General features: G+C 38.3%; 3 long non-coding RNA genes across 7 annotated transcripts; 1 reads left to right on the plus strand and 2 right to left on the minus strand.

Moving 5' to 3' along the window:
• Positions 1 to 5,382: 5,382 nt before the first annotated feature.
• LOC109452869 (uncharacterized) lies at positions 5,383 to 119,644 on the plus strand. Of its 5 annotated transcripts, none has more exons than XR_012493903.1 (7): positions 5,388 to 5,974; positions 15,801 to 15,931; positions 21,664 to 21,735; positions 54,607 to 54,680; positions 56,817 to 56,907; positions 76,083 to 76,275; positions 86,099 to 86,295. It is a non-coding gene; the product is annotated as an uncharacterized LOC109452869 (long non-coding RNA). The 5 variants fall into 5 exon arrangements; XR_012493902.1 differs by lacking the exon at positions 86,099 to 86,295 and adding an exon at positions 83,618 to 83,705 and having other exon boundaries at positions 15,801 to 15,927; XR_012493901.1 differs by lacking the exon at positions 86,099 to 86,295 and adding an exon at positions 114,181 to 119,644 and having other exon boundaries at positions 5,521 to 5,974; positions 15,801 to 15,927.
• LOC141568525 (uncharacterized) lies at positions 45,129 to 50,495 on the minus strand. The gene is made up of 3 exons (XR_012491678.1): positions 50,244 to 50,495; positions 46,994 to 47,228; positions 45,129 to 45,345 (listed from the first exon to the last, which is right to left on the minus strand). It is a non-coding gene; the product is annotated as an uncharacterized LOC141568525 (long non-coding RNA).
• Positions 67,925 to 71,557, minus strand: LOC141570071 (uncharacterized). The gene is made up of 3 exons (XR_012493905.1): positions 71,456 to 71,557; positions 69,403 to 69,527; positions 67,925 to 68,306 (listed from the first exon to the last, which is right to left on the minus strand). It is a non-coding gene; the product is annotated as an uncharacterized LOC141570071 (long non-coding RNA).
• Positions 119,645 to 144,179: the final 24,535 nt, after the last annotated feature.

The raw sequence follows: 144,179 nt of genomic DNA on the forward strand, positions 1-144,179 counted from the left end.
ACTCCAACCAACTGAGCCATCCGGGAGCTCAGCGGCAGCTCAGCTCAAGGTGCCATGTTCAATTTTAGTTGCAGGGGGCGCTGCCCACCATCTCTTGCGGGAGTCGAGGAATCGAACTGGCAACCTTGTGGTTGAGAGCCCATGCTCCAACCAACAACTGAGCCATCCAGGAGGCAGCTCAACTCAAGGTGCCGTGTTCAATCTTAGTTGCGGGGAGCAGAGCCCACCATCCCTTGTGGGACTCAAGGAATTGAACTGACAACCTTGTGGTTGAGAGCCCTCTGGCCCATGTGGGAATAGAACCGGCAGCCTTCGGAATTAGGAGCATGGAGCTCTAACCGCCTGAGCCACCGGGCCGGCCCTGTATAGGTCTTATTTTTGGGGAAACACGGTATATCAGTTTGGTTGGAGGTTGTTGGACTCTGGTGGTGGGTGGCATGTGACAGGAGCTGTGCCCTAGTCATGTCCTGATCCTTTGGTACATATGAGGTCTGACAATTAAGTTCGCGAACCCATCATAGAAAAAGTGCTACATACCTCATTGCTGAATATCCCTATGGTCACCTTCGAAGTACTCCCCTTGGGAAGCTATGCACTGATGCCAGCACCTAGTCTACCCTTCAATGCAATTTTGGAACTCTTTTTCTGGAATGGTCATCAGAGCTGTCGATGTATTACCCTTGATGTCCTGAATGTCATCCATATGTCTTCCTTTCAATATTTTCTTTATCTTCCGGTAAAGAGAGAAGTCACTGGGGGCCAGATCAGTGAGTAGGGAGGATGTTTCAATACAGTTATTTGTTTACTGGCTAAAAACTCCCTCACAGACAGTGTCATGTGAGCTGGTACATTGTTGTGATGCAAGAGTCATGAATTGTTGGCGAAAAGTTCAGGTTGTTTTCGTCTAACTTTCACGCAGCCTTTTCAGCACTTCCAAATAGTCAACTTGGTTAACTGTTTGTTCAGTTGGTACAAATTCATAATGGATAATCCCTCTGATATCAAAAAAGGTTAGCAACATCATTGCAACAAGTTCGAGAACTTAATTGTCAGGCCTCGTGGACTAAGAAGCCCAGGTTTAAAGCGGCTATCTCCTTTCCTCATGTTCTAATCCCCATGGCTGAAGGCCATGTAACCTTTGAACTCTTCCCTGCTCGCTTTCAATTGTGCAGAGAGTCTTTCCTAATCTCTGCCCTTTGCACGGAATGGCCCACAACCCAAATACAAAATCCTTGAAATCTGCAAAGGACTCATTAACATGGAGAAGCAGGGCTTTCTTCTCCCAGTTGATCCACTAAAACTTCTTTCTACTGGCAGTGACAGAATGTTACATGTCTTCTCTAGCTCACTTATAGTTCAGGTTGTGTAAAAGCAACTTGAGCATGAATTAAAGCCGCTCACTCAATGTTATAGAAATACCAAATATATCTCTAGGTTGCATTTAAATCAGGAGGCCAGGCTGTTCATCTGCGGCCCAACAAGATGTGGCATAAGCCAGGTCCCGGAGCTGTGATAAGTTATTTTGTACCATCTGCTAAAATTTCACACTTGTAGAATGATTAAAATGGACATTTTTTTTCCCTCAAATAAATGAAAGGATTTATTTTTTTAATTTCCCAGTAGAACATCTGTTATGTGATACCTTGTGTGTGTTGGGCCCCAAACAGTAAGTTGATGCATCCAATAAATTCACCTTAAGGAGAAGGCTTGTACTGTGTGTGTGTGTGTGTGTGTGTGTATGTGTGTGTGCATGTGTGTGCTTGCCACGTGTGTTAGATCAATCAGTATCAAAGAATACTAGTAGTGCCAGATATTTGTTAAATCTAAATGCTGAACTGAAGGGCAGCTATAATATTGTTTTTGTTTTTTTTTTAATAAGGGAAATTTTCTTTTTTCTTCCTTTCCTTTCTTTCTTTCTTTCTTTCTTTCTTTCTTTCTTTCTTTCTTTCTTTCTTTCTTTCTTTCTTTCTCTCTCTCTCTCTCTCTCTCTCTCTCTCTCTCTCTCTCTGTCTCTGTCTCTGTCTCTCTGTCTCTCTCTGTGTCTTTGTCTCTGTCTCTCTGTCTCTCTCTGTCTCTCTGTCTCTCTGTCTCTGTCTCTCTCTCTCTGTCTCTCTCTCTCTCTCTGTGTGTCTCTTTCTTTCTTTCAAGAAGGGCGCAGCTCACATATCCCATGAGGGATCGAACTGGCAACCTTGGTGCTATTAGCACCACGCTCTAACCAACTGAGCTAACCAGCCACCCCATATAACACTCTTAAGACTCAAGTATTAAATAGAATCTGTTTCCAAGCTCTTAACACAATGGAGGATGAATAGTCCTTCCTGTTCGCATATCAAAATCTCGATTTTGAATAGAACCACTGTTTTCAATGTCCAAGATTATTTCCTTTCTTAGCCCATCTGCCACCACTGCTTCTGACTAGTTTATTTACTAATTCATTTAAGAAACATTCACTTAAGGTGATCTATTGTGTGTCATGTATCATGCTAGATCTATGCCCCTATCTTTATAGGGAGAACCCACAGTAAATCAACAATGATAGCAGATTATATATTATGATAAATGCTTTGATAGAAGCATGGATAGGATATATGAAGTATTTAAATGTCCCACAGAAGGTGGGACATTTAAATCAGAAGAAAGGAGAATTAGAAACAAACTTTCCAGTGTAGGTGAATTTAGATTGAAGTTGGAGGAATAAGAAATCTCAACATAAAGAATGTGTGCTTGTGTGTGCCCTGGTGCATGTGTATGTGTGATGTGTATGTGGCAATAGCCTCTGTAGAGGAGACAGTGTATCAGAAAGCATAGAAGCATGAATGTGTAGATAACACTGAAGCAATTGAATGTAAGAGATCCCACACCTTTCTAGATCCTAAGTGCAAACAGAAGACACTCTTTTATTAAGCGATCTATACCCAGAGCTTGGCACATAATAGGAGTGCAATAAATATTTGTGGAACAAATCAATGGCCTCATGTACTAAGTTAATAAGTTTGAACCTTTTCCTGAAAAATATAATGGCAAGATATTAGCAGTTGTACTTGGACTTTGTTACAATTTTATGAATTTTTGTGTGTGTGTGTCCCTAAAGGGAAAGACTGCCATATAACAGCTGTTCTCATTCATTTCCTGTCATTCCCATTTGAGTCACCTGTTCTACTTTGCCAGTAATTATTGATTGATTTGACAATGCTTGGTCCTGCTGGTGATATATAACATTTGTGTCAAACACAGGGCTTTCAAACTCTCATTACACTCTTTCAGATAATCCATTGTGACATACTCCTAATAAGTGGAGCGTACAGTGTTTTTTGAGGCTAAAGCTAACATTGGAATTTAAAGCAAATAACGTAAATCTCTTTTTGTGTCAAGGTTGTTTTTTTTAATTTTTATTTTAAATTTTATTGGGGAATATTGGGGAACAGTGTGTTTCTCCAGGGCCCATCAGCTCCAAGTCGTTGTCCTTCAATCTAGTTGTGGAGGGTGCAGCTCAGCTCCAAGTCTAGTCACCGTTTTCAATCTTTAGTTGCAGGGGTGCAGCCCACCATCCCATGTGGGAATCTAACCTGCAACCTTGTTGTTGAGGCCTCGTGCTCTAACCCACTGAGCCATCTGGCCACTCCTCTGAAAGCTCAGCGGCAGCTCGTTGTCTTCAACCTAGTTGTGGAGGGCGCAGCTCACTGGCCCAGTGGGAATTGAACTGGCAACCCTATTGTTCAGAGCTCACGTTCTAACCAACTGAGCCATCTGGCTGCCCCTGTATCAAGTCTTTTTTTTTTTTTTAACATTTACAAATATTAGAATTGATGCCTAACATCAAGTTAAACTGTTACATCATAATAGTATTAAAACTGGTTGAATGTTTATCCTGAGTTTTTTCCTTCCATAATTAAGCCACAAACTAGGAAATCTGGGTAAGTCCCATAAGCAGAACTTGAACATGTAAAAATATGATTTGCTAGAAACTGATAGTTAGCAGCTGACCAGAAATTAAAGACGCACTTGATTTTGACTTGAAAACAGCAAAACTATAGAAAATTACTTTTACAACTGAAGAAAATATGAGTTTCAAAGCAATCTAATAATTTAAAGATCTTCATTGGGTTAGAAGATAATACATTCAAAATGAAATTAATTTTAAAAGTATTATTTCTTTGAAAGTAAGGGCTACTTTTATTAGCTTGCTTTTGAACTCACTGTCGGGGCTTTACTTTTTATGTCTCTGTAGATATTTTTCTAGATTAACGCCTTTCTCATGGCAAACACAGCATCCTCTTTCTTTCCAAACTCGATTCAGCTCATGTCTTTTGGTGGGTTTTCTGGTTAACCTTACCCGATTCTGATTGCATGTTCACTCTGTGCTTCTCCCAACCCCCACCAATGTTGCTTTTAGATTGTTCTTTGGCATTTTCACATGGATTTGTACTAATCAAATTAATTTTTGATTAATTAATTTATTAGGCATTTCTTATGTTCAAGGCTTTTTGGTTGCAAGAGACAGAAAGCCATTCAGACTATTTCTAGTAAAAAGAGAGTGAATTGAAAGGATGCTAGAGCCCCTTAGAAATATTTGGAGGCAGGAAAAAGTACAACCAGGCCACGGGAGGCCCTGGGATTGCAAAATCAATACCTGACTCTATTATTTCCTCTCACGGAACTACTGGCCTCCTACTTCTACCTCTTCTGCCTGTCTGCTTAGTTCTATTTCCATATTTGCCAACTTCCTCATGGCTGCTTCACTCTCTTTTAACTTCTGCTTGGATATAACTTTTGCTTAAATGGATCCAGGCCTGACTCTGGTTCTATACCTGTTAGTGTGTCTCTCTACCCTCACCCCAACCAAATGCCATCTCACTACGTCAGTTGTTAAACCTAATGCTACATTCCCAGGTTCGAAAACCTGATTTGCTCATGAGAATCTTGGATGGTATCTCCTCAGGGCAGCTGTTTACAGATCAGGTAAGGGGGTGGGTGTCAGTTGGTACGAACAGGATAGATTCTCTGAAAATAGGTTGTGGGCAGCAGGCAGTGACTGGTATCTCAAGTCCAGCATTCTCTCAGAGAGTCCTGGTCAGTGTTCTCGATTGTTTCAAAAGGGCTACGTGACAGATTGTGACAAACATTAGTGCTCAGCACTTCTGGGCTTCAGTGGTCTTCACTGTTTTGTGCCTGTGCTTAACTATTCATGCTGTTTCTTTTTTTCAAAATGCCTTATTTTTTCAATCTGCTTTGATACTAGGGTGAGAACCAAGTGCTATGAACTGAATGATTGTTCCGCCCAAATTTATGTATTGAAGCCCTAAACTCTAAAGGGATGGTATTAGGATGGGGGGATGTCTTTGGAAAGAGGTTAGGTTTACATGAGATCATGAGGGTGGATTCCCTATGATAAGATCAGTGCCTTTAAGAAGGCACACCAGAGAGTTTGCTTCCTTTCTGTCTCTGTGCACGCGCGTGCACACACACACACACACACACACTCACACACACACACTCACACACAGGGAAATGCCACGTGAGCACTCGTAGCAGGAAGGTGACCATCTACAAGCCAGGAAGAGAGTCCTTATCAGGAAGCAGCCCTGCTGGCACCTTGATTTTAGATTTCCCAGCCCCCAGAACAGTGAGAAAATAAATGTGTGTTGCTTAGGCCATCCAGTTTGTGGTATTTTGTCATAGCACAGTCCACACTGACTAAGCCACCAAGCAATGATAGTTCACTTCCATTTTATAGATAAAGCCCTCAGTAGTTAAACAGACTCCTCAGGTCACTGAAGTGGAGCCAGGATTCAAAGCCCAGCCTCTCTGGCCACCAAACCATTGCACTTTCACCATAGTTCTCTGCTTTATGTTGTCTCACACTTAATGGAGAAGGAGGAGGAGGAGGAGGAGGAGGAGGAGGAGGAGGAGGAGGAGGAGGAAGAGGAAGAGGAAGAGGAAGAAGAAGAAAACCCAACTTCAAGTACTAAAAGTAAGTTTCAAGTATTTTCAACGTGTCAAATCATAGTATTTAATTCAGTTTAGAGACAACATTAGAAAACATATTTCAAGTTTATAAATAAGGGATCTTTTGTTTTCTTTCTGTTTTTTTCCTTTGGCAGAGCTTCTAATATATACAATTGTTATATCCTTTGATATTACTATTACTAAACTCAAAAATAAAGTTCATTTTAATTTTATTTGTCCTCAGAATGTACCTTGGATTTTTGCCATTGTCACAGGGAACATATATAAACAGCTTGAAAGTCTGTTTTCTTCCAAGTCTGGCCTATCTTTTTTAAAACTCTTGTGCCTCTTAGAATTTCCTCAATTAACACATAACTAGTTATGATAATCTGGAATTACTAACTTTAGAGATGCAACAGAGTAAAGGGCTCCTAAGTGGGAGTCTGAAGACCAAAATTTCATTTAGGGCTGTGCTTCTTAATAACTATGTGACTTTGAGGAAATCCTGTCTGCTCACCAAGCCTCGATTTCCTAACCCAGGAGAGGGAATAACCATGCCTCGATACCTCAGAAGAATGTTGTGAAGATAAAATGAAATAATGTATGGAGTGCTTTGTAAACTGAAAGGTAATATAGATCTGTAAGTGGATATTATTATTTATGTTATGAGCCAGTAGAAATCAAAGCCCTGGTTTCATAGCCAGGAGGATTTTCCTCACAGATCTAATTCTTAAAGCTTGGCTTTGCTGAGTTAATGAGTACTTTCCAAATAAAGATCCCTTTTACTGCTTTGATTTTTGTGAACTTCCCTTTACTCTGATTCAAAGTCACATGGGAAGGTGCTGTTGCAAAGCCATTGTTTAATTTAGACTTTTCATACTGTGTGTATGTCCGGCTATTCTCTGGTTTCAGTCTCCAAGGAGCCTTTGAGGGCAGACTGTGCTTCTTTTCCTTACATATAGTTTGGCAGCAAATGAGATGTTTTCAATAGGGATGAAAAAAACTTGCAATATGTAACCTGTCACCTCAAGGAAGAAGCACATCCTGTTCTAAAGGATTTGCCTCAGAGCCGGCCTGAGGACCTTACCTGGTGTTTTCACTTATGACTCAGGCAGTAAGAGGCCCAGGATGAGGTTGTATGGAGAGAGTTGTTACCTGCCAAACATTGTTGTAATAACAATGAGAGAAGCCCATTCAAAGGTCTTCATTTTAATAAATTAAACTTCTTGTCAGCACCCTCAATTCTGCTTAGTATGCCTAAAAGTTTTTATGCTAATATGCAGGAAAAGTGCAAAAATGATTTTAAAAAATTTATTGCATGTTAGCAGATATGCTTTTAATTTCAATCTTAACATGTAAAGGGATTAGGGCAATGGATAGTTGACTGGCTTTTCCTAATGTCACTTTGTGTGGCTTAGATGGAGACAATGTTCCCAGTTTTTCCTTTAAACTTCACCTGTTAATTATGCTCTAATACTGTTCTTTCTAAGCTTTTAGGATCCAGGCATTGGACCCAGGGAATAAAGCAAGATAGAACTTTAAAAAAATGAGGTGGCTTTTCTAACCATAATTCCATTGTCACTGACTGAAGCACTATAAAAGGCCTGAGAGCTGAAAACCATCTCCTGTCTCTTGCCCTTTGTGTTCTATATTTATCAAACTCTGGGATAATAGTTTTGATAGCTGAGGGTTGGTTTACCCCTGTCCAGGGATCCCAGCAGAGTCTGACAGCGCAGAGCTTCCAAAGTGCCGCATCTATTGTGATTTCCTCCCCTCCTCTCTGTCCTAGCCCATTGCCTGGGGTTGAATTTAGGGTTAGGCCATAGAATAGACAAATGGCCCACAGTGGTGACATGATCTGGTTGTCAGCCACTTCCTGAAACCCACATCTGGGTGGTAGTAAATGCAGGACTGAGGTTCTAATATAACTTGTGGTTCTATTTTCTGTCCCTCAAACAGTGACTTCCTTTGTGAGGTATAGATGAAAGTGAAAATTAACTGCAATTTAAAAAATATTAAATTTGGAAGCTCAAACCAAGAAATCTTAACATTCTAATATCAACAGAAGCAGGATTTTGTTTTTTTTTTTACTCTACGTCCCAGTTTTCATGAGCACCGCATTTCTTTATAATAAGAGGCCTGGCCAGTGGGAAATGTTCAATAATGTGCATGCTATTGCCCTCTAGCCTAACTTTGAATGGGGCCAGCTCTTTGCAAGATCTATTGCAAGGATCTCTGGGATTCTCCAGATGACCTTTCACGCGAGCGCATGAACAGGTACCATCAGCAGCCTTGTCTGTCGCTTGGAAATATTCAGAGACCAAATGACCTAATATATCAGGCCTCCTGTTTTCAATATCAGGTTGGCTAAGTTTTCTTGAAATTCTAAGACTGTAAGATTATTGGGAAAACTCAGGACATGTTGAGGAAGTAGCAAATCGGTTATTTTGGCCAGAGTAGAGGGTTCACAGCAGGTAGAAGTTGAGGGCAGAGCTGGGAAGATGGGTTGGTTTCTCTTAATGCTACATCACCCCTAAAGTGGGTACTATTCTAATCTCTTGATATACTGATGCTAATTGTTTGAAAAATGCATGAAAATTTAGGATGGCAGAGCAGTGAGGAAATTAACAGGCAGATTTATGGGTGAATCCTACATCTGCCGCCTGCTAGCGAGTGACTCTGGGTAAGCTAAATATTGTGAGGCTCGATTTGCTGATCCAGAAAGTGGCAATATCATATTTATGTCAGTTTGTAGGCGCTAGGTAATAGAACAGGTAAGTATTAAATATACAAAGCAGTTCTCACACAGCCTGGCCCATGATGAACCATAAACGTAACCATCATCATCTCTTGCTGAGATGGGTGAAATAGCCTCCTTCCTGGTCTCCTTGCTTTGGCTCCAGCTCTGCCTCACTCTGTTCTCAACACAGCAGCTAGAATGATCCTGTTGTGATGTAAATTGGATGGGGTCACATCTCTGCTCCAAACCCTTCAGTGGCTCATTTCACTCAGAGTAAAAGCCTCCTAAAGGTCCAGTCGGCATGTTTTCATTCTCACCTCCTTTTCTCCTTTTGACGCTGTTTGACACCGACCGACCTCCTCTTGCTGTGCCTTGAACATTCCAGAGAGTTCTCCCCACCCCCTGACACCCTTTATCTGCCTTCCCTGTTTCGTTCTTCACTAAATACTTATCACCAACTAACCCTTGATGTTTTTTACTTGCTTATAGCATTGATTGGTTGTCTCCCCCTGCTAGAAGGTGAGTTCCAATGGGGCAAGGATGTTGATTTTTTTTTCTTCTGGTCTGGTTTGTTCATAGCTGTATCCCTAGTGCCTAGAACAGGGCCTGGCACATAGAAATCATCAACAAATATTTATTCAGTGAGTTCTGAATAACTGAACAAATGGGAGCCATTATTAATGAAATAATGGGATCTGTTAGTATAAGTACATGTACATAATGATTCATCTACCCAACAAATATTGGTTAAGCACATTGTACTATCTAGCATTACACTAGTTGTTGGGGAGAGAGCCCTCTTGGAGCTTGTGGTCTTAGGGCTACAAGAATTGCACTGAGTAGATATTCCAAATTGTGAAAAGGTGAAAGAATATTCTTCCCTCATAATACTTAAATATGAACTTTATTTGAAGTTTTCAGAATCTCTAAACATTATATTCTAAAACTTTAAGAAACAATTTATTTATTGACCATTGTTATTTTCAAAAATTATTTAAGGTAGAATTAGAAAATTATATTCTGACTTTTTTTTTATACCTGTGAAAGAAAAGAGATATAAACATCTCCCTGGTGATAGGACTTCATACCTCAAACATTTTTCTTACCCTAATGATCAAATCAACATCACATTTAAAATCACATATAATAACTTTTAGCTGTATTACAATGCATAATGACTTAATCAAAATGTTACTCAAGCCTCTACCTAATTTTAATTTCATGATAATTAGATGAAGCTCTCTTCACAAAGCAACATTATCTTAGAGTTTGCAATTTTGTTAACCTTTTGTGATTGGAAAATATATTTTAAACTTCCCATTTCATAACTCTGAGCTTAGCTCAGATTTTAAAACTTATTACCAGATTTAATTTTAATAATTTTTATTATCTGATTATAAGAGAGTAAGCTGTTAAGATGCATTCAATCAGGTCTGTTGTTATCATGTAGGTTTTTCAATGATTCTTAGTTCATCTTTTGGTTTGAATTTGTTCAAAATAGTCTCTCAGTTTTTTTTAGCAGTTTTGATTTGAAAAACCACCATTCTTCCAGTCTACTGCAGAGTGTGATTTCAATGAGGCTCCTTCATGGCATTTTCTTCTGTGAAGACACTGCATCGACTCGCACTGATCACACTGAATTTCCATGTTTATTGCAAGTAAGACAAGCTTAACCACCCGAAAAAAACCATGACAGCTCAGGGTAATCAAGTGGGAGGTTTGAAATACTTCCTTTTCTCCTCATAAGGGGTTAACGAAATTGTAAACTCTAAAATAATGTTACTTTGTGAGAGAGCAGAGTCAAATGTTCATGGGTAATGCTCAACTGGAATTTAAATTAGGTAGAGGAAGTTATCAATACAATTGATGTGATCTGGCCAATCTCAAAGCTATCGTGATCAAATGTTTCACATTTCTAGGGTTAAATTTTGTCCCTGCCCGTATAATGGAAATGAAGGCCTACGTTTGAGAAACCTATAATAGCATCAACAGTATCTTCTGCCCATTTTCTTAACAAGTGGGAAGCCACATGCACTAAAGAGCAGTGAATGGGAAAAGAATGAAAGGTTTAATTTGTTAAAAACAAATAATGATGAAAATCGATAACACAATTTTGAGTGATTGAGTAAGAAATAAAATTTCCTATAAATAAGTTGGGAAGATAAAAGACTGAATCAGGAAAAAATTTATTTACTTCCAAGATCTACTCTGTGTTTAAATTTGATTTTATTCTATTCCTGTAGAAATATAAAACATAATTCTTTCTCAAGGGATATTATGGAATTGCCATTCCAAAATAGAACTGCCACAAAAAGCAATAACTTTTACTTAGAGGATTATTAGGTAGAAAATGAATTTGAAAAGCATAAGAAAAGGAAACTTTTTTCTCTGTGATATCTTCTGGAAAAGATTCCAGACAGCCTTAAAATAAGGTTTCTACACGGACTTTAGACATAATGAGGAGGAAGTCAGAAAACTCTTCACAACCTTTTAGTAACTTGTGCTTTAGTTTTCAGTAGCCCTCATCATAATTCCATCGCATTCAACAAACATTTGCTGACTGCTTTGTACGTGGTATGTGCTGCAAACACAAGGATGAGTTGCCCTGAGCTGAAATTCAAGTTCAGTGAGAGTATTAAGAATATACCATGAGGAAGCTAAAATTAATTGACCACCAAACCATCTGCTGCTAGACATCTCCTAGGGCATTTACATACTTTACTACTTTTAATCCTTATGGAAAAGTTACGAGGTAGATATTACATTGATTAGGCATTTTATCACTTAAGAACTTGAGGGTCAGCCAATGAGTAGGCGAGATGGAATTCAGTGCTAAGTCTATTTGCCTCCCAGGTTCTGATTCTTTCCATCCCAGGATGCTGAAAAGAGATGTATATATACACATACACAAATAAATAAATATGTATTTATATATGCATACATAAGTATGTATATATTTATATATGAGTACACACTCATATAAACACAAATATATGTACATTTTTGGGGCACCATATATATATAACTACAAAACTACAAAAGTTACAGCCACAGTGTGTAGATAGAAAAGGCATTAAATTTGTGGGTGAAAACATAAACAGAAAATGTGTTCCGATTGATGGCAACATATTGTGCTAGAAAGCATTGAGCCTGTACGAAGACTTCAGCAAGGGATCCCGTGAAACAAGTGACACCAAGCCATTGACTGCAAGTAAGGGATGATTACAATAAGATATTTTGAGAGAAAGAGAGAACATATTTGCATAACTTTTATTATACTATATTGTTATAATTGTTCTATCTTATTAGTTATTGTGATTAATCTCTTATTGTGCCTAATTTATAAATTAAACTTTATCATAGGGATGCATGAACTCAAGAAAACATAGTATCTATAGGGTTTCGTACTATTCTTGATTTCAGGCATGCACTGGCGGTCTGAAACGTATCCCCTGTGGATAATGAATGACTATTGTAAGTATTAAATACTCCACCAGTTCTATGCACAAAAGATTTAAGAATATAGAGAAATGATCAATTTTGCTTGGATGGGACATAGAAAATAATGTCAGGAGAGGGCTTGGAGGTGGGCTGATGTGCTTGGGAAACCAGATAAAAGTGACTTCACAGAGGGGTTGACATTTGAGTCAGCATGAAAGAGGAAGGAGTAATCTTTGAAGCAACTTGTGATTTCCCACCTAGCCCCAGAGATTACTCATGCTCCTCTGTCCTCTAATAGTCTAACTCCAATTTGCCTTTATTATTGTGCATCATGCTACTCAGTAATTATTACATATTTGCCTTAACCATGATCAGTCTTATTTATCTTTCTCCTATCCTAGAAGAATGCTTGGGACAATATAAAGCCCAATATATTTGTTAAATTACTTATTCAACATTTGTTGAGCACTTACTATATGCAAGGCATTATTCTTGGCATTGAGAAACAGCAGTGAATCAAATCAAAAAGTATCTTTTCTCAAGACACTTACATTTCATTGGATTTGTTTTCATAATAAGATGACTATAACATTAAAAATGTGTGAACTGTAACAAATCAGAATATAAACAAAATATTGGGTAATGGCAAGTATCATGCAGAAAAATTAGTCAGAATAACATGTTAGAAAGGGACTGGGAGTGCTATCTTGGATGGGTTGGTTGGGAAGGTCTCTCTGAGGAGGCAACATTTGAGAAGCGGTATAAATGAAGGGAAAGAATGAGTTATGAGTATGTGACTAGGGAAGAAAGTTCTACGCAAAGAACGTGGTAGATTCAAAGGTTATGAGTTAGGAGCATGCTTGATGAGCTGTAGAACAGAGAGGAAGAACAATGAGTTGGAGAGACAGCCAGGCACAGATCATGTAGAGCTTTGTAACTATGAATGAGTGAAAGAATCAATAAACGAATGATAGAAAATTCAGGTAGCACAAGCAAAGTCACGAAGGCAAGAAAGGTATGATGCTTTCTTGGCCTGGTATGACTATAGAAAAAGTGCATTTTCTTCATGACTCTCCTCAATTTCACCTTAACCAAGTGGGAGGAGATATTTTTAAAAACTGGGTTGAAGCGAAATTGGAGGCACCCATGAAACTTATGCTAAAAATTTAACTCTATTCTTTAGGAACTGGATAATGTTTGAAGATTTTTGAGCTGCATTATCAAATTTGTGTTTAAAATGGATATTATTAAGGGCTTTCATATATTTGGGGAGATTGTTATTATTCAGGGCATCTCATCCATTATTGGTAGAACTGTAAATTGGTACAATAACCATAGAGGGCACATTTTCAATAATCTATCAAAATTTAAAAGGCATATAAAGGCAATGAACTCACCTCTAGAAATTTACCTTTAAAAAAAGCCACACGCGCGCACACACGTACACACAGAGGGTGCCAAAAAAATGTATACATATTTTAAGAAAGGAAAAAACTGTATTAAAATTATGCTGATGGTAACCACTTTGAGCACCTCTTATAATTGCAGAAGTGTGACTTATATTCATCTTTTGTTATTGGTGTATATTGAGTATTACAATTTTAACACAGTTTTTCTTTTCTTAAAATGTGTATAATTTTTGGCACCCTCTGTGTGTGTGTGTGTGTGTGTGTGTGTGTGTAAAATATATGTATGTAAAAATACATTGACATTTGTACAGCATTTCCATTGCTTTATTTTTAATAGAGAAAATTGGAAATAAATTAAATGTCCATTAATAAGGGACTAGTTAAATAATCATGGCTCTTCAAACAATGGAATATTATGCAGCCATTAAAAGAAGTGAGCCAGCTCCAAGTCTATTGATGTGGAAAGATGACCAGGAAATATTAGTGAGAAAAATATAATTATAAAAGCATATACACAACATGACCCCATACATGTAAGAAAAAAGAATATACACATATGTGTTTGTATTTATATAGATAATACATCTAAGAATAGATAATAGCCTTGGTTACTTTTATTGAGTTGTGTTAAGGCTGCTATGGTTGGAGCCTGGAGTGAAGAATACATTTCACTTTATACTCTATACTTTTTGCCATATTTAAATTTTGTATAGTGAGCATTTATTCCTTTTTTAAAAAAAGTAATACATTCTTTTAAAAAAGAATTAAGAAAGATGTTTTTATTTAGAGGACTATTGGTAGCAGTCTATTTGAAATATTAAAGCTTTTTCTGAAAAAGTAACTTTATTAAAAGATAATAAATTAAAAACCAATTTATATAAGGCCATTTGAAATACTTATTTTCAGGGAATTTAGTCTATCTAATTATGTGTTCTTGGTTCTAAAACAATGAAAACATTGGTATAGTAATTTTTCTAAAACTTTACATAACGTGAAATATAATTAAACTAGTTTATTGAATATTACCATTCTCTGTGAACTTTAATACTAATAGCCTACATTATGTAATGGTCAGAATTAATGTGTTCTCTGTTGACTTGACATTGTTTTGTTATCTTAGAGCCATTTTGATGCAAAGGGTGGTAATCATAATAAAACATGCTTCTGATGGATTTCTTCTCAGCTAACCTAGAAAAGAAAGTGTTATAATATTATCAAATACATATCTTGGAGTTTGTTTTTGCATGACATTGTTCATGACATCATTTAAAAAACAGAATTTTAATAATTAAGGAACAATAAATTCACTCAGATAGTTACTGTCTTTGTCTATATTTTTGTCTAACATTCTGGTATCTACTATCTTGTTGGTCCCTGTTTATGTACCTAACTTTATTTCACCAATGAGATTTGAAGTGCTTGAAGATAAAGAGTGTTCAGTATTCTTTGTCACAGTTACTAGCAGGGGATATACCAGCAAGCAGATGTGGCTCTCACAGAGATTGAAATGGACCTCTCAGAAGTCCATTTGTGTAGTTCACCAGCATGTTAAAATTGTGATATATTTTAAAAGTTTAGTTCTCTCTGTGTTTCTGTGTCTCACAATAAACCTCATACAAATATTTGTTGAATGACCGAAAGCCAGTGCAATGTGCAGACTTTGAGATTTGCCTTATGTTGTGAAGGGAAGACTGATCGGCTTCATTTTTCCCATGTGACTGATGTTTTTGTGAGGCAGTCAACTTCTCCCTGCACCTGATATCCTCCACTCCTCTTCCCGTACTCTCCTCAACCCATGAGTCACTAAGTCCTGTCTTTTGTACTGCTTGAGCATCTCATGGGGTATGGCCCTTCTTACATGATTTCCGCCTTAATTCACTGTGAGGCCCATTGTGTAGGGTCCTGGACAAATTGTTCTCTCATTGCCTTGGAAAGATGGAGAGCACCCCTCTCTGCCCACCTCCATGATAGGTCCTCGCCCATTATAGGCATTTAATAAACACCTAAATAATGCTTATGCTTTTATGAAAAGTAAGATGGTGGTCTCAAACCCAATCCACAAATATTTATTGAACATCCACGCTGTGTAGAGCTCTGGACAAGATGCTGTGGAGAGTCTGAGGAAGCCTATGATGTTAGATTCTTAACATCTAAATGGTGAAGCAAGCAACAAAACAATAGTTACCTAATAACCAGGTATGCAAAAATTCAAGCAAATGCCACAAGCTGGTCTATTGCTAATTCCTAGGTTTGTTCTACAGGACATGAGTGCTAACAGTTCTGAGGAGAAATTGGCCATTGTGACCTTCGGCGATCTACACACAGGAAGAGGGGGTGAGCCTGGCCTCAGAGAGGAAGTCACCTTGGTGTGAGTGCAGATCATCTGAGGCAGGTGACAAGGAGCTGAGTGGGGAGAAGCGGTCCCATCTCCTAGAGCAGAATTTTCCTGCAGAGTAGTGTTCTTCACTTTTTAAAGGCTATGAGTTCTTTTAAGAATTTGATAAATACTTTGAATTCACCTCCAAAAAAAATGACCATATAAAAATAAATGCAAAATTTTATATACATTTTTAGGGGTTTATGTGCATGTAGCCTACCCAAGGGCACCAGAAGGGGTTCCAACAGGGTTCATCAATCCCTCCATTTGAGAACCACATTTCAAAAGACATTAATGGGAAGAGAGATGGGAAGTGTGCAGATTTTGAAAAGCTTTAAGACAACAGACCAAATGGAAGTAGGGGGAAAACTGGAAAGCTATTCCATTTTAATTCAGTAATTGCTTTTTCCCCTTTGACTTTTTTATCTATAGAATAAGGACACTGATCATGCTTTGTAGATTGTTGAGATGATTAGTGGTGATAATGATCTAGAAAGTACATTGTACAGCATACATACATTTATTCAATGGGAAAGAAAAAAGCCTGTACATTTTTGATTAATGGATAACATGTTTAAAATGGGATTTTAGAGAGAAACTTGTTGACAGTGTGCGAGATGAAATGAAAGGAAAAGAAACTGTAATTGTTCAGTGTGGAAGAGAGGGAAATACACAGAATAAATAACACTCTCTGTTCAAGTAAAGAGGAAGACTTTTTTTATAGGGAAGAAATGTCACACTAGGAAGAATTAGCATTTGGAAAATATTTCTTCCTTTAAGAGGTCACTTTTCCCAGGAACTTATTCCCACTTAGTAGTTTAGAAATGAGTGCTTGCAATCATCATAAATGTTCACTTAAAATATTCAAGAAATAATTGTGGCTGTAGTTGGTAGACTGAATGACAAATCTGTCAAGAAGATGGAAACCTCTTTTGTAGAGTTTCACACTAGATTATATAGAAGGGTGAGTTGGGAGATGTTCCCAAGAGACACCCTACATGCTTTATTCCTGTGTGGGGCAATTGGCTTCTTTCTGCTCCTTTCATTCTTAATCCCTCTCTATAGCTCCTCGGGGAGATTGGTCTCTATTGATCTACACATCCTAAACAACTGATGGGTCTATCTGTTGCCTGTTTCTACTACACTTAATTCAGACATTTTATCTTTCCTACTTGGATATTCCATCAAGCTTCTTAAAGGAACTTTCTGCCTTTAGGCCTGTCTCGATTTAATGTATTTTCTGTGGTACAGACAGAATGCTCTTTATAAAATACGAACACAATCATAACCTTTTCCTGCTTTAAAGTCTTCACTGATCCCTCAAGACCTGCAGGATCAAGTTCAGAGTCTTCTGCATGGCTTATAACCAGCCTCAACCTACTTTCCCAGACTCATCTGCAACCATTCCCATCCACACGCTCACCTCAACATACCTGGCTGTTCCAGAGGTCGCCATTGCTCTTTTTCTTTGCGTATAAGGTTTACACCCATTCTACTTCAGACTTAATTGTAATTTTTAATACATGGACATATATTAACCATGTAAACCATACTAGGAGTCTGTGCCTGCTTTGCCTCTCATGGCAAACTGTGACTGTTTCCAGGTTAACCAGATTCAAAAATTAGTATTTCTGGTGTTTCCTTTCCCTTCCCTTCCTTTCCCTTTTTCCCTCCTTCCCTTTCTTCCTCCCTTCCTTTTTTCTCCCCTCCCTCCCTTCATCCCTTCTTTCCTCCCTCCCTTTCTTCCTTCCCTCCTTTCTTATCTATTTATCTATCTAACATATTTTTTGTTTTACTTATTTAACTTAGCTATCCCTACCATTAGAATGTACACCCCACAAGGACAGGATTTTTAGTCTTTGTGTTCACTGCTCTATCCCAAAAACTCAGAAGAGTTCACAAATATAACAAAGACTTTTACTGATAAATTAAATAGTCAAGAAAATAGGGAGCATACAACTATTGAAAAATAATTGAAGAAAATTTCTTAGAACTTAAGAACTTCAAATAACAAATTGACACCTGGTACTTGTTGATAAATAAAATAAAACCAATACCAAGACACAACACTATGAAATATAAAATGTTAGGGGTTTATGAAAAGATACTGAAACTTCCTGTGAGAAAAATAACTGGTTGTATACAAAAAAACTGGAAATTAGGTTGGTGTTAAACTTCTCAGTAGTAAGGCAGTATGCTAGGAAACTAAAAGTGGGCTGCTTTTAAAATTCTGGTAAAATTTTATTTCCAATCAAAGATTCCATATTCAAATAAATTATTATTTAAATATGAAGGTTAAATATAGACCTTCTCAAAAATCTGTTTGAAAATAAATTAACTCTCCTGTGCCTTTCTCAGGAATCTGCTGGAGGATGTGCCTTACCAACATGAGGTTGTAAACCAGGAAAAAGGAAGACATTGGATCCAGGAAATAGAGGATATAAGAGGAAACACACAAAAAGAATTAAGAAAATAGTGTCAAACATCAGGTCCAAGGCACAACCTTGTGAAACGAAAGAACACAAGGCTGAGATAGGAATCTCAAAGGCAAAAAAAGAACTATTAGATTACCTTCCTAACACTTTTGATTGTATTAAAGGAAGTTTCATGCTTTGGGAAGATTTCTATATTAGCAAAGGAAATTAAGTGAACAACAACCACAAAATCCATGCAGTTTTAAACTCGAGGAAAATCAAACAGCTTTAGGGGAAAACAAGTAAAATCATGCTTGCTGGTTTTACTGGGATATGTAGCATTTATAGAATCATGATCCTTTAAATTCTAATTATTGAATTAAATAAAAATTCTGACACACAAACACACTAGGAAGGAAAGTGCTTTAGCCTTGAATACTCTAGGAAAATAGAGTCTAAGAAAAGGATTTTTTTTTTGCTTTCCTAAGGAAAGAAAGTAAGGCCAGGAAAGGACTTATGAGTGTGTGTGTGTGTGTGTGTGTGTGTGTGGTCACCTGAAAAGCCTTCACTGAGACAGTAAGACAAGTAAGAGGCTAGTCCAGGTAGATCTTTGGAGGAAAAGCCTCCCAGGTAGAAGAAACACCAGCTTCAGAGTATAGAGGCATTTAAGGAATAGTAAGGAAGCTAGGGTGACTATAGTGAAGGAAGCAAATGAGTGAGTGGGAGGGGATGAGATTAAACGTAATCCGGGCGTAAATTATGTCAAGGCCTTGTGGGTAGAAAGGGGGCCATTGGAGAGTGTTTAGAGAGGAGGAGTAACATGATCTCACGTATGTCTTTAATGGGAGCACTTTGGCTGGTGTGTTGAGATATTCTGAAGCTGGACAAAGGTAGAAGCAAGAGTTCCATTTAGGAGGCTTGCAACAAATCAGGAGAGGAGTAATGGTGGCTTGTACCGGAGTAACGGCAATGAGGGTTGTGAGATGTGTTTGAGTTCGTTATGTGTTTTGAAGGTAGAGCTGTCATGATTTGCTGACAGATGATGTCTGAGGTATAAGATAAAAGGGAAGGAAGGTGACTCAGAGTTTTGGCATGAGCCTAAAAAAAGAAGTTAAGAAGTTACCAGAAACTGAAAAGCGGAAAGGTACAGGAGGAGAAGGTTGTTTTTATCTCCCTTACTTTTTGGGGGAGGGAGGAAAGTATAAGCTAGAAGTTTAGAATTGGGCATTGGAAGTATATGAGAGGCCTGTTTTACCTCCACACTGAGATGTAAATTGTCAGTTTGACTTTTAGGTCTGCATGTTGAGGTTCGATATGTGGAATGCAAAGACAGATGTGGAAGCCATCAGCATGCAGGTGGTCTGGATGACCATGAGACTGGGCGAGATAGCCTAGGGGTGAGTGTGGATTATAAAGAGATCGATCTAAGGGCTGAGTCCAGAAGCACTGCTCACATTTAGAGATCAAGAAGATGAGTAAGAAACAGCAGAAGACACCGAAAGGAAGTGGCTAGAAAGGTAGGAGGAAAGGAGATGCATGTGGAGTTTCACAAGCCAAGCAAAGAACGTTATCCAGGGAGGGAATGATCTCCTGTTAGGTGCTGCTGACGAGCGAAGTGAGATGAGCACTCAGAAAATGATCTACTTTTGGTGGTTTTCATTAGAACAGTTTTAGGGGAGTAGAAGGAGTGCAAATCAGATTGGAGTGGGTTAAGAGGGAAGGGATGGAAGGAATTGAAAATAGTAGGTGTAGATGACTTTCTTAAAGAGCCTGGCTGAAAAAGGGAAGAAGAAAAATAAGATGATAGCTAGAGCTCTGTTCTGTATTTTGGGGACTCACATTATTCAGATGTTAAATATTCTGGATTGATTCTTCGATTTTCTCGCTTTTCTTTTTCTACTTCCTCATTTTGCTGGGAGAGTCTTTGATTTTTCTTAAAATCCTTCTGTTGATTTTTTTTCCCTGCAATCATTTTAATTTCAAGAGCTCTTTTTATTTTCTATTTGTTCATTTTTCATATAGATTGTGAGCACTGTTTGTCCTTGTTCTTCATCTATCGTAAGTTCTGTTGAAGTATATGAAAATTTATATATATATAAATATATATATATATATTATATATATATATATATAATATATATATACTATCAATAAAGCTTCTCAATTTTGGACTAGTTTTTCTCTCTCTTTTTCCAAAAATATTAAAGGATTAAATATTAAAATATTTAAGACATAAATATTATGTCTTAAAGGATATTTAAGACATATTAAATGGTATAAAGGATAATACAACAAAATACTTGTGCTTAAAATGTAACATTTTTTTCAGTTTCCCAGTTTTGTAAATATAGTCTAGACCCATCTTCCTAAAATTATTTATTAAAGTTTTTTTCCCCTAAAGTTTTCTCCTGCTCATTGCATTGAACTCTAAATCTTTTAAGGCTAGTCTATTCTGCTGCTTTTTTGTTTGCTTTAGTCTGTCTTTCATGTTAGAGGGCTTCCTCAAATATTTGGAAAACCTTGCCTGTCCATGCGTACTTAAGAATGGGGCTCTAGAAAGCTCATTAGAAGCTTTGTGTGCCTGGGTAGCCCTGGCTGGCTGCCAGCCTTCAATAAAGCTGGAACCCACCCCTTTCCTTGTAGGATTCCAAATGTCAATATCTTGAGGTCTCTCCCCTTGGACCATTCTGTTTTCCCAGAGAAGAATCTTTCAATTATCTGCCTAGATGGGATAACTCCAGACTTGGAAAGGGACTCAAGGAGCTTATTGTCCACTACATAGATTTTCACTTCACCTCCCATTTTTCCTTTATGGCACCTTGCCCCTAACCTTAGCTGTGCTTGGGCTTTGAGTCAAGAATCTCAGGTTCAGCTTTTTCTGGGAGGAAACCTCTTGTCTTCTGCCCAAAGTTGAGAAGAGATAGTTCCCTAGCTGTACAGACTGCTAGAAGGAATGGAAGTCACCTAAAAGCCCCGTATTGTTTCTAACCTGTCCTGTTCTTGGCTCCAGTCTGTATATTGGTTGGTAGAGGTGCCAGTGGTTCCTGTGTCAGCCTTTTGAGTGATGTATGGAGCAAAGCCACTGAACTCACACTGGTATGCTCCCACTGTAAGCAACAGATTTCAGCCTTCTTCCCTCTACTCAACCACTGCAGCTTCTTTCCTTCTCTCGCTTCCTCACCAGTTCTCTTTGTTCTGTTGGTTTTAAATTCGGAGGATATGTATTTACTTTATTTAGTTCTAAAGGGGCTACTCAGAGGTAAGTATGTACATTCAGTGTTCCATATTTACCTGTGGTGTCACTTACTAATCATTACATCCCTCGTCGTTCAGGTGTGATTCTCCCCGAGAAGACATCCTGAGACTGACAGCCCATCATTTCTTGGAACTCTGACACCACTCAGGGTAAGTCCCCTATGTTATCCATTACTTTTTCTTTTTATTGGACTATAAGCTCTAGGAGGGCCAGGACAACGACTTATTCATCCTTGAATCTCCAAAGCTCAACACAGTGTTCAATGAATGGTTATCTGCAGAATTTACCCAATTACTCTTCCTGCAAATAATCTGGTGTGAGTTATAAGGGCAACATGTACAAGGGTACAAGAGTGAGTAAGTAAAACTTTATCACAGAAAGATGGCTTTACTGTTTAATAGCTCTGTGAGGCTAAGCAAATTATTTACCCTCCTTGGGTCTCATTTCCTCAGAATCTTGATAGTAATAATGCCTACTACATAGGGTGTATGGGGGAGAATTGAGGCTTTAATTAATTAAGTGCTTTTAGTAAGCACATAGCAAAGTGGCTGGCTCCTTATAAGCTCTCAATTCACTATTATTACTTTAATTAACAAATAATTTGGGGGTACATTTTTAGAGAAACTACAGGTTTTTCTTGCTCCCCCCCCCCCCCATGGACTTGTTATAAACTATGATGCTTTTCATAAAATAGTAAGACTTAGCCCAGGGGAGGGACGCGCCTATGTATGAAGCCCTAGGAAGAAGAGTCTTGCTCAGGGATGGGTCCGGCCTCCAGGGTGAGCTGTTCTTGCTCCATTCTCCCCAGATTACAGAGATGAGTTCTCCTTTCTCTCTCTTCCCGTCAGAGGCTGGGAGGTTTCACTTTTCTTTCTCCTGGAGATCAGTCTTAAAAGGTCAGCTATTTCCTGGTTTGTTATTCAGCTCTGCTTATTTGAAAAAAAAAAAAAAAAAAGAAAAGTAAAACCAAAATAATAAATTTTTATAAAGACATTGAGTCAATTAAGGTGTGGAATAAAGAGCATTTCAAGCTAGGTGCATGGGATTCTTATTTTTATTTTTTTAACTCCTCACATCTGAGAGAGAAGGAGGGGGCGGAGCTTGTGGCACTGACTAATAAGAAATTATATGTAATTTCCAGATGTTGAAAACTTGTAGAATTTAAGCATGATATTTGCTTTGACACTTACAGTAAACTGTGGAACAGTATTGGTTGGGAAAAGAATGGAAACTAACTTATGTGTTGAAACTAGGTGATTTATTTTTTTCATTTAATTTTTTTGGTCGGGGATTAGAGGCTGGGAATATAGTGGTGAATAAAATACACATGGCTCCTGTCATCATTGAGCCTAGGGACTGATGGGGAACAGTTTTTAAGTAAAACTCTAAATATGCAAGTGTAAAGTATAGGGCATTTGAGAGATATTATCAGAAATTGGGAGAGAGTTGGTAATTTAGATTGAGATATGAGTAGACTTTTGTTATGAAACAATTTTTAAGCTGAGTTATATGGTTGAATAGAAGCCATCCATGTGAGCATTGAAGGGAAGAACGTTCCGAGCACTTTGGGCAGAAAATACTCGGTGAGTTGGGCAGCTTTAAAGTCCCGTTGGGGTGTGTGTTATTATCAGGAGAGAATGGTAGAGTAGGAGACTGTAGAAGCCAGTGAGGACCAGAAGCACAGCCTTGAAAAGCATATTAAGGGCATTCTGTGTTATTCCAAGTGCTATGAGAAGCCATTGGATGACCTTAGCTAAGCAATAATTTTATTTAGGTTTAATAAAAGATGATACTGGCTACTTTTAGGAGGAGTGTTTGGAGACAGGCCAGAATAACCTCTTGAGAACAGGTAGGGGGCTAATGAAGTGGGGTGACACTAGAGTGTTAGTGGTGTGATTGGAGAAAGTTGATTATGCTTGAGATTCATTTGTGAGGGAAAACAACTGGGCTTCTTGACCAATTAGATGTGGGAGGTGAGGGAGAGGGTGTGTGTCACAAATCACTTCTAGATTTCAAGGGGCAACTTAGAGGAAGAAGAGATTGGAGAAAAGTATCTAGAGTCAGGGAAGACACACAGCATAGTATAATTATTAAGAACAGTAAATAAATAATTACTTTTTCCTCTCTGTTAACCAGTCCTTCAAGTTCTAGATCACGTTTTGTCTTCACGAACACTTCTCTGACCACCTGAGGCAAAAATCAGTTGGCTCTGTCCTCTCATCTTCTGTAGAACTTGTTACTCATCAGAAGTTTGCACATGTTGTTCCTTCTGCTTATCTTGATATGTAGATTTTACATATAGATTTTAAACTCAGTGGCAGGGGCTCTTCCCTTATACTCCTTTGAATTCTTGGAATCATTTAATAGAGTTTATATATAATAAGTTCTCATTAAAAAATTTTGACTACGTAATAATTGGAAATATTATTTGGAAGAAAGTTTGAAAAGGACATGTTATTGTTAGTGATTTCTTCTTCCATATTGGAAAAAAAATTCATGGAGAAAAAATTCATGGAGAAAAAATCGATCATGTGTGTAATCTAATTTCCGAAATGTCTTCTTGAGGACAGCCTATAAAGAACTAGAAAATAACTTATCGTGGCTATAATATATTGTATACAGTGTATATAAGTTTCATAGAGATTAAGGGAATTCAATATTTGTTTTTAAGTCTCTGAATTCACTGTTTGTCTCATGAATTAGAGATGCTGGTTGCATTTAGAAGAACATGATGGGGGGATGGGAGGAGGGGGCTAAGAGAGGACTTACTAAAATACATACATAGTATGGTTCTGTATAATATATGAAAAGTGCTGCAACCTCAGAGGCCCAAAAAAACTCTCTAAAATGATGCCCATAGTGGTACAACCCCCACCCACTACTTTTCATGCCACATGGTTGATGGTGAAAGTAGGACAGGGCATGGTGACCCTATGGCTTTTTGGTGGGTTCTTCTGACTGTTTCTGTACCTTGTACTGTTCTGGAAGCAGCCTCTTACAGATTCCTTTGTACACAATGCTTTGGAGACATTTAAGTGAGGATAGAGACAGGAGATCATGGCCCCTTATCTGTCAGCTCCTGCTGCTATTATTCATCCTACTTAGCTCCTTGCTAATACGAACATTGGCATAGAAATAAAAGACATATTTACTGAACCCCTGATGTATGGCAGGATTGGGGCTACGCTACTTTGAAGACATAAATATGAAAACAAACAAACAAACAAAAATCTGTGATCTCAAGGAGCATGCAGTGGAAAAGTCAAGTGTGCACATAGACATACCACTTTTCACTATGAAAATAGAGATTTCTTTTCCTATGGGGTGTTAACTATTGATGTCTAAGTCTTTAGAATAAGGAAGACCTGAATTAACAGCTTGACTTCTCCATGTTGTAGCTATATGATCTTAGGCAACACTTAATTTCTTCAAGCCTTATTTACATCAGTCCTAAAATTAAGATAGTGATACCTTCATTCTAGGGTTGTTGTAAGAATTAAATGAGAATATATTCAAAGCTCCTAGCATATGTATTAGACATGGTGAGTGCTTACTAAATCATATATAATAATATAGTGATGTATATCTATATATGAAGATCCACCCCAAGTGTCTAACAAGTGCTGGCATATTCATTTGTGGCTCCAACGTTTCCTGGCTAAGACACAGTTGATGGTAATGATATATTTCCTGGGGATGAGTCAGACCAGTTGGCCCAAGGACTCACTGTTTCTTCATAGACCATGCAGCACCCTTCATGGTTTAGGTTCCTGCCCTCTCCACCCTTTCCTCTCCCTCCTAATTGTCTCCCACCCACCCTCACAGGACTTTCACTTTCTTCTACTCCAAATGATCATGCAAGGGTCAGGTTGCTCTTGAAAATATACACTTATAAGAGCAAACTGGAGAATAAATACTTGGTGATTTCAAAGCATGAACTGAGACAATTTGTTTCTCACTTCATCCATGAGTCAAGAAATTCATGGGCATAAGTTTCAATATCATATTCTTTACTGATTTGAAATAAATCTGATAAGTCATTCACTGTTTCTTGGCTTCAACTCTTTTGTTTGTAAAACAGAGGATTGTGAAATGAGAAGGTTGGGTTTCCTCTGATGACTCTTGCTGTGTTATGGTGAGTGGCCCTGAAAAGGAGTTTGGTGGAAAGATCATTGGCAGAGCAATCAAGAGATCTGGGCTCTCAACATCTCCCACACAGTGCTTTTAGGTTGGAGATCAGAGTGTGAGAAGAAGAAATAATTGATTTGTCCAAAATGTCCCGACCCCAATCCATCTTATCCTGCCCATGTTTCCTCTCTTCTCATTTGGCCTGAAGATGGGGAGGAATAAAAGAATGACCTGAGAAAGAGACAGGAAGAATGAATATCGGGATATCAATGTGTTCATGATGGGAATGGGGTGATCAGAGCAACCGTCAATTCTACCCAAGGACTTTTCTCATATGTACACGTAGGACATTGCCTTCCTGGTTTGTCTCCAAGAAAGACAATTTTCCAAAGTTAAGGGATCAATGTAGTGTTTAAATATCAGCACTATGTTTAATGATTCACTACCTTGTTCCCCCCAAAATAAGACCTAGCTGGACAATCAACTCTAATGCATCTTTTGGAGCAAAAATTAATATAAGACCTGGTATTATATTATATTATATTATATTATATTATATTATATTATATTATTATTTAGTAAAGTAAGACTGGGTCTTATATTAATTTTTGCTCCAAAAGACGCATTAGAGCTGATTGTCTGACTAGGTCTTATTTTCAGGGAAACACGGTAGCTCTATTGTGCAAGAGTTTATCTAACATCTTCTGGAATGGATTTATGTTTTCAGACAATATCATATTTTGGGGTGATGTTTTTCATAAAGTAGTAATTTTATAATTTTCTGTAAAGAATAGAGAAGAATTATAGTCTCTGAAATGAGGCTAAAATATCACTCCCAAGACTGTTCTTCTCAACCCATCTTTCCCACGTGGATTTAATGTAAATTATTCAATGTAAGTATCTAAGATTTGAAAATATATAATGAAGACTCTTCCTAGTCACTGTCTCCCTGAGATATTATTGCCTTTTTCAGAAGGCAAGAAAGCATATTACCATAATCATGGATTTCCTTAAGCTGGCCCCTTTTTCATAAACAACAAACCACAGCCCTGTAATGCCACTTACACTGTCATTCCACTCATTTAAAAATAAGTACTGACTTTTCATCACTATGACTCTGCCAGGTTTAACCTACTTTTACCCGTGGCAACTACAGAAAGGATTTCTGGCCATTAAAAAAATAAAGCTATCCATTCAAAGTTTAGCTTTTCTATAAACTGCTATTCATTAGGCAATCCTTAATTGCAGGGAGGAGAATGAAAGGGTGATATGATGGAGAGTGACCATTTGGAGAAGGGAGGCAAGAGAAACTCTATCTTCAATGTTCAGAGAGAGCCTGTCTGTGGTGGGGAAGTAATATTTGAGCTATGAATAGAAGAGTAACAATGACAACCCAAATAATAATGATCTATCATTGTTGAGCACTTAATAATATTCTAGTCATTTATACACACTAATTCACTGTGTTCTGGGAGTTATGTTCCCAACTCTCTGCTTTAAGCAGTCTCTGCTCTTGTGGTTAAGTCCTGTGAAGAATTGGGGAAAGCCATTTCAGAAAAAGGAATGGCAGGCAGAAAGTCTCTAAGCATGTACAAGGCCAGGCATGTTGAGAAACGGGAAGAAGTCCAGAGTGGCTTGTGTGGAATGAGCTAGGGAGAAAAGCTTACACACATGGGGAGGTGTGTTGGGCGCCACAGTAGAGTTTTGATTTTATTCTTTAGTCTCCGGACTTCTTATCTCAGTCACTATTATTATATATTCAATATTTAAAGGTAAACTTGCTTCTACTTTGTATGCAATGAACCTGAGCCTACCAGAAGAACAGATGCAGAGTAATTTTATCAAAAATATGCATAGTATATTACTCTCAATATCATGCAGATATTATTGTGTGTGACACAATTTAACTATCAAATATTTCTACTCTTGAAAATATCCAAGTCTACATAATTCACCAGATTGAAGAATATTGTTCACTGCAGTTTGAACCAGGCCTATTGACCACTCCTGCAGATTGTTTCTATTAGGCACATTTTCCTCTTAAGACTCCTGAGGAAGTATAAATATTTAACATCTTTGAGCAATTTGAGCAATCATCATTTGCTCTGATATTAAAAGAGTAATAGAAATGGGGAAAAAGTCAGATCCCGATCTAGAGAAATATAGCTTTCTTGTCTAAAACTGCTTTCTCAGGAAACCATGCCTATCTTCACCAGCATTGTTTCAGTTTAGGTTGTCTATTTAACACATTGAGTCATTGCTTGGTGATTAGAACTGTCTCCTCTAGCATTTCATCTCGCTGCGAAATTGGCTCCTGGGTTTGATCACACTTAACAAGTAATGTTTACCATGTAGGCAAGGGCAAATCTCTTTGTTGGTACTGAGGAAATTAAATTCTCAAGCACCACAGTGGGTAGAAACAGCAACGATTTTTCTATTCCTGTGTAGAATGAAAGAGCTGATTTCTCTAAGGATGATGGAGTGGATATTTTAGAAATCTCAAATCTTAAGAGAATGCTCTTTGACAGAAAAATAAAAAAGCAAAAATGAAAAATATGTGAGTAACTTAGTACTTCGGGTACTAAGAACACATGAAAAGAGATTGACCCATGAGGTTGGGGAGGATCGCTTTAGGTGAGTTACTAAGGAAAAGGATAGAAGTGTTTATTTATTTCAGTCCAGAAGTGGATGGGAGTGAGTAAAAGGGGATGTTCCCTTAGTAGGTTGATGTTTTTGGCAACAGTACAACCGATGTTGCAAGAAGGGAAACAGTCTCAAGATGAAAATCTCTTACAGGTTGGCATTTGCCCAAAACTGTAATGTTGACAGGGAAGTGTGGGTACACCCAAAAACATCCTGATTAAATTGCAGGTGTTGTGCAAAACCAAGTGGGAAGAGCAAATATTTTACAACTAGTAAGCAGTTCTGACAGTTGCCTTAAATATGATGTGTATAGTGTGTGATAATATGAAATCTTAGGACACATGGTAATTATTTTATATTTCTGTTGTAAAATAGAGTTTTGCTTAAAGAATCATACATTATTTGATTTGGAAAAGACTTTTCAGATCACCTCTTCTAGTGGATTTTTTTTTATTTTTTTTTTAGCAGAAATAACTCCTTTCAAATAAAACTTGAAATAGAACTCAACTGTATAAAAACAGATGATATTTTATTAGTAAAAGTAATTTTATAAGTTAAAACTGAATGTATCTACTCCTTATATAGTGAATAAATTAAACTAATGGAGTTGTTTGATTAGTATGAAAACTTGGAATCAGAGCTATTGTGTTACACTTGTGATCTCATGTAATCCTTAGCATCTCATTTGTTTTAGTATTTTTATGTGTTTGCACACTATCAAAAAATCCTCATTTACACAGAAAACTTGTTGCAAATGGGAGGTTCTTAGTAGATCACCTTGTAATTTCAGGATATGCTTGTAGGACAAGCCTTTATTCTGAGACCCGTTCAAAATGAGTCACACTGGAAACACAAGTTAATAATGCATTGGTGGTTTCCTATGTACTAACTCTGCCATACACATATAATGTGTTTTAAATTTTATGTTATTTCAAATGTTTCCAAAACCCTTAAAATGCAAACTGAGTCCAATATCTGTTTAACGTTTTCCACAAAAACCTAGGGCTCAAAAGAATACTACTAATTAGCGGTGGTGTAATAATTATATCAGGTCTCTCAATTCCCAAAGAGTGTGCAATTCAACAAAATAAACAAGCTCAACACTGTTAACTAAAATAATTTACATTCTGACTAGGAAATGTCACAAGCAGTTGTTCAGTAGAAATCATCATGTCAAAATGGGTAGCTATCATTGCTGAGTTTGTCATTAAATTGGGCTTTTAATTGGGGTGGTTGGTATTTTCTCCTTCTTTCACTTGAATGGTAGCATTCTAAAACTGAAATATTGTTAGGTCTAGTTTTATGTTGTTGGGAGATTAAAATTCCTTCTTCGGAAATATCCTGGCTTCGCTTAACAATGTTTCATGTCCTCCTCCAATGTGGGAGGGTTATTATCCATCCAAGTCTAGCTCTTTAACTTTCATAACAAGAGTTCAATCTTAGTTTTTTTCTAAACTGTTGGCTTGAACCATATAAAGTTGATGTTTTGTAGAATTAAAAAAAAAAGGAAAATTAGCAATTTCTTATTGTTCTGCCTAGTGTATGAATCCAATTCAGATCAACAAGTTGTTTGCTGTCCAACTCTCATCAAAAGCAGCCATAGGCACTAAGTAAATTAACGGCTGTGGCTGTGTTCCAATAAAACTTTACAAGGATAGGCAATAGGTTGAATTTGGCCTAGGGTCTGTAGTTTGCTCACTTATGCTTTAAAGGACAGAGAAATATATCCTTGGACCATGTTGCCTTGGTTCTGAATTGTTAATGAACTGCCTCTGCAGAATTACCTTGTGGTGTTTAGCTTTGGGCTTTCATGGTGGAAGAAGTCAAGCAATAACCTTATGAAATTCTTTATTATGTTCTGAGGATGCTGCACAGCAATGTTATTTGTATGATCAATCAGTATTTTACCTAAAGTATTTCTTCCAGAGCTAAAATCTTGGTAATGATTTGTTTCTTCTCCTGCCTAATTGATTTTTATCACAATAAAAACTATAACTGTCTCTCTCTCTCTCTCTTTTTTTTTTTTTTTGCTTTTGCTGCTAGAAATATCCACACCAAAGCTGAGCTTTAAAATATAGCAACTATATTTTCATTTATATTCTGTAGAGGTGAGATTCCCTTCTTTCTTGTTTTTGGCCTTGCTTTGACTATACATTCAAATTAAATCTTCCCTCGCTTTAAACATATTGAATTGTAATAAACTGCATAGAAGAAAACATAGGTACTAAACTTATGGACCTTGGGTTCAAAGAGCATTTTATGAATTTGACTCCAAAGGCAATGGAAGCAAAAGCTAAAATAAACGAATGGGACTATATGAAACTTAAAAGCTTCTGCACAGCAAAAGAAACCATTGACAAAATAAAGAGGCCACCAACTGAATGGGAGAAGATTTTTGCAAACAGTGCCTCCGATAAGGGCCTAATATCCAGAATATACAAGGAACTCATGCAACTCAACAACAAAAAAACAAACAACCCAATTGAAAAATGGGCAGAGGACTTGAAGAGACATTTCTCCAAAGAGGACATACAAATGGCAAATAGACATATGAAAAAATGCTCAACATCACTAATCATCAGAGAAATGCAAATCAAAACCACAATGAGATATCACTTCACCCCAGTCAGAATGGCTATCATCAACAAGACAAATAGTAACAAGTGTTGGAGAGGCTGTGGAGAAAAAGGAACCCTCATACACTGTTGGTGGGAATGCAGACTGGTGCAGCCGTTATGGAAGGCAGTGTGGAGGTTCCTCAAAAAATTACGAATAGAATGACCGTATGACCCAGCAATCCCTCTCCTGGGTATCTACCCCAAAAAATCTGAAAACATTTAGAGATAAAGACACGTGTGCTCCAATGTTCATTGCAGCTTTGTTTACGGTGGCCAAGACATGGAAACAACCAAAATGTCCTTCGATAGATGAATGGATAAAGAAGTTGTGGTATATATACACAATTGAATACTATTCGGCGATAAGAAAAGATGATATAGGAACATTTGTGACAATATGGATGGACCTTGAGAGTGTAATGCTGAGCGAAATGAGTCAGACAGAAAAAGCAGAGAACCATGTGATTTCACTGATATGTGGTATATAAACCAAAAACAACAAAAGAACAAGAGAAACAAATGAGAAACAGAAACTCATAGACACAGACAATAGTTTAGTGGTTACCAGAGGGTAAAGGGGGTGGGGGGTGGGGGGTGGGAGATGAAGGTAAGGGGGATCAAATATATGGTGATGGAAGGAGAACTGACTCTGGGTGATGAACACACAATGGGATTTATAGATGATGTAATACAGAATTGTACACCTGAAATCTATGTAATTTTACTAACAATTGTCACCCCAATAAACTTAATAAAAAAACAAAACAAAACAAAACAAAACAAAAACAATGTTGAATTGTAATTTACCATTCTCTATTGTGATTCTTTATTGTAAACTGACTCAAATTCTTGTGGATCATGTTTGAGAGTAAATATACAGAGTCTGTAGGTGACATATATTTTTATATCACGTTCAATATCTAAAATGCTTTAACCTCAGGCATTGTCTATTAAATGTTTTCAATTCAACAAATTATGAATATCTGTTCTCCTGCTCCCAAAGAGTTTATCTTCTGATGGGGGAGACAGACATGTAAACAAATAATGACAAAGCTACAAGGTAATTATCATAAAGGAGGTGCGTAGACCATGCCTGGAGCTTGAATTTTTAAGGAATGATGCTGTTTGCATCACCTTCCTCACTGGCATGGTGAGTACAACTATGCAGAAACAAATCTTTTGTGGATAGTCATTACTTTTTATGGAAAAGCTTGAAAACATGTAAGCAAGATGATAGTTATGTTTCCTTTATTTACAAACTCAAAAACTCTTACAATTTACATTTCAGAAAAACATGTTAGTTTTAACGAAGATTTATTGTGTAATTGTTAAGGCTATCAGTTTGAGCCTTATATCTCAGTTTGTCTTTGAGCTTTTCAAGGGTTTAGGTTTATATTACAGTGCACTAGCTTTTTTCATCAGGAAAGCCAAGATGTACTTTCATGTTATTTAATACATATGAACAAGATGAGCCTGGATGATTAAAAATTCATAAACATTATTTTAATGACATTAATGTAATTAATAATACAAGAAAAATGTTATAATTATTCTGCCTCAGTAAACTTATTCTTGTAATTGTAACTTTAATTCATATGCAAAAATTTTAACACTGCTAAAATCATAGTTTGTGCCTTTAGTGTTTAAGAAATTATAACACAAGACTTTTTAAATCGAGATATATACATTTTTATACTTATAATTTTAACATCTGAAATTTATTCATTGTGCAAATATTTATTGAGCACTTATTATGTGCCATGTTCTATCCATATACAGAAGATACTGTAGTGGACAAGATATATAAGGTCTTTGACCTCATGGAAGTTACAACCCTATTGGAGAAGACAGACGATAACATAGGGACAAATTCTTAAAAATATATATTTAAGTAATGATTAGAGTGATGATAAAAATAAAACATAAAAATGGGATAATGAGAAACTGTTGGAGGAGGGTGGTGGGTGGTAATCTCTAAAGGTCTTTCTAAAGAGTGTTGAAAAAGAGCCAGCCACGTGGAAACCTAGCAGGGAAGAGCAGTGAGTATTTAGAATTTATTTAAAATTCACTCATGTTTGGGGAATTAAGTTATTTCCCAAATTTTAATATCAACAACATTGCAAAAAAAATCCAATTAGATGCATTCCTCACCCTCTTTGTTCTTACCTATAATTGGAAAAATAACTTTTAATAAATCATTATGCCATGTAGAATGATTATATTAGCGAGGGATAAGTTTGATTTTCTTGTAATGCTTCACTCTGAAATCCTATGCCCATTTCTTTGGAGGACTACACAAGGTTCCATTTCTTTTCTCCCAAGGTGGAATTTGAGACAAAGGGGTTCATGGCCTTTACCTCCTGGAATGCCAACAGAATGGAATAGGGTCCGTGGGATGTATGTGGAGGGTTTGGAGGGTGGCTTAAAGATAAAATAAGAGAGAGGGAGGCAGATCATGGAAAATGAAGCCCCACTCACTCATTTTCAGTTGACTATTGACTGAAAGATGATACCATATTAAAAGCTGACATTAGAAGTTACCTTGTACTCTCACTGTAGGTGTGTTTATTATCAGCTAACAGAGTATGAGCTTTCTGGTGATGGACTATCCAGATACTGCCATGTGTAATAGAGTTTAAATATGTATATGGTTAAAAAACATTTTAAATGTCTTTAAATTTTCTTTCTTCGAATAAATTCTCAGAATTGAAATTTCTAAGTCAATGGCTACCACTATGCTTGTGGTGCATGCTAATCACCACATTGTTTCCAAATAGATTATCAGTACCAATTTAGTAAGCCCTCCATGATTATCCTCTTAGGCATATCTTGCCAGACTGTTTGATATTTAAAATACAATTGAAAATTTTCCCTACAAGCATTGACTGGGAGACTGATTACTTAACTGGCCATCTGCTAAGTCTGGATACAAGCGAAGACCCTAATGGCTGACCCAGTCTAAAACCTACAATAGAGCATGCGGCTTCCTTCCTGGGGGAGGCCCTCCCTTTTCAGCCAGCCTATGGGTCCTGTATCTACCGTATAGACAGATCCACAGCTTCTAGATATCACTGGCAGATAGTGTCATTCTGTAGATGGCTCCTTTCTACCATAACTCCCACTTATTAGCTGAGTCCTTGATTATTTCCGTGGTGACTGCAGAAGGAAATCTGGACTTAAAAAAGTATCAATTATCCATTGCTATGAAACATCCGAAAACACAGTGGCTTGAAAAAAATAACCATTCATTCAACACATGAGCTTGTGGGCCAGTGATTTAATATGAATGGTTACTCCGGTCTCTGTTAAACTTGTTTGCCTGTGGCAATTGGTTGGCTGTTAGCTGGGAGTGATTCGGCAACTGGGCCACTTTCATTCTCTAGCAGACTATTTTAGGTCTTTTTTCATTGTATGGAAAACATATAGGAAGTAAGTGGAACTTCACAAGAATTTTGGTGACTGAGACCATTGTAACCTGGCATTGAGGCTTTAGTGAGCTTGATAAACAATATCTATTTTTTAAGGGGATCCTTTAGTGTAGCCATTGAAAGCCAAGACCCCAGAGTCAGAGTCAAATCATAGCTCTCCCTAGTTACTCTCTGTGTGTCCTTGGTCAAGTTATTTCACCCCTCTGTCCTTTAGTTTTATCACCTGTAATGTGAGGATGACAATGGACTCTACCATATTGGGTCGTTATGAAGATTAATGCATATATGTATGTATTACATTCAGAACAGTGCTTGACACATAAAAAATATTATCTAGAAATTATTTTCCTTGCAAGTCACTCCTATTGGTTTCTTCAGAGATCTTACTGCAGGGAAAGTAAACTCCATTGTTGCTGATTTAGGCAAGGCCCTTCAACTCGCTGCTTTTCAGTTCTTCCCAGGGCCTCAGCTTCTTGCAGCCTCCCCTCATTCAGACACCCTTTTGTGTGGAGTCCATTTCAGGATGCTGATGGCCAGTCTCCCCTCATAGAGTTCACATTTGTGCCCTGCCACAGTACTCAGGGAAACTCATATTTTGGCTCTGTTGGCTTTCTCTTGTTTTTCTGTCACCAAATTGCCCATGCTAGCTCGCCTTTTTTTCTTTAATTTTTCCAGGAGAGGGTCCAAGCCACCTAAGAATGAGGACTTTTCTCTTTAATCTTTGTGCTAAGCCTGATCATAGAGCAGGTCAAAGATATCAGGTAAAGAACAGTGGAGGAGGGTGAGTAGGGGAGAGAGAAACACCTGACCAGGCTCTGGGTCTCCTCACCAGCTTCCACAGCCTAATGCAGGCCCAAGCGGGCAAGAGGAAACAAACGTTATTTGGATCACAGTTTGGATCTTTGATGTAACACTGGACTGGACTTTAAAAATCCATTTCAGTTTCTACAACAAACAGATTTCAAATATAAGAATATAATTATTTAAAATAATAAGCATCACTATCTAACAGGAAAAACACACACTTGCCAGGCTCAATGCCGTAGCATAAGAGCAACTTTATCTGCCACTCCTCCAAATTCTCTCTCTCTAATCTAATGTCCTCCACAGATTACTTAGTCACCTCTTACACAATAATGGTGGGGGAACTGTTTTGGGACCACAAGCTTTAGAAATCCTTTAGCATGTGCAGCTGTGGTGGTCACTGGAATTGTTCTGTCTGGATTATATAGTTGTACTGCTTAGTTAGTTAATACTAGAATACCATGAAAGGTTGCATTTTAAAATTCTCTTTCATATGTGTGCCGGTCTTTTATGTTGCAATGATTTGTATGTTGACTCTTCTGTCCGTGGTGCATCATTTTAACTGTTGCAACCCTATTCTTTCTAACATTTCTAACTGTTCTTTGCTTTCTTCCATGTGCACTTTAATGTATGTGTTTCACCCATTATCAACGTATTATATGCACATGTTAAAAACTTAGACACAACTTACATATAGAATTAAATAAACAATCATTTGATTATCTAAATCTTATGGCATCTTTTCTTCTGACTCCAAATGGCAGGTAGGAGAAAAGATGGCTATTAATTAAAATCAACAATCCCGTCACACACAGTCTCAATCCCAGATGGAATTATTGTGAACTCCTAAAATATTCTATTTATTGTTTTTTACGGGTTACCAGAATATCCGTGATTAAAATGGTAATGTGGTTAGCTTTTGGTTTACCAATTTTAGTCATTTATGCCCAACCTCCTATGACACTAAATCAATCTCTCACTTCCCTTTTCCCCATCCCAATATAGTTATATTATTATTTTTAATTCCACTATTTGTGACTTTTACAACTTCAAATAATGCATTTTGACAACTATACCTTATTCTATCAATTCCTGATTTTCAAATCTGAAAGGTAAAGATATTAGCATTTCTTCTCTTGCCCTCATTTCACTTCACCCTTCAAGGCCTAGCGTCAGGCATGGATAATTTTTATATTGTCAAGGTAACTGGCAATATTGTCAAGAACTACTGATAATATTTCTCTATTATTTTGTAACCATAATTGAGCTTTTAGTGCTCTGTATATAGGAGGTGTTGATACTTCAGAAGCCACCGAGAGCAGGCAGGCATGAATTAAAGAGACTGACATAGCCCTTTGGTAAACTGGGGAGTACATGCTGAGTATTGCCTACATAATGTGGACCTAGTCATGCAAATTATTCTATTGTTTTAAGAGAAGCCTGATAATCCATAATTTCATGTGTAATCTTTTGGTTTAAAAATGCTGGAAGCTCATTCATTAAAATACACACACACACACACACACACACACACACACAAAGCGGGTCAAATAAAACACTTCTGTTTAGTTGGATATAGCCCATTGGGCTACCACTTTGTGGCTTCCAGTGTATGGGCTGTATCTAAAGTTTGTAAATAAACAAATGCTATTTACATTTTTTTAGTTTAAAAACTGTTCATAGCATTTCAAATGGTATGCTAATTTCCCTTCTTAAATATATATACAGAGGGTGCCCCCCAAAAGTATACAAATGAACATTTTGGTTAATGTTGCTCAAGCAGTAGTTTGCCATAATCAACAGTGTCTGGACGCTGATGGTAACCACTTTGAGCACCTCTTGTAATTGCAGAAGTCAAATGTGACTTGTATTCATCTTTTGTTATCAGTATAGGAGGTTGGACAATCAAGTTTGAGAACTCATCCAAGAAAAAGTGCTACATGCCTCATTCCTGAATATCACTATGGTCACCTTTGAAGTACTCCTCTTGGGAAGCTGTGCACTGATGCCAGCGCCAAGTCCACCCTTCAAAGCAATTTTGGAACTCTTTTTCTGGAATGTCTATCAGAGCTGTTGTCGTATTACCCTTGATGTTCTGAATGTCATCAAAATGTCTTCCTTTCAATCTTTCCTTGATCTTCGGGTAAAGAAAGAAGTCACTGGAGGCCAGGTCAGGTGAGTAGGGAGGGTGTTCCAATACAGTTATTTGTTTACTGGCTAAAAACTCCCTCACAGACAGTGCCGTGTGAGCTGGTGCATTGTCGTGATGCAAGAGCCGTGAATTGTTGGTGAAAAGCTCAGATCTCCTACCTTTTTCACGCAGTCTTTTCAGCACTACCAAATAGTAAACCTGGTTAACTGTTTTTCCAGTTGGTACAAATTCATAGTGAATAATCCCTCTGATATCAAAAAAAGGTTAGCAACATCGTTGCAACAAGTTTGCGAATTTAGTTCTCCTACTTTGTATATTCAGTATTACAATTTTAATAGTTTTTTTCCTTTCTTAAAATATATACGTTTTTGTCACTGTCTGTATGTATGTATACATATACATATACATATACATATATACACATATATACATATTATATTTGCTTTTCTTAGTTTCTAATTTACATTGTCTCCATTTATTAAATTCTTGAGGTCTTTCAACTTACTAAGGACTATGCCAACTTTAAGAAGTACTTATTTTTTTGAGTGTCTTTGTTCCGTCTTTACAGATTGCTTTTTTGAACTTTTTGCAGTTTCCATCCAGGGACTGATGATATCTTTGCCGTGGGTCCCCATTTCTTAGCTTGACGTTCTCCTTTATTTCCTCCCTTGTTTTCCTTGAAAACATTAAGTAAGTTCCTAAAAGGGGATGTGTGGAAAGTAAGCATTCTGAGTTTTTGCATATCTGAAATGTTTTTATTATACATCATATTTGACTGGTAATTTGACTAGATATAGAACTATAAGTTTAAAATTATTCCTCCTAACATTAGAGTCATTTATTTTCATTGTGACTACTGTTTTTAAAGTGTCATATTAACGGTTGTTTTTAAAAACATATTTATGTGTATAACTTTGCAATGTTTCATTATTTAAAAAGAAAGATTAAAAATATCAACCTTATCAATGTTAGGAGAAAAATCAAAGCAAATCTAAGGAGAACAGAATGAAGAAAATAAAGTCAGGGTTGCTCATGTGGCATCAAATACCACTCTTAGTCTCATTGGTGTTTTTCTCTATCTAGAAACTTAGAATGTTTCTTTATCCTTTGTGTTCCAAAATTTTAAAATGATGTGTCTAAATTAGAGTGTTTTTCCTTCATTGAGGCAGTTAGTATAGAACCTTTGCATCAGAAAGGTTCTTTAGTCCTGGAAAATTCCTTTTGCAAGCCTTTTTTTTTTTTTTTCCTTAATCATTTTAATCTCTCTTCTGTTTTCATTTTATAGCATTAATGGAAGCTGCAATTTGAATCTCATCCTAAGTATTCAACTTTTATAAAATTGAATTTAAGAAAGTATTCAGATTTACTTTTTCATTCTGTTTTGCCTATTTTATAATTGTTTTCTTCCTTTGACTTTATTTTATTCATTTTGTAAAAGTTATACATGTAAATAGATTTAAAAGGAAACAGTGACTAAGACTTTTAAAACCAGCAGTTACCTCCCCAACTCCTCTCCATCCTCAATTTAAATTCTTCTGCTTGTTTCTTCTAGTATTTATTTCCACATTTCCAAATAACATGCCTACATGGATTTTTCCCCCCTCTGATTTAGGTAATATCTTCATTTCTTACTCTTAAGCCAAGGATTTAATTTTGTAATACATGCCTCTCCCTCCTCTTCACTGAAACACTTTTCCTTTCTCATTTTCCAGATATAATCTTATTGTTCTTTTTAATCAAATCAATATTCAGTGTTTATATTTTTATAACTATATGGACTTTATTCACAGATGAACTATGCAGTGTACTTTAATTTCACTTCATTTCCCATATACATTTTCTTTTTCCTGGAGTCATCATTGTCTAGTTTTTTTCTTTTGTTTAATTTTCTGAGTACCTATCATTTGATACAAGTTCAGCTCCAGAAAGTTCAATTGCAAACTTTTTGCCAGAATTATAAATCTTCTCTTGAAGAATTCAAACATATCAAAATAATATCTTAAATTCATTTAAATGCATTTGAGTTATCCCTCCCCGATGGGTAGATTTGATGCTCTCTAGTCCAGCTCTCTGTTGTTGGCTTGCAATTTCTGTTCATCCTCATCATGATCATGGAAATTCCCAACTCTCTCCAGTGTTGGACACTCTGTTTCCAGTTTTCCATTTCCTGGTTCCTCTTTCTTAATTTACTCTCTCCACTAGTTCCAGAGAAAAGGAACAGGAAGTACGTGTTATGAGACCTTTCATTTCTGAAATATTTTTAGCCTATTCCCACTCTTGATGGATAATCTGTCTGGGTATAAACTTCAATATTGGATGTCATTTTTCTCTTAAAATTTTCAAAGTATTACTTCACCACCAGGATTGCCATTTAGAGAATCTATTATGTTGTCATTTTGATTCTTGGCTTCTGATCTTCTTTGCTTTTGGATCTGGGGAGATCTAAAATCTTTACACTCTTGATATTTTGAAAGCTCATGATTTTACACCATGCTGTGGATTTGTATTTATTTGTTGACACTTTCAAGTTCAGTTCTTGGAAACTTTTCTTCGATTATTTCTTTGACAAACTCTTGACCTTTATTGTCTTTATTCTTTTTATGTGGAACTTCTGTTTGTCAAATGCTGGGCATTCTGGCCTATTTTTCTCATTTTCTAACTCTTTGTTGTTCTTTGTCTTCATTTTACTTTCCAAGCCTGCAATTGCATTTTAAATTTCTGATATTAGATTTTTAATTTCAAGAACTCTTTCTTGTATTCTTAGCATTCTGTTAAAAATAGCATCTTGCTTTTCATTCCATAGCTGTAATATCTTCTATTACGTCTCTGGGGATTTTAATTTATTTGGAGAAGTTTTTCTGTCTCTACCCTGTCTCATCCCTCCCTCTCAGTTTCTTTTACTGTTTACTTTGGTTGCTGTCCCTCATGTTGGAGGTTTCCCTCAAATGCTATGTGTCTTCTGGGTGGTCCACTGATACTTAAGTTTGATGCATTAGATGGCTATCTGGGAGCTCTGATGGGATGGTTTTATGCCAGTATGATTGGATTGGGATGTTTCACTAGGGGATACACAACCATTAGTATCTATAGATCTTTTCTCACAGGCTGGTAAGACTAAGATTTCCTTCTCAGGGGTCTAACCAGGCTGCTGGTGCATTCTGGGAGCTGAGTGAGAAGAGTGGGAGGGAGCTCACTATTAAATATGCCCATTGTCACTTAAATGCTTTATTTTCACTCTGACTTCTGACTTAAGTTGTTCACAGTATAAGATCCCTCTGCTTCAATCCCTCTAAAGAGTAGTTTTTTTCTGTTGGATGGGGAAGGGAAAGTTGTCTGGCTGAGTAGGTTGGGGAGGTGAATATGGAAAGGGAATGGGTCTAATTGATTGAGGCTTCTGATCTGGAAGTTGTTTTTATATATGTGTCTGTTTCAGCCACCTCTTCACCTCTCTTTTAGAGGTAAAAGATGTCTTTGATTTTGAAATGTTCTAGGGGTCTTCAATATAAATAAGCTTATTTATGATCTTACTATATTGTTGGTGTATGTTTAACTTTTCCTCTTTTTAATTTGTTAGTCATTCTCATTTTTTACTTCATCGATTCCAAAATTTTGATAGTGCCATTTCCTTCTGTGTCCTCATTTTCCTTGTAGATTTATGTCTTTTTTAAAAAAATTTATTTATCACCAGTGTCATTTTAGTGAAGCATGGGAAAGGAATGAAGATCAAAACATATGTTCAAATTATCATGTCTAAACAGAAGTCTCTGCTTTATTTTTAATTCAACTTTTATTTAATAGGATATTAAAATTTGGGAGAATTTTAAAACAATGCAATCCCACAAAATCCCATTATTTTAGTAAAACTATTTTGAAAATTATTATTCAAGTGTTCATGTATTTTGTCATAATTTTACTCACATTATACATACTTGCATTTCCTTTGTGATTTCATTTGATATCATCGTAAGTATTTTCTATTTTCTCTACAGACTAATAGAAATAAATAGAATATTTGTAGTTATGGCTTTAAAATGTTTCATTATGTTGATGTCACATTATTTAACAACCAGTCTTTACTATTGGATTCTATTTTTTTCCTATCATTCATAATATCAAAATGAGCATCTCTTTACTTTTTGTCCTTCTTGAATTTTACATACTCATTGTAGTGCAATGAAAAATATATTCTTTGTAGTGCAATGACTGAATCCAAGAGGCAGAACATCCTCATGGGTCCCATTACACATTTCCACACTGATTTTCCAAATATTTTACATCAAATTTTAATACCACATCAATGACTAAGGATATAATACTAATTTCACCAAAACTTTTAATTTATATCTTGCCCCTTCAGGGCTCTTTCCTAAAACATGGCTCTTGTCCAAGAAAAGTATTCTTTTACACCATCTTTGCTGCACACATGTTTCTGAAAATTTGATTAAGGCTATGGACCTTTCTCCCATTAAACTGAATTCTCAGCCACACGGAGTCACACACACACACACACACACACACACACACACACACACCTCTACACCTAATTTCAGGCACTTGATGAGCTATGAGCACCAAATTCCTTTGTTGTCAAGAAATTCAAATGGAGATAAAATGTAATAATTACTGAATCGCTGTTGACCCCAGAGTCAGGATTCATGTTGCTTTCCCCTGATCACCATGCCACTATGACTGTGGGGCTAATTCCAGGGTCCTGGGGAGTGATGAGGAGCTGATTCTTCTAATCTTTGCTCAAGTCCTGTCCCTTAACTTTGCTCTTTTGCCTTGAAATTTATTGTCTAGAAACACGATCACTATATAGATTGGGTATAGAAGCATAATCTGGTCAAAAATTGAGCAAAACAGGAAGCTCAAATAGGGAATGGGTGTGAGAAACTTGGAGAAAAATAATAGAAAGAGCACGTGGAAGTAAGAGTGGCCTGTTCTGAAGCAATGTGCAATCTTACAGGATAAAAATGCGTATTAAGGAACTGAAATTAGAACACTTGGTAACCATGGGAACAGCACTGTTATGGCTCAATTGTTAGAAAAACAGTCCTGGGATTTCTGTGAAATGGAAATGATTGTTTAGATAATGGTACATCTCTACTGTTGGGACTGATAATGAAGTTCCAGCATAATTGGAAGTAGGAGGCCAAAATGTGAGAAACTTCTCAAACCCAGCTTTCCAAAATATTTCTTCTGGAAATAAATATAATAAAGCTTTATAGAAAATTCCAGTATTTGGCATTTTGCAATGTGACTGAAATTTTATGGCCACAGTTTTCCTATATGTCCATAATTTTCCATATTCCTCCTTTTTGCATAATCTATATTTAGCACATTTTCAGTAGCTTGCTCCTGGAAAAATGTCATATGAGGTTTCTATTATTCTAGTCTCCAGATCCCAGAGTTAATTTTAGAAAGAGAATTTAGAAGTTAGATGCAGAGTATTCTTAAAAGAGGAAATTTATCTACATATAAGGAAATACTTAGGTCTTTGTTGTCTTTGCTATGGAAAACTTTATGATAATAAACATGTCTTCTCAAACATAACATGTTATACTGGGTTCTATGCTGCTTGCTTACAAATACAATGTCGCCAACTTCTTTTTAGATGTTTATACTTCTTTATAGATGTTTACAGAATGTTGAGTTGAGGCTCAGAAAGGTTAAGTCATTTCTGTAAGGTAATAAAATTGTAAGTGACTACATGGTGACTGGACATCACTCCTCAGTCCTCAGGTCTTCTCACATCCACACTTTGTGTTCTTTCCATTATTCTGTGTGGTCATTAAGGTCTGTATCTGCCACATTTTGCTAAGGATCAGGACATGTGTGTTGTTTCTGATTTACTGCAAAATTAAGAATTCACATTGATGTTACTGATGACTGGTAAACCCTTCCCCTCAATCATTACAGCCACCAGACCATTCATGGCTCAGTTCAAGTACCAAATTTTTACATTGAACTTTCCCTTGTCTACCCAGTTGAACCATCTTTCCTTCCTTGACATTTCCACAACATTTTATCTTACATTTCTTATGTGCCCATATAACCTTCCTCTTTTATTTTGTCCATGTTTGGTTTAGCTTCTAGAAGGTGTCTTATATACAGTAAATGGCCACATAGTGTTGCCTCATTCATGGTGGGTAGCTAGTTTTTGTCAAATGGCCTGATTGTGTTGTTCTCTGTGTGTCTTCAAGTGACTAAACAAAAGAGAAGATGCAAAGTTTCAGAAATACAGGTAATAATGAAAAAGTATAATGTTTTGGTCCTTCTGCTCCTTCTGAGGGATGTTTCTGTAAAATGAGTAGTTTCTGTAGAATGAATGGATAAAAGCTTGCCTAGAAGAAAGCATTGGGAAAAGTCTGAAGAAAATTCTTCTCAGTGCTCAAAAAAACATGAAACCTAGGTCTCCATGAAACTGCATTAAGCTGAATATTTTATAATTTAAAAAGGAGTGGGGTGGCTGGATGGCTCAGTTGGTTAGAACATGAGCTCTCAACAACAAGGTTGCTGGTTCAATTCCCACATGGGTTGGTTTGCTGTGCCCCCCATAACTAGATTGAAAACTGGCGACTTGACTTGGAGCTGAGCTGCGCCCTCCACAACTAGATTGAAGGACAACGAGTTGACTTGAAGCTGATGGGTCCTGGAAAAAACACACTGTTACTCAATGAAAAATAAAAAAAATGGAGCTTATTTTCAGTGGCTGTAAAACCTCAGGAAAGTGCAACTTTATCCATGTATATGATCTATGACATCAATGATGACCAAAACCATTGTAAACCCCAAACATTTTTCTCCAAAGGAATTTCTAGATATATTCATTACCGGATATGTTGTTTCCTTCTCTATATCTGGGACATTATTTTGTGGAAGTGGTCTAATGTATGGTAAACCTTATATTTAAAAACATGAGATAAGGCAGTCATATACAGCCTAGATGTATTTTTCTTTGAATCAAGAATTGATTATTAAAAATTTTTCCAAAAAATTCTAGTAAAAAGAGATGGCTGGAAAGAATAACAAGAATAGTTCTCAACTATAGCTTTAATTAAAACGATCTTCATCTGAAAACTGAAAAAAAAAGCCCCCAAAACAAAAACAAGCTTTCTAACAAAACAAAACTAACATGAAACTCCCAAGTGATATGTACCCATTAATGTTTATAATAGTGATATTGTTAGTTCATTTAGACTGCACACAATTTATAGCAAGTGTTATTCTTAACAATAAGTATTATTCTGGTGGGAGTCTCCTGCATGATTTATATGGTTGGTGCCATTCAGTAATTAATTAGCCTGCCTAATGTAATGATAGATTATACTGCTTTGTTAGGTTTTAATTGAATCAAACAAGGATTTCAGGGAGTTTTTAAAACTCTTTCACTGACGAGTCTTGTCTGTTGCTTACTGGTTACACAGGGTTTATACCTTTCTGTTTGGAATTCTACATGTAAAAGTGCTTTTGGTTAGGTGAATGTTTGCAAGAGCCCTTGACTTTTACTTTTTTTTTCAGTGAGGTTTGCTACCTTCAATAGACATAGTTTATGCAAATTTTTTGAAATTTTAATTCAAGTTTGAGAAATTTAGGGAATTAGCGACTCACATAGAATGTGTTGCATTTGGAAGGTTTATAAGTTATAATATGTGCAGAATAGAAATTATACTTAATATTGGGTATTATTATTATCAGGGCCCCAAATTTATTGATAGCACAAATTGAAATGGAATGTAGCTCCTTTATTTTCCATAGCTGTGGTAGATACAATACTGCACCCTTGCCCCAAAGGTAACCTATGCATATGTTACCTTACATGGTAGATGGGTCCAATTTAATCACATGAATCCTTGAAAGTGGAGAACTTTTCCAGGCTCGGTGAGAGAAAGAGATGTGATGATGGATATATGGTCAGAGAGATGCTATATTGCTGGCTTTGAATACAGAAGAAGGGAGCCAGGAGCTAAAGGATGCAAGCCATTTCTAGAGGTTGGAAAATAAAAGGAAAGGGATTCTCCTTTAGACCCTCCAGAAAGGAAATAGCCTTTAACACCTTGATTTTAGCTCAATGAGACCCATGTTGGATTTCTCACCCACAGAACTTTAAGATAAAAAAGTTGTACTGTTTTAAGCCACAATGTTTGTGGTAATATGTTATAGCAGCAATAGAAAACAAATACAATAGCTGAGCTATACTTTCTCATGAGCTCCCATCCTCTGTCTAGCAGGGAAAATAATGTAAACTTATCATATCAAGTAGAAGTATTTCAGCCCCTTCTGATTTTAAATAGTTGTGTGTTGAGGTCACTCAGTCCCTTTGGGTAAATGTTTGCTCCCCCCATATTTCTTCTCCCCTTTTCTATTCTTCCCAAAGTGGCTCACAGGCCAACGGGGTGGAGGAGTCCTCATTTATATTCTCAGGAATGAGGGGGATTGCTAATCTATGAGAAGCCTGGTTATGGATCTGTTTCCATTAATCTGTGGTTGTTGGCCTTTCCTAAATGTCCTGGTGTTGAAGCTGGTCCTCCCAACCTCTGGGCATGCCCTGTGAGAATGGTGCTTTGGGGAAAAGAAAAATAAGATGAAGAGAGTATCCATCCAGAGAGGAAAAAGAAGTAAAAATCTAGCCTTTTCCCTTGCCGCCTACCTTCGACCCTGCCATTGTCTCTGGTCATTGAGGTCCCATCCTTAACAAGCTCTGGACTCTTCCGACCAAGTGGTCTTCTTAGTACCTCTGTAACTTCTGGGAGGCCATGTGAGAATTTCTGTATCTACTGTATTGTATACTGTGCCTAAGCCATGGGAGGCTATAAACCTTATTTCAGGCTTCTTTAACCAATGTCGTGCTAGCTGTCTTGTGCCATTTTAGTCTAAATGGCTCAGGGTTTCTCCTACAGGCTCTGAGCCTTCCACTCTACTCAGGAAATTGGGTGGCCAGTTCTGAAGTTCTTAGGATTCTTGTGTCTATCTAGAAGTATCTAAAGCATTTCCTCCCATCTCTGTGCACAGTGTTTGGCTACGATTTGTAGAAGTTGGATGTCTGATATCCTCATATTGCCTCTCATTATTCTCCTTCCAAGCTCTACCAAGGATAAAAAAGATCTACATTTTTATTTCTTCTCCAACTCTGGAAGCGACTTTCCCTACATCCTACTTTCCTTTCCCCAGAGCACCAACCTCACTTTTTAATAATAATTAGAAAGTAATAATGAGGAAGGGTATCCCCTTCACACTATAGAACGAACTCTATGATCTGAATTGGCCATGTTTATCTCTTGATAGGGTAGCTGCAGGACAATGAGACATTAGAAATGATAGACTGAAAATACATTGGTTTAGTGCAGGGGGTGGCACCTTAGAGTCCACAAGCTGGCTGAGTGTTTTTGTACAGTAAGTTTTCTAGGAATACAGCCATGTGCATTCATTTACAGGTTGTCTCTGATTGCTTTTGGGCTACAAAGGGAGAACTGAGGAGTGCAATAGACACTGTATGGCTTGCAAATCCCCAAATACTTAATATCTGGCCCTTTAAGAAAGTTTGCTGGCCCCTGGTTTAATGTATTAGTCATTTATTGCTATGTAACAGCCCTAAAATCTGGTAGCTTAAAACAACAAGTGTTTATTATCTCACAGTTTCTGTGGGTCGGAGATCTGGGCTGCCTTAGCTGAGTGATTCTGGCTCAGGGTCTCTCATGAGGTCGCAGCCAAGCTGTTGGTCAGAACTGCAGTCATGTTGACCGGGGCTGGAGAATCCACTCCAAGCTTTCACAGGTGGTTGTTGGCAGACCTCAGTTCCTCCCTGACTGTTGGCTTGGAGGCAGTTCTTTGCCACATGGGCTGCTTCATGGGGCTGTTCCACATGACTGCTGGCTTCCCCCAGAACAGGTGGAGAGAGAGAGAGAGAGAGAGAGAGAGAGAGAGAGAGAGAGAGAGAGAGAGAGAGAATTAAAAGATGAAATCAGCAGTCTTTTGTAACCAAACCTTGGATGCACAGTATTCAATTTGCGGAAGTGAGCACTAAGTCCAACCTACCTTCAAGGCGATCGTATGACAGCGTGGATACTGGGACGCAGGGGTTATTGGGAGACATCTTGGAGGCTGGCTATCACATTTAGTAACTCCCTCCCCCCACATTTTCACTCTTTTGCTTTATTGTGTCATGATAGATTTCTACCAATATAGCAGTGGGATTTAGGACTGTGAGAATCGAGATGAGCCAGGTAGTTTAATTTTGAGATAGCCATAAAAGTTGCTAGCCTGGCTGCTGCTTGTGGGCGAATCCCAGCTAGACTCAAAAGGTTGGAAATACTTGGGAGCCTAAAAAGAAGCACATGGCAAGAATTCAGAGAGAATAGAAATTGATGGTTAAAGTAAGGTTGATTTGTGGCAAGGTAGGCAGTTGAGAGTACACTTCAGCAACAATGAGACCTCTTGATTTGTTAATTCATTCAATATTTAACAAATATTTACTGAACTCCTACTAAGCTTCAGGTGCTATTGATAGCATTGTGGCTATAACAGCAAACTTGGAAGAAAAGATGGCCTCAGGCAGGAAGCATCTTACAGCAGGTGCTTCCTTTGTGTGCTGACAAAGACAACAAGTGACTTCCCAGGATTTGACCTTTGCAGGATTTGTGGGAAGAAGATATTTATATCAAAAGATAATAGGTAGAATGGAGCTTGTATCCAGGGATGTAGAGGTAGGTCCCAGAAACTTTTTAATGAATTTATAGCCCTTCCTAGTTTAACTGAAAGCTTTAAAAATGCGTGTTGCCCTAAAGTTTGTGAGTCCAGCACAGGCATGAATGGCAGGGTCAATGAAAACTACAGATTGTTGAAAGTATCAACACACTGACTTTTTTTTTTTTAAACCTACATTATTTAGCCATTTTTAACAGTCATTTCCTCCAGTAGGCCCAAACTATACATACATACATATATATGTATATATATATATTGAGTATTGCAATTAATACAGTTTTTTCCTTTCTTAAAATGTGTATACTTTTTTTGGGCACATTTTAAGAAAGAAAAAAACTGTATTAATTGTAATACTTAATATATACTGATAACACAAGATGAATACAAGTCATGTGTGTACATTTTTTTGGCAGCCCGTATATATATGTATATTCTTTTTTTTTTTTCAACAATCAGATCTGGAATTGTGCTCTAGAAACCGCTACCAAAACTCAAACCATTTTTATTCCTATGAGATTGATGCAGAGAGGAGAGAGTGGGGGAGAAAAGAAAGTTTTCTTGGCTGATCCAAAGGAAGTCAAGTTGATTTGGAGGTAAATTGTAAAGGCCCCACTCTGTGCTAGCTGGGTGCAGGAAGTGACCATGGTGGCCCTGCCTCTAGGTCACTGTAAAAGTTTTTGACCTATAAATGAAGTTAATTTCCTCTATCTGTGATTGAAAGTCAATTTTAGGATCCCATTGGGCCCACGTAGTCCAATGCCTGGACTGGCGTGAATGGTTTATTGGTGTGGAATATTTTTATGGTTCTATGGAGAGACCGACACTAAGAACTCTGTGGGATGTTGATTTCAGTCATCCATATTTCAAAAGGGAGGAGCTTGGAGGAACTGACAGCCACAAACATTTATTGTTTGGAATCCGAATCTGTGAGAAAAGTAAAAATTGCAATGTTAAAATGAAATGATGACAAAACAAAAATTAAGGAGTACAGGTCCACAGCTGATCTCTTTGACTGTGAGTCCTTTTTCCTTGGAGATCATGCTACACAATGTTTTGCACTTACTCAGCAATTAAAGGTAAGAGGTTGTGAAACTCTAAATGAGCCATGAAAAAAAAAAAAAAAAAAAAAAAAAGAGGCAAAGGGCTGAGTTTGAGTGAGTAAAGGAAGATAAATCAGATGAGATTGCATGTTGATGACACTCACCAGGGTTGCTCAACAGCAATATGTGACAAACAGCAAGAGAAAAAGGAAACATTCTGGCAGAGTCAGCCACCCCCACCATCTCTCTTCAAAACCCTACTAAGAAATCCCCACTGCTGGATGAGTTATTTCCTCTTTCTGCAATATGAGTACAATGGGAAAAAAATAGACCCTAAGAGCTGAAATATTGAAGTTAGGAAACAGTTGCATGAGTAATAACACAATAATGAACTTGACCGAAAGGCCTAGAGGTATGGGTCTTCCATCTAGAGGGTCCCTTTTGGTACAGTGGATATTTGAACTGTCTTTTTAGGTTGCGTGTGTGGTATGGTCTCTTGTGTATGACTGTCCCCATTGCCCTTGGTTTTGTTCATTCATTCTTCCTTCCTGGATTCCAATGGAACTCATCTCTCACCACCACCTCTTTGGTCCTGTGGTATCTTATCTGCCTTGGAAACCGTTATACTTTCTTCAAAGCCCAACTTAAATCCATTTTTCCTCCAAGAAACAGCTCTCCCAGTCCAGAATTAACCTCTTTCTCTTCTCTCCTCTTAATATCTTTAGCCCTTTATTAAATTGGTCACAGTGTCCTTATACACAAGTTATTTATGCATTTTTCTATTGTCTCTATTCAGTTGAAGTCTCTGGAGGCAAGGGGTTTGTCATGAACATGCTTATGTTTCCTAACACATTGATTCAGTGATATAAGGGATATAAAAAGCCATTATAATAAGTCAATGTTTATAGGCAAAGTATAAACTAACTCTTTATCATTTTAACAGAGATTAACAGTATCCTAGGCAAAAGTCACTTAGTTTTCTTGCAGATAAAATTAATTAACCTCTATCTCGTTTTGCCTTGTTATGTAGAATTACGATTAAATAAATAAGGCTATTAATTTTTTTTTTTGAAAAATCCCAGGGAAGCTATTTTATTTTTATTTTAGAATTTTTTGATTAAAGAAATTGAGTCCACCTACCTTTGAGTTCCTTGGAGGCACACGGCCATTTGGTTCTCTTATTGGCTTCAGAATAGAGCTGTAGAAGGTTCTAGAACATATTAATTCTTTCCAGCTTTGTAGAGAAAGCTTTTAAACAGAACTCCATGTTGTAACAAAGAAACAGAGCTACTATCACTAGATCCTATGATTTTTTTTTTTCTCTTCTTGTCCCCCCCTGAACCGCTCAAAAGGTGTAGTTTATACCAGTAGGCTACACTTCCTGGATACTATGCTTTCCTTTCCCAACTCTTTATAATTAACTGACTTTGATCTTCATTACACTCCAGAAATAGTTCTCTGAAAGGTCAGTTGTGACTTCCTTTGTGTCAAAATCTCTCAGCAGCATTTGCTATTGATAACCTTGTGACTCCCTGCTGCTGCCTGGGCTCTGGCATTACTCTTCCCTAGCTTTTCTCCTAGGGAAAGGGGAAAACTAATTTGTTAAACATGTATGTTCCTGCTAGGAGCTTTCTGTGCATCATTGTATTTGAGCTTCATGACAACATTCTGAGCCAGGAGACGTTCATTCACACTATCCCTTGTGTATAGATGCTTTTGTTTGTCCCTTTGGCCAGTCATTTCATAGAGGGGGAGATCTTGTGTGCCTTAGCTGGTTGCAAGTTCTTTGGGGGTGAAATCCACACCCTTCACCCCTTCCCTGTTACTCACAGTGCCTGACACAGCAAATATTTTCAGGGCTTAATAAATATTTGTGGTCTGATTGTCGATGAAGGCACTTAGACCTTGAAGATGAAGACTAACATGAACACTGACCAGTTTTTTTCTGTGTGTGTGTTTTTTTTTTTTTTTTTTTTTTTAGTATTTGTTTTTCCAAGTGCTGGAAGAGACCTCCCTTCATGTATCATCTTGAAACAAAACAAAACAAAAAACCAAACCTCATTCATGAAAACATTATGTTTGACACTAAGGTTAGAAAACTATTAGCAACTGTCACATGTAGGCCAGCATGGATTTCCTTCCAATGATAGAAGCTCTCAGCTGAGAGTGAGTGAACCCTGAGGCCTCTGAATTAGATCAGAGTGATTAGGTTTATTATCTCCTCTGGGCAGCTTTGCCCAGTTTCTGAGTCAGATGCATTGAATTCGTACTTTCTGCCTGAAACACAAATATCTTATCGTCCATTTTCAAGTGAGATTAAGGCCAGCCCTGGGTGAAATGGGGGAGTGGGGTGATGCTGGGGAAGTTAGTCTGTGTCACCCTCTCCATTTCCTCTTATACTCCCTTTATCGTCTTTCAGTTCCTCCTTTCCCACAGGTGCCAGAGGGGTGATGCTTCCCCATAATCCTTCTTGTCTTGGGGGAAGTGCTGGGAACTAACATTAAAAAAGAAAATGTGAATGCTATGAAGCTTATACATCATTGGGCTTTCAGAGTCATTTTTTTCATTTGCAGTCTCTTGATAACTCCATGAGGTAGATTTTATTATTTCTGTATCACAGAGGTTGAAACGGAGGCTTTGAGAGGATAGGAAAGTTGTTCAAATCACACTGCTTATAAATAGAAAAGTGGGACTTGGAGGTCAGCCTGTCTGACTCCAAACTATCTGGGCTCCTTATTGTACCAGGTTACCTCCCCACAAGAAAAGGATGGTATAAAATTGTTTCCCACGGAGGGCTTTAGAGGTATGGTAGAGACAGAACGACTTTTCCAGTAGAGCCCCAGCAAATGTGCCATGGTCCGAGGGCCAGGGCATTTGGGGTGGAGAAAGCTATGCTTTATGATTTGGACAGCATCCTTTCATCACTACACGTGCCATGTAGCATTGTACCTGATGTTTCCAACTAAGCACTTTTAGCCACCTGAGGTTCTTAATCTAGAATTCAGCACTCATGGTTTTTTTTTTGTTTTGTTTTGTTTTTATGGATGTTCTTTCATTAGTCCTGGGAAAATGAATCTAGTGCGCTAGGTCCTTCCTTTTAATCAAAGTAAGTGCCCTGGGTTAAAATAAGGAGCACTAAGTCCTTCCATCAGCACTAAGTTAATCGAGGATGGGTATGTGTGTGCAGTATTTAGATGAATCCCTCTGCATTGGTTGATGTCATAATGCTCACCTGTGACTTGATGGGTGGCGCAGTCTGGCAGGATTTGTGAGGATTCTTTGAGGCAAGGACCATGGCTGGAACAATGAATGGGTCCTCATCCGAGGAAAATTCACAAGTACATATAGATTTAAAAGCTCCTTAAAATGAATCCATTTAAAATTTTTAAAAAATAATTGAAAGAACCATGGTTGGGTCTGTAGCTCCAAAGTGAAACAATATCTCTTGACAATAAGTTGCATATTCTTACATTTAAATACATTTAAGTTAAATTATAGTTAGCACTTTAAGAAAACAAAAAGGAAACAAATACTGATCATCCCTTTCATCCCTTTTTATATATATATATATATAAAAGTTATATATATATATATATATATATATATATATATATATATATATATATATAACTTTTATAATGTTATCATGATGAAAGTTATTTTTGCCTTAAGTGAGGGTTTTGTCAATTTTCCTAACGGACTCACTCTTTAATCCTTTTTATTCAGATAGTTTTTTTGTTTTGTTTTTTGCCATGCCTATCACATCAGTATCCTTGTTGATTTCCTATTCATTAATTTTTAATAGGCCCGTCTCTGCCAGTTCATTCTTTTGGCAGGGGGGAATCCAGAAAGTTTTCTGACATGACTTTTATCAGTCTTATGAAATCCTACAACTTTTGCAATGTTTGCCTTTTTGCTTGGCAATCTATTGCATTGCATCTACATTATTTGATTAAATGTCTATAACATCTGCACCGCAAGTCAGAGCTGGTATTGATGTGATGGGTGGAGGAGATACAAGCTAGTGTTTAAGTGGAGTGGGATAAGTGGTGAAGAGTATTACAAGAGATCAACCAGCTCCTTTGTGACTATTTTTGTGGTATGGTGACTTTTCGCTTCCCTAAGCAACCATGTAATTGTGAGATGGGGCATAATGCATGTTCAAATAATAAGGAATCCCTGGGCTCAAGTAATTGTTGAATGGAATGGAACTGACCTTGCCTGGATCTGCTCTCAATGATAAATGTAGCAGATGTTAGGAGCCTACAGGCTTGGGTTGCCCATAGATGAACTAAAATTGTCTTCCAACCATTTTGATGTGCATGAATAGAGCTGAAAGCATTCCAGAGCTAGTGGAATGTTAAATCTCAAATCCAGAGATCTGCTTAAAGGCCCATAATTACCTCTGTAGTGATGCCTTTCAACAGATCGAAGAAGTTGTATAGTTTTGATTCAAGGTGGGCTAAGGGGTTGGTAAAACTGAATAAGACTTAGGTTCCAGGCCTGTTCTGTTACTGCTATGTTATGCTTAGGGGGAGTGGGGGTGGGGGAGGGTCATTAGCATCAATAGAGTTCAATGCTATAACATTGTTTCTTTTAACCTTATTTATCATTATATTCTCCTGTGTGTATATAACTTAGTAAGTATCAGTTTTCATTCCTTTAAGTAATTTAGATATAATAGGTCAGTAGGAGAGGATGAACTTGTTTGCTAACCACCCTCTTCTAACTACATCTGTAGGACCACACATTTGAATAGAATTACCTGAAAAGTATAAAAGCATTTCGAAGTAATAATTTTTTTTCATAGGTAGAGAGAACGATGGTTTGCTTTTTCCTTTTTGCCTCTTTAACATGCATTTTATATGACATTTCTTCTTCTTCTTTTTCTGCTCCTGTTGTTTTTGGATGTGGGGGTTTTGGTTAATTCTGTATTTTTTCTTCCTGGTGGATTGCATACTCCTTGAGGGAAAAAATAACCCTTTGTCTTATTTTGTTTCATGTCCCCATGATCTGACATAGAACTTCATACATGTGTGCTATATTGTTCTTTAATTGAAGTAGAAATGAAGAGTCTAGCTTAGAAAGAAGGAAATGATAACTTATTAGGGTGGAAGTTAAGTGGGTTGTACTAACTTTGCAAGGACAGGAAATAAAGCAAGGTTAATCAGTGGAAAGTAGGACAGAGGGCAGGTTCTCTGTGGTGTATTATGAAAGGGGCAGAGGCCAAAGTACAATGACTATTCCATTGGAAAAACAAATAAACAAGCTGGAACATGCTTGCCTGAGCACATGTAAACATGGAGTCCGTGAGCAGTGCCCAGGTATGAAGCCACGTGTATAGTCTCTTAGGCCTTTTAATTTATGTTCTTTCAAAAGTGCTTCCCCATAGGAAATGACACTCTTTAATAAAGTGTCAATGAAGTTTAGCCACTGATTAATGCAAGGTGATAGAATCTCCTTAAAATGAAAATTTTTAATTTCCCCAAATCTCTGTTTTAAGGAGATTCCATCCCATCAGAAATTTCCAATGATCAACAGAAAAGGGGCAAGAAGATTTTCCAGAAGCCAATGTATGTAAGTACAAAGCTGAATGTATCCACAAACCTGTGAGGAGAGAAGAGCTTCATCAGATAGATGAGCGATTTCCTGAAAAGGCATATGCGGGCGTTGGATGACATCTCATTTCCTCTGCAAGAGGCATGAAAACCATGGTGGTGATTAGCAACTCACTGTTTTGGAGCTTAGCCATTCTCCAGTTTATTTTCACTTGGTGGGAGTGAAGGAAGGTGATGCTATTGCTTTTAAGTTGGGTTCTCTTAGTCACGCATGGTGGATTTCTTCTTTGCAGAATGTGTGTTAAATTGAAATCCAGATCATCTGAGTGTGGGGTTTTGCTTTGTGGTTTGCCCTGGGTTAAGCTGCAGTCACTTTAACCAGAAGAATGTTCTAAGCCATCGAGCCCCCACTCCCCCTCCCCGTCCCAACCCTGCTTTCAGTGGCTCAGGAACCAGAAATTAATTTTGATTTTAATCCAAACTTGATTAGGAAAGGAAATATAATGCTGCTATATGAAAGCATGAAGTTCATGCCAAACTCAGACCTGTAGTTTAAAAAATATTCTGATTCTTTCCCATTTGATTTATCTATGTCACCATGTCAACTCGATCTTTCCATTTCAGTGTGTATAAAGTTGGACAATTAAGTTTGTGAATTTTCCACCCTGTAAGTGCATGGTGGAAAGTTCATGAACTTAATTGTCCAATTCATGACTGAGAGTTTGCTATATGGGAAATTAATAAATGATTTCATCAATATTAAAAAGCTACCACTGACTTGGAAGATCAGAATGTTGAAGTCTTTCTCTGGATAGTATGGTCTTCAACCCTCTTTCCTCAGTGCTTCTGCTTCTTTGAAATAAGGAAGTTTGCAGATCTTAGTTTCCTTTTGCTCACTTGTCTTCCCCCCATCCCCCACCTCCACCCCCTTTTGGTGTTTTACAAAACTGAGACATTGAAACCTTTTCCATTTGTCCACTGTGCAGACATGGAGTAATTATCAAGAAAGAAACCTTTTTATTCTTTGTAGGCTGTTTGAAATCCTAGTTATTAAGCCTTATTACAGCTCATTGATTTGAGATATTTTGAATTTTTTAAAAGCAGTGGGCTAGTGATTGTGAATGACTATTCTTGCTAGAGTTGTTCTTTCAGTAGTCAAGTTTAGGGAACTATTGGACCAATTGAAGTTTGAAAAAGATAAGTTTCCTTGTCTTATGAAAAGAATACATTTTCACATAAATATATTTGTATAAAGAAGAATTGTAAACATGCTCTTTTCAAACCAGAAATTAATTAAGGATTTTAAAAAATAAAATGGTGGGAGTGAAACACTGATGAAGATGAGATTTTGATAGCGACTATGAGGCAAGGCAAGCTGGGAGACAGAAAATCAGCAAAGCCCCTGGGTTGGAAAACAGAGTCAGTCTGATCTGCAGCAGTTTTACTTTAGTTCAGAAAAGGACCTACATTAGTCAGGGTCCTCCAGAGAAACAGAACCAGTAGGAGATATATATATATCTTGGTCTGATGGACAGACCAAGTCTGACCATCAGATATGTTTTTTGTGCCTCTGCAGAATGTTTAAAATGTTTTTTATTTTTTTATTTATTTATTTTTTTATTTTTTTTAAATGTTTTTAAGTTTATCTTCAACAACAAAAGTAAATAAATAAAATTTATCTTTAGCACTCAAGCATAAATCTAAATTTCTGGCTTTTCTTGAAAAAATGAACAGATTTGGTATTGCTGGACCAGTAATCCTTGTGGGCCTGAGAGGCTGGAGCTGAGTATTGACCTTTCCACACAATTTCCAAGGCCACGAACTGCAGTGTTTGACATAGTTCTCACCACTCTGCAATTTCTCCTTGACATTGGGGGATGAGTTGCCACTTATTATCAAGGTTGGGCTGTTGGTTTTCTTATAGTTAAGTTAGGATAAAATAACAATATTTTAAAAACCTGTATCTTTTTCAAAAACAGGTAAGTGATAGATAGATTGAGAAGCGTATGTTTCAAGAAAAAGAGGAGTGAGCAATTATTTATAGATATAAAGACTATCCTTAAATGTTTGATTTAATTGAAATGTGTCTGGCTTACCTAATTAATGTTACCTATCTGGTCTACCTCGATTTAATGTACTTGCATGTCCCCTTTAGGAATTTGAGAATAATGTGAAGCAATACTTTTGCTAATGAAAAATGTCATTGCGAGGACCTGCTTTGTGGCATTCAATTTTATCACCAAGAGGTAACAATAATGTAGGAGGCACTAGGCTATGTCCTTTCTTTTCTCTTTCTCTGTATGGGGCTTCCTGACTCTTTGCATGCACATTTCCGTCTTCATCTGAATAATTCTCTACCCACTGACACAACAGACTGCTTCTGGGATCTAGGCTCCGATTTTCTAATTTTTGGTTGTGTGTGCATTTCTGTTTATGTGTATGTTGGGTGGTGGTGATGGTAGCTGTGGGAGTTGACCCATTCCTCAGTGAGATTCAAGTTCAGGCTGATCTGTCAATGACATGAATGAAAGGAACACTATGATTACTTTCTCAAATGCCATTGCTACTCTTCGCATTGAGAAGTCTGAATTATCAGTTTACTTCATATCCATGCTACTCTTAGGGAATGCTTTGTTCACTGAGGATTTATTAAGCAGTGAATAACTGTTTATTCATGTTTAAGATTTTTTTTCTTGATATGTGGATCAAATTCTAGATCTAGAGTCTTATTATTTTTCAATTAAATTAAAGCTGTGAAGTTGGGTCAAGGAGTCTCATAGAAATAGTCCAAGCTCTTCAGGACCAAAGTCTGAGATTTTTGAGAAAACTTAGTGAGTTCTTTCTCATTTCTTTGGAACAGTGATCATGAGGATACTGGTATACATCTCGCTATTATTTAGATGTTCACAATGTCCATGGATTGAGGATTCACCAGGTTAATTCCTTTGCCTGATTCTACGCACTGCGATAGAGCAGAGGACCCCACACCTGATTCTGGGCAGACTAAAAATATAGATGGGAAGGCAGGACATACAAACATAAAATGGTTTGCTAAAACAAACATTTGATCAAATGGTTTTGTCCACCTGAGGTGCAGTGGCAGGGAATGACAGATTCTCTTGCAACAATAGAGAAAACTGTTGAAGATAATTTCTCCCATATCATGTCAACTTAAATTAATTAACATCTTCCCTGGGAGAAACTTGAACCTGCATTTCAGCAAATTTAGCCATCATAGAAAGGATAAAAGGGCATGGATTGTATTCACTGTTCACGTAGGACCAAAGCAATCACTGAAAAAGGAGAAAAATAAACAATGTTTAATTTTTACACCATCCAAATAATTTCTTTCTAAGTTGTAGATTTTTTTTTAATGGAAATGTAAGTGACAGAGAGTAGAAAATTTCTCTGTCTGTCTCTCTCTATGTATATATACACACACATTCCTCTCTCTCTCTCTCTCTCTCTCTCTCTACACACACACACACACACACACACACACACACACACGGTGCCAAAAAAATATATACACATTTTAAGAAAGGAAAATTGTATTAAAATTGTAATACTCAATCTATACTGACAACAAAAGATGAATATAAGTCACGTTTGACTTCTGCAATTACAAGAGATGCTCAAAGTGGTTACCATCAACAGCATCCAGTCACTTCTGGTTATGGTGAACTACTGCTTGAGCAACATTAACCAAAGTGTCCACTTGTACACATTTTTTTGGCACCCCTGGCATATATATATATATATATATATATATATATATATATATATATATCTCCCAATCTCCAATGCTCATAATTGATCCTTACAATAAATTACTATTAATAGATTGGCTAATATCTTTCAAGCTTTCTTTCTAGACACATGGCAAAGTTATAAACACATATATAATTCTTTTTTTACACAAATTGGAATAAAATGTACATTGTTCTATAATTTACTTTCTATTCATATTTTATGGCATGTTTCCATGGCATCCAGATGTATCCATATTATTTTTAAAAATTCTCACATTATATTGTATTTCATATTATAGATTAATCACAATTTTAAAATTTTTTCCATACCTAAGAAAATGTAGAATGTTTCCAACTTTTCACTATTATAAAAAAATGCTAAATGAAAGTTATTTATAGTCTATATATTTGCATATGTATATCCATAGGATAAATTGTCAGAAATGGAATTGCTTGGCCGAAGAGTATATACATTTTAAATATTTATAGGCTTTGTCAACTTGCACTCCATAAATTTTACGTGAATTTACATTCCTAAATATGCCCTAAGAGAATTTACATTTTAAACACCCTTAGCGAAAATGGATATTATTCATCTGATCAGGATAAAAGTTGTCTTATTTAAATTATTAATTATTAGTGAGATTTAATATTTTCGACCATATATAGTTCTGCTTAGAATTACCTGTTTGAGTTTTTTGTCTCTTTTGTTTGCCTTTGGGTTGTTTCCGTTTTACTTTTTTCACTCTTTGTACTCATGTATTATGAATGTTAATATTTTCTACATTTGGTAAATATTTTTCCCAGTTTTTCATTGTATCACTTGTCAGTACACTTTATCATTTCCTAAATTTCTGCATTTTTTCTTTGATTATGTCAAGTTACACAGATGAACTTCTTTTCACTAACTTTTGTGTTAAATAAATAACAAAAACAATGAAAGTAGCACCAACTGAATCAGGTCAATTACCTTGACTTTTATATTGACTCCACTGATTTTAAGATTAATTCAATTCTTTCATACTGTTAAATAAGTAATACAAGGTTGGTATGTGATATTACAGCTTTTTTGTCTCTCTTTCTCCAGCCTTTCTTCTTTTTCTTTTTTCTTGTACATCCAGAGGATTCTGTAGGCATTTTTATTTCACTTCCAAGGTGACACTTAGTTGTAAAGAAGTCATTGTAGGCAGTTTAGTAAACAAAACAGAAGAAATCTGAACACACAGGTAATAGATCTGGTACTATAAATTCAGTTCCTCTACCCAAAAAGTGTAGATTATGATACTTCTTCCTTGACTTAGAGGGATCTCAAAAGAACAAATTATATCATGAATATGTAAATATCTTGACCTTTCTCAAGATGGCTGGTTGTTTGCTGGAGAAGAGGGAGCAGATGAGAGCAGCTAAGGTATATTAGGGTCTACTGTGGGTTAGTTACTATGTATGAACTGCTACATTTCAGCCTTCTAGTAACATACTGAGAGCTTGGTTAAAAAAAAAAATTCCTAATTTATTACAGGTGAAAAAATTGAGGCTTTTGGACCTTAAATAATTTATACAAAGTCATGCGATAGTAAAAATGAGATTTGAACAAAGGGCTAAATGAAATACCCCCCAAAAGTGAAAGATTAGCAAGGGCTGTTTTTTGTTTCTGTTTTTGTTTTTATTCTATTTGGTTTAATTTTGACATAGTGCCTGACCTAGTGTATCAATAGATATTTGTTGAATGAATATGAGTGGAGTTAATGTCCATGTTCTTTCCATTATATCATGTTGGATATGGAGAAAGGGGCTAAGTTATCCTTTAATGTTATAAAGATATGTTTTTTTCCCCTGGGATATATTAGAGAGGCAAGGTTGCAGTATTTGTTTTCATAATTTAAAATAACTGACTGGTTTGTTGAAGCTTATGCTGGCTAGAGTATTTTGGTTGCAAAGCTATGACATGACTAAATTGGAAATTTTATGTGCCTTTATTTAAAAACAATGAGTATACCATACCTTTCAAACTAAGCTTTCAAAATGGAGTAAATTGTGGGCCATAAAAAAGTTCCATTGATTTATTCAACAAACATTTGAATGTTTACTAAATACTTACCACTGTGCTACTTAGTACGATATTATATTGGATGAAATGTCTCATATAAATGTAAAACACGTTTCAATAGAAAGAGAACATTTTAATATATCGTGATGTAAAATTGAGTAAAACTTTCCTTGTCAGAAATGTTCGCTAGAAATCTCAGAGCACTTACTCATTTAGGAAAACTGCCCTGATCTGTCACTTCTGACAAAGAGTAAATGTGTTAACATACCTGAAGCAATTCTACTTCTCTAAATATGCTTCGTAAAAACATCAAGATGATGGCTAGATGAAGCAACTGTTCAGACTGAATTTATTTTATTCAATTTGGCTAAACAATTGGCTTTATTTTTCATCTGAATTACAACTGGTGAGCTGTTTTTACATCACATTTCACACAAGTTATTTTTTTTTTTCATATACTAAATTTAGTGCTCCCTGATAAGTCTTGTATTCACTTTGAAAAGGATGGAAAAAAAGCAAAATAAACAAAAATCCCCGGGAAAATGAATGCCTTTGAACAGTTTCTTTACTGTTTGTATAATTTTGCATTTTTGAATATGTTTCCATTTATATGTATCCTCTGCAGTTATGTACTTTAGAAGCATTTTTCATAATAGAGTAAAAACTAGAAAATGGATATATATTCATGGAATTTGAGAAATAAAAACAGTTTCATTTAAGTTTATATTGACCCAAACTAGCAGTTTAAAATGTCCTTTATAAAAATATTTTCTTGCACTTGCTCAAAAGATTTTCTTTTTGATTTATAATACAAAGACAATGAAAACAGGTAGGTTAGGAGAATAAAGCAAATGATTTAAGAGGATTAAAAGATTAACACCCGGCACAGGGAGGCTGTTCTGCACACCCTGGCTTATGCAGAGCAGGCCGCATTTCTCCAAAATAGAGACTCTTTCAGAAAATGTTCTTTATCAGTGAGATGGTAGCTTGCCCTTGATCATTTGGGGCACATGAGGTAAATAGTCTATGCACGCCTCTATTAGAAACATAATAGCATATTACATCTTTCTTACTCTGAAATGCTAGGGCTCTACTAGTTAGAAGAGAGAATCCTTGTTTTACCCTAAAGAGCAAAGTCTGTAATGCCACTCAGAAATAGAAACCAATTCAATCAGCTACTATCATGTGCTCTGTATTGATGGATCTTAAGTCCTCAGTGTCTGTACTAAACAGGTTTCTTTTTGTGGCAGAAAGAGTTCAAGTTTCATCTTTTATCTTTGTACAACTTCGCCATGATTAGCTTAAGGACTAGATATAGGCTGGGATTAAAGAAACATTTTTCATAATAACAAGCAGTATATGTAACAACAAAAATTCCGTCCTTTGCAGGCTGTTCCATTGACTGAGGAGAACTGAAGCACAGTTGATACGTAGTTTTAGAATCACAACAGTGAAATCATTCCAAATTGACTGGAAAATGGCCAGGCTCCTTGCTGCATATGAATATGGCATACAAAAATATCCAAGTTAACGAGATGTTGATTATTAAATTAAAAATAATGGAGGTCAGTAGACACAGAAAAAAAGGGTTGAACTTTATCAGCAATTAGAAAAATGAAAATTGATATGACAATGACACACTGACCAGATTGACTAAAATTAGGATGTAAAATCACATTGAAAGAAAGCTTGGTATTATTGAGGAAAGCTGAAGATATATATATATATATATATATATATATAATCATATGACCCAGCAATTCCAGGAATATACCCTAAAGAAATGCTTGCATATCAGCCACAGGATAATGGAAAAATAAATTGGATTACTAAACAGTAATGTAAATGAACATGGGACAGTTAAAGATAACACCATGGAAACTGTCACGATTTTAAGGTTAATAAAGGAATCATGGCATAAAAAAACAAAAAGAAAACGCCTATGTTATGATTTTGTACCTGTAAAATTAAAAAAAACAGACAAAACCAAACTCTGTTGTTTAAGAATGCATAATAAGAAGTAGCACTAAAAAGAAAAGCAAGAAAATGATTAACACAAGTAAAGATAGTGGTTATCTCTGGGGGACATATACAATAAAGGACTTCTGGGGTGCTGTTGATATTCTGTTTATTGACTTGGATTGGAGTATTTGTTTAAATAATTATCAATGAGTACATGTGTATTTTAAGTAATTTTCTGTATGCATGTTTTATGCTGCAAAGTAACACCTCTCTCTCTCTCTCTCTCTCTCTCTCTCTCTCTCTCTCTCTCCATGGCATGCAATTATATCATGCCTAATATGCTATCGTGGGTCTGGCACTGGACTCAACGGGCCACTCCTTAGCGTGACATCACTGATTGACTGTGTTTCAGGACTGAATTGCTATCACACAAAAACACATTTCAATAAAATCCTGTTTGATGCAACTAACTTCATTCATTCTCACAACTACTGAGTCTTACTGCAACTTGGTTTAGGGATAAAAACCGTTAGATGTTAATATAACTTCCACGAGAATTGGTTGGGAATCTCTGAAAATCAGTCCAGGCTCTTTTATTTTCATTCCAGCCCTGCTCTCTTTCTAAATGACCTGCAAATTCATTTTTTGTCAGCCTCCTTTTACCTCAAATGACACAGCCTGCGTTCCACAGATAGCAAAGGAGAAATACATTCAATGCTTTTTTCTTTATCATCTCCAAACACATGAGCAAAGGAATATCTGAAAGATGTTTTCATCTCACTAATTAGGTTAGAAATCTCAGGAGAACAGTCCTATTTTCTGTATTTTTGATGGAAATGTTTCTGTTTCTGGTTGAGAATCTTGCAAGAACAGATTTCTCCTTTGACACTTTCTGTTGGAACTTCAAGTAGGGAAAAAAAAGCAACCTTTTCTCTCATCAGTTGGATTGTAAGCAACTTATGTAGAAAGCCCATGACTGCTTCATTTTTAAGGTACATATTGTATAGCAGGGAGTTATGCAGAGTAATAGGAAATAAATGCTTATTGGTGATTGTTGGTATGTTAACCACTCCCCTCCCCCTCCCCCTCTCCCCCCCCCCCCCCGCACCTCCATCCCCACCGTCTAATTTTGCTATTTCAGTGCAGCATTCATAAGGCCATCAGTTTTTCAGTACAGGCAAGTCAGATGGTGGAACATAGAACACTTCTCTATTTGAAACATTTTCTCCTTTTATGGTTTATGAATGTGAATATGTGTGTTTGGAACTCTTTTTTGTGGAGTGGCCATCAGAGCTGTCGTCATATTACCCTCGATGTCCTGAATGTTATCAAAATGTCTTCCTTTCAATATTTCCTTTATTTCTGGGTAAAGAAAGAAGTCATTGGGGGCTAGATCAGGTGAGTAGGGAGGGTGTTCCAATGCAATTATTTGTTTACTGGCTACAAACTCCCTCACAGACAGTGCCATGTGAGCTGGTGCATTGTCATGATGCAAGAGCCATGAACTGTTGGCGAAAAGTTCCTGTCATTTTGGTCTTTTTCACTCAGCCTTTTCAGCACTTCCAAATAGTCAACTTGGTTAGCTGTTCATCCAGGTGGTACAAATACATAATGAATAATCCCTCTGATATAAAAAAAACTTAGCAACATCATTTCAACAAGTTCGCAAACTTAATTGTTTGAACTTCATATGTGATTAGAAGTGGAAAATAAAAAACAGAGAGAAGCCAAAGGCAATTAAAACATAAATTATTATGATTTCAGTCTACCGGGTTTTTTCTCCCATTGTCCAGTGTCATTAAAAGCCTCTGTAGGTTCTAGGCAAGAAATTAAAGAAATTAATGTAGTTGTGATAGTAAAGAAAAGGAATGGGCATGTCAGAGACTTTCTAAGATGCTAGTGTTTAGTTTTCAATGTTCAATTTTACTAAAATACTCTGATAGAATATAATGGGGACATATTATACAGAATATAGACCAGAGTTTCCTAACAGGGGTCTGTGGAAGGGATCCAAAGGTCCTTGACGTCGTATGTAAAGTTGAATCTGTGCATATGCACATTTTTCTAAGTGTTCTGGCCTTTCATCTGGGATGTCTGACCTCTTGCTCCCCGAGGTTAAGAATCATGGCTTAGGGGTAACTCTCTCCATGTATTCTATGTCCTAGAACCAGCCATGTGAACTTGACTGGACAAAGTAGATTTGAGAAAGATCCTCCCCACAAAGACTCAAATGGCGTTTTGCAAAGATGACAGTTCTCACCATGTTTCAATTTAGGAATGTTCAGGGGATCCCTTTCCAGAATTCAAGTATAGTGCTGAAAATACCCAAGGCTATTAATACTGCATACATATTTACTTTCATGACTTGGCAAGAGTGTGAGCTGTGACATGCAACCTTCCTGAAGCTGATACTGTGAAGGGTGGCTAGCAACCAGGCAGATGTCTGGGGGCTGGCAGTGATGTGCTCCTCCTCCGCCATCTTGGAGCCATAGTGTATTTGTATTTCCAGTCTCTGTAGCTCTAATCTCTTCTATTTTTTTTTAAAGAAATTGTTGTTGAGATATAATAGATATAGCTGTCGTGCGGGGGACCCTGCTTGCTGCGCCATTTGTCATGCGGGACGGCCTGCGGGGTCTCTGCCCCCGCTCCCCACACAAGAACGCAGGATATGGTGAGGCCAAAAAGGAACACCCACGGAACCATAGGTAGGGGAGTCATACCACTATGGTCTCACTGGCGGCTGGGTTCACCGGACGTGAGACCTGCTGTCCATTTTTCTGCCAACCGACCGACGACAACTCTCCTCCACTCTCCTCGGCTCTCCTCCGTAGCCGCAGCAGTTATATTAGTGGCCAATTGGCCAACTGGCCACATCCAACGGCCATTCAGCCACAGCTGACAGCCATCTACTACCCGAGCCAGAACCTTTCCACGTGAGGCCGAGAGCCTGTAAACTACTTTCTGGGGCTCTGTCCCCACATAGCATACCATAAAATTCACATTTTTAAAGTGTACAGTTTAGTGGTTTTTAGTACATCCCTGAGTTGTGCAACCATCACCACCATCTCATTTTAAAACCTTCTATCTTTAAGACCCTTTTCTAAGTGTTTTCTTCTAATAGCTCCAGAACAACACTATATCTCATTTATTTTTTAAAAAGACTTATTCTCTGAAATCATTCCTGTATATAATTGGTAGTCACATGTTTGAAGGAGGAGGGGCTTCAAAACATATACTTTCTTCATCCCTTCGAATGCCAGGATTAACTCTTTGTGATTCAGTGTTTACAAAGATAGTGCTAGTCAGTTTTTTAAATGTACATGATGTGTCCTAGATTAAAAAAGAAAAATTATGTTGGACCATTAGAATTTATAGGCCCAAAGCAGTGACTATAATTTCACAAGGTTCAACATAATAAAACTTGCGTGAAATTTCTACTCCTCTCCATTGGCTCTGCAAAAATTTGAAAGTGGATACTATATTTTAGGGTCATTAAAAGTAAAGTAACTTATTCCTGCTTGAAATACATGGCAAAAATATGTGTTTCTTTGGGACCACGTGTATATACAAAGAATTAAATAGTCTCAGTCTCAATTTTTATCCGTTCATTCAGTCTCAAATATTTTCTAAGTACCTACTATCTGCCAAGATAGATGGTGGGAAGAAAGATATAGTCTCAGCCTTAAGGGACGTATTTTTGCTGTGCCTTCCTGTGGAATGCTAATTTATTAATTTATTATTTTATAGCTTTGCAATGTGTTTGCATTTCCATCTTCAGCAAATTTATTAACTGATTAGCTCTTGGTCCCTGCTGCTTTGTAAGTAGGACAAGGCATCCCTTCCTCCATATGTACAAACTTCAGTTACACACATGACTTTTTTTCTCTATAGTCCCCAGTTCACAGAGTGCTCATAATCTCCTGTCAATGTTGCAATGTTTTCAGATTGTTAAGGGATGTAATTTTGTGCTTTTCCCAAGTATAATTACTACCTGCCTGAGTCTTGGCTGAATGCCAGTAAATCTCAACTCTTAAGTTTTGGAAGTAGATTAAAGCATTTAATACACTCTCTCTCTCTGTCTCTCTCTCTCTCTCTCACACACACACACACACACACACACACACACACAGTATCTTAAATTGTGAAAATCTTGTTCTTAACATTCAAGTTTCACATGTGATTAAAATCATTGATAATATAAAAGACACATACACTAATTTGTACATATTTCTAGTATATTGGTAAATTCCCAATACATTTTAAATGTTACATTGGTCTTTCAGATATTCAGTGGAATTTACTTCTTCTGAGTTAAGCTGGAGTATTGACTTGGGGTAGAGAATGACATGTGTCTTTTGGTAATTTTCCTCCAGTTACTGCTCCTAAATGGAGAAGTAGAATGTTGGGAAATTTGTATCATCAGGTTGATACCAGAACGGACATGATACTCAGGAAGCAATAGGAAGCTAATAAGGATAACAGCCCAGAACTGATAGAAAACAGAATCGTGAGTGATGGAGAACAACTTATCCCATTTCTTCAATTTACAAGTGAGGAAATGGAATCCCAGAAAAGTCAAGTGATGAGTTCAAAGTTACTTAATTATTAGTTAAGAATTCAAAATTCAAATCCAATGATTTAGATTCACTGCACAATGCTCTTTCTACTAATGCTTTTCCCATTGTTTATGGGAAAAGATTTACATTTATATTGTATTTCTAACATGCATTTCCTTTTAAATCAAAGACCTGTTTCTTTAATTGTCTTTTCTCTTCTTACCCTAACTACTTTTCTTAAACTCCATTTAACTTCATCCAGTGTCGAACAACTTTACCACTGCTCCTTAAACCTGAGCATGCATCAGAATTACCTGGGGAACTTTGGAAAAAAAAAATTTTTTTTTATTGGGTAACAGTGTGTTGTTTTTTTTCCAGGACCCATCAGCTCCAAGTCAAGTTGTTGTCCTTCAATCTAGTTGTGGAGGGCGCAGCTCAGCTCCAAGTCCAGTTGCTGTTTTCATTTTAGTTGCAGGGTGGGGGTGAGGTGCAGCCCACCATCCCATGCAGGAATCCAACCGGCAACATCGTTATTAAGAGCTCACACTCCAACCAACTGAGACATCCAGCTGCCCCACCTGGGGAAATTTGATAAAACAGATCCTGGAGTCCAGCCCTGAGTTTCTGATTCACTAGCTCTGGTGTTTGAGTATGTGTGTGAAAATTTGTATTTCTAAGAAGTTTCCAGGAGATGCTGATGGTCGGGGATCCACTTGTAAAACTGCACACTAGGTGAAGCAGGCTTAACAACTCCTCTATCAACAGTGTTGATGACTGTGGCTCCTGTTACTAATTGCTTTAGCCTCAAGAAGTAGAATACATTGTCAAATACCCATCCAAAGCTCAGTTGCACTCTAGTCTCCTGGCACTGGCTTCCACATTGAGACCAGTGTGAAAATGACTATGTGTCTTTGCAGATGGCTTGTGAGTCAGGATGGAATAGGAAGATAGCTGTTTAACACTTCTTATTAGCGCTCACACTTCCCAAGACCTAGCCACCTGACTGGTGCTTCTTTCTCTTTCCATTAACAAAATAATTAATGTTAAAAGTGCCAATTATAAGACAGTAACCATAAAAATATGTTTTATGAATGTCCTCATGTCTTCAGTCCTTAAAGAGTCAAAGAGTTAAATATCATTGTCGCAGTCAGGATTCTTAGTTGCAGAAATAGAATTGAGATTAGCCGGTGTAAACAGAAAGAGATTTAACGTAAGGTATCAGGTAGCTTACAGAATGTGAGAGGGCTTAGAAGAAACTGGGTCCAATGCAGATCCCTCTGTGGAATGGGAGTTTTAGCTTTCCAGCCTTTCTTCTACGAGAAGGCGTGCTAGAAGGAGATTGGAATGGTTGTTGAGTGAATCAGTCTGCAGTATCTAGCACAATTAACATGACCAAATTGTAGCTTATTCTGTATTCTCAAGCTAGATGCTGGTTAAATATTAGGTCTTGGTGTTACATATTCAGACATCATGTATGAATTGGCTTGGTGTTAAAGAAGAGATGTGGCAATAAACTGACCAGTAAAGTGAAAGGTTAATAACCTCTTGTCTTTGGATTCTTGAGATTTCAGGATTCACAGAGATCTTTTATTTTTAGAAACACTTTTCTAAAGACAATCTGGTGGCTGTTACAACCCAATACTGATTACTTTGTTACCGGTGGCTCTAGTGGTTATACTTCATACTATATTTATAGTTTGTACTATGATTCTGTAATGTAAGACTATTTATTGAAGGTAGAATTTAAAAAAGTATATTTGACTACAATATGCAAAGCCTATCTTACAGGATGTGTTGGATTAAAAGCATCATTGGTCTTAATCATCAGCATGTCTTCTTATGAACTATGAAACTTGAGATGTCTTCGTTTATAATTAAAACTATTTCTTTGTAAATAGGGCCTTAAAGTGTGGGCTAGGTCTCTACTGAATAGAATCCAAGGCGGAGGCTTACTGCTCAGATTCCTCAGTTTATCCCATGGCAGCATTTACTGATTGTTGTACCATCTAGGCTGTTAAGACAAATATACTCACAATGCAGTGAGAGTTTATTTTTCACTTATGTGCCTGCCTAGAAGCGGGCAACGCAGGGCTGGTATATCAATTCTGTTATATTTAACACACAGCTTCCATCTCTGTGCCCAACGCGGGCTGGCTACAGCATCTCTGCCCCAGACAGTGGGAAGGGGAAAAGAGGAAGTAGGGGGCACATCCCTCCTAGTTAAGGGTAAAACCTGGAAGTTATACACACCACTTTTGGCTCACATGTTATTAGTCAGAACTTAGTCACAGAGCCTCGTTGCAAGGGAGGCAAGGAATTGTCATGTATAGTTAGAGGGTTTTGAACCCAGTGAAAATCTGGGCGGGGGATTTTAATAGCAGGAAGAAGCAAATGGATATTGGTGGATGGCTAACAATGGCTTACCTGAAATTGTGGGTTTGTTTTCTCCACATCAGAGCTGCTTCATGGGTAGACTCTGCTGTGGCCATCGGTGCTGGAAGTGAAGCTTCTTGAAAGGGCCAGTAAGGGGAGTGTATTAAACTAATTTCCTGGTAAACAGATCAGGAAATAAAAGAATCTCAGCGATCTCAATTGTCATCTAGTCCAACCATTCACCTGAGAATCTCAACTGAAGCCCTTATCTTTTAGACTTCCCAATTTTAATTGTGAAAACTAAGGACTTACCCAAAGTCACAAAATTATTGGTGACACTCAGGACTAGAATCCAGAGAACCTGGTAAATTTCATTTTCTTTCTGCTGCTCCTGGATGAACCCTTCTGAGCTTGGTTTCTATGATGTTTGGTCAGAGAAGAGATATTTGTGTGTATTATAGGCTATAACAATCTATGTATTTTTAGCCTACTATTATATACTATAGAATAATTGAGCTAGTGTATTGAATTGTAAGGCTGCTTTCAGTTATTGAAACAGTGGAGTCTTGTTAGAACACAGTTCGTGATTATACATATTTGGATGACCGTGCAAGTTGGTAAAAAGGGTATTAAAGTGGAATTCAAATGACATAAAAGAGTCTTGGCTATCTACTCTCTATGTGACTGGGGAAATCATTTTGCATCTTTGAGATCTGACTTATTTTTAAAATAAGGAATTGGACTAGATGGTAAACTACTTCACCAATGGCATAGATAGCATAGATTCCAACCAATCAGAAGAGATGCTAGTTGTCAAAAACTGAATTGAAGGAACTGGTGCAGCCTGGAAAAATGTCACCCAGCTTTTAGCTCTATGAATTTTCTCTTGCAGCAGAATTGCACACAGTGAAAATTGGTCACATTAGCCTGAATCGTTAGTATTCATCCTCACTCTTGGTACTTGTTTGAGAAAGGAATAAATTGAAGCTTCCATCTGATGACTAGATGTTATTTTTAGACCTCAAGTTTCAAATATATTTTAGAAAAAGCAACAAATCTCTGAGAATCTGTTCTGGAATAATGAGAAAGTATTGTCTGTTTAGAAAACCCAGAGTTTCCCAGGTCCTTCTATAAGATAAATTATAAAACAATGTAGAGACTGGCTTCTAAAATGGCAAGCAATCCACTTGGCCATAAAAGAGACAATTTCTAGAGCCCAGTTCAAAAGGCTGTCACATTTCATTATGTTTCTAAAGACCTCAGCTCCAAAGAGAGGACAATTGTGGGCCTGTGGGTGAGTCTGAATGTAATCTTTACTAAGGTCTGGAGATAAAGGTTGCAGTGAGAACAGAATCCGTTTAGGATGAATTGGATAGAATAATTTTAAATTACGGCCTTGAAATTCCCATTTCACTTATAGGAATGAGATAAGGCAAAGCACTCCAGGTAATGGAACATGAGCTACTGATTTCCTGAAAAAGACAAAAGGAGGGGAGCATATTGCTCTTACATGAAATGAACAATTTTCTTCAGTCTCTATGCTGACAATGAGAGGCTGTGTCAAGGGAGAAAGTGATAGGAGAGGCAGCCTTAGATCAAAACAAAGAATAAAGGAAAGCTAAACAATGACTCTTATCAGTTCCAAAGGTGAATTCACCTTCCTGGTTTTCAGTTCTCTTGTTCATGGACATGGCTGCATGACCACAGAGCTGAGTGTGCTCTCTGCATCTCTGCATGTGTGTGTGTGCACGCATTTTAATCATTTATAAATTGTGTTTCCTCTATGGTAGTTTTTTTTCCTGGCTCCTGGAAAAACAGAGCCTCTGTTCTAAAGACATAAACATGGAATTATCATCACAATCTCTCCTTATTTACGTGAGGATGTGGAAAATGTACATGTGAAGAGCACTGGCTATACCGGAATTAAAAACAAGCCTTCTTCTTCTGTGATATCAAAGCATTAAAGGCCAGACGATCTGCAGAGCTGGGAAAGGCACTCAAATCCCAGAATCCCACTGCTAGGGTGGTGCTCCGGGGCCTTGGCACGCAGCTCGTCTTCCTGGCAATCTTGGCACTACCCATCCCCTCTTCTCAAGGCTCTTACCGGGACTGGACTTCTGAGGCCTGTGGAAGAGTGGAATCTGTTGTCCTGGACAAAGGAGAAGGAGGTGATATTCCACTATGACCTCTGGCAGCATTTGATTCTACATCTAGTAATTGGCTTCTCAATTCCTCCCGTAAAAGGCCTGATTTTCTGAGGCTTTGTCATTTTGGGCTGGCTAAGGAGTACAGGAGAAAGAAGGGGCTACGTGTTATCAGGGGTATCTGGCCTTGTTCACATCCTGGTTTCCTGAACCCATCATTTCCTCTCCCTGTTTCCTTTAGATGTACCATATAGATATGTGGGGTCTTGTGTTTCCCTTGCAATTCTTTTAGTTTAAAATGACTCCTCTTTCTAATTCTCTCTGCCCCTCCCACCCTTCCTACCGCTCTGTGCATTTTTTTCTCTCAGGTTTTCCTTTGTCTTTGTCTTGCACATGCAACCAGCACAAAGTCGTGATTGTCTTGTTGAATTCCTTCCACATTGCACAACAGTCTTGGGAAGGTGTATTTTTATGGGGCAACTCAGGAACTTAACCTGTCTGCAAGGCCCTCCCTCCTCCAGAAGGGACCTTAAATTTCATAATCAAAATGGCTTTGAGTCCTTTTCCCAGATCACTCTGAAATTGCATGGTTCCATACTAGATTCAGTCCATTTTGTTAGGAATAGACTAACATTATCAGCCTGACCTTAGGAGGTAGGATAATAATTCTGTAGGGTGATGAGAAATGGCTTCCAGAACACGCGTAATGTAGTAGAGGGGTAGAAAGAAATAGAGCTTTGGGATTATTCCACACCTGATATGTAGTATGCAGAACTGTTTATGTGTGTTGTGGGAGTGCATATGTGTGTTATTTGTGTATATTTTTGGTGTGGGTGTATTTGCACTTAGGGTATGTATTGCATTTGAGGTGGTGCATTTATGTGTTTAGTGAATTTATATGTAGTGTGTATGTAGTGTGTGGTGTGTAGCATGTGTTTGCAAATGTATATTCATGTGCACTGTGAGCACAGGTATGTGGAATATCATGTGTATGGTGTGTGTATAATATAATGTATATGGTGTGTGCATAATGTGTACGTGTATTCAATTGTAAATAGTATGTGTGTAGTATTTACACATAGCCTGTGTATGCTGGTGGTGTGTGTGTGAATGTATGTGGGTTATGTATACATGATATTTGTGATATGCATGTGGGGGGTGTTTGCATGTGGAATGTATATGTGTATGGTGTCTGTTGATGTGTGTGGTGGTATGTATGTGTGTGTGCTATGTTTGTATGTGTGCCTGGTATGTGTATGGTGTGTGTGTGTGTGTGTGTGTGTGTGTGTTTGTATGCATACATTTTAGCTGTGTGTATATATATATATATTGAAGGGGGCATGTGGTATAGCTACAGGTAACGATTTATCCCTTAGTAGTCCCAGATTTATTGAAGGGCTATTCAAAACCATTATTGCAATTAGTTCTGTCTTGTAATAAGCTAAATACAATAGTATCATTTTTCTAACTGCTCCTTTTTCTTAATTCTCCCAAAGTCATGATATATTGCAGACAACAATGCCTAACCAGTTGGTTCCAATAGACCTACCTCCTTGGCCTCTGGGGAGCTGGTTTTGTTGCAAGGAATTGGGGGATGGGAGAGCATTGTAGAAGTGTTAAAAAAAAACAGAGTGATTCATTGATTTGTATATGTGTTTCATTACAAGTCAGAGACATGATTAGATTTGCATTGGCAATAGCCCTTCTTCCAAGTGGACTAATACTTCAGGTTAATTTTGTTTGGCTCCAATTGGGTCTTCAAAATTGGATAGGATTTTATTTCCCAATTTGAAAATAATCTACCCATTCGTAAAAGGCATGGCAAAGAACAACCATAGCCTCCGAAAATAAAAAAACCTGTATCTTCTGGCAGTTACAAACTCCACTTCCAATTTTTTTAAATGTCAATTTTTGTTAGACTTCCGAAAAATAAATCTGTCATGGACCTGAGGCACAGAGACAGGATGGGAGGACGAACACCACTTGCTAAACATTCATGCCATTTGTCCCTACATGCACTCTGTTTAAAGAGTCGGCCTAAAATGCAATTTTGAAACAGAAACAACAAACCTTTTCTCAGAATCCTCTGGCAGAGAAGCTGAGGTAGCGCCAGTAAGAAGTGTGCCAAATCCTAATTACTCCTCCGGGAGCCAATCATCAGGTGAAAACCGCATAATGTTCTGTCTCCTGCACGATGCAGATGCTGACATATTTCTCATTTTGTTGTTTCCTGTCATTTGGAGCTGTTGCTATTTGTCACACACTAAACAGAGGAGGAGAGAACAGTAAAGTGCATTTCAGTACTTATGCAATTTTTGTAAATAATCAATAGACATGGTTGTTCTGAAAGGATGTCTTCTTCTGAGTTGGTGCATTGTGAAGCTGCCATTCTTGTTTTGGAGCCTCACTGGCAGTAGTTGCTCAAAGAGGCCTCCGGGGGCACACCAGGTATAAAGGAGCCGAGTGCTCAGGGACAGAGCGTGACCTCCTCAAAGCCCTAGTATCTTAAATAGAATAGCTTCACTTAAAAAAAAACAAACACATCGTTTATGCTGGAGTTTTCTTTCACATTTAATTCAAGATAAAAGGGGTAGTAAAGCAATTGCACTGTAATCTTAAAAGGAGTAGGCACTCTGCATGATGAATGATGACTGAGGGACCACATGATACAGAAGGATGGCAGGTGGCCAGCTCTCACAGTGACCAAGGAACCACAATCAGCATCAATGGCCATTGTCCAAAGGAGTCATCCCTGATTTGAAATCTCTTTATTGGCTCAGTTCTTCCCTAGCAGAAACATGATTCACTGACTATGAAGCTGGAAAGATACACAAGAGGCAGACAATGAAAGGTCTTATAAGTCAGGTTAAATGGACGGCCTTAATCTTCCAAGTCATGAAGTTCTGTAGAGGCAGGTTCAGCAGGGTTGAGTTGTAGAGAGAGCGTTGTTGCTGCTGGGTGGAAGATTAATTGGAAAGTGGCAAAACTGGAGACAGAGAGACCAAATAGAGAGCTATTGCCTTTTCTTTTTTTCTTTCATTTGTAGAAAAAAAAATGTACCTCTGTGACAGATGCTAAAAGTAAGAACAGTGCCAATAGAGCACTTGCAAAATAAGCATTTATTCTTTCAGTTATTCAGTTTATTTGTTTATTCAATTTATTCAACAAGTATTCGAATGCCTATTCTATGCCTGGCATTGTTCTAGGTATTGCAGAGCAAAGTCATTGCCCTCATGGAGCTTACATTCTAGAAAGGAAGAGACAGAGAGTAAGCAAATAAGTGAAATGTATAGGATGTTAGATGGAAATAATGATTAAAAAGAAAAAAAAAGAGAGATGGAACATGCAAGGAGTGGCACGGGAGGTGGGAACTTTTTAAAAAGGCATGGTGGCCATGGAAGTTGCAATAATATAGCTAAAACCGATGACGTTTTGAACTAGAGAATATAAGAAATGGAAGTACGATTCCGAATGTATATTAAAGGTATTGCTGATAGGATGTACTAAGGGATTGGATTTAGGGTATTAGAGGACAGAGGAGTGAGAGATGGAAAAACAGAGTTGCCATTAACTGAGATGGGAAAGATGGAGGTGGGTCAGGTTTGGTGGGTAGTGGGGTGATCAGAAATCCAGTTCGTGACATGTTAAGTTTACAGTGTTTACCAGACAAGAAGGCATTGGGTATATTTGACTGTATTTTAACAGACATGTCTGAGTTAGAGTTAAAAATTTGGGAAATCTCAGCAGATAGATGATATTTAAAGCCAGAAACTGGATGCGATTACTAAAGGACAGGATATAGCTATGGAAGAAAGAAAGTGGACCTAAACAACAGTCTGGTACAAATAATATCTACATTCTTTGATATCTCCCAGAAGCCCTTTATCAGGCACTCCATACAATTATTTCTTTAAATTTTTTCATTTCCGGGTAACACATTTTTGTTCTAATGAAATAGTTTTATTTTCTACTGATTCAAAAATATAAATTAATATTATTTTGCTACACATTTGATTTAAATAAAATTCACAGGTAACCTAGGAACCTAATTTAGACTTTTCAACAATGTATCTATGGGAAAATATATTCTAAACTCCAAGTAAATATCTTTCAAATTATCTTTGGAACATTATCCACTTTCAGTTTGAAAACTGCCTATAATTCCAATACAGAAAAGAACATATATTTGTATCATCCTTTATATCTTTCCACTTGATCAAATATCATTCATATTCATCATTCATATTTATAATGCAACCAAAATATTTATTTCTTTGAATTTTAATATAATATACTATTAATGTTTTCATTACTAGGTATTTTTCTTTTTCTTTTTATAATCTTCCTTTCCTTTGGCCTTTGTCTGACCTCCTACCCACCCCCATTGATGTACATTACGTACTTTCTAATTTTACTGATAAAATCATTTCTATTTTAAGTGATGACTACTGATTTTTATATGTTACGGAAATCTATCCCCTTCCTCCCATTACATGCCTTATTGAACTGAAATTAATACCAAATCAGGCTTGATTGGTACAGTCTTTGGGGCGATGACTCTGTTTCCTCTTCTGTCCTGGGTTCCAGGTCATTCATGACTGCGAGGAGTTGGAAAGAGGATGAGGAGCCACTGAGGTGATGGAAATGGAAAGAAGCGGCAACACAGTCTGATTTTCACTTTTGTTCAATTTTCTGGAACCCCTCAAATGACACCCCATCATTTCTTCTGGCTGAGCTCTTTTACACAGGACTAAATTTCATCATTCCCTAGTATCTGGAGGTAAACCAATTTCTCTTAAAATCCTTCATTATGCATTTCAGGGATGCCTTTTCTGATTGTCACTGTGACATTTTACATGGAATGGCCTATCTAATCAGGAGGATCTCCCAGATGAGCTTTTCTTCTGTTAATCAAAAGCGTGTTTTACCCTCATGCTATCAACAGTAATCTCTTTGAAAGACATTGAGTTGCAGGATTTGCAAGGCATGTTTGAAATTCATATCCTTTCAGTTACACCATTCACTGAGTTAATCTTTGGATAGGGTGAAATGTCACCGATTTCACCAGAGGATTTCTCAATCTCTTTCATTTGTTTCAGCCCAACAGTTTTCCTCCTCACTGGGGTAAATGATCACTATGTCTTGCAGTAAAATTCTTTGGCTCTACTGGACTGGAAAGCTTTGATTACTATTTGCACTCCTGGTTCATGTTTCCTTTGACATTATTCTTTTATATTTTCTGCAGTAATTGGAAAATATTGCATGAAGGTACTATTCTTTTGCAATAGAAAGAACATAGGACAAAGTATCTGGAGATCTGGAATGTGGGCCCAATGGAAAAATACCCTCGTTATGTTTCAGCAGTTTAAGTTGGGGTTACATTACCTTCTCTACTACCATTATGGTGTACATTACATGAGGCAATTCCGTCTCAGACTTAGAAGAGCCTTAAAGGATACTTTATTGCAATCTCTACAGTAAGATTCCATTCAAAGCATATTTCTTTAGTGGTTGTTTGCTTTTCCTTGAACATCTTCAGACATAAAAATTTCCATTCAGTTAATGAAAAGGAATGATTGTTAATTACTCATTATTTTGAGGGTAAAGAAACTCAACCCAAGATTGCTCCCCATAATGCACTTGGAAATTTTTTGAGAAGCCAACCAGTGTAACAAAACATTGTTTTCATCAATTGAAGGTCATCACAGGTGGTGGTGATCTAGGAAAGATCTGAGTGCCTCTTTTCCAAGAAAAAGATTCACTCTCCACCATTTATGAAATCAGGACTCACCAGCAATTTTTTTCCCATTATTTGGCACATTTGTAGTTTTTTTTTTTTTTAAATACAGTTTTGAAGACAAATTTGGTTGCAGTTTTTTTTTTAATTTTATTTTATTTCTTTAATTTTTATTATTTAATTAAAAAAATGTATTGGGGAATCTTAGGGCACAGTGTGTTTCTCCAGGGCCCATCAGCTCCAAGTCGTTGTCCTTCAATCTACTTGTGGAGGGCGCAGCTCACTGGCCCATGTGGGAATGGAACCAGCAACCATGTTGTTCAGAGCTCGTGCTCTAAACAACTGAGCCATCCAGCCACCTTACATTTGTTGTTGTTGTTTTTTTTTTTTTAATCTTTGACATCATGTGGAGATAGGGGTGCCCCTTCTAAAGGCAGGTATTGACAGGTAACTAAGGAACATTGCTGGTGAAATTTTTTAAAAAGAGGAAAGAGAAAGGAGGGAGAAAGGAATAACAATGAAAGAGATGAAGAGGAAAAAGATGAGGAGAGAAAGTTGAACAAAGAAAAATGAGGGAAAGAAAACAAGAAATAGCAAAATAAAGCAAAATGTCTCATATGCAAGTTGGTGCCTTCCATCAGGGTTCAATGAGAAACACGCAGAGTTGCGGTTCTCTCTTTGACCCACTCTATTGAGTGGCCATGCCTTTGCTCAGATCTGCAAAAACCTTTCTTTCCTGGTGACTAAACCTTGGTGTTTATGAATGTTCATCTCTTCTTCTTTTGGTTAACACCAAGGGAGATAAGGGACTCTGTCCATACTCGTTACTAGTATTGGTAATTTCTAAGTTATTGACCACTTCTCTTTTCTGTGAATCTTTGTGGGTGGAAGGGCTGCTACACATTTCCTGTGACCTACTTTTCGGGGCAAGTCTTAGGTAGCAAAGTTGTCTTTTCTTGAGCAGAATCATTTACTTATGGCAGTTATTTGGTGCTATATCCATCCATCTGTCCATCCATCCATCCATCCATCCATCCATCCATCCATCCATCTTATTTCTCTCTCATTTCTTCTCACAGAGGACTATGATTTCTTTGATGCCCTAAGCTTATTGAAATCTGGCCCTTCCATGTTTAATCTAATGATCCAACAAGGATAGTTTGCTTTGCTTCTTCTCTCTTTTATTATAAATGATTGCTATATAGTTCAATCTTCTTTGAAAAAGCTTGTTTTTTTCTGATTAGTTTTAAAAAAACCAGTCCTATATAAAAGATCAGTCTGAAAATACATATTTAATCTATCTTATTTAGAAAATATATTTTAATCTATCTTATTGGTTTCATAAGATATGATATATCTTAAGGCTGTATGTTCTAAGACTTTAAGAAAGAATGAGGAAACTGGAGTTTATGTAACCACTATAGGAGGTGTTAGGTACTTATAAAAGTAATTACAATTCGTATTCATCATAGTCTTCTGAGGTACACTTCTTTGAATTTTAGGAATTTCTTCATGGTAATACTCCAAATCAAATGTAGAGTTAGAGATTGATTTCATGCCCACTTGATTCCAAGGTTTCTCCTCTCTATTATCCTGTGATTTACTCCTTTGTCCCTTTTCTGTGCAGATATCATACTTTTACTCAAATCCTTCCTTCTAATACATTAGAAATGAGATCAGAATGGATTAGAAAATTGAATGTAGTTTTAGTAATGTAGATCTTTATCATATCTTAGTAATAAATGAGCTATACTGGAAAGAGCAATGAGTAAGCCAGGGTGGGAAGCTCAGTTGGCTGTATGACAGAGGAAGAAGTTAAACAACTTCTCTGGAGTGTATTTTCTTAATTGAAAGTTAACAACACCTGAGGTGTATGTTTGACATGAAGACTAAATGTGATATATATGTGAAGATGGCTGGATCAGTAAATTGTGCTTTTCCTTCTCCTTTGAGCTTTACTTTCCTTATCTGAAAATTGACAGAACTGAATTAAGTACTTTCTGAATCACTTGCTTGGTCTAATATTCTCTGGAACAGCACCATAAATACCTCCTACATAAAGAAAGTAATTATTTGGGCGTAGATCAGTGAATGTCTTAAGTAAGTACAGAGTTGTACAAGCTTAAAAAAATACGAATTCTAATTCACTCATTCATTAGTTTAATATGTATTTGTTGACTGTATTTTATGTGCCAGATACAGGTGAAATACGAAAATGGACAAGATCATAATTTTTCATGCTTAAGAAAGAACTTACAAGTTTTTTTTTTTTTTGTGTAGTAGTGATTTGGAAATTGTTAATTATAAATTAATATGGTATGCCCCATTTTAGAAGAAGCTATGAACACAGAAAAGTAATTAACATGGCCTTAGAGTGAAGATGTTACAACAAAGGTAACATCAAAGCTGGATTTGAAAGATGAAGGATTTGCACTGATGATTCAAGGGGTAAAGGGCTTTCCTGGAAGAAACAACAGGCCCAAAGTTACAGAGTCAAGAAAGAACGTGGTGTGCTTGGAGAAAGGCTAGGAGGATGGGAAGATTGGAGTGTAGGGTGCACAAATCGATAAAAAATGAAAACTGAAGTTTTATGCCCTCCTGAAAACTAGAATTCCTCATTCTGTAAGTAATGAGGAACCATAAGAATAATTAAAGAGAAAACATTGTTTTACCCAAGACAATGTCTTTATTAGATTTCTGGTTTAGAAAGATATTAGGTTGGTGTAAAAGTAATTGCGGTTTAAAAGATTGAAAATAATTGCAAAAACCACAATTACTTTTGCACCAACCTCATAGTAGTAATTGACTGGGTAAAAGATGAAATGATAAGAGGAGAGGCAAAATAACCAATTCATTAATCACTATGAATGAGATATGTTGAAGATTGAATTACGGTAGAAGCAATGGAGACAGAGAGGAAGAGGTGAATTCAGGAGATATTTAGGAGGTGGAGTTTTAGCTGATTGGATATAAGTCATGGAAGAGAGGGAGAGTGTGTCACTTGACTACCAGATTTCTAATTTGAACAATAGGAGTGGGTGCTGGATAGGGAACAGAAAATAGGGAATACAAGTGGGTTGAACTGAGGAAGTATAAGGTTGAGTTCAGACTTGGGTATGTTGAGCCCAAGGTGTTGATTGGATACCTAGGTGGAGCTGCTCAGGAGTCAGTACTGTTACATATTGCTTGATTGCCAACCCAAACTCTCTATTCATCTTCTCCATTAGACCACCTCTACATCATTGCAAATAACAGCAAATGGTTTCTTGACATCTCATTATCTCTTTTTGTCCTCTGTGGGCACAAATAGCAGGACCTCCTCCTCTGTTCCCACTCCCAGAGCTTTATCCCAGAGCCTCTTCCTCAGCAAAGAGGATTAGCAGGAGCTATAGCTCCTATGAAAAGGGCCAGGCTCAGAGGATCGGGCAGCATCAGGGTCAGGGGCTAATGCAAGTGTCCCCTAGGTATGTAAAGAGCTATAAGTAAAACCTTCATGTACTGGTTTTAAAGCATATCCACAAATTATTTGAAATGTTTCCTACATCACTGTGAAGTCTAATCCTCCTCCCCTTGAATATAGACTGGCTTTAGTGACTAGATTCTAGTAAATAGAAAGTAGCAGGAGTGATGCTGCCTGCATGCTTTCTGAGGTCGTACATGATGATTCAGCTTCTGCCAGGCTCCCTCTATCTCTCAGGTCATTCACCTTAGGAGTCCCAAGCTAATGTGAAAGAAGCCGGCAACCCTGAAACTGCCATGCTGGAGAGACCATGTAGAGAGTCCAATAGACATACGAAAGCTAAGATTCTGATAACCAAATCTAACATATGGATTTTTTTTTCCATGTCACCAAGCAATTCAGTAACATCTGGGTTTGCTACAATTTAACTCAATTCTGACAGTTATCTACCAGAGATAGCATCTGATTTCATAGGTTAAGGGTTCAGTCCTACATGACTACCCCTTCTTCAGATACCAATTACAAATCCAGGTTGGCGCCTGTGCTTTTGACTGACTGGCTATAGATTGAAGGTTCCAAAGGTTTGATTTGCTAGAGCAGCTCACAACATTCCGGGAAATACTTTACTTACTAGATTACCGGTTTATTGTAAAAGGCTGTATAACTCAGGGACAGCCAGATGGAAGAGATGCACAGGGCATGGTGTGTGGGAAGAAGTGCAGAGCTTTCTTGTACTTTGAGCACTCCACTTTTCCTAAATCTCCACGTGTTCGCCAACCCAGTAGCTCTCCAAACCTTGTTCTTTGGGTGTTTATGGAAGCTTTATTTCATAGGCATCGTGACTGATTAGATCACTGGCCATTGGTGATTGAACTTGATTTTCAGCCCATCTCCCCACCCTGCAACTCCAGGGTAGGACTGAAAGTTCCCACCCTCTAATCAAGGTTGATTCCCTTAGCAACCAACCCCCATCCTTAGGTGCTTTACAAAAGTCACCTCATTAACATAATGAAGGACCCGTCCTCTATTACTCTCAACAAAGGAAATTCCAAAGGTTGTAGGAGTTCTGTGCCAGGAACAGGATGAAGACCAAATATATACGTTTCTTACTATAAATTAGACTATCCTAGAAGCCCAGTGGTGCCAGCTCTCTATCTGCGTCTTCCAGTATCAACCATCAGACACTTGAGGAAGGAAGCCTGCAGATGAGCCCAGCTCTTAGCCTTCACATTTTCCCAGCTGACACTGTGTGGAAATAGCAGTTCTTGCTGAGCCCTGTCCAAATTGCAGCTTTACAAGCAAAATACATTTTGTTATTATTTAAACTACTAATTTTGAGGTGATTATGTTACATTTAATAATTGAACACTATAAAACCATGGTCCATCATAACTTAAGGAGTATTTTACTTATTGATACAGGGTCAACCTTTATTCCTTTTGCTCCCAAACTTTCAAAACTGTCCAAGATCTTAATCAATGCCAATTTATTAAAATCTTGTGTTCTATTCTACAGCATCAGCAAACTCTTGGCAGCCTTTCATTCTTATGTTCCAACCAAAATTGCTGATCTACACTGGCCTTTCCTCATCCTTCTGCCCTGTTAAGATCTTTATAGATATTAGGCACGTTTACTTTTAAAGGATTTAGCGCACATAATATTGAACATAATAAATTATCATCTGTGTTAAACATTGTTTACAGTCTGTTCTCAACAGAGCTGATAGAACGGTCCTTTCAAAACCTAAATTAGAACATATCACTCACTCCTCTGCTCAGAACCCTCCAGTGGTTCTTGCTATAATGTGGACTAAACAGCAAAGACTTTCTAAAAGGCCATATGTTGTCTGGTCTCTTGTCACCCTCTAACCTCATTTCCTGTGCTTCGTATCTTTTTTCTCCAGGTTTGCTGAGATTTAATTCACATATAACATTGTGTAAGTTTAAGATAAACATCATGATGATTTTATACATGTCTATTGCAAATGAATATAACAATAAAGTTAGTTAGCACTTCCATCATCTCACATAATCACCGTGTGCACGCGCGCGGTGAGAACATTTACTCTCTTAGCTACTTTTGAATATATAATACAGGATTGTTAATTATAATCACCACTCTGTACACTAGATTCCCAGAAATTACTGATCTTATAATTGGAAGTTGGTAACTTTTGACCAACATCTCCTCGACTCCCAACCTCTAGCAGCCACCAATCTGTTCTCTGTTTCCATGAGTTTGGCTTTTCTAGATTCCACGTAGAAGTGCTATCATACAATGTTTGTCTTTCTCTGTCTGACATATTTCTCTTGGCAGAATGCCCTCAAACATGTTGTCCCAAATGATAGGACTTGCTCCTTTTTTTATGGCTGAATGATATTCCATTGTATGTGTGTGTGTATAATATACACCACATTTTCTTTACCCATTCATCTGTCAAAGGACACATAGGTTGTTTCTATATCTTGGCTATTATGAATAATGCTGCAATGAACATAGGGGTGCAGATATCTCTGTGAGATAATGATTTCATGTCCTCCAGCCTCCTGCCTTTATAGATTATGTTAGATCCTCCTTGTTCTCCTAGATGCTTCTGAGGCACTTCTGGCTTGCTCTTGCTTCAGGGACGTTGGTTCTGTGTTGGCCCCTCCCTGGAACTCTTTTACCCCAAATATTTGCACAGTGAATTCCCTCATGTCCTTGAAGGCTTTCCCCAGCCAGGCCTTCCCTAAACATCTATTTGAATGCAAGTCCTTTTTCCCTGGCTCTCTCTATTCACTTTTCTCTGCTTTATTTTTCTCGATAGCACTCACTATCTTCTAATATATTATAGGATTTGCATATTTTATTTTCTGTTTCCCTCTCATGCACCAGTATGTAAGCTTTTGGATGATAGGAATTTTTGTCTTTTGTGTTTATTTCTAGGTCCCCAGCATTTGGAACGGTGCCTGACACATGGGATGTATGCTGAATAAATGAATGAATGAATAAATGAATGAATAAATGAATCCTATGACAGTTGGGTTGAATTGAGGTTGACTAGTTGGCATAATGTTAAGTTTTATGGGTTTTTAAGCATTTATTTACCAGAAATTTGCCATTTTCTTTTCATATTTGGAAACCATTACATTTTTAAACATTTTCATAGGCCCTTGGAAAGTTCACAGGGCCACAGTACAGTGCTTTTAGAACCTAGTGAGTAAATGGCCCATACTCTTCCTTCTCTCCTTTGTGCTGTTCACAGTTTTAGAACATCACTTCTGCCTCCTACTTGTAGCAAGTGGGGGAAACGGTTCTTTTTCCCAGTCAGCTTTACTGAAGGAAATCAGTGATGTGTTCTGCATCTTCCCACTTTCCCTCCTTATTTCAGTAAGGGAGTTTTATGGGCTGACTTGTGTCACCCCCAAATTTATATCTTGAAATGCTAACCCCAGAACCTCAGAAAGTGACTGCATTTGGAGATAGGTCTTTAAAGAGGTGATTAAGATTAAATAAAGTCATTAGGATGTGTCCTAATCCAATATGACCAGTGTCCTTATAAGAGGAGGAAATTTGGACACAGACACACACAGAGGAACACTGTATAAAGATACACGCAAGGAGGGGTACCCTCAGAAGAAACTAATCATGTTGACACCTTGATCTTGGACTTCCAGCCTCCAGATCTGTAAGGAAATACATTACTGTTTAAGCCACTCAGTCTTTGGTACTTTTTAATGGAAGCCCTTGCAAACTAATGCAGGGGGAGGACTTGGGAAGTGCTGGGACACTTATATGTTAATGAATGTGACATAAGCAGAGAGAATGAACTGTGTGCTAATGACAGCTGGCAGAGAAGGTGCTCTCTTGAACCTCTGACAAGATCCTTTTAGCTGCGTTTTGGGCCAGCAATTCTGTAGGAGCCTGTATGTGGGAGTGAAGAGTGAGGTGAAATAAAGCAAAGAAGCCACTGAGTCCTCTTGGGAGAAATAAAGATTTTGTGTGTGTGTGTGTGTGTGTGTGTGTGTGTGTGTGTGTGTAAAGCATCACGCTGATATTATATTACTTTAAGTTAAACACCTTTTCATTCTTTTTAACATTTTATTTGACTAGGTCAGAAAGTCCAGGTTAAAAAACTAAATATTTTTAGGTTTTCATAGTTAATAGAAAGGTCTGCTTTTTATTCTAATAGACTAGAATATAATTTTAACACTTAGATGACAAAGAACACTGACCAGATGATGGTATCTTTGGTTCACAGTAAATGACAAGTAGCTTTATTTTTTCCTCTTATGATCAGATGTATATAAACATCAAAACAAAATTCCCTGTGCAATAGAGAGTACACAAGAATAATTAAGGAAGAACAGAATATATAATATATTGTCTTTACCTACTTCCAATTATCTCAGGATCGTTAGGCTCCTTTGTAAGTTGCAGTGCTCATACCACACCCCAATTTGGTGGCAAAGTGGCCCTGCCCTTAGCTATCAGGTAATGGATCTGAAAGATTGAGGTCAAACAGCTTGGACTAGAAGGCAAGGTAAAGATTGTCATTCAGAAGAAAATACATAGCCTCAAACCCCCCAAGTGTACAGTAACCTCATCTTTGTCCTGGAAGGGTATTCTCCATCAGCTGTGTGATCTGGGAATGAACTGAGAAGGACAGATTCATTTTCCCCAAACAAGCCAGCAAGAGCCAACAAAGAAGGAGGGCACTAATATTCCACATAAGATGTGATTTCTTATGCATCTGGACTATTTCCAGTATGGTCAGGTTTGGGTGAAGCTCTCTTTCTGGTTTAGAGACAAGCATCTTTTGGTAGTGCCCTTATATGACACAGAGACAGGAAGAGCTCTGGTTACTCTAAGGACACTAATTCCATGTATGAGGGCTCCATTCTTATGACCTGTTTACCTCCCAAAAGCCTCATCACCAAATACCATCATGTTGGGGACTAGGGTTTCAACATACGAGTTTTGGGGGTACACAAACCTTCAGTCTGTAACAAGTCTTTACTAACTGAGACACGTCATAAAGTGTATATCCTGTCAGCCACCTACTAAATGGGAATCTATAGATCTCTAACTTTTCTCTGTCTCTGCAGTCATTCATGAGTATTGACTATTTATTGATTGTCCCTCCATCCCCCGTGTGGGGAGGAACACTAAAGACACATAAAACAGAATTCTGATCTTTTATGTACTTTAACATTAATTTGGGGAGAGGGCATATACCCCCCAAGAAAAAAATGTGTTCCGTTTCCCATTCCTCTCCTTTCTTCCTCCTCCAACTTCATCCCCACCTTTTCCCATGGAAGCTATCATTCCCATGGAAGTAAGTTACTTTAGCTTAATCATCCGGATTCAATATTCCTCATCTAGTTAACATAGATTAGTTAGAAGGTGTGTTCCTTTTCTCTCTAGGCCGTTTCCAATAACACGGCTTATTGCACCACAGACAAATCCAGCAAGACAAGAGACACCTGGGACTCACTCTTGATTCACGCTGACGTCAGGCAAGAGTCTTATTTTTTGTGTTCATGGCTTGCTTCAGAATTGTTTTTGAGCCCTGTGCTCATTTCCGTCTCTTCCTAGAAGCCACATATTTTAAAAGAATGTAACTGCAGATAAGAAGCTGGAAGGAAAGAACATTTTGAAGGGTTAGGTATAAACACATACCTGAAAGAAGCAGGACATAAGAGTAAATCTAGTTGTTATTTCAACCCAGAGATATGTCTAGGCGTTGTATTTTTCTGAGTTTTTATTTATTGGAGAGTGACAACTACTTAAGTTCTTAGAAGGAAGGTGAGCTGGTGACATGCTTTTCATTGAACAACACAGTCCATTCTGGTGAGTATGGGGGTGAGCTGCCTGCCATTGATCTTTGCCGGGCACTTTAAAGCTTCTTTCTGAGAATAGAGGCTCTGATTGGTATGATTTAGGGCATTAGAAAAAAGGCAGAGACACTAATAATGTTCACTGAACTTTATTATCCAGGCTCTGTGCAAAGCTTTTCCACATTAATAATACCTAAAAATACACATTTTAGATTGAATCGTATTTTGCATTTCATATAGGCCAAATATGGTTGACTATTGGCAATTGCACATGCTTTAACCTAATATGATCCTCATTTTTAATGATGAAAACATACCAACACACACTTCTTCTGTTCCCTGTGTACTCCTCCAGCTCCCCATCTTCATAGCGTAAAGCAATTATTCTCAAACTTCAAAAGGCAGGACTTGTTAGAAAACAGATTGCTGGTCTCCAACCTCAGTGTCTCTGATTCAGCAGCTCTGGGGTGGGACCAGAGATATCGAATTTCTAAAATGTACCCAGTGATACTGCTGCTGCTGGCCCAGGATCACACCTTGGGAGCCATTGGTATAGAGGGGCGACATCCTCAATTATGCTCCTTTAAAACGTACTTTTTCTTTCCCCCTTTGGGCTCCAACACAACACAAAAAAATCTAGATTTCCTTTAAAAACATCTTCCAAACCTGATGCCATTTTCACTTGCCCTCCACTTATATTTCCTTGTATATAATGCATAGACCAGAAACTTAATTTTAAAGACCACAAAATTGTTTATTGATACAAACATAATTCCAGAAAAAAAGTGTTGCATAGATTATGTAATGCTAAAAGTCTCAAAGTTAAAGTATTGGAATTGAGGGAGGAGCACAGGAGTAAATAAAGGTTCGTAGTCGGGTGGGATAATGAGCTGGAGATTCATGCATCCAATTTGAGGTTACACTTCTTCTCCCTTTAGGTCCTTCCCACTACTGAGATTCTATGAACCAAGATGCACTAAGAAAAACCAGCCGGGAATGATTATCTCCACTTCATAGAGAAGGAAACACATTCTGAGGAGTAAAATGGTTTTCCCATGGCTGGTCTGTGGAAGAACCCAGTTAGGGGGTGTTAAAAGATAAACTGAGGCATATTAAACATTTGAAAAGTTTATTTGAGCAAACATCGATTCTAATCTGTCAGTGCCAAAACAGAAGTGGTTAGGAGCGAGGGGAGTGACTTTTATAGAGAAAGTGTGGAAGCAAGTAAAGGAAATTATCTGGTTGGTGGTAGCTTAAATCCTAGTTGTCTATTTGTGATTGATTGTCCTTAGCATTTTGATTTTGTAAACGTGAGATCCTTACAGGCTGATTTTGGTTTGCTTACATAGGACCCCACAGCATTAGAACCACCTCAGTCTAATGGATTTCTTGCCTGATCAACTTAACAGGGGTCAGGGCATATCTCAGAGTAGGGTCAGAGGGGTAACAGCATAGGAGATGGGGACACATTACATATTTTGGCCTAGGATAGACGAGGAAATCCTATTCATCTGATTTCCTCTCACTTTCACCCATATTCAAACAAATATATTAGGAGCAAATAGAAAATGCTATTTTGATCTAAAAACCTAGCATGAACAATCCAGGTAGTCATCAAATGCTCTGGCTATTTTCTAGTAAATGCTTAGGTCTTCAGAAACACCATTTTTGTTTGAAGTACCAACAGCAGCGTCCTCACTGCTTGCTCTTCTAGACTCTTCAAAAGACTTGAAAGGACTGGTTTTCTCTCTTTGTTTCCCTGTGTCCTTGTACTTATCTCTCCTTTTCTCTCATCCTTTATCTCACCCATTTTCTTTGCTCCTGCCTTTATCACACCAACTTTACGTTCCTACTTAATTTGCTAGAATTCTTCCAGCTGCTTTCTCTGTGTGTTTGCCATTTTAAGGAATGTGAAATGCTTCTTCATTTATCGGGACGTTTCCTAAAGGTTTTTAAGCGAACTTTGCCCTAAATGGGAAGTGGTGATAACTGGTTATGTGCCTCCTGAAGAACTCCCTGGAAATGCCAGAGAGATGTTAATACTATTCAGCATTTATGAAGGACAAATTTGTTAGTAGAACTGCTCTGCACTGCCTGGACAAGTTACCTTCCTCCTGTGAACGTGGCTTTCTTACCTGTAAAAGGGGGATAATAATATCTTCTCACAGAGTTGTTACCAGGATAAAATGAAAAACTATGATGCTTCAGTTGTCTATTGTTATTATCCTCCAGAACAGTATTAATTAATTAATTAACAATTAATTAATTAATGATGTGTGCCAGTCACTATTAACTGAACACTAAACAAGGTTGGTCTTTGACCTCATGGAACTCACAGTCTATCAGACAAGATAGACCTAAGCAAATAATTGTAAAAATAATAAACTGCATAAGGACAACAAACAGAAATAGACAGTGCTGCAAAGTTTAGTGAAGGAAAAGTACATTGTGACCTGAACGTGTATAATGGGAGGACCTGACCTAACCTGCAGGCATGAGGGGTCAAGCACAGCTTTCCCACTGACGTGACACTTAAGCTGAAGTCCAAAAGATGACTGTGGCATTAACTGGTTGGGGAAGAGAGAGTTCCAGGCAAAGGGAATAACGTGTGTGAAGGCCTAAAAGCTGCGGGAAAGAACTTGGCCCAGTGAAGGAAGTCATGAAAGGCCCATATATTCAGAGGTTAGAAAGCCAGAGAAAGAGGGTCATGTGTTAAAGTTGCAGAAACGGTGGGAGCAGAACCACCTGGGGTCTTGTGGGCTACAATGAGGATGTTGCCCTTTGTCCAAAAGCATTTGGACGGCTTTGAAAGGATTGAAGCTGAGAAATAATATAGTCAGATTTTCCTTTTGAATTTGTGGGTGAGAATTGATTGGAGAAATGAAAGGATAGGAGAATATCTGTTAGGAGCCTCCTAGAATTGTCTAGGTGAGATAGAGTGGCTTGGATTACAGAGGTGAGAGGGAGCTGGAATGGAGCTTTAAGATACTCAACAGATGGGATTGTTGGGTTTTGTGAATTATTAAGTGAGTGTAAGATGTGAGGATGAGGACGATTAACTGATTTCTACGGCCCTGTTTAGAATACCTGGTGGTGGTGATGCCACTTCCTCTTAGAAAGGAACACATTTGAAGGGGAAGCTCATTTGTTCTGGCTCGGATATACTGGCTTAGAGGTGCCTGTGAAACAGCCACGTAAAAATGTCTGATGAGCAGCCAGTTCAATATATAGATCTGAACCGGACAAAAAGCAGGAAGGTTGATGTTTTGAGAGGCTATTGAAACAGCAGTGAATGAGAGAGAAATACAGCAAACCAGCTAACAGAATGACAGTGTATCCAGAGCACAGCTAATGTGAGTATGAGGGGGAAAGGGTGCAAGAGCATAGTGTGCAGGGGGGAGTGCATCTTTTCTGGTAGGAGTCATTTTTGCTTTAAAGCCATCGTTTCTAAGCACAGCCAGAATGCTTGGGTAGCTTATTTAGGGTACAATTCAAAACCTCAGTCTTAAAAAACCCGCTTTGGGCACAGTTAGTTCTCAGATAAACTGGGAAGAGGGAAATATAATCCTTTGGTAGTCCCCTACCCCCCATTATACATATCACATAAATGACTGTATATCTTTAACATATATTTTGCATAGCAAATTTAACATTCTATTTAAAGGCAGGAGAAATATATATTTAAATGTAGCCAATAGTTGCTGTTTCGATATAGAAAATTAAATCATATTTTGCTGTCGTTGTTGATTGCAATGGAAAAAAAGTGTTGATTAGATAATCATTCAGATTCGATTCCGACTGAAAACATTTGTATATTGACTAGAGAACTCTACTCGGATACCTCATGGGTATTTAATTATAATCTTCATGGTTTTTATATTATTGTCTTGTCTGTGACTAGAGATACTAAAGGAAAGTAATAAACATAATAACCTATCCACCCACCCACGGCAATATAATGTGGTAGTTAATGGCATGGGGCCTGGAACTCGTCTGTCTGGGTTCTGCCACTCGCTGGCTGTGTGTGCTAGGGAAGGTCACTTCAGTTTCCATATTTATAAAATGGATGTAATAGTAATTTCTATCTCAGGATTTTGTGAGGATTAAATGAGTCCATATATATAAAGCATGTAATGATGAAGCCTCGATTATACTAAATACTTTTTATATTATTAATACGAATAATGACCTAGACATGGGCCACACGGTCCTCCCCTCAAGGAGTTTACAGTCTAGTGGGGAGTTCAGACAAGGAGACACTAGAACAGGGTCAGGACAAGCCCAATGAAGGCACAAAGGAGGGGAAGCAAAGGGATTCAAGTCATGTCCGATTTGAGAAGCAAGGGGTGACGGGAATTACAGCACGGGTTTTAGGAAATAGGTTCTGCACTCCATAAAAACTTCTGGCATACAACTCATTCACAATCACAAAAACATTTATCTTTTCTTTACACTTTTCAGTGATTATGCATACATTAATTTATTTGATTCTTATATTAACCTTATGAACTCAATAGTTTGGAGTAATTTCTCTGAGTCAGTGGTGGAGGAAGAGTCATAAAAATAAGACACATTTCGTAATCTCAAAGAATGAAGTTTAGTGGATGTTTCGGTCTCAGTTTTATAGACGTGGAAATTGAGGTTTGGAGGAATTAAACGACTTGCTTAATTACACAGCTGGTGCTACAAGAATAATATGAACTCTAGTCTCTGGATTATATATAGGTTTTAGTCCTTTCACGACGTATAGAACGGCTCTGAAACTAGATGAAACCACCCACTAATGGGCACAGCATATCTGAGGTCCTTTCCTCAAAATAATATTAGAAAATTGCACACTTTGATTTTAGAAACTCTGACAATAAAATGAAGCAGAAAGAGAATAAAGAGGGGCTCTGAATGTGTTTTCTCTGGCTTTGCAATGACACAACACATCACTCACATCCTGATAGAGATTAAAAATCTTTCCCGAACCTTCTTATTCAGTGAGCTTCCTAGGCTAGAACTCCAAGGCATTTCACAGGGACATAAAGAGAAAAGGTTGGGATGTGTCAGCCCTGGGGCACAGGTGGCTAAAGTCACCACTTAGGGTTTGGAGCCAAGGACACCTGTCCAAAGCCAAAGGTAAGCTCAGGAAGCAGGCAGGTGGGGCAGGCTGTGGGTAAGTCACAGAGCAGGCTGGGCCTTGGAAAACCAGAAATCTACTGCTATGAGAGACGATCAGCTCAAGGGCACCCCAAATCAAAGAGTCGGAGTCAAGATAAGGCTACAGGGAGTGGGAGAATAAAAGGTGACTGAAGGATCAACGGGGCAACCCAGGAGGACAGATAATATCAGGGAAACACGATCCCTGAATAGGCTTCCTGTTACTACTCCTGAGGCTTTCTTCAGCAATGATTTGGCAGGAATCAGTCACAGCAGGGTTGGTCTAGACTGCACAGGTGAATACCAGCAAGGAGTTCACTGGCTGAAATGAGGCAGGCTACCGTGAAGGTTAGCCCAACTCCTCATGAGTAAGCTGCAGAGAGACGCTGGAGACGGTGTAAAGTGCCAGGCTCAGAAGCATGCGTGCTTCTACTGCTGAAGATTGTACTTGGCGAAAGCATCATGTACTACTTCAAAGGAAAAGCTTTTCAAGGTGTTTGTTTTTCTAAAAGATTCATGGTAGACAACTAGTAAGTGGAGAGGGGATGGGGAAACGAAGCAAAGCAAATATCCTTTTCTGTGAGTCAGAAACCTATGCATCATGCTGTCTTTGAAAAGTGTATAGGGCTGAATATAAAGGTCCAAAAACTTCTAAAAGCATTTGAAACACACATATATTTGGATTTCTATACCACTCCCTCAACTGGAAACCAGTTTGAGATACAGGAATAACAGTAAATTTGAGCTTGTTACCCTGGACTCCGAAAGGTCTAAGGGTGATGGAAACACTCGTGTGCTACTTAAAACGTGCCAGCCACTCTTCTCAGCACCATGTATGTGCTCATTTAATCCTTCCAGCAACCTTACCATTCCTATTATCATCACTATTTTACCATTGAGGTCACTGAAATACAGAGAAATTAAGGACATGTCCAGGATCACACAGTCAGAAGTTCATAGAATCCTGCAAAACATGAATGTGATAAAATATCATAATCACATTTGCTTTTCTTCCTCTGCCGCCATGAGACCAGGAGCATTTTGGAGAACCATAACTCCAAATGTCTGCTTCCACGCAGCTAAGAGGCTATATTTTTCTGTCCTGCAGTTAGCCTAACCTATGGGCATCCCACACTGGTAAAACAGTAATTATTGTGCTGAGCAGTGAAATGTGTAAAACTTTTTAGGCTTTTGTGTCATAAATGCAACTATATCTGTGTCAGATAGATAATCAATGCTATTATTTTGCGCTATAATTTCTTCCCACACTGTTATTGGGTTAAAGTAAGGGTTAAGAACAGGGGCTGGAGTCAGAGTTCTGGGGTTAATTCCTAGCCAAACTTACTAGTTATGCAACTTGGAAAGTATTTATCCCACGAGGGGCTTATGTTATGTCCCTGCCTGACAGGCTTCATGGGGGAACTTACACGGGATACGTACTAAATGCTTTGCACAGGGCCTGGCCCTTAGTAAGTGCTCCGTACATGCTCGTCATCATGGTTGGCGTTTATTACTCTGAAGGTGAAACCAGAGGAAACCAGGAGGAATAGGTCTTTCAACTTCTCTGGAGCTCTGATTCTCTTCCCTCCCTCATTTTAGAATTCGACAAAAGATGCAGCCAGCACTTAGATGGTGTTAGGATGGAAAGGACAATGTAACCTTTCTCTCTTGTTTTGCCCAACTGAAAAAAAAATGAAGTTTGTTACTGGATTAATGGGACAACTGATCTGGGGACAAGGAGAGCAGAGTTGATGAATAGAAGGGATAGGCAAGAGGTTTGGTGATTCATGCAATTGAAATAAGATGTTTGGGGAGAATGCTTTCATAGAGACTCATTTTATGGTGAATTCATTATGTAACACTTATTTTAAAATGTTTCCATAATTTTCCATAAGTAATTAATTTTGTGGAATACTATTAATTGGCATATTTCCTCCATCTTTACCACCAGTACTGGCAATACCAGGAAAATAGAAAAAGTATATTAAAACATTTACTAGAAAATGCTACGTAAAAAGCAAAACAAAACAAAAAAAACTTATTCATAGGCCAATAATATCCCATTAGAAAATATAATAGGAAAAAAGATCTCATTCAAAAATTAAAATAACATAAAATATCTCCATAAGACTTTTGTGAAGAAAACTGCAAACCTTTACTGACAGATTATAATATATATATATAGAAGGATTGAGAAATACTCAATATTTTAAAATGTCAATTCTCCTCTGAATAACCTACAAATTCGATACAATTCTAATCAAAATGTAAAAAGAGTTTTTAAAGGGAATTTAACAGATGATTCTAAAAATTTTATGAGGGTAAATGTGTAAGAATAGTTAAGGCAGTTTTGGAAAGGAATTACAAAGCAAGGGCCCCTGCTGGAAAACAAAATGACAGGACCTGATTTGTACATGGCCTCCTATGTTCTTTCTTCTTCTTCCCTTATATTTTGCTTCCTCGCTTTACCCTTTCCTGCTTGTTTTCTTTTCTTTTTTCTTAAATAGACTTTATGTTTTAGAGAAGTTTTAGTTTCACAGTAAAATGAGCAAAAGGTAGAGAGATGTCCCATCTAACCCCCCTCACCCCCCACACACGCATGCATGGCCTCCCCTATTATCAACATCCCCACAGAGCGGTACATTTGTTAAAATCCATGAACTTATATTGACACGTCATAATCACTCACAAATCCATAGTTTACATTAAGGTTTACTCTTGGTGTACATTTGATGGCTTGTTTCCTTTTAAAATATCATCTCTGGCTTTATGCCTTATACCTGATGGCTAAACACCTGGCAGATCCTGGTCCTCATCTATGCCAAGTGCGCAGGAATCAGAGACCTTCTTACAAGGCCATCATGTCCATGTAGAACCCCATTCTGATCCTCTTGGAGGGGCCCTCATGGGGAATATTTGTGTGGGTGTTTTTTTTTTGCACTGCTATAACCTGAGGGCAGCTTCCCATCATTTTGGATCTTGAATCCTCCAACAAACTGATTTACTTATTCCCCCATACATTTAATGACATTTAGGGACTGAGGACATAATAGAAAAATAACAGGGTCTTTGGCCAAATGGAGATTACATTCTAGTGTGCAGACAGCCAAATAAACAAGCGATTACACTGCTGAGTGATCCGTGCTAGAGGGTCCTAAGTGGTCCCTGTTGGCTTAAATTCATCTGATATATAACAGCCAAATTAATAAAACACTCTTCTTCCATCAATGAAACGTGCAGACCCACACTCCCATGTTGTTTGAAAATTTCCTGTAGAACGGATGTTGAAATTTTACTTGTGTTCTAGAATGAATGTAGTAGTCTACACTTCAATTGGAGGACAGTGAGGTATTAGTGTACGTCTTCTGCAGACATTCAAGGGACTCCCTGGAGCAAGCAGGAGGATAAAAATGATGCATTTTTCATATAATGTGGCTCCTTTGTGTCTGTTTTGCCTATTTCAGGGTGAAATAGCTCATCAAATATAATAGATATACAAACCTCTGGGCACTCAGAGGGATTGAAATTCTCAAAAGCATCATTCAAGTTAAATTTACTTCTGTCTAAATTCTGTTTTGCCTGCTTCCAGTGATTTCTGCTGAAGTGTTGACTGTATGGTAATCTTTTCTGCTGTCTGCACCACATCTTTTTTTGCTGGACTGGTTGGAGCTAATCTCTTTGAGCCAACCATTTTTTAAAGGCTTATGAAAGAACCTCTGGCCATCTCCTTATATTTTCTTTTCACTTGAACACTAGTGTAGCCTCTGCCAGCCCTCTTTCTCACATTCCACAGGAATGGACTGGAGCATGACCTTTTTCTTATATACAGTGTGCCTCTAGAGGTGAAGGTAGGATTAGAGAATGTTAAGAACACTACAAGATGTGTGTGGGGTTGCAGAGGTGGCTGTTTTGTTTTTGCCTTTCCTGGTTTCAGCTGGATAGCAAAGATCAAGGTGTTTGCTTCTGGTTGTTGCAGGGACACATGGATGTTGAAAAAAACAACACGTGTGTGTTGGGGGACAAGGGTTGGAAAGAGTTTTCAAAAGGAAAGTAGAAAAGTTCTTCAGAATATGGACATTCTATTCCAAAACGATTTCTTTTCATATCAAATAAAAGGCAGATGTAAAGGTCTTTGCCATTATATAAAGGGCCTACCAAGGACACATGTGCTAAGGGAGGTAGCCCAGAAAGACACAGTGGCCTGTGTGAGGCCTATTTCCCTATGGAGCTAGGCTGTGTGTGTAGCCAGCCAGGGTGATGAACATAGAATAGTGGGGGCTGGCCAGCAAGATTAGAAAGAGAGATGTGCCTATGAGGTGACCCAGGCTGATGCCAGGGATTCCTTGGGGGTGGAAAAGAACCCCCCAGTTGGCATCCTTAGCTTATGTGAATCAGGTCCAATACTCTGGCAAAACTCAGGTTGTATATTAACTTCTTTAGTTTCTTACAATTGAACATATTTCTAACAAAATCTCCCAAGTGGTGGCAACTGAAACTTAGTAAATTCAAGGTAAACTCAGTAAATGTGTTTTTTTCTTCTTCTCGTTTTCTTCTAGATTTTGCACTTACATTTTTGAGTCAGACATAACATCAAAGCCTCAGGGAACAGTCATCATGCCCCCTTATCCTCATTGCAGCAGTTCTAGGAGCCCATTGCAATGTCACATGGGTGAGGCTCTGGGTTACTCGCCAAGTCACTGGGGCTTCCGGGGCCTCTCTGTGAAGGTGCAGTGAGTTCTTCTGCTTATACATCTGTCAAAGACACTGATAGTCCGCTATTCTCAGGCTGTTCAGGGGGTAGGGCTGGCCATTTTCATGGAACTAGTCTCATGTACTTGGGAGCAGGCTATGTACAGGGTAGGTAAGAAAACCCTTCCTAATGTAATCTGGTTAAAATAGTTTTATTGTGTTTTCTGATTATAGCATAATATTTTCTCATTGCAAAAACGAATCAGAAAAAGCAGATAAGTATTTCGATGAAAAAGAATATTAGGTATAATCACACCATCCTGATATAACACTGTTCATATATTGTTGTAGATTTTCTCCCTATGCATAACCAAGATTTTTGTATGTTTATATATGTGAAGTGCATAGTTACATAAAACAGAATTCAATCATGTTGTACGTATTGTCTGTAACCCCCATATCCTCTTAAATTATATACTGTGAACATCGTTATGTGTCAATATATATGGATCTATATCTTGTTTTTGTAGGAATAACAAATTACTTAACCAATCTTCTGTTGATGAACATTTAGGTTGTTTTCAATTTTCACGCTGAAAACAGTTCTGTTACAAAAAGCCTCATTCTAAAAGTCAAAGGAATGGACTCAATAATGTCACAAAACTGCCTCCGAATAGTTTGTATTCACTTAGAGCAACAATGATTGCCAGTGCCATGGTCTACACTGCAGGATTTGAAGGCCAAGCCAAACTCTCTGAAAATCAGCATCACCATCACCATCACCTAATAAGGTCACCTTCCCCAAGGCCAGGCATACAAGTTCACTAACAAGGACCAGTTTAGGGATTAGAGCAGGGGTGTCCAAACTTTTTTCAATGTTTTTTACCAAGGGCCATATGCAGTAAAATACACAGACAGCTGGGCCACTCACTCGAGGTGAAGTATGTATTGCCTCACCTGGTTTATTTAAGTAAACTAAATATATTTTTGGAATTTGCTGCGGGCCAATTAACAATGGATTGCGGGCCACAGTTGGCCCGCGGGCCACAGTTTGGACACCCCTGGATTAGAGCTTTCTCCAGAAGTGTGTCACTCAAATGCTTCAGGGATCGGTCAAGATAAGTGGTTTGAAAACACCCACATAGCAAGCCTGTGTTAGTATAAGTATGTATATGAATGTGTGTGTGTGTGAGGGAACGTGCGGGCGTGTGCACACTCATGCAGGCAAGCCGAAAGGCAGCAGTAGTGATTACAAGTGTGGGTACAGTCCATATATGCTCAAGTTTTTTCTAGGGAAGTCTTAATTTTATTATTTCCTAGTAAAATGACTTAATTCTCAATAAATATATTTGTATAAGGTGCATTATATGATGTATTTATATAGAACTGTGTTTACCAATTTACAAAGCCCTGGGTCAAGTTATTTGTTTTGTCTTCTGCTCAGGAAATACCATCAGTGTGACATGGCTACCCCCCTAAAAGAGAGATAATGTCCTGTCTCAGGAAGGCTGGGCACCCCCCATACAATAACATCTCTAGCTCCGGTCCTCGGGACAGGTCCTCAGCGGAGGCCGGCTCTTGCAGCTATGGTTCCTCTCCCACTCTCTGTGTAAAAGAGTGTGGACCACCCCCTGAGCCCCACCTTTCTCTGCCCATCTGCTCTCAAGTCATTCTCTATTTCTCCCTTTTCAGGGTAAAGTGTGGGAGTAGGGAATTAGGCAATACACCATTTTCCTGGAGGTTGAGTAGACTCGTGGGGATGTTTTTGTTTAAACCTCACTAATCTATTCCAAATAGGTGACCTTAGGCTTTCTCTCCCACATCCCTATGCCACCATGTCTTGCTTCAGTTTGTATTTATTGTCACAAATTGCCTGGCTTCTCTCTCTTCGTTCCTTCATGTAAAAAGATATCCATGTCCAAAAAAGAAAGAAACTGAGGAAGTCCTGCTATAGGTGTGGAGGGAGCTGATAAGTCTTGAAATGTCTTTTTATTTGAGACAGACCCCAAAACAGTGTAATCATAACATGGGGGAGATTTGCAATAGTGAAAAAAAAAATTTAGAGAGAATGAGAAGAGTGACAGAGATAGGAGACGGATGTATTTGAGGGGCTGCCGCACAAGTTGTTCACTCCCCTGGGATGGGAAAGATGGCGGGCTGCTCAGTATTGATTTTCAGGACATTGCAATGACTCCTCTGCAGGGAATAGGAGTGCAATGAAGAAACAAAGGTCAAAATTGTTCCCAGAGACAAAGTGAGAAGAAAGTCATCCATCCTGTTTGGCTGTAATCATTTCCAGGAGTTTTGATCTTTTTTTTTTTCGTCTTTCCTTTTTTTCAACCTACCTACAACAAACTAACCCGTGAAGGTATAATTTCATTGTGTGCCTCGCTTTCTAATTATGTTCTGGGATGCTGAGGGGAAACCCCAATTTGGCTTTTCTGCTCATGCAGGGAGTACGTTTTTTTTCTTTTCATGTCACCGATGAACTGACAATGGACATTTTCTGTTGCTCATTTGTAGGCTGCCTGTGTCAGGGAAATGGGGGGGGGATCAGTTATGATTTAGTGTTGAGTTATGAAACTGGGGTAACCAGAATGTGACCTTCCCCCCAAACTGGGCCCTTCAGGATTGCTGAGGAAGAAGGGCCAGCTGGGAGATGCTGGAGCTGGTCCTGGGAAGAGGCAGTGCCTCCCAGGACGGTCACAGCTGTTTTGCTTTTCTTCCTAGCAGCAGCTTTATCTGGCTTAGTCCCCTCACCTCCTTCCCTTGGTTACACAGCATTGATGAAAGGCAACAGAAGGGAGGGTTATATAGAGAGCAAAGAGCACCAACACATGCCTTACCATGTGTTATCCTCAAAATATCACCGGAGGGGTAGATAATATAGCTTTCCCTAATTTTCCTGACAAGGAAACTAAACTCAGAGAGTTAAGTGATGTACCTGGGGTCACCCGAATAGCAGGGAGCAGAGGCAGCACTAAAGCCCCGTATCTGACTTCAAGTCCAGAGGCTTCTACTACAGCCATACCTCCCTTTATTGCACTTCACAAATATTGCATTTTTGTCAATACGGAGGCCTCCATCAGCAAAAAAGATTATAACTTGCTGAAGGCTCCGATGATGGCTAGCATTTTTTAGCAATAAAGTATTTTTAAATTAAAGTATGGACATTGTTTTTTAAGACATATGCTATTTCACACTTAATAGACTACAGAAACCAAAAAAAAAAAGGAGTGTTTATTGCTTTATGGCGATAGTCTGGAACCAAACTCACTATATCTCTGAGGTATGCCTGTATATCACCCGGATGTACCAGTTCTTGCATATGATTTTACTAAGTTTCTTGGCACTCTGGACTATGTTGGTTTTTTTGTGTTGTCATATTGCAAATATCTCCAAGAAAATTTTCCAAAAAGTAAGGAAAACTTAAAAGGGTAAAAGAACTAAGGTTATGGATTCCCATGCATCCACTATTCTTATCACCAGAGCAAATACGGACATAGGGTTTATTATTCATGTTGGTCAAATCACAAAGTGAGGTCAAAATTTAAAAAAAAAAGAAAAAAATTGAAAAGAGAAGATACTAGTCATAGAACGGGGTTAGGATGGGGCGGGGAGAATCTGAGAATTCTCGTTCTGGAATCTGATTATCTGAGTTTCAAAGGCATACTCATTGCTTTCTAGCTATGTGGCCTCAGGAAAGTTGCCTCACCTCTAAGCCTCAGTGTTGTCACCTGCAAAATGGTGATACTGATAGTATTTACCTCATGGGTATTAGATGAAATAACCTTTGTAGACACAAAGTTGACTCCGTGTAAATGATAGCTATTATGATTTTAACATGAAGGAGCAGGCAGGGTCTGGTGCGAGGAGCCAGAGTCCATGCCTTCTGCTCCATCTGGGGTTCATTTGGGGTCTTATAGGCAAGTTCTAAGGGCTTCCTTTCCGGAATGGGGGAGGAAGTCACAGTGAAAGGATTTTCTTAGCCTTTAATGGAAACAATAAAAAAGGAATAAATCAGATGGACATATGTGTCTGACTTGCGCGGCTGCCAAATGGGTGATGCCTTGGGATGGATGAAAGAACGCAAAAAGTTAAAAAGAAAGTTCTTTCATCATTCCTCCCTCTCCCCATCCCCCACAGCTCCACTGGGAGAAAGGAGGCTTCAGGCTGCCACTGCGACCCCGGACCCTCTGGCGCCGGGCAGTTAACAGCCTGTGCATCCAAGCTGTCCCCCCTTTGCCTGTGGTTCATTGAGCAAAGTTCCCGCGGCCTGCAGCTCTCCCGCAGCCGGAGGTCTATTTTGCACTCTGCCAGGCGCGGGTTAAATTGCGACGCTAGGAGGCAGCTGCTGTTCAAGTGTCTGGGGATGGCAGAGGCCTCCAAACAACCTTCCTGAGCCAGGACGAGGTGGGGTTGGGGGCAGGGCCCGGTTCGGGCCTAATCAGGCTGTGGGTGACCCACAGCTTCCCCGCCTGCTCGCCTGGCCTGCGGCATCTCACCCCCTGCTAGGCAGCTGTGCGCCTGCATTTGAGAAGAGGAAAAAGTGAGGGCCTGAAAGGCAAACACCCGCATTATTTCTTCTAGTTGTTAAGATCCTAGGACGTACCCCAGGAAGCTTATGAATTATTCATTAAGCCTAATGGGGCGGTCACAAGGGAGCATTGCTGAGATGCAATTAAGTGGTGCTTTAATTTGAGAAATATTTATTGGGGTGTTGTGTAAAACGTTCATTCATATCTTTGTGAAAAACGATTTGATGGTAAATAAGAAGAAAAAAACAGCGGTCGGTAGAAATGAAGCTGATTCCACGAGCAGCTTTCCTCAGCTGCTGCCGCTGGCCCCTGCCTAGCATCCTGATTTATAGGATCGAAGATTTTGAGCAGAACAATAGATAGCATTTGTCAAGGATTTGCTCTGGCCACGAACTGTTTAAGCATGTTTTGCACATGTATCCTTAAATACTCACCCCGAGGTCACAGTGCAGTGTGATCTCTTCTACAAGACCTCACACTGGTCCATTATGTTGATGACCATACACTGATTGTACCAGGTGAGGAGGAAGTAGCAACTATTCTAGCCACTTGGCATGACATGTGCCTGCTAGGAGGTAGGAAATAAATCCCACAAAAACTCAGGGGCTCCCACCTCAGTGAAATTTCTACATGTGCGATGGTCTGAGACAGGTCAAGTTATCCCTTTGAAGGTTAAGTTCTCCATTCCTACTACTAAGAAAGTGACATCACATGGGTTAATGGCGGTAATATGTACCTCACCTGAGTGCTGCATCACCCAAGAAGCTGCTAGTTTTGAGTTGGGCCCAGAACAAGGAAGGTTCTGCAACAGGTCCAGACTGCTGTGCTAGCTGCTCTGCCACTGTCTCCCCAGCTAAAACATACATTCCATGGTGTGCCCTAACTTGGGGATAGAATTTCTGCTCAATTTGTCCCCCACTGTATTCCCAGGGCTACAAACATTACCCAGGATGAAGTAACCACTCAAGAAAGTATGTGTTGAATGAATGAACATCTATGAGGTAGCTACCATTACTATCCTCATTTTAGTGAGAGAGAGACGGAAATTTTGAGAGGTCAAGTTGCTCAAGATGTCATAGAGTGAGTGCAGGACTCTTCTCATTTTCAGCCGGTGTGCAAGGGAAACCCACACATCTTCCCTGAGGTCAGTCATTTACTCAGCTCAGGTTCAGAGTTCATCTTCTGTGGCTCTTTTGTAGCTCTCGGATAAAAGGCATAAATTGAGCAAAATCTGGGATTTCTCCACAATCCATCTTCCCTGCAGAGGGCACTCTAGGCAAAGCTGGAAAATCAATGGCATTGCCCATGAACCTCCTTTCTATTTCCTTCTTATTAATTTTTTGCACCCCAGTCTCCATTTATTTATGTTACAGTGCTTGGTTTTTAACATAGGTAGGTATTTTCCCCGTTGGAGGTTTTTCTTCAGAATCGGTTCACTTTTACTGAATATCTTCCTGTGACTGGTATAATAAGATGTTTCCTATATGTTTTCCTGTTTAATCCAGGAGAGTCCAAATAGGCCCCAGTATTTGGGAGAATTTGTAATATTTCCCAAACCATGCTGGAATGAATAGTATTAAATCAAGGCTCTGCTGTGCTTGAAGAAATCTGGATGTTAAGGTAACTTGTGAATATTTATCCATATGTCACATAAACCCAGCTCACGTCCAATTAAATAGTAAAGAACATGATGGTTATGTGGCAAAGAAAGTTTCAGTCTCTCTTGCTCCCTGACCATCATCATTTTAATTTATTTTAAAATGAAAGTTTGGGGCACAAGTTACCATTGGTGATCGTCCATGTAAACCAGACTTGTTAGAGGGTGTAATTTCCTCATCACTTTTCCTGGCTGGTTATTGTAATGACTGAAATATTTCTAGTGTGTGATACATAGTTAACTTTTATTTCTCTTTACAAGAATAATTCAAAATTCACTTTATTCCTAAAATGGTTTTCCTGTTCTCACCACTAACCTCTTATTAGCATCTCCTTAATAGTTATATGCTTAATAATTAAGTTATATGCTTAATAATAATATTAATATGAAGAATAAAGCAAGCTCTTATGTAGTGCCAGGTACCATTTTACCATTACATTATATATACTAACTCATTTAATACATCCGGCACCTCTGTGATAGTAATTTTTATTATTACCATGCTGTAAGTGAGGAAATTTAGTCAAAGAGAGATTAAGTAGCAAAGCCAAGATTTGAACTCAGACAATCTGGCTCCAAATTCTGAATTCTAAACAATTATGCTATAAGGTATAATTTCATATCAATAAATAAATATTTACTCATGCCTACTAAATACTAGGCATCATTAGATACCTGAATAGCCTGCTAACTAGTGTCTGAAACTTTGTAAATAAAGTATTCTGTTGTTACTTATTGATACCATTTTAAGAGTTAATGATCATTAATATAGTTCCCAGGAACATTATAGATAATGTCTTTTATTTCTAATAAGTATTATTTTGTAAAAAGCATGTATGGATGTTAGTGCTAATTCTCAACTAATTAGAGAAAGAGTGTGGCTGGCCCTAATGATAGATGAATAACCTGTGACTCAGAGAGACTCTATGACTTATCCAAAATCATTCAGCTGTTTATGGGCATGAACTCAAGTTCATGATGTTGGACATGAACTCAAGTCAGACTGAATTCAAAGCTCACGTCTGTTTCACTATACCTTACTATCTTAGAGGACACCTTGGTATAATACAAAGACAAGTTTATTTGCATGTGAGGAAAAAGTTGAGTGGATATGGGATGGTCTAAAACTCACTCAGTATTTTTCAGACTTTGGTGTCCATCAGAATTACCTGAAGAGCCAGTTGAAACTTCAGTTGCTTTGGCCTCACCCTTAGAAATTCTGCTTCAATAGATCTAGCATGGGTCCTAAATCTCCTAGGTAATCCTGATGCACCCGGAAGTCTTAACCTTTAGTTTCTAAGAGTTTGTTGGCAAGTTCTTTATCAATGATCTGGACTAGCAGTTCCAATCCTGATTAATTTGATGCAGCTGGATCCATTAGTATAGTCAAAAACAATGTTTTCCACTTATTTAAAATAAGCTAGTTTACTCAATTTGTTATAGGAATGGAGTATGAGGAGGGCAAGGTCGGGAGACTTGGAGATTTTGTAAGGAGGAAGGACTTCAGCTTTTGTTTTCTCCTGCTGCTGGCACGTTCTTGACCTTCACTCTCCAACCCTCAGGGAGCTGTTTTCTCTAAAAACCTATGAGAGATACAAATTCTCCAACACCCTCCCAGGTATACTGAATTAGAAATTCTGGACGTGAGGTCCAGCTAACCGTTTGAAGGAGCCCTCCAGGTAATCTGAAATTATGCTAAGTATATGGACCCATTGGCCTGCATTATTTGCTACCAAATCACCCATTTGGCACTGCACTAGTTTCGTAGGGCTGCCATAACACAGCACCACAACCTAGATGCCTTACGCAACAGAAATTTATTGTCTCACAGTTCTGGAGGCTGGAGATCTAAGATCAGGTGTTGGCTGTGTTGGTTGCTTCTGAAGGCTGTGAGAAAGAATCCGTTCTACAACTCTCGCCTCACTTCCAGCGGTTTACTGGCAGTCTTTGGCATTATTTGACTTGTAGAAGCATCACCCAGATCTTTGCCTTCATCTTCACATAGTATTCTCTTCATACCTGTGTTTGTTCCCAAATTTCCCCTTCTTATAAGGACACCAGTTATATGGAATTAGGGGCCCAACATATTCCAGTATGACCTAATCTTAAACTAATTAATTTCATCTACAATGATGCTATATCCAAATAACTTCACTTTCTGGGGTCTAACTAGGGGTTAGGACTTCAACATATGAATTTCAAGGGGGACACAGCTCACCACATCAACCCCTAATAGGCACTTTTATTGGTAACTGACTTATTTTATTGCCGTAGGAGATGGACATAGGCCAGTTATTCTTTTTCCTGGTAAATGTCTTTAAGTCAGGCTTTCAGGCAATTCACCTGATGTCCCATATAGCTCTACATATGAACACATTTTGCCTTATATATTGTCAACTTTTACTGGAAATATATTGCATCTTTTAAAATTAAATTTTAGTCAGATTATAAATGGTTTAAAAGCAAATATGCTGTCAACATTGCTGATATCCCTGTTTTAGAATCTTGAAGATGATGATAATAACAGTAGCAAACATTACTGAGAGCTTCCTATGTTCTAAGACGTGTAGTAATTACTTTATGCACGTTTTGCCACCTTTTCCTTACAATTTTATGATGCTATTATATCAATTTAAAGAAAAGGACACTGAGGCTTAAAATGCTTAAGTAACTTGCACAAACTCATAAGTATTCTAAGGTGGTCTATCAACTGTTCATCTAATAACTGTACGATGTAGCCACTGTGAATAGAATAAGAACATAAAAATAATCCCTTATTGCAATGTTTTCTGGCTTTTACAATTTCGTGTCAGTGCCTGATGACCTGCATTTGAGTTAAGTTGACCCTTAAATATTAACTGGAATGTCCAGTGAACGTACTGAGCCTGTCTACTTGAAAACACTGCCCCTAGGGTCCAACATAACATCTCAGTGATGCAGAACTGAATTTTTTAAAAAGGTACCCTACTCTCTGGTTCTATCGCTTTGATTTTTTTTGGACTCCACATATAAGCGAGATCATATAGTATTTGTCTTTCTATGTCTGGCTTATTTCATTTAGCATAATGCCATCAATAAAGCTGGAAAAAATAAGAAATAAAAAATGAAAAGGAACTCTGTTGGAGATACAATGATAAACTACGTGAGATGACCTACGTAGACTGTGAAAGAAAAGTCACAATTCTTTTTTGACAGTGTAAAAAAGTCACAAATTTTTCATTAAGATAACTAAAGACAAACAGAAAACAATGAGCAACTTATATGTCAGATTATGCAAACATGCACCTTCCTCTCAACTGCAACTACCTAAAACCCCTACCTGGGCTCTGATTGACTGACTATCAGGTAACATAATCCTCTTCTCTCCTCACTAAAATAAAAAACACTTGTATGTTCTCCAGTGAGATTCTAGCAACACTTTTAAAACTCCTATGACATATGGAGGAGATTGATTTATGAAGGTCTTCTCTTTGGGGCTTCCCCAAGGTGGTTTTCGTGAATTTTCCCACAATTGAGTGAACTCTTGATGTTAGCACGCTCACCCAATTTAGGCATTAAAGGGGGGGGTCTATGCGATCCCAAATAATCTGGTCTGATGATTTGGGATCGAGTAGACAAGCCCTGAGAAGGTTTTAAGTAGGACCCTAGAGCTGTGCTTCTCTAACTTTATTGTGCACTTCAAAGAACCGTTGTTTACATTAGAATGCAGACTCTCAGGGTTCACCCCAACACTGAGGCTGCCTTTCTAACAAGCTCCCAGGTCATGCAGATACTGCTGGTTCATGGACCACACTTAGAGTAGCCAGGACTTAGAACAGTGGTTTTCAAATGTGTCTACACATCAAAATCACCTGGGCAACTTAAATATATATATATATATATATATATATATATATATATATATAAAACAGCTTTATTGAGTTGTAATTAATATACCATACTATCCACTCATTTAAATTGTACATTTCAGTGGCTTTAGCACATTCACAGAGTTTTGCAACCATTGCCACAAGCAATTTTAGACTATTTTGGTTACCCACCCCCAAAAAACCTTTGTACCCATTAGAAGTGCATTCCCCCATTTCCCCTATCTTACACCTTCCCCCCAAATTTTATGCAACCACTAGTCTACTTTCTGTCTCTATATATTTGCCTATTCCAGCTATTTCATATAAATGGAATCATATAATATGTGGTCTTTTGTAATTGATTTCTTTTACTTAACACAATGTTTACAAGATTCATCCATTGGGAACATATATCAGTACTTCCTGGCTTTTTATGGGTGAATGATATTCTATTGTGTGGATAGACCACATTTTATTAATCAATTCGTTGCTTGATGGGCAGCTGGTTTGTTTCCACTTTCTGGCTATTATGAATAATGTTGCTATGCTATGAATATTCATATACAAGTTTTTGTCTGGGCATACGTTTTCAATTTTTTTGTGTATATACCTAGGAGTAGACTTACTGGGTCATATAGTAATTCTATATTTAAACTTTTGAGGGACTCTTAGAATGCTTCCAAAGCTGCTGAATAGTTTTACATTTCTACTACCAGTGTATGGGAATTCAGATTTTTCCTTATCCTCACCAACACTTATCTTTTTTATTATAACTCTTCTAATGTGACATGGTATCTCATTGCAACTTTGATTTTTATTACTGGGGTTGCTAATGGTCAGCTTTTAAAAAACCACTTATTTCTAGACTCCACCCCAGATCTACTTGATCAAAATCTCTGAGAATCTGGATTTGGAGAAATCTATAATTTTTGCTAAACCCTTATGGTGATTTTTATAATCAACCAGAACTACTTCTCATTCTAGCAATTATATCAAGGGAATTATTTTAGCCTTAAGGAGAGGTGATCTATCTTTGTGTTGCAGATTTCAGAATTCTTTATGCTTTGTGATTTGATAAAGTAGATTAGAAAATATATTTCTTTTAAGACACACAAATTAAGAGATTGTAGAATTCCCAAATGAAAATATTTCTTTAGGTCACATTGACAATTTTTCTGCTAACAATAAATTTTTAGCAGTATATATTCTTGGTAGAAATTTAATGAAGGAATCTTCCCTGAGCATAATTATATGACTTTATAATTTATTCATTTGAATGGCTAGTTTGTCGCAGCTATGGCTTGGGTGCCTACAGAATCCAGGAGCAATTAATTGGGTAGCAGTTTAAAAAAATACATGCTATACACAAAACCTAGTGATTTAGTGGATGTGTTCAAGGAATTGGGAAATGAGAATTCTTGTCCAGGTTCTAATTTTCCTTGGTTATTAGGCAAACTTTTTCTTTTATCAGAGTTGTCTCATCATGAGGTAGAAATAAATTACAGAGAATAAAATACTGATTTGGATAATTGTTTTTTGTGTGTCCTGGTGCTCACTTTTGGAAGCTACTGCTAAAATACATACCATTTATTTTTTGAGGGTTTGCTATTTGACAGATATTATGTTAAATGCTTATTGCATTTCTCACTTAATCCTTACAACACTTTAAGGTAAATATTATTACACCCACTTCAATGACAAGGAAATTAACACTTTTAGCAGCTAAGAAACTTGCTGAAGGATATATAAATATCAAGGTAGAGAGCTGGAATTTAAATTCAGTTATCTCCAGACCTGGCTTTAGATTCCTCAACTTTTCTTATAGAAACTATAATGAAACAAGCAAACAACAAAAACAAGGAATAACCAAACAAAAAATACTTCCCCAAAATGTGTGAATAATAATAATAAAAAAATCTTATGTAATCCCACCATTCAGACAGAAATAAAGTTCATTCACTTCTATGTCTTTCTGTCCAGTCTCTATTCTATGCCTACACAGTTGAAGGAAGGACTTTAGTGCTAATGCACCTCCAAGTCAATGGACAAATAAAGGGAGTTGTAACTGGATGGAGAAAGTATAGATTTTGGGGTCACATGGATGTTGTTTAAAACCTGCCTGAGTTGTGTGATTTTGGTCAAGTTAACCTCCTGAGGTTCATTTTCCTTAACTGCTGGTCATAATACCTAACTCCTAAGCTTATGTAGTGATTATAAATAATGGCTAAAACATACACAATACATAATAAGTATTAAATAATTGGTAGATAATAATAATGTTTATTTGCTGAGATGTAATAGAAACATTGGTCCATCAGGGCCACGTGACATCAAATTGCTTAGGCCAAAAATCTAACAATTATTTTTGATTGCTTTATTTCCCTCATAACCTGTATTCAATTCATCACCAAATCTTGTCAACTCTATCTTCAGAATATAGTCCCAATCAAACCACTTCTTATCTTTAAGGCTACTAGCCTAAGGCAAGCCTCTCTCATCTTCTCACCTTTCACCTGGAATCTCAACTGGTCAGCTTCTAGGCTCTGGTCTTACCTTTCTGCACTCTATTCTCCACACTGCAAACTGAGAGATTTGTTAAAAACATAAACCAGCTTAAATCACTTCCTTGATTAAAGTCCTCCAGACATTTTCCATTGCTTTTAGAATAAAACCCACATTGTGTATCCAGCCAATATGGACCCACACAATCTCCCACTGCCTTCTTTTCTGAACTCATTATTATCACCTTGTCCATCATGCACCAGCTATCTTTTTCTTCTTCTCAGGAATACTACCTAGTTTCCTCTTAGGCCTTTTTAATTTGCAATCTGGACTTCTCCACAACCCCCTCCAGCCCTTTTTATGGGTGGCTCCCTTTGTTTATTTCAACTGCATCCTCGTTAAGAATGTGTTCCCCGATCACCCATCTAAAATTGCATTCCTATTTCTGGTCAAGTACGTAATGCTGTACTCACTTCCCATCAGGACAATGTCAATTACAATTAAACCACAGAACAACCATTATTGAGAATCAACTGAAGTCTAGCTGAACTGAAGCCATGCAACTATGGATATACAGAGGAAGCTACCTTGAGACTGGTAGAGGTGGCAGAGACTTGGAACGGGCTGGTCCCACACCCAAGTGTGACCATTAAAAACAGAGAGGAATATTTCTGCTGCAGAAGTCCCCCCTGAGGAGTGAGGGGTTCTAGCCCATCGCCAGCCCAGGATTTCAGTGCCAGGGAGAGAAGTGCCTCTAAGTACTGGCTGTGAAAAACAGCAGAGTATGTGGCTGAGACAGAGTGTGGCTGTACTCCCAGGTGCTCCTCTTAAAGGGACCATTCATGGATTTACTTGCTCTGAGCTCCAGCACTGGGACAGCAGCTCGAAAGGCGCCAGGGACATATGGGGAGGAAATGAATTATCTAGCTTCAGAGTGAGGACTGGAGAGGCAACTTTATCCTGCACAGAGGAGCTGGCATAAACCATTGTTTGTTTTCTGAGCCCTCCCTCTCTCTATATGCAGACACAGGCAGACGCCATATCTAGGTCTCCATCAAACTGGCTAATACCTTTCATATGCCCCATTCTGGTGATTCACTGAGACCCGCCCCACCCAACTTGTCAGAGTACCCAAGCCACTTCCAGTGGCTTTTCCATATAAGTGGCCTGTCTTGGCTCATGCTGCAGGCTTTTCTAAAGTCTCTCAAAGGTTCACAAAACCTAACAAGCAGCATCTGGCTTCAGCATGTCCTTTACCTCTGGCTGAGCAGTCCTAAGCCGGGCAATAGTGACAGCCAGCCTTTGTTCCTGGCTTGGCCTCTCAAGGCACCTCCAAGCACCGTGTGGGCAGTAGCCATCTCTGGATTGCTTTATGGCTCATGCCAGGTGGCCCCAGGCAGGGCACAGAATGCTGCTGAACTTGGCCTGTAGCAGGTCTCGTCCCAGGAGACTCTGGGGCTGGCAGGCCCAGTGACCACCTTTGGACTGGGCCAGAACATCACCCAGCCACCTCCAAGGATGACATACCCAAAGAGAAGATTGGGCAGGCACCAGAGCCCCCTTAAATTGAACCCTGCTTTGTAGGGTCAACCCCTGCAAAATAGTCACCTATTGTAGTCACAGCCAATCCTCACAAACAATCAGCCTGAGGGTCAGTCTCTCCCATTGATAAGCAAACAGCAATCAACTGTCAACTATAACAGGAGGGCACACACAACCCACACAAGGGACACACCTGAAACACACAGCTCTGGTGACCAGGGAGACTACACCACTGGGTCCCATATGACACCAACTACATAAGGCCACTCTGCTAAGACTGGGAGACATAGCAGTCCTACATAGAAACAAACACAGGGAGACAGCCAAAATGGGGAGACAAAGAAACATGTCCCAAATGAAAGAACAGAACACAGGTCCAGAAACAGAACTAAACAAAATGAAGACAAGAAATCTACCAGAGGCAGAGTTCCAAACACTGGTTATAAGGATGCTTAATGATCTCGGGAGAACTTCAACAAAGAGATAGGAAACATAAAAATGGAAATTGAAAACATAAAAAAGAACCAGTCAGAAATAAGGAATATAAGAACTGAAATGAATACATTAGCGGAAACAACAGTAGATTAGATGAAGCAGAGGATTGAATCAATAATTTAGAAGATAAGGTAGCATAAAACACCTAATCAAAACAGCAAAAAGAAAAAAGAATCCAAAAAAATGAGGATAGTTTAAGGGGACTCTGGGGCAACATCAAACATGGCAACATTTGCATCATAGGGATACCAGAAGGAGGAGAGAGAGAGCAAGGAGTTGAAAACCTATTTGAAGATATAATGATGGAAAGCTTCCCTACCCTGGTGAAGGACATATATATACAAGCCCAGGAAGCACAGAGAGTCCCAAACAAGATGAACCCAAAGAGGCCCACATCAAGATACATCATAATTAAAATACCAAAGGTTAAAGACAAGGAAAGAATCTTAAAAGCAGCAAGAGAAGCAGTAGATTACCTACAAGGGAGCTCACATAAGATTGTCAGCTGATTTCTCAACAGAAACTTTACAGGCCAGAAGGGATTAGCAGGAGATATTCAAAGTGATGAAAGCAAGGGCCTACAACCAAGATTACTCTACCCAGCAAAGCTATCATTTAGAATTGAAGGACAGATAAAGCCCTTCCCAGACAAGAAAAAGCTAAAGGAGTTCATCACCACCAAACCAGTACTACAATGAATGTTAGAGGGACTTCTTTAGGTCAAAAAAAAAAAAAAAAAGAGAGAGAGAGAGAACAAAAATATGAATAATAAAATGGCAATAACTACATATGTATCAATGATTGCTTTAAATGTAAATGGATTAAATGCTCTAATGAAAAATAAGGTGGCTGAATGGATAAGAAAACAAGACTTTTACATCTGCTGCCTACACGAGACTCACTTCAGATCAAGAGACACAGAGACTGAAAGTAAAGGGATGGGAAAAAGATATTTCATGAAAACTGAATGAAAGTAAAACAACCCAGTGGTAGCAATACTTATACCAGACAAAATAAACTTTAAAATAAAGGTTGTAACAAATGAAAGAAGCACATCACCAGAGAGCATAAACCAATACATGCTGTAAGGATGTCATCGGCTGTAGGGAAAACATTCATTATCAGAGAGAATTGTCCAACTCCTAAGTATTCCACTACAAAGAAAAAACTAAGTCTTACTTAATGGAAATATCAAAAGTTGACTTCTCTTAGTTTTTTCATGGGTTTTTCTCAATGCCTATTTCATTCACCTCCAAGTAGCAAATTTACAACTGGAGTCAGATATGAAGTTCAGGCAACTCTCAACTATCTATGTATTTAGCAATTTATAATCTATGTATAACCCAAAAGCTTCATGTATCTAACAATTTCTACTGCCTCCTCTTCATCATCCATAAATAACTTCCCTGGCACCTTTAACCAAAGAAAAAATTACTTTGAGTTTAACCTTGTCTCCCTTCAGCCTGCTATCATGAACTGAGATGGTCAACACTCAGGTGTTTAGAAGTAAGACTCCCAGTTTCTAATTTTGCATGTAAGGAGCTTGGCAGTCACCATTGTGCTCTAACAACAAATAAAATGCTAATATAATATGCTATACTATATCTGAGGGAAACAATTGCTTGCACAGTAACTAGGGAACAGAACAGTTTGAAGGGTCAGTTAATTGTATGCAAAAGAGAGTGCAATGGAAGTCAGAGAAGGGAAAATCCAGTGGTCTAAAGTCTCAAGTTTGCAAGGAGCCAGGTTCTACAAGCTGGTTAGAATCTCAATGGTAAGGGTAGAGAGACAGGTCAAAACGAGCCAGTGAGACAATAAATTCATGGCGAACAGGAGGCAAGAAGAAGCTGGAGGAAAGGACGTGATTTGAAGAAATGAGTGCATACCTGGAAAGACAGACAAAGGCAGGCTGCTGAGAGTTTCAAATGCTGGACAGATGGATTTATGAGCATTCCAGTAGTAAAGGGTCTTTATGTTCTCTATTTTCATCTGGCTTTAGTTATGTCATATTGAGCTTCTAACACACGAGCCCATGGGAGAAGCCTTTTATTTAGACTGCTTAAATCCCAATAATTTGCATTGGTCCTTTTTACCTTTAAGTTAAATGTGCATTCTAACAGGATGACAACAGGTTGGGCTCCTCGGAGATAGAAAATAACCAAAACAGCTGGAAGAAAAACCATGGTGCTTGTCAGGTTTGCTTTGGGACAGGCAAGGCCGTTCTGCAGTTTAAAACAGGGCCTTTTCAGTCATCTAAGGAGACTTACACTTCACAAACACACTTCCACTAGCAACGTTATTATCATAAAGAAAGCAGAGATTTCTATTTTCAGCTGTAGGCCTACAGTAGACTTGCTGCAGACTGCTCCGATCATTAAGGGGATTATTTGTGACAATAGGAAAATGTGCACACCTATATAGTTCCCTCCTCAACTCTCCCTTTTCCTTTCGGGAGGGAACTTCATCCTTTTCATATCTCATAACGTCCAGAAGAATCAAAATATGTCAGAATCGATGTGCCATGGATGAAGTTTTCCCAACTTCAAAAGCCAGGTGCCCTTGGGCATAGAAGGAAATACCTGCTACCCAAGGGGTCCAAGCATGTCTCTCCCATCCTGGCCTCCTCTGAGCAGGCAAGTCCTATGCTGTTCAGTGTGTTCTGAGGGCATTTGGGAGCTAAAACAGATGTCTTACCAGAAGTGTTTCTTGCTATTTGGAGGAAGAATCAGGGAACAGCGTAGGTTGTTGAACTTGTATGTTTGGAGATGGAAGGATGTTGGAAGCTATTGCCAAATGATTTCTTTCCTCAGGCACCCATCTATCGTGGGCTGGATCAGCTTCTAAGCCTGGCCTTGCAAATCAAGTTTCGACAACAACCACCCATCCTACTAAAAACCTGCTCTGTGTTTTTAATTCTCTTCAGTCTTTTGGTTATGCTTTGAAGCACTGTGAAATCAGAGCCAATATGTGTTGGGTGGAGGGGAGGGCAGTATTTTATATACATATAGATATGTATATATGCATGTTTATATTTATAACACGTATATATTATATGTAAATATACACAACCACATATGCACACACATATATGCATATATATTTATAATACATTGTATGTATTATGTATTGGGTATATATTTGTATTATATGTATATGTACATTATGTATTATGTCTATGCATATTTAAGTGATTTTCCACAACACTTTGGACTGTCCTGTAATTTTCCTCTTTCTCTTCGTGTTTTTCCATCAGCACCGCTGTTTAAATGGGAATTCTCTGACTATTCCCCTCGACAGGATGAGGGGCACAGATGACGGAGCTCTGGCTATTCTCGTGGTGGCAGGGCAGGAGACACTTTGACCTACAGGAAGCTTCCTCGCTGGAGACACACAACAGAGTCCTGTCTGAAGCACTTCCGAAAGGATGGGCTGGCTGCCCATGAGGCCAGGAATGGCGGCTTTGGTTTGGCCTGAGTTCATGGACATTTTTTCCCTGGTTACCTCGGGAAGTTCTATATCCAGTTCCAGTTTAATAGGTGAATGATACCCTCTTCCCCAAAACACATGAAGTGTTGGAGAGGGGATGCTATGATTTGCACCCAGTTTATGTTCATTGGATAGGAGGTGCCTCTTTTACTTGTCACAATATTGTGGGACCGCCCAACCCCCACCATGACTGGGTCTCTTTGGAGTTTTTAACTCTCAGCATTGTCCACACTGAGCTCCCAGCAATTCATCAATCGTGGTTCAGTTTCCCTACCCTAGCACTGGTTCCCAGGATGGTTCTGCTGCCGAGTTCGCTCCTGTAGGCAACAATCCCTGTATCTGCCTGTCTGTCTCTCCAATCTTGGGGGCAGCAGTTTGTCCTTCCTTTTCTTATGATCCAAGAAGAATTGTTGATTTTGCCAGCTTTTTGGCATTTTATTTGTTGTTAGAGCACAATGGTGACTGCCAAGCTCCTTACATGCAAAATTAGAAACTGGGAGTCTTGCTTCTAAACACCTGAGTGTTGACCATCTCAGTTCACAGTAGCAGGCTGAAGGGAGACAAGGTTAAACTCAAAGTAATTTTTTCTTTGATTAAAGGTGCCAGGGAAGTTATTTATGGATGATGAAAAGGAGGCAGTGGAAATTGTTAGATACATGAAGCTTTTGGGTTATACGTAGATTATAAATTGATAGTTGAGAGTTGCCTGAACTTCATATCTGACTCCAGTTCTAGATTTGCTACTTGGAGGTGAATGAAATAGGCATTGAGAAGAACCCATGAAAGAAATAAGAGAAGTCCACTTTTGATATTTCCATTAAGTAAGATTTTTTTTCCTTTGTAGTGGAATACTTAGGAGTTGGACAATTCTCCCTGATAATGAATGTTTTCCCTACAGCCGATGACATCCTTACAGCATGTGTTGGCTTATGCTCTCTGGTGTTGTCAGAGTTGAGGAAAGGCCAATAGCTGTATGAGTTGAATACCACAGATGGTCCCTCATTGTCCCTGTAAAATTTTCAGATGTGAATTTCAGTGTTCTGAGAGCCTGGTAGGAAGTTCTGGGAAATAATTCTGGGATAAAAAAAGTTTTAAACAATGTCCATTGCAAACAAAAGGACACTGTAATTAAACCAAATCTCCCATTTACCACCCTTTCAGACATAAATATATCTTTTCCTCTTCTGGATTTTATTGATTCCCTCTTAAAGGAATTGCATCCTTGGCAAACTTAGTTTATCTCCATTCTTCATCTAGTCTTTCCTCAGTCACTTGGTCTTCCTATTGATCTTTTAGGATATACACTCTTTTCTGCAGTTGCTTGAGAAATAGACATAGAGCCTTTTTAAGCCCCTCTTGAGGCAAGAGTGGGCAAGTAATGGAGCCATCAACTGTGACAGTGCTTCTCAAAGGCAGGGATGGGTTGCTATCAATCCTTTCATAGTTGATGGGGTCCTTCAGATGATACCCAGGTTTGTTTTGTACTGTTTTTGTTTGTTATATTATACTTCACAGAATAAATAGAAGCCATCGGAGGGAAACTCCCCAAGCTCTTCTACTAAACATATTAACCCACCTGCCTTTGCACCCGTCCTTCCCAGTTGTTAAAGCAAAGCAATATTTCTTTAAGCTTTGTTCCTGGAACACTTGCTTCAGAATCATCTGCACTGAGTGTTAAAAAAGGCTAGACCTATTGATTCAGAAACCCGGGGAAGGATTTAGATAAGGCATGGAGATCTGAATTTTAATGAGCACACTTTTTGTTTCTCATGTGCCCTGGTATTTTAGAATTACCATCTTAATGTATTAATTACACTTTCTCTAATGTATTTATCCCCTTCTCTATAAGAGCTAGAGGTAGGATTCCATATTAGTTAAGATCAAGGACCCTGGAGCTCTGACATTTACTAGCTGGGCAGTGAGTTAAACTTTGTGTTTCCACTCATCTATAAAATGAGAATAATAAGATTACCTTGTCCCCAGAGGCTTATAAGAAAGATTAAATGAGCAAATATATGTAAAGCATTGAAAACATTGTTTTGCATATGATCGATGAGATACATGTTGGCTTTTAATATTACTAAATTCTTCCTATCAACCTTGAAACATATGTTAAGACTCTCTTTTTTAAAAACTCGCCATAGATCCTTTATCTCTCTCTCTCTCTTTCTGTAGTCACAATAGTACCCTCTTCCCTTTTTATTATTTCCTCCAACTGGTCCTGTTCCTTTCCCCCCACAGGGCTTTAGTGTAAGATGAAATGCTTTTCTCAACACCACCCTTTAATCTAGTTATTTTCTACTAATTCTTCCATTGTCAATTCACTGGTCTCTTTTGTAGGGAACTCTCAGACTAAGAAAATGCCCCTATTATTTGCTTTAAAATCCTATATAACTTGTATCACTGTTGTGGTTTTGCATCTCTGTGTACAACTATTTGATTAATGCCTAACCCCTCCACTAGACTGAATGCTCCAGAAGGACTGGCACTCTGCTGATTTTTGTCCACAAATATTTCCCCGATGCTGAGCATTGGGCTTGGTCCAGAGCAGGTGCTCATAAATCTCTGTTGCGTGAATTATGCACAAATATGAATATACATGAAAATCCTCAGGAGAGATCCAAGACAGGTCTGCTGGACAACTGCAGAATTATTTAAAGAGGCTAGCTTTGAAGTAAGAAGGACCCAAGGACCAATCTTCACGCTACCACATACTAGCTATGCAATCTTGGTCAAGATTCTTAACTTTCCAAGGCTCCCTTCCCTCATCTGTAATAGAACCATACCACTCTAGGGAAGTACAATATTGAGTTGTTATGGGGATTGAAGAAGGAATGCATGCAAAGGGTTTAGCGCAATGCTTGGGCCAAAGCAAATGCCCAATCAATATTTATTATGATGCTGATGATGACCTTTCTCCTGTTAACAATACTCCCCAGAGGTCTCCCATCTTCTCAGGGGCTAATTTCAGCAGCACAATCCCTAAGTGACCCATTGTGCGTTTCCTACCCCATCTTTACTTACAGCAAAGAGAGTGAGATACCTCAGATGTCTCCTGCACACACTGATCAGAGTTTGCTTTCCCCTCTTGGCCACTCTTGCTGTCTGCCAAGCTGCTTAGCTTGTCTGGTATTTTCCTTTCCGCTGCTATCACCAAAGTATGCGCCTCTGTGCACTTTCATCCATTGCCACGGCCTTTGCCAGAGCTACTCTGTCATCCTCAGTGCTGCCTCTGCCATTTCCTTTCCCCAGCAGGGTTGGGAGCTCTCTTTTCTTTACTGCTTTTGGTGGAATGGGAAAAAAATTAAGGCTGAGGCTCTCAGGGTGAGAAAATCAGTGAGCTGTGAGGCACAGCTTTTCTAATGCATCCCTTGTGCTTTGAGGTTCCCTCTCCAGGAGGGCTGAGGCAAGCCACAGTCATGATCTTCCCAGATTCTAGAGAGTGGCCCTCTAACTCTGCATCAGTGAGACTGGAGGCAGTGAGAGTGACAGGAAAGTGTAGTCAACCCTAGGAGACTTGCAGCAACCCTTTTGCAAGCTCCCTTTCAACTCTAGAACATGTACTTTTTCTCTCCCTCAACTCCTAGGCCAACTTTCTCTCCCAAGGAAAATTCTCTTTCCTCTTACAAAGTAGTTTTGCTCTTGTCCAAAAGCATTTACACATCACCCAAGGCCACCCAAGGGATACCTTGAGCAGATTCAGATTGCTGAGATGTCCCCACTTTATACACTATATGTCCCCACAAAGTACACTATTTTTATGCTATATTTTGGTGCTTTATCAGCAACAACACTTTTCTTTCTATTCATTTGGTGACATTTCTTTTGCAGTAGCAATAGATGTAGGTAGGGCAGGTAGAGTATATGATTTTAGGTCTCCCTGAAGTGGCCTTGGAAAAGTTTGAAAACCATAGTTCAAGAAACACACCAAGAAGGAAAATTCACTCTTGCCAGAATTCCTGTGAGGAATAAATGGAAATGCAAGCAGTCAAATGACCAGTGTTCTTAACTAAGCTGTGTTAATCTTTTCCCAAGGTAAAGCACATACATTTGTTTTTCACGTGATGCTTTCCTGATTTTTCTTTCAAGGACAAAAGATTTGTAGCCTGAGCAGCTGGATCACTTCCTCCCACTATTCTGTCCTTGGAGACATTTGGCCCATTAAAGGGAGCCCACGGATTCCATTTCAACAGATGCATCTCACATTTATTCAGGATATAAGTGATAGGGTGACTCATTGTACTGCTAACACAATTACAGTCTTTGTTGTTTAAGAATCATATCTTGATTCCATATAGGCAAAGGGCTTCATTATTATACTCTGTTGTAAGGAAAGACTAAAAGGGCAATCTGTGTAACAATGTCAGAGAAACTGCAATGTTCCTACTTGGGAATAAAATGTATATATGGTCATTTGACTCATAGCTTTAGGTGAGTACACGTAGAATGTGGGCTTTCTCTTATTTAATAAAAAGTCATGGATTCCTGGGTTTGTAACATTAGAACATCTATCATGGAGTGTCGTGGGTAGCTGGCCCTTGGGAAATAAAAAAAAGAGGGAAAGAAATCTTATTCATTTCCCTTTATGTTTTCCACAAATTCTATCTCTATGTGAATAAAAAGTCCTGGTAAGTACAGTATCTTAATTTTACTCGTGATCACTTTTGGACCAAGGCATACATAAATTTAAATTATGCGAAGAAAAATTTTAAAAGGATTTTATTACTAAGCTATTCGTACTTCTCCTTGAAAAAAAAAAGTCTGACCTTCCTCCGAACTTTTTTTTTATTACTTTCAGCTCCCAGTTTCTGTAGGGGTTCCTGAGATAGTAGGAAAAGTGAGTAGGCTGGAATGAGGTAGCTGTTTACTTTTCCTCTAGCTCCTTCCCTGTGGCTCACACGTGCACTCAGGTAGTGACAGGAAAGAAGGTAACGGCCTCATGGGGGTTTGTCACTGATGCACAGGAAAAGTATCCTTGCAATTTTTTCCTAAGGTCTGAATTTAAAATAATTTAAGAAGTTGTGGATTTTAATTCCAGCTCAACCACTTACTAGTTGGGTGGTCCAGGGCAAATGATTCTCTTAGTGAGAGACAGTTTCCATAAAATGGAATTATAATAGTACTCACCTCATAAGTTTATCAAAGCATTCTGAATGCTGCCACTAACTGGCACGTACTTAGTATGCACCAAATGTTATCTATTCTCCTCCTCCTTCTCCCTCTCCCTCTCCCTCTCCCTCTCCCTCTTCTCCTTCTTCTCCTTCTCCTCCTCCTCCTCCTCCTCCTCCTCCTCCTCCTCCTCCTCCTTCTCCTTCTTCTTCTTGTACTATCAGGTCTGATTTGTAGTGCAATGCATGAGAGTTATGGACTATTTGGAAGCCAGCCCCAGTTAACTGAGTGAGAAAGCAGGGGCAGATATAGTTTTTCACAAATGGCCTATTCTTAGATTGCTGCTGGCCCAGTGACTTCAAACTTCAGGAACTAGATTCCAATCATAGGACTGGTTTCGTGTAAGGTCATATTGATCATGATTTAATTTAACAATGAGCAGAGCCATAGCAAAAATTAGGAGGAAGTAAGAGAATTTTTTACTTGAAAGGGACAAAATGTTGATATTTTGTGCTCAAGAGGTGGTGTTGTGTAACAGAAAGGCAGACACTTTGGAACAAGAGACAGCTGGGTTCAAATTCCCAATCCAAGGGCTACTATTATGTAAATTTGGGGAACGTGTTTCCATTTTTTTATTTTCTGTAATGTGTGGTTAGACATACATACTTTGGAGCATTGGAAAAATTGAATATATAGCCCGTTTTAAAGTAGATTATCTACTTTAAAATAATTAACTACTTTAAATAATAGCATGCTTGGCATACAGTAATTTCTCAAAATATTGTTAGTGCCCTTTTTCTTCCCTGTTCTCTCCCCTTTAATGATGATAATGCTGTGATTTCATACTAACTCTAAATTTAGCTCGTACCCTATCCCAAAGAGTGTTTTCTCTGCTGGATCGTGGTATGCTTTGGCCACTTCCTGAGGAGTCCTCTCTTCTTGTTGGCTTTGTCTATTCAAGCTCGGCATAGCCCATCTTAACTGAGTGTTAGAGGAAGGCAAAACACTGTCTTTCTGATGAATTTCTGATGGATGACATAAACTTCTTCCTAGCATTGCATTGGTTGAGGAAGTCTCTTCAATCACCCCATGGAGATGTGGCTGTATGTATGTATTTCCAGTGACGGCCACCTCAGATTCTTTTTGAAAGCAGATGAAGCATAAATCATGAATTAATAAAATACTCTGACAGGGAAGCTGCTTCTGCATGTGTCTCCATAGCCATGACTGAAAGTAGTTAGATAAAAAAAAAAAAGAGTAAACTTTGGCTGGTTCTTCTTTTCCCTTTCAGTCCGATGTGCAGGTGACTTTATATGTTTTAGAGCAGAGGTCAACAGTCTGCAGGCCTGGTGCCTGCTTTTAAAATAAAGTCTTATTGGCACACAGCCACACGCATCTATTGATGCCTTGTCCATAGCTGTTTTCAGGCTACAATGGCAGAGATGTGTAGTTGTGACAGACTACTGTATGGCCCATGAAGCCAGAAGTATTTACTATCTGGCCTTTTACAAGAAAAGTTTGCTGACCCCTGTTGTAAAGAATTTGAAAAATATCTATGTGTTGACCTATGCTTGGACTCCCTTTAGACAGAGACTGAGGTGTAGGGTGAGTGGTTTCTAGAATAGCACATAGTAGACCTGTGACAAATGTCAGTTGAATTAAATATCTACAAAGCATATGTGTTGAAAAATGTTATTAGCAATTCTTAGCATAACATGACATACATTTTTGCTTTTCTTTGCTTGTTTAATTTATTTGCACAGATCACAGAAGAGAGATCTTTATTGTTAAAGAAAGGTCGCTATCACCTTCACAAATCCAGCTGGGGCGAAGGAGGGATGAAAACTTCATAATTAGACATGACTGAGCTGCACCCAAACAGTCATGTGAATTCCAGTGGTGTCAGAACATTCTGAAGCATTTTTCATGAATGGAAGGCCATTCGTCATTTTTCCTTCTAGTTAAACTTCAACACAAAGCCTTCCTGCCCTTCGTTTATCCAAACATCTCATTTTCCCCAGGATTAGCACAACTCTGCCCAGTCCTCTTGCCGTAATGTTGTGGCAAAGAAATGGAAAAACGATTCAAGTTGAAAAATTATCCCAACTGGTATAATTTAGTTAGGTCAGTGCACTTAAAATGTCATATACTTGTAGCTTCATTGAATGACTTTATTTATCCAGAAGGAGCTCCAGTTCCTGTCTGATGGAGCTTCCTTAGCTAGCTCTACCCAGCCAGAGGTGTATGTGTGACTCTTTGTGTGCAGTTGAACTCGAGACCTTCTTCCAAGCCTGGGAGTGTGGGAACCAGTACCTGTCCGGAGCTGAGCTTAGACCACCCACTCATTTCACACAGCCCATTAAACAGTTATCATATGATGCTGTGTTACTTCTGCTGTTGACCTTGCCCTGAACGGCTGTGTGTCCAATTACTAATTATCCCTACAGCTTTACCACGTAAATGCCATTTAATTTCCACCTCCACTTTTGGAAGCCACTCTGCTCAGAGAGTCCCACTGTAATATCCTCAGGAGCTAGCTGTTGCAGTGGGATGACATCTATCCAGTGGGATGGAACCATTGCCACCAAGAGATGTTTTGTTAAGTACACAACGATAGCTAATGCAAAAAAAAATAAATAAATAAAAAGCAGTCCTCCCACCCCCCACCACACACACAACCACTTTTATTGTGAAAGTTGCACTGCTCTCGACCATTCTCATGCTTCAGTTTCATTCCTGGTCGACGCTGGACACTTGCCTGGGCCGTATGGAAATAACAAGCCACCATCTGGGGGTTTCATCATCTTACTCTGAGGCAGGAGTGTCTCTAAGGATTATGCTTTGCCTACTTGGCATGGAAACCCTGCTTTAGCTTCGATGATTAGGAAATGTTGGAAGTGATTCCCCTCAGTCTAGACCCCAAAGACTAGCCCAAACAGGCATAGGAATTCCCGTGAAAGCCCTCTGGACGGCAGGCCATGGTTTACCATATGTCGCTGTCATATTTTTGCTAGGATATTGCTTGTAACATTTTCTAAACATTTTAATTTAAAATGACCCATTCATCTGGGATCACAGAGTGCTAAAAACATGACCATACTTGAAAAAGATAACTCTGGAGCACAGTAGGTCAGAAGGGAGTAGGTAATGATGGCTTAGTGGAAAAACAATTAGGAGGCTTATAATCATTATTTTGATTGAAGCCTAGAATCCCTTCTATGGTAAAATCATTTGTAGTCATCAGAAAATAATGAACTATATAGACCACTCACTGGAGGCTAATTTCGAAGGGTTTTGATTTTAAAATAAGAACCCAGGTTCTTATTGTTTTGATTGTATCTTATAGTTTTGATTGTGTTATCAATCAAAACTAAAATCAAAATAAGTGTCTTAACCTAAGTAATGCTTGTTTTTTACTGTGTTTAAATTGAACTTTTATTTGTAAATTTCCCAGTTGCCTTTCAAATAACTGACATATATTTACCAAACCAGGAAATAAGCAAAAAAAAAAGAAAAAAAAAAAAAAAAAAAAGAAGATGCTTGTTTTTATTCATTTCTTACTTAAACATTTGTTGGGCATCTGCCACATAGCAGGCAACATGTTAGGTGTTAGGAATGCAACAGTGAGAAAAAATAGATTCAGTTCCTACCTCATGAAGTTATAGTGCCTCTGAGATAGAAATTAAATTAGAATAGATGCAAATTCACACATCTAGCAAATAACTTTACAGATGATTGTTTAGTGCCATCATTTACTCTACCTTTAGACTATAATTTTTCTACTTGATTACAATTCAACATAATTTTTTCCTGTCAATTTCCTTTTGAAATAGGAAAATCACTGCTTTTTTGGAGAAAACGGAAAACTTTGAAATATTTTCTCTTTGGAAATACATTTGCCACCATTAGTTTTTATTTCAAAACTTTTCTATTATCAGTCAAGTCATATTTTTTTCCCAACCTACTTTTCTAGCCTTATTTTTCATTATTCCCCTGTCTCTTGCTCAATACTCTAATCAAACCAAGCACCTTCTATTTTACTAAGATGCCTCACCTTTTTTCATGTCTCTGTGTTTGCTTACCATGTCTCTTTGTCCAGAGATGCCCTTCCTCCAATATCTGCATCTTTCTAATCCTACTTATGTTCCAAGTGTCAGCTTCGATGCCATCTCTTCTGTAAAGATGTACCCACATAAAGGAGAGTTAAGCTCTGTGTTCGTCTCTAAGCAACTATAGCACTTTTTAATTCTCTTTTGATTTGAGGCAATAATTTGGGGAAGACTACGATATTCGTGTATATTTCTCTTCTATTAAAGTGTCAGCATATAGAGAGCAGAAAGAGTATTCTACGTTTATTATATTGATAATAATTTTATTTATTTATATATGTAAATAATGATATATTATATCTATAAAATTATAATAATATGTAATAAGATATAACAATCTATATAATTATAATAATATATATGATTTTTTATTTACAATATATAACATTGATTACATCAATAATGCATGAGGACTTCCTGTGTGTCAGGTGCTGGGCAAGGCTCTGGGGACATAGACACGCTCTCCCCACATCCCTATGGTGGGCATTTAATGCTTGGATGTTATGAACATGATATTTGTGAAATAACAAATAATTCTCAAGTACCCTTCAAATTTGGACCAATTCTTGACCTACTATGTTGGATTGGAGGCTCCAGAGGCCATGGCAAGTCAACTTATTTTAGGTGTTTACATGCCCTGACAGTGCTTATTTTAGGTGGAATCTGACTCCTTACATACCTTGCATCACAAAAAAATGTGGTGAATTCATCATCAGATAATCAAGAGACAACTCTTCAAACTAGCAGCTGCATTTGTAAATAATTAGGCGCAGGGATGTAGCTTCTCCTAGTTCTCAGGGTGCCTGGCTGCCTTCTTCAGTCAGGCAGCAGAAAAGCAAAGTAGGAAAAGTGTAGATCACTTTGGTGTTAGACTTGCTTTTGGTGTTAGACACAGCTTCACCCGTTACTAGAGGGGAAGCTTTGGGGATCTCAACCTCACCTGTAAAATAAGAATAGTTACACCCTTCCTGTGAAGATAAATAACACATATAAAGTCTAGAACAGGGTCCATAAACTATGGCCTGTAGGCCAAATTTGACCTGCTGCTTGTTTTGTATATAAAGTTTTATTGGGACCCAGGGACACTCATGCATTATGTACTGCCTATATGTCTGCAGGACATCAGCAGAACTGAGGAGTCACAATCAGAACAATATGGCTCACAAAGTCTAATATATTCACTATCTGGACCTTCATATAAGACAAAGTTTGCTGACCACTGGACTGGAATATGGCTCTTAACCCAGAAGATATTCAATAAATAGTATTATAATTATTCTCTCTTTCACCAAATCTAGTATGGAGTAAGAGTGAAAAAGTAGGGATGGAGAAAGATTGGCAGGACAGGGACTAGGGTGACTAATTGTCTCTTCTCATTTAATAGAAACTCAAACTGGAATTGAACTTGGGTCTATTACTGAAACCTACTATAGACCTGAGGAAGTAAAATTTCATTTTTTTTTTTCCTAATTGAAAACTGCCACTGGTCCAAAACTTTTTTTTTTCTTTCCCTCCTGGAAAGTGCTATGAGTCACCATTAAAGTTAATAGTTGATTCTTGATAATAGTTGTTGTTGGCAGGGACCATGAAAATATCCTATCAGGGTACAGCATGGCCATTCTAGGCAGTTTTCCTTGTGTTGGTATTGATTTCAATTAAAACAAGTTATCTGAATCACTGGGCTTCCTGTTGGCTGTACTCATTGCCCAGTGATGCAAATGGAAAACCTGTTTGAAACCTACAATATCAGGTTACTTACAACAAGGCCCAGGAAGCTGGGGTATAAACAAAACCCAAGCACTGATCAATGTAGAAAGAAATGATCTTCATTTGCCCTGCATGATGTCATCCATCTTGGGCCTCACAGTTTTCTAACAATTATTGACTATGAGAGCAGGAAGATCTTATGAATTCTTCTTCTTTTTTTTTTTCTTTTTTTTTTTAATCAAGGCAGGTAGTCAAGACTATCCCAAAACATTTGATTTGATTCAATTCCTTGTGTACATATCTTTTCTCTTCTTTTTTCTCCATTATGTCAACCTCTGTGGGAGGAGTTTGTGTGTTGGCACAAAGCATAGTGTGTTGATGCTCTGTGTCTGTGTGTTTATTCCTTGGGTGAGCATTTGAATGGCTTTTCTCCTTTACGTGTTAGTTTATAAGTAATCTAATCCTTATCGTCATATAATGGTTCAGTGATTTGTGTCAGAATGTTGCTTTATGATAGCAAAATAGACCTTTGTTATATTCAAAGTTACATGTCACGTGAGGCCAAATGTACAAAATGTATAATTTGTGATTTTGTAAATTGACATATTTGAATCATTGGCCTTACGGCTTGTGTACTGGCCTAAGTCTCTGTGACTTACATGTTGGCTAGTTTTTTTCCCAGACTACCTTCCTTTTGGTACAGAGCTAGACTATATTTCCCAGCATCCTTTGCAGTTAGATGCAGCCTTGTGTCTGAGTTGTGGTCGGTGAACATGGTGGAAATGGTGTACACCTTTTCCAAGCCTATGCCATAAAAACCTTCCCAAACAGGATCCTCTAATATGTATCTCTGTGTCACAGTTGCATGGAGATAATTCCAAGGACGTGAAAAAGGATGAAGTGCAAGATGGAAGGAACCTGCATTTCTAAATGAATATGTGGAACAGAATTCCTAGCCCCACACTTTTGCCCCCACCAACTCATATTAAACTATGATAGACTCCTTGTCCCACCCTTCACCACCGGCCCCCACTGGATTGTGATAAGAACTAACAAAAAACATTTACTGTGTTAAGTCACTGAGTTTTGGGGTTGTTTATTATACAGTCTAGCTTGACTAATTTACTGGCTGTTATACTTCTATGTAGCATTACTATTTTTTTTTATTCATATCTTCACAAATGCAATAATTTTCATGACCTTATACTTCACTGTATTTTATGGAATAGATGATATGCTATAAAGTTGTTTGGATAGGTGAGAATTTTTGAAAATGTGTGGACATATTCATTGAGGATATGAAGGCCTTTATGTAACTTACTTATTTTTTTCCACATCATTTCTATATTAGAGATCCCGTGTTCAGTATGAAGGTAACAATGAGGGCTTGATGTCTTAGTTCCATTTTACAAGCAGAAAATTTTTCCCGCGTGTAGAAAACCCTGTTTTCTCTCGGTGGGTCCGTTACTCTGTATTAATTGAGTCAATTGTATATGAATATCAATCTTAATTGGGCAGAAGATGGCAAATGATATTTTGGTTTTGTTTTGGACTGAACATTTGTAGTTGAGAGGGAAGTGAGTATGACGTGAAAGAGGGAAGTGTGAGGAAGTTATTTTGCAAAAGCTTTAAGAGCGCTGCATGGTTTCCCTCTGCCCTTGGCTGGCCTGATCCAGATGCGGCTGCACCTTTAGCGTCAGTCACAGAACGAGGAGCTTGTAGAGCACAGCCTCAGACCTACGGTGATCATGAGCATGAGCAAGACACAAACTGCTATTGTTAAGACGATGAAGAACTGGGGGACATTTGTTTCTGCCAGTTTGCACCCGCTGACACATACACAGGGGCTCAGAGAGTTTAGCTAACTTGCTTAAGATCACAAGGCTACTGAGCTGTGGATCCCGTCAACCCAGTAAGTCTCATTCTGGAACTTATACTGATCACCATTTTCGTGTAGGAGAGAGAATTTCCTGGACTTTATGTGTAGGATAGACTGGAACAGGGAGAAGAAAGTAGAGGAGAGATTAGAGACAAGGATACAATTTAGGAATACTTTGGATATGAGGTTATGAGAATCTGGAAGAGGGTGCTTATTTAAGGACTATGCCTTGTGGAGAGTGGGTGCCTCATAAATAACGTTTGAAAACGTGAATGAATGAACTTTTCTTACTACAGGGGCCAGTAAGTGCTGCTGTCACCACCACATTCTGGGTAGTCATTTTCTTCACTGGGTAGTCTTTCTTGACAAAAATTCTTTGCTTTCCCTCACATCATGGCTGGTAGAGTCCTGAGTCACAGATAGCTTCCCGGAGGCTGCCTCTCCCCACCCCACTAGGAATGGCTCAGCCTGCACTATCTGAACAGATGGAGGGCACCTTACCTCTTACTGAGCCCCAGTGGGCATTGCCAGAGGTCTTTATTGGCAGGAGAGGGACTAGGGTGGCTAATTTTCCCATTCTTTCCTTTGTGGGTTCAGCACTGTCAACTGAAATTTAAGTCTCTCTTCCTTTATGCTACCTATAATGTCCCAGCAGGAAATCTTCTTGGTGTTATTTTTTTCCCTTACCCTCATCCTTTTTTTGCATTTGGTACTAAGGCTAGCATAGGAGGTTATTTAAAGACAAATAAAGGGAGTCTCTCTTCAGTTTTACAAATGCAATTATTTTCTGATTGGTGTCATTTAGAACCCGAAAAAACAAACCCACATTCCCAGTCTATACTTCCTGCTGCCTAAGTTCCTCGTGCTAGAAAAGGAGTCAGCAAACTTAGTAACCACGATTACTCTAAGTGGGCCTACGCAAGTCCCATATGTCACTGGCAGTTGGAAAACATAGGGGAAATGGAGAAGAAAAGGAGGAAACACGGTAGGACAAAAGGAAACGGGGTGAGGAAGAAAGAGGAAAGTGGTAAGAAAATATGTCAACCTTATCTTGTGCTAAAAGCATGTACAAAAGTCGGACAATTAAGTTCGCGAACTTTCCACCCGGTAAGCACACGGTGGAAACTTTGCAAACTTAATTGTCCGACCTCGTAGCCTTATCTTCAAGATGTCCACTTAATACCATTTTTTTTTTTCTTACGGTAGAAACTGATCCCACTTTCTGTGGATTAAATTGGTATTATATTCTTGAATGCAATTTTTACAGGAATGAATAATTTTGTAAAATGTCTGACACAGGCACGTGTAACCAAGGTAAAGAAAAAACTAAGGATGGTTTAGTGTGAAAAATCTATGTCTGTTAGGTATTATGCCTCTCATAATGTGGTCATCTTATAAATTACAATAATTGATTTGGAAAGAATATTCAGAAAGGCTGAGTGAAGTCTATGAAATCACGAAGAGTGTTACTTAATAAAGAACAATAGCTCAGTTCTACAGATATCTTTTGAGCAGCCACTGGATTTCGACTCATGCGCTGGAAATGCACAGATGACAGTGACACAGTCCTGCAGTGAACTGGAGTCTCATATAGTAATTTGGGTACAATAGAGGTGGTGGTGGGAAAGCAGAAGGGATTCCCAAATGATGGAAAATATTTAGTGAGTCTTGAGTGAGTAGAATTTGGTCTTGAGAAGAAAACATTACAGTCAAAAGAAAGGAAAAGCCTCTGAGGAACTATGGATTGTTCAGAATTGTTAGAGCTTAAAACGTGGAGAGAGTGATGGGTAATGAGGGCATAGAAGTACTGCATTTCCCCGAAAATAAGACTGGGTCTTATATTAATTTTTGCTCCAAAAGACCCATTAGGGCTTATGGTCAGGGATGTCATCCTGAAAAATCATGCTAGGGCTTATTTTCGGGGAAACACGGTAAGTAGGAACCACTTGCTACTGTTACATGGCAATCAGGGAATTTAAAGATTACATTATTCCATAGAAAGTCCACATTCAAGAATATTTCAGCTAAAACCCTAAAAGATTCATGATAAATTATCAGCATGTGGGAGAACATGTTTGATACCACTCTCGGCATATGGTATTTCTTATTTCCTGACATATAAATGGTATGAGTCTTGTTCATTTAAATATTTACTATGTGTGCAATATTTGCACATTAGAAAATACAAGAGAAGTATCAGAGTAGTATATATTTGAGTATTAAATTCAGGGCATAGAAATAATTTCCTATGAATTCAGAAGAGGGAGAAAATCTTTGTAGCTTAAGAGACATCTCTTCCTTCCTGTTGTTTTTCCTCCCTTTTTATTATTCCTTCTCCTTTCTTCCCTCTCCTTCTTCCCTTCCACAATTATGTACTGGTCTCTGTGTGCCAGGATATATGCCAAGAACTGGGAATATATTTGTGGTTAGCAAAATCAACAGCTGTTAAACAATGACACTCCCTGCCAAACATAATTATAATAGTAAAAAGTATTCTCAAGAAAGCACACTACATAAAAGGCAGGGCATAAACCAAGCTGAATGGCATATAGGGAAATCTTCCTGAAGAGTTTGTGAAACCAACATTTGAAGTGTGATGAGGAGAAGACAGAGTGTATTCCTGAAGGAAGAGTAGGTGTGGACAGATGGTAAGAAGAGGGAAGGACATGTCAGCTTTGCTAAGCGATGTGACAAAAGACAAAGACAAATAAATAAATAAATAAATAATAAAATAATAAAAAAAGACAAAGACAAACTCCCAAAGCGCAGCACAGAGGATTCATCTAGTCTATAATGAGAACATCAGGTGTTAATTTTTTTTCTTCAATTAATTTGTATGAAAGCCTTTTCTGACATCATGAAAACTCATCCTTTCTCATCCTGCTTTTTATTTTAGTGATTTACAGTTTTTTTTTCTTTTCTCACTTTCTTTTATTAGGTGATTAATTTGGACCCCACTTATTTGGAACTTACTTTGACACAATTTAGACTCAAATAGACAAATCACAGTATACTCGGAAAGGACCATAGCTGCATTTATTTCCATTGGTTCTATCATTTACCTTTTAATTCACATATATCTCACACTGAATTGGGGAGGCGGCACTCCCGCTCCTGAAACATCTTTGGCCTTTTTAATATGGTGATTTCCATGGCAACCCTTTCCAGTCAGCAGTGCAAGTATGGCTCAGAGACTTTCTCTTAGTGGGTTCATTGGTCAGTTGGGGCCAAGGATTTGGACATAACCTTGTTACTACTGCTGGCAGCTGTTCAGGCACAAAATACCTCGATGCTGATGTTTCTCCCCTTCTATATTTAGCAGAAGGGCTTACTGAACTTCCTTCAGTGCCCGCTAGCCAATATGCAGGAAGCACAACATGATATGTCTGGGGTGAAGCACAAAGGCTATTCTAAGGTGGCAGGACTCTTCCTTGCTAAAACACAAGGAACAACTTTGTTGGGGAAAAAAATCACAAAGCCAAGCTGACTAATTCAGAATCCAGAAAGCTGAAGCAGGCACTCAGGACTGCTCAGGAATCCTTATTACATTTCTTCATCTGTGCGAGATGACTGTACCACATCATCTCCCTTTTCCTCAAACCTCCCACACATCCTCCTCCCCCGATGACCCAGACTCATACTTCATTGAGAAAATAGAAGTCACTGGAAATGAATTCACTCATTTTCCCACCACAAAACCTGCCAACTTCGTGCATGTGCAACCAAATTCTCCTTCGTCCACAATGGAGGAAGTGTGCCTCTTCCTCCAAGACGGATGTTTCTCCAATTTTGCTCTGGATCCCATTACCTCTTGGGTTATCAAGGACTTTGCTCCTTGAGTTATTCATGTTTTCCCTCAGCAGTAACATGTTGCTATTCATTTAATCATTTCCATCAGCATATAAACATTCTCTAGTATTTCCCATCTTTTAAGAGGTTTTTTTTTGTGTGTGTTTTTTTTTTTTTCACGTAACCATATAGTGTGTCAGTTCCTGCCCTGTTTTTCTGTTCTCCTTTATGACCAAATTCCTGGGTACTCAAACAAACTGCTTCTAACTCTTCATCTTTCTGCCACGATTCAACCCAGGCCTATGTGCTTCTGTGAACCCTCTTTGGTAAGGTCAGCAGCAACCTTCAATTTGCCAAATCTAATGGACTTCTTCACTACTCATCCTTCTTGGCTCCTCAGCACTATTTGTCAAAATTGACATTCTACCTGTTTGAAGTGTGCTTATCTCTCGACTTCCGGGATTATTTTCTTAATTTCCTTTTACTTCTCAGTCTCCTTTGTTGGGTGCTCTTTTTAAATGTTGGCGTTTCTCAGAGTTTGTCCTAGATCATTAGCTTGACTTTTGTCTAAATTCTCTCCTTCTTTGTATCACGTTTCCACTGTTACATTTTATGTGAGTTCTGATATCGCCTCTGAACTCCTGGCAACCATCAACATGTGCTCTGTTTCTATGGATTACTTATTCGTATATTTCACATAAATGGAATCATACATGTGTGATCTTTTGTGTCTGGCTTCTTTCACTTAGCATAATACTTGGAGGTTCATGTATGTTGTAGGATGTTCCAGTATTTTATTTCTTTTTATGACTAGGTAATATTCCATTGTATGTATGTACAGTTAGCTCATTTATCCACCTAAATTTATTTCTCACAGCTCTGGAGCCTGGAAGTTCGACATCAGGGTGTCAGAGTGATTGGGTTCTGGTGACGTTCTCGGGGGTTGCAGACTTGGAAAGGGGAAGAGAGCTCTCTGGAATCCCTTCTATGAGGGCACTAATCCCATTCATGATAGCTCCACTCTCATGACCTAATTACTTTCCAAAAGGGCCCACTACCTAATATCATCACATGGCGGTTTAGGATTTCAACAAATTTCAATTAGAATTTTTGGGGATACAAACATTCAGGCCATTGTATGTGTGTGTAAATATATATAATATATAACAGTGCTACATATGTAACTAACTTTTATTGAGTGTTTACTCTGTCTTAGTCACTGTTCTTTGGCTTTCCCGTGAAAGAATTCATTGAAATCTCAAAACAAAGGAGTAAATACTATTATTATTGTTCTTTGCAGATGAGGAAACAAAGTAGCTCAAAGGTCACCCAGCTAACACATGATTGAGCCAAGACTTGAAGCTCAGTAACCTGTCTCACAAGCTTGTCCTCTGACTGTTATGCTAGATTGTCTAAATCACATCATGTTTTTCTCCTTCTAAAAACTGTTCCATGGTTTCCTGTTCTACTAACAATATGAGTCATGAACTAAAGGCCCTGTCTGAGCTAGCCCTTGACTATTTTTCCACCTTCAATCTTGCCACTCTTCTCATTACTCACTGTTCTCTAGTGATTTCTTCCCCTTGGCCCTTTGTCACACACACTCAGTTCCCTCCTACCGTCAGATCCATGCACACCCTCTTCTCTCAGCCTAAAACAGTCACACTTCTGTTCATCCTTTAGATCTCAGCTTAATGGCAACTCCTCTAGGTGCCCATGGCTGCAATGAGCACCCTTCCCTTGTGATTCTCTCATCTTTCTTTTTTTCTTAAAGTTCAAAGCTATTACTTCAGTTTGTAATTATGTTCTTTCTCTTTCTTCTTTTTCTGTTTTCTTTCTTTTTGTTTCTGTTTGTCTGGTAAACCTCTAGAATATTAGCTGCTCAGGTCAAGGACTATACTTATATTTATATGTTTGTCCTAGTCATAACTGTAACCCCTGAATTATTCAGATTCCTGTGTAGGTTGGAGTAAGGAATGAATGGCTCCAATTCTATACTTTATGTAGGGGGAAAAAATTAATTGAATTACCTGCAATTTCCGTTTGGTCTTTTCATAGCTCTTTGTATACCTCCTCTCTGCATTCTTACTTCCCCTCAGTGGAGAAAAGGAAAAAGAACTGCCCTTAGTTCCAGTTGTTGCTAAATAATTGTCAACTTTATGGCCCAGGACAGGCATTGGTTGAATTCCTCACTTGATCCCAGAGAAGATTAAGCAGAACTTGTCCAAACAAAATGCAATCTAGCAACATCTGGTCTCTTTGTGGTGTGGTTTAAAGTGCTTGCTGGATGTTGGATCGTTGTTTTTCCCCCACATCTCTACTTAGAGTTATTAGAGCTGACACCTGGCACGTTGGTCAGGCAGTACAGCTTTACCTTATAATCAGCCCATCATGGAGATGAAAATAATACCACACCACAGTGTGGCAATTGTAAGACTGCAGGAAGCAAGACAATATCCAACCTGTGATGACAACCCACTTTCTGCCAACACTATCAAAAATGAGTCTGCAAATTCCCTACTCTATGCTCTCCCATGTGAGGGTGTTCCCAAAGAAATACTCGCCTCTTAATTCTGAGAGAATGCTGCTCGGGAGGTAAGGAGGCAAAGCTGGGAAGTATCCTAATGTGTGGCTTTCTGCTACAAATTTATCTTAAAAGTGCACAGCTGTTGTCCTTTAGGATAAACAGGGAGATAGAGGGTTCAGAAATCATGACAGTTGTCATTCTTTGCTAAAGGATTTACATGCAATTATAACCTTTCTGCAAAGTAAGAATTACCTTTTTTTCCTTGTGTCTGATGGGAAAACTGAAGTTTCAAGAATTCACCAACTTGTCTTCTGCCATTTAACTAGTAAGTGGGAAAGCTAGAATTCTAACCCATGTGTGGATGACTATAAAATGACTATAAAGCCATGGTGATACCTGGATGCTACATTGCTTTCAAGATTAAGGACTGTTAATGATAAATAACTTAAATTCTATCTATCTATCTATCTATCTATCTATCTATCTATCTATCTATCTATCTACCTAAAGTTAAAACTCAAAACTGGATATATTTTGTATCATTAGCAATAGTCCTTTGTGTCTTTAAAACATATTTGAGTTCTCAGTTAATGGTTTTAATTATGATATTGATAGCATGTATTTATCGAGGGCTTTGTCCCAGGTGTTGTGCTATCTCTATACTATCGTCTTTACTTTATAAAAACTCTATGAAATAAATACTATGATTGTGTTCATTCTATAGAAGAGAAAGCTGAGGTTAAAGAGGTTAATTAGCTCAGTCAACTATAGAGTGGCAGAGGATGGAGAGTGGGACTCCCAAAACCATGCTTATAGCCACCGTGTTAACTGGCCTTCCACACATTAACTGTGATCACGCAGCTTTCCACCTGTTTCTAGAATTTGAGCAGATGCTATCTGTAGATTTTGGCAGAGTCAATACTGATGGTTCTGCAACTTCTTGTCACAATACCAAGAACTAATTATACCTCTTTCACAGAGCCATTTCAATGGCAAAGACAAGTCGAAGGCCGTAGGATTATAGATACTTTACCACAGTAACTGCCTTATATATACAGTAACGGCCTTATATATAACGGCATTGCACAAGGAGCAATTCACTGGCAAATAGAAAAGATATGGGAATCATGGACCCTATTCTCAAGCAGTTTAGTGAGAAAATAGTGTAAATGTGGAAGACCCGGGGAATAATTAAATACCAAGGACTTAATTTCAAAGGAATACAGTACTAGTTCAATGTGTAAAAGTCTACTGAGTACAAGAAAAAATAATACTCTAAGGAGCTGGCACATGAGTTTTGATCATGTGTCTGAAAATGGTAAGATACAGATTATTAGAGACGGAAGAAAAGTTGGAGAGGAAGCTGGGCGTAAATAAGAGCACAGATGCAGGATGTAGCAACTTTGTTGGCATGCGATGGGCATGACTAGAACCAGAATCTGTGACGGAGAGCCAGCAAAAGGAAGAGAGCAGCTTTTTGGACAAGCGGGCATGACCTCAGAATGCTCACGGGGACTCTGTTCTTTAAATGATCCCAGGAATTGTTTAGGCAATCTTGTTTGTCACTGTCTCTCTTTGTGTCACCCCTCAGGCTTTCTGTACATCTTCTAAAACAGGACGTTTTCCTTCTCTAGTCCCATATAACTGGCTTATATTTAATCTACAGCCTTCATTGACAGCCACTAAATAATTATCTTCTAGGTATGCCTTCCCATGTTCCAAGGAGCCTATGCATAAAAATTACACCATTTCTCGCTTAGGGAAATATCATTGTATTATCCATTAGGCACTGTTTATCAGCACTTAAGCAATCAACACGTTTTCACTGAGTTCCTTGATGTGTGGGGTGTGGGTTTGGACACTGTTCCTAAAAATTAGGTGTTTTATAAAAAGCACTCACGATTCAGAAATTTCTTTTTCTTTGATACAAAAAGAGTGAATTGAAATCTTTGGGCTTTGTTAAAAGTGATAGGACTTGAAACTTTCAAACAGTGAATGTGGGTGTTAAGTGGGTTTTCAATGGTATTTGATTCATCAAATTTATCTTGCCATATTCTGAGTTATTATTTTTGTCTTTAAAAGTGGAATATTTGGAATGGGGGAATACTTCCTTTATTTTTCATAATGTTTCAATTCCCTGAAAATAGAAATAATGAAAGGAAAGAACCAATGACAATGCTTTGATTAAGTCAAGGCATGTCTACCTTATAATGCCAAAGCAGCTGCATATATCCGCCCTTGTGATGTGTAGGGACCCATTCAGCTCAACAAGCATGGATACCATTCAAATCCAGCTCTACAAACTATCATTGTAGCAAGTATTTCATTCTTAAACTTCCCTCCAACCTTAATCACTGACCCACATTAATTTGTGCTGTGATTAAGAGCAAGGCTTCTGACTGGGTTTATCCCAACTGCTATTCACTAGCATGTCTCAGGGGGTTGTTATGAGGATTAAATGAATCAATATGCATACAAGCTGCAGAATGTAAGCACTACATATGTATTAGCTAAGACTAATAATTAAAATAAAAATAAAGTAAAATGACCTTGTGACTCAGCTCTTTAATTATAATAATACTAACACTGTCTTTGCACTAAGGAAGCTGATAATTTTTTTAGATGAAAGTTATAATCCATCAAGCGTTGTGCCTATGTTACATTTAATTCAGGCCTCACAATGGAGCCATTCATGAGTTGTAGTCATTACTGTTACCCTTATTTTGCAGTTGGGGCCAACTAGGGTCATACAGGAGGGATGTGGTAGAACAGAATATGAAACTGGGCAGAGTGACTTCAGAGCTTTTCCCTTTAGTCACTCTGCTGCACTGTCTTTCTATAATTGTCCTTAATTGTAAAGCTAGTTCCTATGATCCAGTTAGTCATCCTGCAAACTTTCTACAGTCTCTAGGTAGTCTGAGAACCCAGGACAATAAATTCCCTATGCAAGGTACTCATACACTCCCAATGGGCTGAGACTACTTTGGTGGGCTTCACTGGAAATCACATTTCAAAGATGTCCAATAATTTTACTTTTTCTAGAAAGTCATATTAGATATACATTGTACTGCCATCGTATTCTAAAACTTTCATAAATAGCCGTGTGTGATAGGTCCCATTATTCGCACTTTACAGATGAAAACCTGAGGCTCATAAAAATGAAACAATTTTCCCAAAGTCATGTAATTAGTATCAGAAATGACTTGACTTCCGGTCTATTGTTCTATCCATTAGAGGTATAACTGAATTAGGGTCCAGATTTTTATTTTTTTTCCTTATCAGGCAATCATCTCGGGTGTCTTGACTGCCCTCACGTCATACCAACAATTAATTATAAAGATGGGCTTTGTACTGATAGTCTCCTGGGTTTGTTTAAAAAGGAAAAGGCCATGCTTAGCTTTTATTTTTCCTGTGTCTTTGAGAGAGAAATGGTTTACTACAAGAGCTCCGACTACGTCTCTGTGAACTTTACATGCATAAGGTGAAATGACCTTTGAGTTCATGCTTTGGGACTGTGTTTCCCACCTCCTTGCAGGGTGATGAAACGGGACAGCTGCTTCCTGAGGGTGAGGTTCAGATGTAGATAATATGTAGCCCCTTCCAACCACTGGAGAGTAATTCTACAATGCTGCAGAATGACCCTCAGCCTTCTGGTCCACCAGTGACTTCTCAATGATCTGTTTGCACATTCTTTTCCTGCTTGGTAATTAGCACCAGCTGTCTCAACTTAAAAGGAAGGAATCCCTTTGAAATCCTCCCTAACCTCCGTGAAATGTGCTACTGAAACGTGCTAATTAGTAACTGGACTTAGGACAACACAGACATGTGTTTCCTGTAAGTACTGTAGAAGGAAGAGGAGGAGAAATCTGAACATCTGTTAAGTTGCACATGTGTGTATGCTTTTCTAATTTCCAAACGACAATTTCAATGAAAATCTATCTGCCCAAATGCGACCAGAGCCAGTAGCTAAGACCCAAGCCCCCATGCAGTGACTTCTGTCCTTTTATTTGTACTCCCACCTCAAACTTATCAGGGTTCCTTTGTGTAGAGAGCAGGGCCAGTGCAGCATCCCCCCTCGGCCTCAGTAAATTGACTTGCCTATCCACACCCCCTCATTCTTCACTGTGGTATCAGGAATCATAGAACCCCAGGGAAACATACAAGAACTCCTCTTCCTTTGGGGACCACTGTTTCAGAGCGAGCCAACAGCCAAGGGGGTCTGCAACAATTAGCACGTACCATTGTGTTATGTGCACTTTGCTGGAAATGGAGACGCCACTGGTGTGCCAGTTAAATGGCGATTATGTGAAAATTGGTGTCGTCACAAAGAATTTTGAGCAGCAAATTCCAGAGTTTCAAACTAACTTGATGGTCCCGGGGCAAGAGCTGCTCATGTCATGGAAGGAAAGCCGGTTGATTTTATAGGAGCACTTGGGGATTTATTGACAGAATGAAGGGAGCTCATGGGAGGCTTGGGAATAGAGTGGGCAACATCTCTCACCTCAACGGGCATTCTCTTGGAGAAGTTGCTGCCATCACAGCACTGCTTTTGATAACCCAGAGGCTGCGCTGCACTAATTGGCACCCCAATTGTTCTCGGATTCTCGCTGCACTGGCTCACCATTTAAAGTCTTGGGGTTGGACAGGTTGAGCTTAGATCACAATACTACCACCTGGTTGTAAGGTGGAATTGGGAAAGTTACCAAAAGATCTTCCCTTTTCAATGCGAAGTTCGGTTGGAATTTGTTGCTTTTCCCAAAATCACATACAGGGAAGGATAATTCCCCATAAGGAAGTCAGGTTATTTATTCTTGGTGGCAAAATTTGATAAATATCTACTACAAGGACTTACTGAAAGGGGATTCTGTTTGTCCATCAATTCTGGTTAGGTGTGGCCATGTGTGGCCAATGCTATGAGATACCTGCTGTGTAGATCTGAACGTCTGGCCCAACTGGCCTTGCTCTGGGAAGTCAATCAATAACTGAGTCTTCTGCTGCACCCAAGGGTGTTACAAGGCTTGGAGGAGGAACAAACCTCATTCCAAAGGCGTGTGTCTCTTGTGCACTGTGTCTAAGTAAGTTCTTTGATTACCTATATACGTGGCACTGACCCATGCACTTGACCCATTCATTCCCAGATGTCCTATCCTTGTCTGTGGGCTCTTGGCCTTGGGCTTAGCTGCCTGGCTTCTCTGGGTCTGTGATTTCAGGCTCGTTCCAGCTGAGAAGGCCAGATAAGAACATTGGGATTCTTTTTTTTTTTTCTCCCAGACGTTTGCTCTTCTAACTGCACTAGGCTTTGTTATTTGGACTCCTACAGCTATAACAGATATCACCATTCCTTTTCTTTCCTGCTTCTGGATAGAGGCAAAGAGAAGAAGCGAGAATAAAAATATCACTGTGTGTTTCTTTTGGGGACAGAGCAGATTGACACATGTGATGTGAGCTCTCCAAACGCAATGCTGGCTCACTCTCCAGCTTAAAAACCCTTAATGCTCTCTGCTGCCTTCAGAATTAAGCCAGATCAATAGGGAGGCGAGCACTTTTCTGAACCGTTTGCCTCACATTATTTGCCAAGCTACTTCTAGTTTCCCAAGCAAGCTGAGCTCTTTTACATCTGCTTCCCTCACACACAGCAGGCCCACCTCTAATATTTGTAGGGCCCAGGGCTGGAGAACAAATGGAGGCCACAGGTCATGTTTCTAAATTCTTAAAATGTGTGCATTAAGCTACCACAGTGTTACGTAAAATGTGTTCTATTCCCCTCTTTTGACAAAAATACCTTTATAACTCCCTGCAAAGCTAGGTATAGATTTAAACTTTTCAAACTCTTCAGAATTCCACATCACCATGTCACAGCAGAGGAAGCACTCCCAGAACCCAGCCCACTTGCCTTCTCTCCCCACCCGTGGTTCTGTCCTGCATGACATGTGGGTGTATGGATAGCCCAGGCTGTATGTGCAGGCACCATCTATACTCATGCAAATGGCCTTTCTCTAGCAGCAAGCACACAAGCAGCTTGGCTCATCCTTGGGAGGATGAAAGAAGCCACACAGGTCCTGCAAAGGGGCCTGGAGCCTCTGGGGCAAGGACTTCTGGGGTCTTGGTTTCCAGAGCATGGTCTACAATGGAAGGAGTGGGAACGGGTCCCAGGTGTGCATGAGCCCTTGGCCCTACAGAATCCACACCCAGGGGGAGAAGCACTAGAGCAGAGGTCCCATTGCTGGGCCTCAGGGTGGTACAGTCACGCATGTTCCCCTCTGCCTTGGATGCCCTCCTCCTACATTATCTAATTCATTTGTCAAGCATCATCTCCTATTCCACCTCCTTCCTCCAAGAAGTCTTCTTAATTCTCTCAGGATGGATTATGTGTTTCTCTTAAACTGGGCTGTAACGCTTACTGTGTGACTCGGAGTAAGTGATTTAATCTCTCAGCACCTCAATTTACTTCCAATACTGTCATGAAGATGATAGAGTCGATACATGTAGAATTTTAGAGCAGGGCTTGATTAGAAATAAATGTTAACTCTTATGATATACTCACATAGCACACTGTGCCTACTCCTATAGAAATATTTCATGTTGTTCGGTCATTATGTATTTTCTCACACTTTTCTCTTCCAGCAGGTAACGTGCTTCTTGAAGGCAAGAACTTAATTTTATTTAATTTTGTATTCCCAACACAAAACCCAATATATGTAGCCTAGTAGGTGCTCAAAAATGTACATGGAGTTGATGAACAGTCTCCAGAAGAGTTGGAATTTACCACCGGAAATGCTCACGCTGCAGCCTGTGACCTCCTACAAGAAAAACACTGGGAGGCTCAACTCAACTTTCAGATCCTTCTGACTCAAGGTTCTTAGCAGGTTAGATGGAGATGGTAGAACTGATCCAGAGCTATGTCACAGCATGGTGTGGAGAGGAAATATTCAAGTAGCAGTCCCACCAGGGATTAGATATGCTTGTACAAGACACTAACACTAGGTCCCAGTAAAGATTTACAATCCCAACACCACATTATGTAATACTGTATTTGTCTTCATATGAGCCAAAGGACCTGTCAAGCTCTCTGCCAAGGGATTTAACCGCATGTTTCTCTGCATCCCTGATCTGGGGAGGATGTCCCTGCTTTCTTTAATTGGACCTGTTTGTTCTGATGACTTGCAGATAAACAGAGCTCAGGAAATATGGTCAGGAAAGTCCTTAATGATGTTTGCTTGATTACAATTATGAAACTGCTCTGCAGAGTCTTCTCCGTCATTTATTCAAGTGGTTGCTAAGTAATTTCCAATGCAGCCTCACAATTAGAATGAATGGACCCGGCTGCTGGTTGGTCAGAAAACTGTTCTGTTCTTCATTCATTCATTCATTCATTCATTCATTCATTCATTCATTCACTCATGTTGTCCTGAACTGTGATTGGACATAGCATGATGCTTTGCCCAAAGCCCAAGAAACAAGAAATGAAGGAAATTAGAAAATCCTCCTAAGCGATTTCTCTTTTCCTTTATTTTAATGTTCTGTTCACTGATGTAGCCATAGCATAGAATGAAAGCAAAGTTTTTCAGTGCTTAAAGCACTGCAAATAGGAGTTTTCAAAATTAATTAAAATAAAAACTGAGCATCTAAAGACAATATGAAATTTTCTTTCTCTCATCAAATAAATATAACTTATAGTAAAATAATTATTTCTATTACGACAAACATCTATCTAGTGCTTGTAATGTTCAGACACTGAGTACTTCGTGTGCATTAACTGAATTGATTCTCACAATGATCCTATGAAGTAGGGACTATCATTGTGCTTATTTTACAAAAGAGAAAACTGAGGCACAGAGAATTAGGGATTTAGACTAAGGTTATAGAGTAAGTGGCAAGGCCAGGATCCAAACCTTGGCCACCTGTTTTCTAGAGTCTGGTTGCTTCACAACTATGCTCTATGATGTAAAGAAATATTTAAAACCATTTTTCAACTAGGGAGGCTCTTCGAGCTAGATTTTAAGAGAATGAAATCTGATGGGAATATTAATATAAACATTGTGGTACCTAGTTTCAGTTTCATGCATATTTAAAATTTTTGTTTTGGGGCAGTTTGGTCTTGCTATAATGAAATAATACACTGATGCAATGTAAGGCTGATCGTGCCACAGGTTTGTGAGTTTTCACTAATGGAATTATACCTCAGTATATTGAACTACTGGCATTGTGTCCTTTTTATGATTTGGGACTGGTCTCCCCAAAGAGGGTTTTTCTGAATGAAATGAAATGGATTGAACTTGGATGAAGTGCAGGGTGAGGCGTGCTCTCTGCCCTGCAAAACATGTTGCTCTGACAATGAGATCTTATTTCCATGGCAACAGGTCAGGGCATTGACTGTTGCAGGTATGACATGATGACAAAATTTTGATTCAGGGTTTGCCATACATTCTTCCCTTCTTTGGATCCCTCACTTCCTGGATATATATTCCCTCTTGCACCTGGTCTTATCGCAAATTAATGATCATTAGATGTCACAGGAGGAAAACAAATGTTCAGCATCCAGTGAATTTTTCTAGAACTTGCTAAAAAGAAAAAGTATTATTCTCTTGACCTTTCCAAAGTGTGTCTCACAAGGTTTTAAGAGACTTCATCTGTTATAGATTATGATTACCCTTATGCCTGGCTTGAGGGTTGGGGTTTCCCTGGAAAAATAAAAAACAATGGTAAATTTTTCTCCCTCCCTCCCTCATTTGTAACTTGTGCTGAGGCCTGTGCTGATAAAAAGTAAATAAATAAAAAGGTGGAGTGGGCATATAATGGAGGAATGGACAGGAAAGAAAAAAAGAATGAGGAGCTGCCTCTGTTGTGATGATTGTGATGGGACAGCTCAGAAACTGAGCCAAGCTCTTCATATATCTCAAGGTCCGTGTGGTCCAATATGTTCAGTCTCTGCCTTTCTTGAGGAAAAAAAAAAAAGCGATACTTTAGAAAGAGAGGGTATGTTCAGTTGAAAATAGAAGAGGCACAAATATTATCTCTTGGGTTAATCTATGTGTTAAAGAAAATAATAATTATAATAGAAAACACTTTTATAGATTTAGTATGTGCCAGGAACTATTCTAAACGCTATACTTATATTTACTCATGTAATCTCCACATAAATGGGGGCAACTATACTGTGGTATTTACAGCTGTTTTACAGTTGAAATAAAGAGATGTAAAGTAATTTTCCGAACTTCAAAACTACTAACTGGCACTGGCAGTTTTCAAACTCAGATCACCTACTATCAGACTTGCGTAGTTAACCTCGGCTCAGTGTAGTCTCCTAAAGCCTCATGTTTTCTGGTGTGATACTTAAAACATTTCTAAATCTTTGATCCCTAAGATTTGACAGCACCATTTAGCCCTTCAGCTTCATGTCAAAATAAACAGCTTTTTTGTTCGTTTATGTTTGTGCGTACGTGCATGTGTGTGTAAGTTAAAGAAAAATCTAAAATATTTTTCAACAGAATTTTGTGATCTCTTTAGAGATAATGATGGACAATTTGGGATGTCACAAGAACAAGTTTAGGAATCACGTAATTTTATATCCACATTTTTGTTAACTTTTAGTTGAAAGGAAAATCACCTGGAAACTGCTCTTTGAAGTAATTCTTTAGTCTTTTTTCTTTAAAGTTTCCTATAACTTTTCCTTAGCACCTCTATTCCAAATATGAGTGTGTGACATTGAAATATAGCTAAAATATTTAGTGATGCCATAATATTTTGTTAGTTATTCAGGTTCTTTTTAATGCAGTATTTTTAGGACAATAATCATTAATACTTTGGTTTGTGTTTGGTTCAAGTCTCAGCAAAATAATAGTATTTATGCCAATTGGGAGTTCATATTTAAGTTCCAATTGCTGCTTAAATTTTGCTTAATTCCTGGTGGGTAAAATCATATATATCTATCAACATAATTTAACTCACAGCATAATCAAATCTTCATTTTTAAAAAAAACGAGGTTTACCAATATAGTCATAAAATATTACAATAAGCATCATAATCTCATACTTTTCACAATATCATCAATGATCATTTATTAGATTTCCATTTAACTTATAACACTGAATTAATTTACTACCATTCTTTATAGTTTGGGGGTGATAACAATTAGAGTAAAATAACTTGAAGCAGTTTTTTTAAACTCTGTACCTGTAGAGATATTTAATAAATATATTCTGGACAGTCTGTATTTTAGAGGCCAGGAATAATTTAGCATTTTGTTAAGGTTTCTATTACTGCAAACTCTGAGTGTGGCACCCAAATACTAAATGATCGGCAGTGTTTCTCTACCCTCTAGTGGTCTGATGCAGGACTGGCACGACCAACAAGAACCTCCAGGGACAATAGTCCTAGAATCCTGAGGTCTGGACAGCAGCACCAGTTTCTGTGTAGCATGAATTAGAAAGGCAACAGTAAGAAGAGATTTAAGGCCAGGACTCTATAGAGTCGGGCAACATGAGTGTGCATTTTCATCTCTAAGCAGATTTTAAGTGCATGACAGGGAGCGGTGGTGGCTTTCAAAAACAAAAAATAGTCCTTTAAATGTCTTCCTTCTCCTGGGATGTTGGAGTTGTATGCTGAAACAAATGCTCTCTATTTGTAAGGGTTTTTATCAGTGATA

Source organism: Rhinolophus sinicus, linkage group LG02, assembly GCF_036562045.2.
Source record: "Rhinolophus sinicus isolate RSC01 linkage group LG02, ASM3656204v1, whole genome shotgun sequence".
NCBI lineage: Eukaryota > Metazoa > Chordata > Mammalia > Chiroptera > Rhinolophidae > Rhinolophus > Rhinolophus sinicus.